The sequence below is a fragment of the Erpetoichthys calabaricus genome, chromosome 4, assembly GCF_900747795.2.
Source record: "Erpetoichthys calabaricus chromosome 4, fErpCal1.3, whole genome shotgun sequence".
Lineage (NCBI taxonomy): Eukaryota > Metazoa > Chordata > Cladistia > Polypteriformes > Polypteridae > Erpetoichthys > Erpetoichthys calabaricus.
This window is the reverse complement of record NC_041397.2, coordinates 281,879,861-282,024,039: the sequence shown is the minus strand read 5'-3', so window position 1 is coordinate 282,024,039 and position 144,179 is coordinate 281,879,861. Positions and strand designations below refer to the sequence as shown.

At 38.5% G+C, this 144,179-nt stretch overlaps 1 protein-coding gene across 1 annotated transcript; it reads right to left on the bottom strand.

Annotated features, from left to right (window-relative positions):
• Positions 1 to 29,466: 29,466 nt before the first annotated feature.
• On the bottom strand, positions 29,467 to 137,186 carry pudp (pseudouridine 5'-phosphatase). Its single transcript, XM_051927281.1, has 4 exons — positions 137,071 to 137,186; positions 91,186 to 91,404; positions 72,437 to 72,664; positions 29,467 to 29,782 (listed from the first exon to the last, which is right to left on the bottom strand). Exons 1-4 carry the CDS (start codon positions 137,138 to 137,140, stop codon positions 29,604 to 29,606), a joined length of 696 nt encoding a protein of 231 aa, XP_051783241.1. The 5' UTR covers positions 137,141 to 137,186; the 3' UTR covers positions 29,467 to 29,603.
• Between the last annotated feature and the right edge of the window lie 6,993 nt (positions 137,187 to 144,179).

The following is a 144,179-nucleotide window of genomic DNA, read 5'->3' as shown; positions in this document are numbered from 1 at the left end:
TACAGAAAAAAAATGGAGTCATATAATATAAGTAATGGGATATGGTTTTCTCTTAGAACAATATTTCCTTACATTGGCAGAGCATAAATCTTGGTAGAAAAAAGCCCATCTCACAGTGTCAGTCATTTTAGATTGGCTTATTAAACAAAGGCAGAAGATAAAGTTTGTAAGTTCCTCATATAATACAATACAACCGTCCAACTGTTCTCAGACTTTAAAGTACATGTACACTAGTTCTAATTAGCTAACTTACCCTGAAAAAAAAATATATATATATATATATATATATACTGTATATGGAGATATTTTTGTTCGATGTTTCAGAGTGTCTTTATAACATAAATTTCTTAGCTTGGCAGAACTGCTACCTGGCTTTCAAACATCATGTAACATTGTAAAATAATAGTAATCTCATATATTATTTAAGCCAATACACTGTAGTTGTATCACAAATGTTGCTGGATAACTTGCTGTGGAAGTTTAGCCTGTGTTGATTCAAGAAGTCTGTGCTCTTTTTACGATTCTCTTCTTCCTCCAACCAACACACAATAATCTAGAAGAGAGAAAAACTTAATACAAAAACAAATGTCTTTCCTTTGCCTCCATTGAACAATCAGGAAAAATAAATCATAAACTATTTATATTAAAGAAAAAAAAGCACTTAAAGACCCCCTATCTGTATGCACAGTCATGCTCACCACTCCACCTTCACTCTATCAGAAACACAACCCGGCCAAAATACAACCTCTAGTGTCCATTCTCCAGATTTATAGGTCGAAGGGGGAATGTGGCACCCAATCCCCACTAACGTCCTGTCATAGCTCAACATAATGATTGATCTCTTGTCATCTACTATATAATTAACACACTAAGGTATGTGTGTCCAGTCCCTCAGAGCAATTTGCTTGGACACTTTGGCTTTGGTGACATGATGGAATAGGATGTGCAAGTGTGAGACGCACCAGGTGCAGAAAAGGCACATGTCTTGAAAGGCGGACAGTATTAAACTGGACAGTAGGCAAGAAATGTGAATCAAAAATAAGGATAGTGTCTGAAACTGCATCCTCCACTGCGATCTTTGTTTGCTAGGCAAACTAAAGTTGGTTCCAGTGGTCTACCACAAAAAGACTCATATAGTCCAAGACCAGCTTCTTGAAGGTCTTCATGATGTGAGACATAAGAGCCTGCCGGCCTTCTTTTGAAGAGGAATCTTGCAGGATGTTTTCCAAACCAGAGGCACTTTCTGGAGCCTGAGCTCCTCAGATTACTCCTATCGGAGATGGCCTGCTCAGTCTGACCATACTCCATCTTCTGTTTGAGTTGGGCATACCACCACATCAATTCCTTAGATGACTGTGTTGTGAAGCAATTTTTCTGACCTACATTTTTAAGCCTGCAGTCAGAGCATGCATAAATAAACTGGTCAATGCACTACTACTGGCAGTATTGTGCATGAACCAGTTCAAAAGAGCGCGTTCATTGAACAAGTTTATTTTTCTAAGAACGGTGAACTTAATGTAACGCATTTGCAAGCGAAGAACTTGAACAAAACCTAGTTCAGTTTTATGTGACATTCTGGATCTGGTTTAGGTCCAGATTAAACGTTTTGTCTTACCCTGTAATGTAGGGGTGGAGCCGAATATGGATACAGTATTCAGGTTAAGCACAGATAGTGGATTTTTACGAATTTTTATTTCATACAAATTTTTTGCCATTTATTTGTATTCTGAAAAAATAACGTAAAATAAAATAGGCACTGTCTGTGTCTCCCTGCTTGTGCTTAAGCTGCACCACCGCTGACATGAGCACGTGCTGTAGCTCTGCTTTTGCTTTTAGGAAAACGTTGTTCTTCGTGAAGCCACTTTGTATTTTTCCCCGTTGGACATGCAATATGTGACGCAAATTTTGACCGTCAGTGCAAGTTCACCTACATGCTGGTTCCACAGTCACCATTTGTGTCACACGTTGGAAATATAGCAGTAATTTATATGTATACTTGCATCTATTTAATTTCTTTTTTGACCGGAAGGATATTAGCATATATGGTTATACTATATAAAGTGTATTTAAATAAAAAAGTCTTCATAATTATTGTATTTTATTCAAGAACACTATAATAGCCTAATATAAGGCATGCAAAATTGAAAAAAGTAAACACATGGGTCATTTATTCTCACTCCTTAAATAATACAAAATGAACTGAAAATGAACTAGTTGAAAATTGAAATGGTGAACTACGAACATGAATTTATTCATTTAATCTGTGTGAACTGAACTTTGAGCTAGTTCTTGTGAGGTGTGAATTTGCACAACACTGACTACTGGTGGCTAATCTCAGCACCTTCAGGAACTCTCAGCTGGGGCACTTGCTACAAGAACTGTGTCTTTGCAAAATTGTATCGCTGTGTAGATGTTCTTGACAGCCATCTGCACGGTGAGTGGACAGAAATTTTGCTCCTACATTCCAGTTTCTTCTCTTAATATATCTGACCAGGCTGATAAAATTCCCCATGCAGCTAATTCAGTTTTTGCTCCCAATTGGACATCAGGACTGAATACTTATTGGTTTACTGATTTTCTTTCTTTTTGCCTTGGTTGGCTCAGAGCAATATTTGTTGCCTTCATAACTATTGTTATCGCCATTATATTATGCTACTGGATTTTTAAATGTACTGTGTGAGCCTTTATGTTACTTGTCACCAACGTCACTATAAACACTTTTGCTCCCGACTCTTGGTTATCTTGTCTTATCACAAGGCAGACTTACACAAATCAATTTTTAAGGTAAATGTGTATTGATGACTAATGTTCTATAGAACAAAAATGGGGGATTGTGGAATGCCATTTCTACAATTTGATTATTATATTAATTATTGTAGCCATTTTACTATTAACTTTTATTCTTGGCACTCTTAGGTAGCATTTTAATGAAAGCCTTGTGATCTGTGACCCAGTCTCTTATCTGTGGTGGTATGTACCAGGTTAAACATTGATAAGCACTGGAACAAGCAGGAATAGGAGAGGAGACGTTCTGACTTCAAGGGTCCATTTATCAGTAACTTGGAAGGACACGAGAACTGCTCACTAATCATGGACTCCTGTAATTAACTGTGTATTTAAAAGTATAATCGACAGCTGTAGTTCTGTCACAGCCTCCATGTACTGCGGCTGACTCCATTCGCATGATAATAAAGGCTTCTCCCTATCCTGGAATTGGCTTTGTGATTTATCTTTGACACTGGCCATACCAGTTGAAGTGATAGGAGTTGTTGGAGCAGTAAAGATGCTATTGGGGCACTTGTCATTGGAAGGAGGTGGTGGGGCTGGAATTTAAATATACAGAAAGCATATGATATGCAGTGGTTAATAACCAACCCCTCTATGGCATAATGCTCTATTGAAAGAAATATCCCAAAATAAAAACTAAATACCTTCCTACCATATAAAAACTGTAATCCTCTTATTCAATAAATGTTTCCTGACATTATCTGTCATCAAATAATCTATTTAATTTTAAAATTACATTTAAAATGGGTATATGATCTTGTACATTATTGATTGCAGGCCATTCTTACTTTAAACATTGTACCATAGTGTGCTTCCATACTCTTGACTTAAGTGCAGCAAAGAATTGTGGCCACAATCCTTTAAGATGCAAAGCTTTGTTATTTTGTTGCTAAAGGTTATGAAAACACCCCTCCAAAAATGGTTGATTTCTTTCTTAAGTCGAGTAAATGATCAGGCCATCCTGCCCGACAGACTGAGCACAACCCTCGCAGATTAGTCTGACTCATGTTGTTTTATTATTGTGTACTCCCTTGCATTTCACTTTCCTTCTTGTAGGCTGGCTACTCCTTCCTTTCTGCTTTGATGTGTGAAAAAAGAAAAGAAAAGAATTTGTTTTTTTAACACAGTATCTAATCTGAACTGCTGAGAGGTGTCATCCAGTAAGTAGCAGGATTTCCATATTTTAATCTATTTTGTTTTTGGCACTCTTCACACCTTTCTCTTTCCACATTTTTTTCTTTTGTATATGAGGGTTAAAATATAGAATATTTTCACAAAAGAAATCTTGTCGTCAATGCATATTGCTAAAAATGATTATCAGTGTAAGTATTAAACTTTAATGTGACACACCCTTAGGGCCAGATTTAAAATATCTGAAAGGTAACTCATGAGAGAACCTGGAGGTTAATGCAGATCCGTGAAGAATGACAGCAGTGATCTCAAAAGACTTGTTATTCGGTGAAAATCTTATTGTGTTAGCCTAGCATTAAGCTCCTGTTCAGCCTCTCCTAATCCATTCTTGTAATCTTACAGTTACTTCTTGCAGGTTTCACATTTTTCTAAATTTTTTTTCATTTTCTTGAACATGTATGAATAATTTTGATCAGATGCAAAAAAATGTAACATCGAAAATGCAATTTACATAAAGTAAAACTGTTTCAATATGGATGTGCTAACCATTAAAACTGTAAGATAATAGTTTCCATTTCAGTATATTAATTAAAGCAATATCTTCAAATACAAAAAACATCTGTTTTTTTCCTTTATTTTGCAATGAAATAAATATTTTACATTAAGCTGGAATGGCACTGCAGTGGGCAGTCCTGACAAAGGCATACTGTCTGAGCAAATTATTATGAACACACCTACTTATCCATGCAATTATCTAATCAGCCAATCATGTGGCAGTAGTGCAATGCATAAAATCGTGCAGATACATGTCAGGAGCTTCAATTAATGTTCATGTTAAACACCAGAATGGGGAAACAATGTGATCTCAGTGATGTTGACTGCAGCATGATTCTTGGTGCCAGACGGGCAGTTGTGAGCATTTCTCTAACTGTAGATCTTCTGGAATTTCCATACACCCAGTCTCTAGAGTTCTCAGAACAGTGCACAAAAAAAAATCAAATCATCTAACACCTTGTTGAGAGAGGTCAGAGGAGAATGGCCAGACTGGTTTGACCTGACACTGACTACCGTTGTGGAGGACACTGGCTGGTATCTCTGAGTTCAGTATCCTCCATTGAAATCTGCGCTTTGGGCATTTGACAGATCCAGATTTGCCTAGCTTGAATGAATGTGGATGTGTTCATAAGTACAATATACAGTGAGTGGCATCCCATATTCTATACAGGTTTGTTTTCTACTTTGTGCATACTTCTACCATTATAGCAGTATAAGGTCTATCTCAAATCCCAGTAACAGAGTAAGTGATCCTGGAAAAATGAAAGGTTAAATTTAATGATCAATATTATATTTATAAAGCCCTTTAGATATGATTTAAAGCTAGAATCCCTGAAGCCTATGAAAAAAGTCATAATGCTGGGCCAACTTAAATTCCCTCGCACCTCCTCATCAATGTCTTTGTTTTATAAATGTGTCGCTCAGCACTGGCAGCAGGCAGCCTGCTCACTCATCCCCCACCGACGCAGCTGAAGTCTCTTTATCTGGCAGTGAGGTGTCTGGTATAGGGTAAATAATCATTATTTGGAATACATACATTTCATTTGTGTTCCGTGTTTACAACGATCTGTGTAAATGTAGGATGATAGGAAATGTGAGGCAAGAAATGTTGAACACATAACTAAAGCAGAAACTTTCTTCATGTTTTTGAAATAATATCAAAATGCTAACATAAAAGTGTATAATGTGTGAAGACTGAAGTTCAAATATCAAATAAACACTTTCATAAAAGGTATAACACAATTGAGCTTTTATTCAAGAATATAACCAAAGAAAAAGAAATCATTCAATTTACATGTTGCAGTCAATGAATAAAAACCCAAGCCCAAATATCAATTGACAGAAAGCCATCATGTCTGCTTGGCTGGTGTGGAGGTAAGAATTGCTGCTTTGTAATTAAGCGGTTGTGGATTTGAACCCAGGCTCTCCCAGTTTTGAGTAGTGAGCTGCTATTATTATTACTATTATATGATAAAAACATACATTTGATTTGAGTCTATAACACCCGGTGTAAATTTTTGCTACTTGTAAAAGATGTCACTGAAGGGATATATGCAGACACACAAACATTGGTGAATCATGTCTTCTTGGTATCTTGTTGTCACTTGAATTTTTTGTTATTCAGTTTTATTCTTGAATAAAAGCACATTTGTTTTGTTATACCTTTGCAAAAGTGTTTATTTTATATTCCAGCAACCACTTGAATGACATCAAATCTGTCTCTGTCTCTCTCGCGCATGCACACACACATATCCATGCATGAAAACATCACTATTTGAAAATGCTTTGTCATTTGAGCATGTTTTTTTTCCAATCTTGCCTAATCTCCACATTATGGTGCATGATACTGTGGATGCAGTAAGACTTCTTTTTTTTTTGGGCACATACACCGTCAGCATGGCACTGCCAGATCTAAACACTACTGTCAGTGCAGGCTTTACATAAGCTTTGAATAATATGGACGTTACATTGGATTTACATATTTCCTTTGCTGATCTTTTGATGAACTATCATCATGTCCAGAGTTGGTACCTGCCTTGTGAGTGATGCTGGTAGACCCCAGATTCCCAAAATCATATGTCCATAATTAAACCCACTTAATCCAGTTTAGGGTTATAGACGCAATGCATGAGGAAAGCAACCTCTTGATGGGATCCCTTTTGCACATAATTCCATCTGTCCCTCATTTTTCAAGCATAGCAGCTTCATCACAAAGCATATCTGCTGGAAATGTTGACACCCCATCAGAAGTTAGGGTTTACTACATAGAGACCTTTGAAAATGCTCCCCAGAATCATATATTTATGAAAATGTTGGCTCAGCATATAAGTTTGGAGAGGTGAAATTGGCGAGTTTTGAATACACAGACTCTAATCATGCGGTGATTGGTTCATGCTTATTATATGGCTCTCCTATGATTGGTTCCTGCTCATTCCCTGATTGGTCCCCCTTCACTGAAGAAAATTATATTCCAACATGTTGGACATAGAGGAGTTGATTTCCGTGGCACTTCTTTTGTTTCTTACCAGTATGCAACTAAATTGCATTTTGTACAGTTTGAATGCTGCATATACTGTATGTGTAAAAGACAAGTGATTTACTGGTCACCAGAGTATTGTTCTGTACTGCTGTCGACTGCGTGACCACCCCTTCAAGGGTTTTTCTGCCAATGCATGCATGCTTAGTGTAGACAAACGTCTATGTCATACGCATCTTTGATCATTTTAGTGTGGACAGAGATACTTTTGTGAACAATTTGAAAATGCTAGAGGGATGTGTATGCAACCTTAGTGTCCATGTTGGGATATGGGAGAAAAAAATGAATAACAAAAGAAAATCAGACACTGGGAGCATGTGTAAACTCCATGGGCTAAAAATAAAATAAAGGATACTGGAGATTTAATACACCAGATGTAACTAATACACTGCCATGCTACTCTTCCAAAAGCCATAATTGAAAATGGCAGCCCCTGACAAACAGTGATAGATGGATCATTCCTAATTTTAAAGCCATAACGAAAAAGAATTGCCCATGCCATAACGTTCAAAAGAAAAGCAAATTCATGATTAATGGTCCTATTATTCATTGGATGAAATTTTAGCTTTTGTGGAGGAAAAGCCTGAAATTAAGACAAATTTGACTGGACGCTGTAAATTGTTTCTATGCACCCGAGTGTGGGAGCATTCATGATGGACTGTTGCCCTGTCTAGTGCTCATGTCCACAGAATCCTATATTAGTATAAGCATAATCAAAAAATGAGTGGATCCATGGATATAAATCTTTAGAATATTAGAACATTGAGGCAATGATGGCAACAATGGGTCATTCAGTGCAACATAGCTCTACAATCTCCATTCAACCTAATGCTTGCAAGAACATTGAGTTTTGAAGGTTTCCAAAATACTACCTTCTACCAAAGTGCTGGGTAAGTTATTTCATGAATGGATGATTCCATGTTTGTGTGAATTGTTCCTGTGAGAAGTTTTCATGTTCATGTGTTCTTCTAGAAGTCATGCTCATTTTAAAGTATTAGCCTGGATCTCCTTTACTAATTCCTTTTATCATTTTAAAATGCTTACCATGCCACCCCCTAATGATACCTTAAGCTAGAAATGCTCATTTCTTTGTATTTTTATTTCTTTCTATTTATCCTGGAAGCATCCCAGCTGTTCATCTATGCACTTCTAACATTGTTATGTCTTTTTAGCAGTTCAGATTCCAAATGTGCACCCAGTACTCCAGGCGAGGCCTCAGCAGTATGTTATAAAGCTTAAGATTAACATTCTATTAGCCTTCTTAATTGCTTGTGTACACTTACTGCATGTATAAGAGTGACATGCTCACTACAACTGCTAGTTCCTTCTCATACCTTCAGGTTTTTAAACTTACCATTGAGTATTCAAAACTAATGTTGTTACTTTCTTTGTTTAACACCTCACATTTATTCGCATTAAATTTCACCCGCCATGAGTCTGCTCTAATCTGACTTCTGTCCAAGTTACTCTTTAATAATTCATCTCGTTCTACACGGTCTGCTCTTCTACTCGGTTCTGTATCATTTGTACCAACTTAACCAGCTTGTTATTTACATTCTAACCAAGGAACATTTACATGTATTGGAAACAGCAACATGCTCAGCACTGAAGGGGTGCCATCTTTAAGATCACTTAAATCAGAAAAAGTTCCTTACGCCATAACCATCTGCTTCTGGTAACAAGGTCAACCTGAAACATTTAACCTTCATTAAAAGAAAACAAGATATGCTAAGATAGGTGCTGTAGAAATAAAATGTATTATTTTATTATTAGAAAAGGTAATGATGCTTGAAAAAGGCAAAAGACAAAAATAGAGACAGAAAACAACTGATGCCATTGTAAAAAATGCTGAAATTCTGCTCTTATGTTCTACTGGTGTACTGTCTGGATTAAAACCCATTTATGCTGAAGGTTGAAATTTTTTAGTTTGTGCATGAAATTCACATATGCTGCGTAGAAAAATATAAGGAACAATAATTTGAAGAGAAAATTTTTTTATACATTCCATTGTTGAGTTATGTGGCGTTCCAAAATTGGAACACTAGGCAAATCCACTTCTTAGATTATACATAACATACAGTGCATTCGGAAAGTATTCACAGCGCATCACTTTTTCCACATTTTGTTATGTTACAGCCTTATTACAAAATGGATTAAATTCATTTTTTTCCTCAGAATTCTACACACAACACCCCATAATGACAATGTGAAAAAAGTTTACTTGAGGTTTTTGCAAATTTATTAAAAATAAAAAAAACTGAGAAAGCACATGTACATAAGTATTCACAGCCTTTGCCATGAAGCTCCAAATTGAGCTCAGGTGCATCCTGGTTCCCCTCATCATCCTTGAGATGTTTCTGCAGTTTAATTGGAGTCCACCTGTGGTAAATTCAGTTGATTGGACATGATTTGGAAAGGCACACACCTGTCTATATAAGGTCCCACAGTTGACAGTTCATGTCAGAGCACAAACCAAGCATGAAGTCAAAGGAATTGTCTGTAGACCTCCGAGACAGGATTGTCTCGAGGCACAAATCTGAGGAAGGTTACAGAAATATTTCTGCTGCTTTGAAGGTCCCAATGAGCACAGTGGCCTCCATCATCTGTAAGTGGAAGAAGTTCAAAACCACCAGGACTCTTCCTAGAGCTGGCCGGCCATCTAAACTGAGCGATCAGGGGAGGAGGGCCTTAGTCAGGAAGGTGACCAAGAACCCGATGGTCACTCTGTCAGAGCTCCAGAGGTCCTCTGTGGAGAGAGGAGAACCTTCCAGAAGGACAACCATCTCTGCAGCAATCCACCAATCAGGCCTGTATGGTAGAGTGGCTAGACGGAAGCCACTCCTTAGTAAAAGGCACATGGCAGCCCGCCTGGAGTTTGCCAAAAGGCACCTGAAGGACTCTCAGACCATGAGAAAGAAAATTCTCTGGTCTGATGAGACAAAGATTGAGCTCTTTGGTGTGAATGCCAGGCGTCACATTGGAGGAAACCTGGCACCATCCCTACAGTGAAGAATGGTGGTGGGCATCATGCTGTGGGGATGTTTTTCAGCGGCAGGAACTGGGAGACTAGTCAGGATAAAGGGAAAGATGACTGCAGCAATGTACAGAGACATCCTGGATGAAAACCTGCTCCAGAGCACTCTTGACCTCAGACTGGGGTGTCGGTTCATCTTTCAGCAGGACAACGACCCTAAGCACACAGCCAAGATATCAAAGGAGTGGCTTCAGGACAACTCTGTGAATGTCGTTGAGTGGCCCAGCCAGAGCCCAGACTTGAATCTGATTGAACATCTCTGGAGAGATCGTAAAATGGCTGTGCACCGACGCTTCCCATCCAACCTGATGGAGCTTGTGAGGTGCTGCAAAGAGGAATGGGCGAAACTGGCCAAGGATAGGTGTGCCAAGCTTGTGGCATCATATTCAAAAAGACTTGAGGCTGAAATTGCTGCCAAAGGTGCATCGACAAAGTATTGAGCAAAGGCTGTGAATACTTATGTACATGGGATTTCTCAGTTTTTTTTTAGTTTTAATAAATTTGCAAAAACCTCAAGTAAACTTTTTCACGTTGTCATTATGGGGTGTTGTGTGTAGAATTCTGAGGAAAAAATTAATTTAATCCATTTTGGAATAAGGCTGTAACATAACAAAATGTGGAAAAAGTGACGCGCTGTGTATACTTTCCAGATGCACTGTATGTTACTCCAACGTGACTGTCGTTCCAATAATGGAACACGAGGCATAAATGGGTTATTAAGTAGAGGTGGAAACACTGAATTGAGTTAATACAATAAAAAGACATCCAGAAGTTATTCAAGATCATTCTTAGCTTACTAGAAAAATAAACATTCTGCCATGAGTGGAAGACTTGACATTTTATATTACATGATTGTTATCATCTTCACAGCAATAGCTTATGCCTCGGATATAACAGATCTCTGGGAAATTAGAAGATGAAGGAATGTATGGAGATGGCATTCCGAAAGACAAAGCAATTAACAGAGTAATGCTGAAGCAAAATGTTCGAATTTATAGTATTATTAGGATTCACTAAATTGTACTTAAAGATAACACTGCAGAATGAATACAGCCGAAAAGGGATCAAATTTTTTTTATTAATTGTATAATGAAACTGAAGGTTTCAAAGATTTAGTGATATTTGCACAGTTATTATTAAGACAGGAATCAAGATTTTAAAAGCCTAATGGGGATGTCTGCAAAAAATTAGTGAACTTACTATTATTAAAAAAGGCTTTAACTGTGGCTAATTAAGGACAGGCAATCTCATCAGACTTTGCTTGAAAGGCCAGTAATTTAACTTTGGGAAATTTTCCCTGAAAGGCATAGAGTTACACTGCGATAACTAGAATGGGAAAGCACATGGCCATGTATATAAATGTTTTGGGTTTTGTGTCTGCTTTGGTCGTCATCATCACCAAACACTCCACAAATCCTGAGATGGAATGACGACTGATAACACACATAATTTAATGGGATGAATGCGAGTGAAACATTCATCTTTGTGAGAGTGGATGGTCCTATTGTGCAGTCTGCTCTGGACTAATTACAAAGATCTGCAAATTAAACTGATAAAAAAAAAAAAGTTTTAATTGGGTGTCAGTATTTTTATTTGCATTCACAACCACAATAAAATATAATTAGAGTGCTTCCATCACATCACAAAAAAAAAAGAAATTGAATTAAAATTTAACAAATTACACAATTTAATTCATGTATACAATACAGTATTGTTAAAAATCAATATAACATAATAATATTTAGTCAAATTAATATTTTGAAACATATTGTAAAGAAAACAGCAGTACATATTCATTGACTTACTGTACATATGACTTCTCCAGTTTTTTCTTTTAGTGGCCCGTTGTTTGTACCCTTTTATGTAGCACGTCTCTATGAATCATACAACAGCTGCCTGCCTGCCATCATACTGACATCCTAAAGTTCCTGGTACCTTCTTTACATGTCCTTGATATCCTAATGGGGTCTTTGACTCTGATCTTCACTCACTGCTCCAAGAATTTCAGGGAAAAATTCCAAGTACAAATTCAAAAAGTGACCTTTGAGCCTCTTGTTGCAAACTAATTCCTTAAACTTAACTAATACATTTTTCATAATTTCTTTACAATTTGGATCTTTATTGTTACCTAAAAGCTTCAGATACCCAAGCTTCTTGTTCAAGGTTGTGTCATTGCACCATCAAATTCTACATCAGAAATTGTTTTTCTAATTTCAGGTCCAGCAAAAATGCCCCCATTTAATTTAGTCTCAGTCAAACCTGGGAACTTCTGGCGTAAAAACATAAATCAGGCTCCATTGTCTGAGGGCTTTGACAAACATATTCATTGAGTCAAGCTTTATATGAAGTGGTGGTACCAGGGGCCTCATGTATAATGCTGTGTGTAGAACTCACACCTATGCATGTCTGGTGCACCCTTTCCCACTCTCCTCACCAGGACACACTGTAGGATCTGCCAGGGATGCAGGACTCAGACCATCTGACAGCAGTCACAATGATGCCAAGGTCAGAGAGGGTGGCAAGAAGGATGTCATGGTTGACCGTGTAGAAGGCAGAGGAGAGATCTAGCAGGATCTGGACAGATGACATGTTAGTTGCTCTAGTAAGTCGTAGTTGGTTGACCACCGTTAGTAGAGCCATCTCAGTCGAGTGCTTCCTCTTGAACCCGGACTTGTTGGTATCAAGCAAACCTGGCTAGATAAAGCACATTCAATTGTTTTGGAAAGAAAGGAAAGGAGAGACACAGGTTTGTAATTGTTAACTTGGGATGGATTGAATATTGTATTTTTTAGAAGTAGGGTTATCACAGCGTGTTAGAGGAGGTCAGAAACGTCAGTGGCAGAGAGTGGAGAGAATGTGGAGAATGTTGGATTATGTTTAGAAGAAGGCATAATGTGTGGCGCCCAGGGTCAGTACTCACTGCTGACAGCAGCCACCCTATCCTGAAAAAAGATGGCAAAGTTATCAGCAGACAAGCAGTTTAGAGGAGAAGGTGGAGAAGCATTAAGAAGGGAAGTGAAAGCAGAGAACAGAGAGTGTTTGTAGGTGGTGCTGTTAATTCTAGTCTAAAAGAATGTTACCTTAGCTTCAATGGTGGCAGAAGAAAAGGATACAAGAAGGCATTAATACTTAGCCAGGTCTGCCTGAGACTTTGACTTTCTCTATTTCTTTATGGCTGTTCTGAGCTTTGTCCATTGACTACGGAGTGCTTCTGAAAGCCAGGGACAGGAGGGTCTTTCGCATGCAGGCCTGGAAGAAAGAGGACAAAAATTGTCAAAACAGGAGGACAGAGTCGAGGATAAGGTGTCTGAAGCAGTGTTGGTATTGAGGGAGAAGTGGTCAGGAGGAGGGAGAACAGAGGAGGCCATGGAAGTGAAATGGGTGGGAAAGGGAGAGAGGGAGAGGAGGTGACAGCGGAAGGATAGAGTTGGGAGAAGAGAAGAGTGAGGAGAGGGAAGCAGTAGAGAGAACTGAATGAAAAGTGGTTAGACGTGTGTAGTTGCATTTGCGGGAGTAGAGTTACATGAGAGAATGAGATCAAGCAGATTGCCAGCTTTGTGAGTGGGTGCAGTATGGAGCTGTGTATGATATTGAAGGAGGAAAGAAAAGTGAGGAAGTCAGCAGCCATCATCTGGAAAGGAAGAGGGCAGTCCATCCAGCTCATCAAGGAAGATCCTGAGCAAGACTGGAGGGCGATAAACAACAACAATGGTCCTGTTAATTGGAAAGGAGACAGTAATAGCATGATATTCAAAAGAAGTGAAGTTGCATACACTGAAGTAGTGAAGTAGAGCGGCAGGAGTGGAGAAGTTGAAGAGAGAGGGAAGTACTGTCGGTGTTACCGTGTTTTCTGGTCAAATCCGTGTCTCTGTCAGAGCCACCATTTGGGAACCCATATTGGTGATGAAATCTGGAATAAAGTCTGCTTTGTTAACCACAGACTAGCAGTTCCACAAGCCAAAGGAGAAGAGAGTACCTGAAGTGGTGGCTTGATGCAGCAGACAAAGGTTGTCTGGGTTTCTTTCTCTCCTGCTAAAGGGGCGAGAGAAACGTCTTATGTTAACAACAGGAATTTATTGTTGACACATGCTGAAGACAACATTGAATTTAAAGCAGAACACAGTATCTTGGTCAAATAGAAGTGTCTGATTTAAATCCAATTGAGCATGCCTTCCATATGCTGAAGAGCAAATTTTATGGGAGAAGCCCCCAAAACAAGCAACAGCTGAAGATGGCTGCATTAGAAGCTTGGCAGAGCATCACCAAAGAAAACACTCAGCACTTGGTGATGTCTATGAATCACAGACTTCAGGCAGTCATTGCATGCAAAGGATATGCAGCAAAGTACTAAATATGACTGCTTTAATAGACCCGCCATTGCTAAATCTCAAACATTATGGTACCCTGAAATAGGGGGACCATGTAGTAAAAGTGTTGTCATTCCTACATGGTGGGACCAAAATGTATGTAAATACCATTAAATGAAAGTCTGCAATGAGCACTTCTGAATTGTTTGATTTGTAATTTTAAACTGTGGAGCAGAGTGGTAAATCAAGTTAAAAATGTGTCTTTGTCCCAAACATTAAGGAGGGCACTGTTTTTACACGGGAAATATAAGTATGTACGTGTGTTGTGTGTGTGTTTATACACTGTGTACAGGTGACTAGACTTTTAACTGCGACGACTGACTTTTATACTATGTATTCAAAAAATTCCAATAGCAGTTTAATTTAGCCACAATGAAAAAACTCCAAATTGTGGAAAAGAAACGGAAAGAAACATAAGAAAGAGTAAAGACTGCTTCTTAAATGGAGAATGTAAATAGGCAGATTCCTAATTAAGTTTTTCAGCCGATACAAAGTCACCATGTCCAAAAATATCAAACCTGACTTTGATCAGAGAACACAGTATGTAAAGGATGCTTGCAGTGCACAGCGGGGAGCCATATGTGGTTGTTCAGACATGAATATGTGGCTTGCATCTCCATTCTGCAAAAACTTATTTATGCAGTCTGAAACCTTCCTAAACATAAGAGACATGTAATAAATTGCCTTGAAAAACTACCAAAGACCTTATCAAAGCACGTCAAAGGACTGCAGCACCCTAATGAGAGCGAGCATAACATCTGCCAGCCTGAAGTGGATATACACTGGCAGAATTGGCAAATTAATCCATCAGTTCTAAGTACGGCTGGGAGATTGCACTCGTTGGGCACAGCCGGTTAGGACACATCTTTCAGAAGTGTATACCAACAGGTGCAGACAAAATGAGAAAAAGAAAACAAATCCTGAAAGTGCTGTTAAATCTAAGTGTCAAAGAGGAAGCTATTTACAACAAGGTGCTAAACTGTGAATAAATGCATTGCTTTGAAATAAAGGAAAATTATTGTGTTGTATATAACATCTGGAGCAAAGGAGATGACCTAGAGTGTGTGCAATGACAATATGCTCATGGTCAGATTTACCCAAATGGCAAATGAAGCTGCACTTTTATTCAAAGTATTAAATCAATCTTTATTTTATATAGCATCTCAAGATGCATTACATCAAAAATGAAAGTACAAGTCAAAGAATAAACATGCAACAACAGTCAATACCTGAAACAAACGCACACAAAACAAACCTTAAGAAATCTGCATGGGCGTAAAGCATAACACAATAGTTTGTGCTACTGTCTAATGCCTGGATATCTCACCCTAGACTCCGCATGTGTGTGTTTTATCCCAAATGCTCCAGTTTTCTTTCAGAAAGAAACACACGTTGGATTAATTAGCAAATCTAAATTGGCTTTCTGTGACTCAGTATGCAGTGTGTATGAATGCGCCCTAAGTGTCAGGAACTGTCACAAGTTCAGTTTCTATCTTGTGCCCAGTTTTGCCACAATAGACTCAGACCAAAATCCTGAATTAAATTAAGCAGGATCAAAAATAGATGGATAAATAAATATGGGAGTAACTGACAGGGGTGCCCACTTGTCATAAACATTGGGGGCAAAAAGGTACAGCATACAACATAATCTTAAAATAATAATAATAATAATAATAATAATAATAATAAGAAGAAGAAGAAGAAGAAGAAGAAGAAGAAGAAGAAGAAGAATCTATAAAGTAGCAGAGCAAAGCAATCACAAATACAGCAAAATAAAATAAAATGAACAACACAGCATCAGGACTGCAACTCTAGATTTTGAATGCATTGCTAAAGGCTGACTTAATTCAAAAGCATTAGCATCTCTCAAACGGACCTACATTAAAACTTGCATTAAAACTGCAAATTTCCTCCTCCACTGCTCATTTCAACCTGTGACTGGACTGATTACACTCCTCACATTCACTTCTGGCATGCTATGAAAGGTCTAACACTAGAAAAACTCTGATGTCATTTTATGGTGTTATTGCGTTTGTTGCATACATCAAATAACCAAAGGTTTTTGAAGACACCTGACCATTATGAACTTACTGGACATCCCATTCCAAAACCATGGACACTAACACAGAGCTGCCCCCCCCCGTGGACTTTCCACAACATTCTGGAGAGTGTCTGTGGGAATTTGTGCCCATTCAGCCAAAAGAGCATTGGTGAGGTCAGGTACCTGATGTTCTAATTCATGCCAAAAATGCTCAGTAGGGTTGAGGTAAGGGCTCTCTGCAGGTCACTTGGGTTCTTTCATATCTCTAAGGACCTGGCTTTGTACAGAGGGGCTCAGTTATGCTGTATCAGAAACGGGCCTTCCACAAACTGTTGTTGCAAAGCTGGATGTGCACCATTATCTAAAATGTCTTTGTATGCTGTAGCATTAGCAGGACCCTTCACTGGAACAAAAGGGGCTAGTCCAAATCTGAGAAACAGCCCAGAGCAATATCCCCCTCTGCTAAACTTTACAGTAGGTACTATGTAGTCCAAAGGTAACGTTCTCCTGGCATTTGATTTTATGCACTGTTAACAATGTGTGCAGCTGAAACAGCTGAACTGGATCATTTGGAGGGGTGTCCACATTTATTTGTACATATAGGATTGTCACACAAGTGCAATTGGGAGACAACTTGAGGTTTTTTCTAGTTGTAATTCCACCCCAAGCCTGGGGTTCTTGCTGTTGCCTAATGCCTCTCCTCATATTTCACCTACAGACTGAACGGCCGCCAGTCCCAGTGACATCACGTCCAGATCAATGTCTCCTGACCCCGCCCCTTCCTATCTGACTTCCTTTTAAGGGACAGCACTGCCGCGTTTGCCTCAGTCATTAATTTGACTGCTGTCTGAAAAGACCTGTAAATCTTTTTTTGCCTTTTTCTTTATTTTTTCACCAGTTATACGGGGTCTGCCTTCAAGGTGCCTTGTGTTTTCTTACAAGGGTATGTAGACTAAGATAAAGTAAAAGGTACATGCTTAAAAAGTAATCATTTTACTTCAGTTTCATTGAATCATGTGATGATATTAGGCTAGACAATTTATTTCAGGAATCTAAGTTTTTCATTTTTAAGAGTAATGGAAAATGGAAAAATGGAAGAAGGTTGGCCAGTACAGCCCAAGTGCTACCTATTGACTGAAATACACATATTTTTCCAAGACAATGGCTTCTCTCTTGTCTTTATGACTTCTATATGCAGATCTGGCAGTGATGATTCCAGTAAATGAATCTTTAAAGCACTGGCTATCATGAATAACAAATTCACAGACGTCTTAGACTAAAAATAATTTTCAGTCTGTATGAATTTGGTATTCATGGTTGTCTATTAGGTTGCATCTAATAATTTTTAATAATTTTGCCAATTCAGGACGGTGTTGTATTTCAGCCAGAGTTCCTCCCTAGGCTGGGGTTCAAATCCTTGTTTCATTTCCTTTTTGTTCATTTTTGAGTTATCTATTTATGTTAATGTTTCTTTTGTTAATTATTTGCACTATTCCTTGGTTTTGTTTCAAAACCTTTGTTATTAGCCTTGTGTTTTCTGGGTGGTTCCCCAAGAGGCGAGGTCACCTGCCCATCACGACTAGAGACCACCCTTAGACCTATAAAGATGAAGGCTTCCCACAGTTCCTGGCAGATCATTTGAATGCGCTAGGGAGTTGGTAAGTTTACTTGAGTGTTTTTTGTGTTTTCTCCTGTGCTTATGATTTTGTGATTTACTAGTTTTTTTTGATGTTCTGCTCTCAATTATTATATTGGGACTTTGCATTGGTTTGCCTTATTGTTTTGGGAACTCCTATTGCCTTTTGTGCTTCACAGAGCTTCACTGTTGTTGAAGAGCATTTTTGAAGAATAAATCTTTTTATTTTATATAAATCCTGTGTTTATCCTTATATCTAGTTTGGTTTTTGATGGTATATCCCCCTCTAGAGAGCATTTTTGGGACTCTCTAGAGTTCCTGGACTGTCAGTTCATAACAGATGGATAAGGGTACACAGACATATCTGATTTCAATTTCCTCCAAAATTAATTTTAACAGCCAAACAAAAAATATGATATGAAACAAAAGTTGGAATTGAATCACTTTTACCTGCAGTGTGAATGTAGCTTTAGTAGCCTGTAGCAACATATGGACTCAAATACACCAGGTATGAACTTCACAATTCATTTTTACCACCACAACATTTCTCTAGCATTACTCAGAGATTGGGGTAGCATTTTGTACCCAACTTTATGATTGGGGTACAGCTGCCCTTATCCCCCCAGTTTATGGTGCCTATGGTAACTGATGGTGTAAGCAGTTGATATGATAGAATAAGGAGGAGTATAATTGGAAGAGAAGACCAAAATGAGAACATACAATAGCACAACATGCTGTATTCTCCTTAATCTATTTTAGGGTAAATGGGTGCAAGGCAGGAGCCAAACACCTGGAGCAGGAGTATTGCCATGCCCATTCCCATACCTATTGCCTGTCCAATGCAACCAGAATGATCTATTTCCTTTGGGAAGCGGGGAGAAAACCAGTGCATGCACAGAACAGCCCATTCTTGCACAAGAAGAAAATGTGCAAACTACACAGACATAGACTGGGTGCATAATTTGAATGTAAAATGGTGAATTGGTGCAGCAGCTAGGATAACTAATGAATCACTGTGCCATCCCAATACAAATACAGATACATATGGCAAGCCAAATTAACATTTAGAGATATCTCAAAATGAATTTCGGATATCTTAAAATGTAATTTACTTTTTAAGATATCTGAAACTCACTTTGAGATATCTTAAAATAATTTCCTTTACATTTTAGATATCTGCAATACATTTCGGGATATCAGTTAGGGCTTTGTGTTTAACTATATTAATAAGGCTGAAGCATTAATGGATTCCAGGTACACAATAACTGTTATCAGTTCTATATTGGTCGATAAATCTAACATTTAATTACTGCCAATAAGTGATGAGCTAACACCTCTATAAGCATAAGTTTAATATGTCACTATCTTATAAAAACCTGATTTTGTTACTCATATGTGGTACACCAGGCACATAGGCAGATTAAGCACACTAGAGTTGCCATGATTAGAACAAATGGAAACTGTGTGCAGTCAGACTGCAGAAAGCAGTAAGCATGTGCTATTTCTATCTGTTAAGTCAGCATGGAATTGTATATTCATTTAAGCATCGTTGCCTTGTTTGGTATTGCATGTTCACCTAAGGGGGCCCTGCACGTGAAGAAAACAGTATAAAGCCTTGGCACATTGCCCAGCACACCTTTGAAGCCAACGAATTAATGGGAGATACCGCCACCTGTTCCTGAAAATGTCTTCCACTGCATCGACGACACTCAGAGACTCTATGCCTTGGGCCCCCACTCCTAGACTGGGTTTTGTCACTGGCTTCATTTGTCTGATATGCAGTGTAAGACATTAAACAAAGCTAACTTATTTCTCTGACATGATTCCTTAACGGCGTATCACTAGGGAGGGGTATGGCCTTTTCTGTTATATCTATAGATTCGGGTTAAGTAACACACCTCAGTTACGAAAGAACTCATTCCCAGGTAGCTAGCAGCCCCTGCTGGACACTCCCTCTAGTTCAGCAAAAATGTGGAAATGTTTGGGAAGTCAACGAACTCAATGAAAAGCATTGAAGTGGAGAGGAAGTATAAACTGAACTAGTTTTGAGTGGATTATAACAGTGCAATGGTCTTTTGATTGTCTCAGCATGCTAGGGAAGCATCTGCCAACTATGCTTGATTGATTATGTACAAAAATTGGATCTGAGCTGTGAGGCAGCACTGCTAACCACCACACTACCATTTTTTGAAGTTTGGCTCCACACAGATGTCACCTATTTGGTTTAGACTCTTTTCTTTCATCAAAAATATAAAATGCCTTTTAAATAGCAATAAATCTTTCATATTATTATTATTTTACAGGGTCTCGTGTTTTTTGACTTTAAGAGGGGAGGGCACTTTTAAGATTTCTTTTGAATCGCCGCTGCGCCACATGGCTAATTGCACATGCATTTGGCCCATGTCTCCATCCCTTGAAGATTAATTTGTGCTACTCTGTCACAGGCACTTTCCTCTGTCACTACCTGATCTGTGCTACATAGTAAGGAGGATAACATGCTTAAACCAGCAGTGAAGACACAGCGTACAACAAATCGAAACAGAAAACAAAGTATTTTAATGATATTCTCATTATACTCGGCTATTGTACCCAACAAATAAAAAGAATGGCATGTTTTTTTTAATGCATGCAGGGTGCATATCCAGCTGTAGTACCAATCAGGTAGTGACATCACACATGTACAAAGAAGATTGGGAACAGGTGTACAGTGTAAGCCAGAGCACACTTGCATGACAGTTCTGCACATTTGGGTAGTGACATCCCCATCCAACATTAGCTGCTACAGCTCTGTGATGTCATGCTAGCCTGATAAAGTATTAGATAGATAGATAGATAGATAGATAGATAGATAGATAGATAGATAGATAGATAGATAGATAGATAGATAGATAGATACTTTATTAATCCCAAGGGGAAATTCACATACTCCAACAGCAGCATACTGATACAAAAAACAATATTAAATTAAAGAGTGATAACAATGCAGGTAAAAACAGACAATAACTTTGTATAATGTTAAAGTTTACCCCCACGGGGTGGAATTGAAGAGTCGCATGGTTTGGGGGAGGAACGATCTTCTCAGTCTGTCAGTGGAGCAGGACAGTGACAGCAGTCTGTCGCTGAAGCTGCTCTTCTGTCTGGAGATGACACTGTTTAGTGGATGCAGTGGATTCTCCATAATTGATAGGAGCCTGCTGAGCACCCGTCGCTCCGCAACAGATGTCAAACTGTCCAGCTCCATGCCAACAATAGAGCCTGCCTTCCTCACCAGTTTGTCCAGGCGTGAGGCGTCCTTCTTCTTAATGCTGCCTCCCCAGCACACCACCACGTAAAAGAGGGCGCTCGCCACAACCGTCTGATAGAACATTTGCATGATCTTATTGCAGATGTTGAAGGACGCCAACCTTCTAAGGAAGTATAACCAGCTCTGTCCTTTCTTACACAGAGCATCAGTATTGGCAGTCCAGTCTAATTTATCATCCAGCTGCACTCCCAGGTATTTATAGGTCTGCACCATCTGCACACAGTCACCTCTGATGATCATGGGGTCCATGAGGGGTCTGGGCCTCCTAAAATCCACCACCAGCTCCTTGGTTTTGCTGGTGTTCAGGTGTAGGTGGTTTGAGTCGCACCATTTAACAAAGTCCTTGATTAGGTCCCTATACTCCTCCTCCTGCCCACTCCTGATGCAGCCCACAATAGCAGTGTCGTCAGCGAACTTTTGCACGTGGCAGGACTCCGAGTTGCATTGGAAGTCCGATGTATATAGGCTGAACAGGACCTGAGAAAGTACAGTCCCCTGTGGCACTCCTGTGTTGCTGACCACAATGTCAGACGTGCAGTTCCCGAGACACACATACTGAGGTCTGTCTTTAAGATAGTCCACGATCCATGCCACTAGGTATGAATCTACTCCCATCTCTGTCAGCTTGTCCCTAAGGAGCAGAGGTTGGATTGTGTTGAAGGCGCTAGAGAAGTCTAGAAACATAATTCTTACAGCACCGCTGCCTCTGTCCAAGTGGGAGAGGGATCGGTGAAGCATATAGATGATGGCATCCTCCGCTCCCACATTCTCCTGATATGCAAACTGCAGAGGGTCGAGGGCGTGTTGAACCTGTGGCCTCAGGTGGTGAAGCAGCAGCCTCTCCATGGTCTTCATCACATGTGACATCAGAGCAACAGGCCGAAAGTCATTCAGCTCACTAGGACGTGATACCTTTGGGACTGGGGTGATGCAAGATGTTTTCCAAAGCTTCGGGACTCTCCCCTGTTCCAGGCTCAGTTTGAAGATGCGCTGTAGAGGACTCCTCAGCTCCGATGCACAGACCTTCAGCAGTTGTGGCGATACTCCATCAGGACCCGCTGCTTTGCTGGCACGAAGTCTCCTCAGCTCTCTGCTCACCTGCGCTGTTGTAATTGTGGGTGGGGATGTCTCTCCTATGCTGGTATCAGTAGAAGGATGTGTGGAGGGTGCAGTACTCCAAGGTGAGAGTGAGGGTGGGTTAGGGTGGTCAAACCTGTTAAAGAAGTTGTTCATTTGGTTTGCTCTCTTCACGTCTCTCACGTGGCACCCCGCTTCGTTCTGCAGCCAGTGATGATCTTCATCCCATCCCACACTTCCTTCATGCTGTTATTCTGCAACTTCTGCTCCAGCTTTCTCCTGCACTGCTCCTTCGCCGCCCTGAGCTGGACTCTGAGTTCCTTCTGCACACGCTTGAGCTCATGCTGATCACCGCCTTTAAAAGCCCTTTTCTTCTGGTTCAAAAGGCCCTTGATGTCACTTGTAATCCATGGCTTGTTGTTAGCATAGCAGTGTACTGTTCTTACTGGAACTACAATGTCCATACAGACGTTGATGTAGTCAGTAGTGCAGTCAACAACCTCCTCAATGTTCTCGCTATATGATCCCTGCAGGATATCCCAGTCTGTAGTTCCAAAGCATTCTCTCAGAGCCTTCTCTGCCTCAGGGGACCACTTCCTGAATGAGTGTGTGGTTGTAGGTAGGACCCTAACTCTTGGTTTGTAGTGAGGCTGAAGCAGAACCAGGTTATGATCTGCTTTCCCAAGTGCAGGCAGCGGGGTGGCGCTGTATGCGTCTTTAACGTTTGCATACAGTAGGTCAATAGTCTTATTTCCCCGGGTATTACAATCCACATACTGGGAGAAGGCAGGTAATGTTTTGTCCAGCGTCACATGGTTAAAGTCTCCAGTGATTAGCACAAGCGCCTCAGGGTGCTGCGTTTGTAACTTAGCAACAGCAGAATGGATGATGTCACTCGCTGTCTCCACGTCTGCTCGAGGAGGGATGTAAACAATAACAACGACGTGTCCAAACTCTCTGGGCAAGTAATAGGGACACAAACTTACGGCCAACAGTTTGATGTCCCTGCAGCAAGTGGAGATTTTGATGTTAACATGTCCAGAGTTACACCACCGTGTATTAACATAGAGAGCAAGTCCTCCTCCTTTGTGCTTCCCGCAGGTACTTACATCTCTGTCTGCTCTAACTGTGCTAAACCCGGGTAGCTCCACGTTAGCATCTGGGATGGTGTTAGTTAGCCACGTTTCGCAAAAACACAACAAACTGCATTCTCTGTAGGTTCTGACATTTTTCACCAGCGCAGCCAGTTCATCGATCTTATTTGAGATTGAGTTCACATTCCCCAGAATCACAGAAGGCACTGAAGGCTTAAAACGCCACTTTCTCGCAAGCGACTTCATTTTTAGCTTAGTGCCGGCTCTGCTGCCACGATACCGCCTTCTTACCTCGTCGGGTAAATAGGGAACCACACCGGCACTGGCATTTGTTCTCAGCGCTCAAAGTTGAGTACTTGAATAGGCGAGTCTCGGCGTGTAAAAATCCATGCCCACGTTGTAAAAGTAAGTGTGTCCTGGGAACGAATCCACATAAAATAAAGTGATAGGGGTGATCAATAAAAAAGAGAAAAAATAAAAGTAGAACAATAAAGTCGTACATTGACTGCTGAAAAGGCTGCCACTCTCAGCGGCGCCTGAGTCACACAAACGACACAGGGAAAATTGTGCTGGCTGCATGAAGAATTTTCAGGGAAATATTTGTCAAACAAGGTCACCAGCAAACCCAGAAAACACTGTGAAAAGTGTGTTGCCGAATTTTGACGATGAGCACACTAATTCTGACCTTTGTTTTTGAAGTTTGCTTGTTCTAATTTGCTCTGTACACCCCTTGTTCATTACTCTCCTTCACATTCCCACTGGGCACTTTACTTTTGCAAAGTGACCATATCAACAAACCTGTAGAGGGCACTAACCCATTAAAGGGCACACCCATGCACATTCACATATAAAGGATCGACTTGAATATACTCCAACAAGGACTGTAAATCTTTCAAATTAGGGAGAAAAAACTGTACAACCCTTTGAAAACCAAACCCAGACACGGACAGAATGTGCAGACCCTAAACTGTGACGAAGCTGACAGTCAAATGCAGAAACTAAAGCCATGCATACTTCCCAAGTCTGTAAAACAGGGCAGTACGGTCACTACTGTCATAAACACATCATTTCCTACGTTAGAGGTTATTGGATTGTCATTGATAACACACATAAACTTGGTTTCTGTGTATACAATTTAAGGTCAAATTCAGTTTAATTGCTGAAGGGCAGGGATGCCAAACTACAGTCGCTGCAGGTTTTCGTTTCAGCCACTTTGGTAATTAGTAACTAATTATTGCTACTAATGGTGCAGGGTCCTTTTAAGTTACTTGCCTTTTAAGATTAAGAAACCTTAATTGCTTCTTTTCCTCTTAACTAAATCAAAAAACCTCAGCTCCTGAAGGGCCATCATTTTTGTTCCAACAAATTTCTTTGTTAGAAGCTAATTATCACAGCTAATGATGCACATTTAATTCTTTCGCTTGTTAGTGCCCTCATTATACCACACCTTACATTTCCAAACTGTTAACTTTTCCATTTTTGTGAACTAAAGACACAGTTAAGGAATTAAACAAAGGTCAAAACCTGGAAATCAATACCAACATGCATCTAAGCCAAATCGATAAACCAGGGTCAAAATTAGAAAACAGGGTGTGATTTTGTTAAGCTGAGATCCTATAGAAAGCACAAAGACAGGGAAAGGTTTGAAATGTATCTGCAGACATGGACAAGGAGACTAGTTAAATGCCAGCTTAAATAACATCACAGTACTCAACTTCTGGGGACATGGCCTAACAACCTGGGACCAGTATCGTAGCAACTGCTACTCAAAATAATGGCACCCATCCAAAAAACAAAATGGTGTTGTGGGAACTCAAAAATATGACTCTAAAATAAAACAATAACTAAACATACTGTACATTATTAATAAAAAAATGAAATAACCAATACATTGCCCATATTTCAAGATCAAAATTGGAAATAACATGTTGAGGACATCTGACACTGCTAACAGTTACATATAATATTTTCATTAGAGTTACACATTTTGAAATTGTGTTTACCAGGTAGTGTGTTACTGCATTATTATCAGAGATAAAACAGTAAAATAGTCTTCAGCTTTAATAACAGAAGACATTAAGATTAAGGTATAACAAGAAAAAAAAACAAATTAAAGTTTTATTTTTATCCATTAGTCAGAAACATGTTGTTCACCTCAAAAAATAAATGTAAACCTAACAAAAGCACCAAGTACCCAGCACCTACGGTATATGACCCCCTAAGAGAACATTGATCAGCTCAATGGTGTCTGACAGGTCGTATTGGGCCAGTCATTCATCTTATGACAGTCTTGGTTTTATTTTCTGTCGACTCAGGGAGTGCCCTTATTTTCAATGCAAATTGAAGAACAAAGTTCACTGTTTCATGGTAATTCACAGTGTCTTTGTACACTCATAATTGTTTAGTTTTTCTAATGTAGCGAACTCTGGTTTATTATTGGTGAATTAAAATTGTAACCCTAAGGTGTTATTTGTTTTTCTGATAATGAGAAAAGTTATAATTAGGTTGGGGAAGAAGTCAGTTTTGCCTTCAGTTTGTTTCTTTTACTATGAGAGCAGTCACAAAGAGAACAGGCAATGCAGTTTCAGTTTTGAATTATATAGCATATACAGTAGTAAGTGTTACTAAAATTACAAAATGTGATCTGATCTTTGGTTACTAAAAGTGAGAAAGGTGAAATGCCATTTAATTTAGGAAACATTTCAAACACTGAAAAATATTTCATAGCTAGGTGACTTAATTGTTAATTTCAAATTACTAACTGGACAACTTTGATTCCTACATTTATCATACTGTATTTAAATTCAAATACTATTTTTTCTGCATAATCAGTTAAAATGTGTCATTTTATATATACAGGTTTGAATTCACAAATTTGTCGTTTTTCCTTTGATTGTTAAGGAGTGTTAGCAGGTACACTATATTGCCAAAAGTATTGGGACGCCTGCCTTTACACACACATGAACTTTAATGACATCCCATTCTTAATACGTAGGTGTTAATATGGAGCTGGCCCACCTTTTGCAGCTATAACAGCTTCAACTCTTCTGGGAATGCTTTCCACAAGGTTTAGGAGTGTGTTTATGGGTATTCTGGACCATTCTTCCAGGAGAGCGTTTGTGAGGTCAGGCACTGATGTTGGACGAGAAGGCCTGTCTCACGGTCTCCGCTCTAATTCATCCCAAAGGTGTTCTGTCGGGTTGAGGTCAGGGCTCTGTGCAGGTCAGTCAAGTTCCTCCACACCAAATGCGCTCATCCATTTCTTTATAGACCTTGCTTTGTGCACTGGTGTGCAGTCATGTTGGAACAGGAAGGGGCCATCCCCAAAGTGTTCCCACAAAGTTGAGAGCATGAAATTGTCCAAAATGGCTTTGTATGTTGATGCATTAAGAGTTCCTTTCATTGACACTAAGGGTCCCAGCCCAAACCCTGAAAAACAACCCCACACCATAAACCCGCCTAAACCAAACTTTACACTTGGCACAATGCAGTCATGCAAGTACTATTTTCCTGACAACCACCAGACCCAGACTTGTCCATCGGATTGCCAAACAGAGAAGCGTGATTCGTCACTCCAGAGGACACGTTTCCACTGTTCTAGAGTGAAAGGCTTGGATGCAGCTGCTCGGCCATGGAAACCCATTCCATGTAGCTCTCTGCGCACTCTTCTTCAGCTAATCTGGAGGCCACACAAAGTTTGGAGGTCTGTAGCTTACTGACTCTGCAGAAAGTTGGCGAATTCTGCACACTGTGCGCCTAAGCATGTTCTGTCCCCGCTTTGTGATTTTACATGGCCTACCACTTTGTGGCCGAGTTGCTGTTGTTCCCAATTACTTCCACTTTGTTATAATACCACTAACAGTTGACCGTGGAATATTTAGTAGTGAGGAAACTTCACAAATGGACTTACTGCACAGGTGGCATTCTATCACAGTACCACGCTTGCATTCCTTGAGCGCCTGACAGCGACCCCTTCTTTCACAAATGGTTGGAGAAGCAGTCTGCATGCTGAGGTGCTTGAGTTTATACACCTGTGGCCATGGAAGTGATTGGAACATGTGAATTCAATGATTTGGGGGGGATGTCCCAGTACTTTTGGCAATATAGTGGTAGCATTTGTGTCACACAGAATCTGGTAAAATTCTCAGATGACAGGAATTCTTTGTGGAGTTTAAATGTTTTTTTAGTGTTCACCTGAGATGAACACAGATTTAGTGCTAACACTAATTTAGAATTAAGATAAGTTTGGTTTTTTCAAGTCACAGGTATTTCTTTACAATCATCATATATATTAATTTGCCACATAAAATTTTGCTCTAAAGCTAAACTTTCTCCAAAAATAAATAAAAAAATACCCAGCAAGATCTTGTATTTTAAAATAGAGATAAGTGGGGCCAGTGTCCAAACATGAAAACCAAAAGCCTTAAAAGGTAGCGAACACATCCAATATGTTTTAATTTAAAGAAATGTGCCTTATGCATTTCTGAGACACGCCTGTAAACTGGAAATTATACAGTTCATGTCAGACTCTTAGTACTATTTTCTTGAGATAAGAATAAGTTTCTTGTTTGTTTGTCTGCTCACAGCAGGTGTAGAGGGTAGAATTTTGACATTTACCTGGAGTTACCTGTAATTCTCCTAATTTCCACTGCTGCCAGTTATCCAGATTTTACCACTGCAGTTATGTTTCTTCAGTGGTTAAGTTCTTCCATGGCTTGTAATAAATGATGCTCTGCACACAATTGTGCTGAGTGTCTGATACAGTGGCAAAGCTGTCACTATGCCATGAATTAATCTGATTTCAATACAAATCTGCCATGATTCCCAATGTCCACAAGTATGCATATGCTTACTCAAGTCATGTTATTTTCTTAAGCCAGACCTTTTTTTATTATAGGCAATACTGGCAAACATGCTGAATTACATATGGGCACAGTGGATTAATAACAGATACACACTCAAATTGTGTGATTATTTTTTTCTAAGCGGCACTTGTTTTTTGTCTATTACATTCTGTATTGTTATTTTACATGGCCTATGGAGCATGACTCACGATGAGTGAAAGCACGGTGGTGCACATTGGTGAAGGGTGCACATAACAGTTTCATTGTACTCTATATACAAGACATTTCTCAATTACTGAGGTCACTGTTTTATCCCATTGGCCTGGCCTATGTCTCAGCACAATTTGATCACTGAGGTCTACAGAGAGTTCCGTGGACATCATGTCTTCGTTTTTGTCCCAACATGCAGTGTGAATTGTGGGACCTCATATACACAATTGATGTAATTGATGTACCTTCTAAATGATGTCCAATCAATTCAATTTGCCACAAGTGGACTCCAATCAAGTTTATAGCTTAAGGATAACTAAAGCAAACAGGATGAACCTGAGCACAACTTGGACTTCCACAGCAATGGTCCTGAATACTTATAAAAATGGGAGATTTCAGTCTTTAATTTTTAACATATCTGCAAGCCTAACTGAAGATATTTTCACTTTGTCAATATGGGTTTTCGAGTATAGATTTATGGGCTAAAATATCAATTTAAAATGAAATCTTCAACACAATAAAGTGTGGAGAAAGTGCAGGGGTCTGAATAATTTCTAAATCCATTATATCTGAGGGAATTACAATTGTTCAACTCAGGTCACTGGTCCCATGGCAGATCTGTTCAGTCTCAGCCTGTTTTTAACGGGCGACTGAAATTCTAAAGAAAATCACATTTCCCTGATGATAATAACAGCTATTCACTAACTACATTTAATATATTCTTGAAAACATTTTCAAGCACCCTGTTTACCACTTCAGATAGTTTACAGTGTATTTCTAATGATTTTTTTATTTTGTTTCTGAAATGCATTAAATTAGTTGACTACAAAAATAGACTAAAACGAGAAGGTTAATGTTTGGAAATAATTTATTCAGATTAATTTACTATGTGTTAATCTTACCATGTACATGAACAAAGCAAAAAAAAACATACTCTTGGTGGTGTGGACAGTTATCTAAATTCTTATTTGATAAATAGATCAAGATTCAGTCAAATGGAGGAAGCCCAAAAAGTTCTGGTTTGAAATCTTCCATGGACTTGAGCACCAAAGTGGCATCTTTCGTTAAATCTGGATTGAGGTTTTCATCTGGTATCATAACAAGTTGCATTCCTGCTGCGATTCCTGCAAGAACACCATTGGGAGCATCCTCAAATACAAGACACTACATATATGGGAAGAGACAAGCACAAACAGTGATGCCTTAAATAAATGTGTTAACAATAAATGATAAAATCAATCTGTCTTTATACTATTAATACACCTTTAGTAAATTACTGTCAATGGTATCATATTTCTGTTAAAATAGAATGAGAAATCAATACATTACATGTAATATACAAAAAAAGAATAAAATGTACCTAAAATGATAGAAATCAGAAAAAAAAACCAGTAACCTTAAAGTTAAAACCTCCGGTAATGAAGTGGGGAGATACAGGACTCCTTGAGGATCATTAAGAATGCAAAATCACAGTAGAATCCAAACCAACCAAAATAGGACTTAAAAATGTATGGGGGTTTGGGTAGGTGGTCCTTCAGAAGGCCAGACTATGAAAACCTTATTATGATTTCATTTTTTTGTTATTCTTCAAGCTTGATAGCCCAGCAGTCATGCAATGGACATACAGTACTGGATACCATCAATGGTAACAACAGATGGTGGGTACGAAGTGTCAAAACATATGATGAGGATATTTTGTCAATATAAATTAGATTTAAACTAAGAAAAGTAAAAGCAATGAGAGCCCTAATGTGATTGTAGCATGCACATCAAGGAAGAGATTTGGCTGCTTGACACAGACAGCATGAAGAGGAAAAGTGATAGAAAGAAAAAGAAAAAGAGAGTGAACATAAATAACTGAACATTGAAAACATGAAGTGTAAAAAGTTTTTTTTTTAACAGGTGAACAATAACTTCAGACTGTTGACAAGTTGCATAGTTTCAGTTTCCTTGTTCAAGAAGGTTTGACTAACTGAAACTGCCTAGGTGCCCTGTTCAAATTAAACAAATGGAATCTTGATAGATAGATAGATAGATAGATAGATAGATAGATAGATAGATAGATAGATAGATAGATAGATAGATAGATAGATAGATAGATAGATAGATAGATAGATAGAACAATGTGGTACATTGTGACAAAGAGGTGAGAAGGATGTAAGGATTAAAAAAGAGTTGCTCACTGGTTAGAGGAAGAATGCTGAACCAGAACAACTACAGGTTGAGAGAGTCAGTACCAGGGAACACATTAGATAATGGCTTAAACTTAAATGAAAACACACAATATATCTTCAAAAAAGTCAACAGTGCAGCTATCTATTAAGGAGGATGAAAAAAATTAATATTTCAACTACCATCCTATGGAACTACTATACATGTTATATTAAGAAAAAACCTCAATTAGTGTTTGCTCTCTGTGGAAAATCACAATAATTGTATAACAAAAGAGCAGAAAGAAAACCTTCTGGTACACGATACTTGCGGCCAAAATTTAAAATGCATAGAAGAAGAAAAAGTTTTATACTGAGAGTAATAAAACTTGTAAGTAACTAAATTCAATTTTGTTGAAATAAGCAACCTTTCTAGAATTTTTTAATACATACTGTATGTAATATGTCATTAACTTGAATTTCATTGCATGCCTTGTCTGTAGCAAGGTGCTATTGTACATTGCCATGAGTGTCAAAGGAAGTTTCCACTTATGGACAATAAAGGTAAACTAAACTTAGCCATTGGTTTGTAGGAATACATCCAAGTATTTTTGAACCCACAATCTCCATGTCACACTTGAACTCAAAACATGGGAGGCAGCAGTGGGAAAACTAAAAACAAAAGGTTTTTTCTTTGCAAAAGAAAAAATAATAGAAAACCATGTATAAACACTATTGTAGTTTTTATTAATAAAATATCCTTAATGTTTAATATTTCAGAAAAATATATCAATACACTATTATGTAAAACCTTTTAGTAGATTTTCTCTTAATTTGTGCATTTTTCTATATTGCTCTGCATCAGTATGACACATACTGAATAAGCAATGTCAAAAATGATTTCAATTAAGAAAACAAATAACCTTGTGTCTTTATAGCATAAAATATGAACTTCATAATATCTTAATCAAAGCTTTGATAACTGTTTTTACCTAGAATAAAAATGTAAAGGAAATTCAACTTCATTATCCTTGTGCTTCCGAAAAATTTGATTATAGGCCTTCTTTTTAAATAAATTGTATACTTAACATCCTGTCAATATGTGTGGACAGTGAACTACTTCTAACACTATGTTGTTTGGACCAATTGATTCCAGATAACAAGAAACACTCTTTCTTTGTGATTTGCTGTTGACTCTTTGTTTGTGCTGTTGTACAATTTTCTGTAGCATAAAACTTAGGTTTGTAAAGTCTTCAGCGAAGTCTAGAAGTAGTAAAAGCATACTTCAAATAAGCCAGTCTTTAAAAATTCTTTATAAAACTAGATCAAATTGGCATTCCTGTTGCACTTATAAACCTTTTTTTTATTTTATTTTAAAGTACTTAACTTTTTGACCATGAAAGGCCTAAATGACTTCTGTGATGTCACTAAGCTTGTTGAATAACACCAAATAATGATTATAGAAGGTAATATGCATAATGAAAAAGCATAACTAATTCCCTTGAACTAGAAGCAATTAAAAGTCTTAATTACCAAAGAAGTCAGGCAAATGACCCATAATTATTACAGTTTTATTGTAACAGAAAAGCAATTCATCAGACATGCAGTCAATGTTTCCCTATTAACACATACTCTGAAGGAAGGCAGAACTGTCAAAAGATAAGAAAATACAGTTAAGAAGTAATAATCCAGACACTACTAATGATCAGTTGGCTAAAGACAGAACAAAAAGATGGCGACTTTAGTAACATTACACATATTTCTTTTTATAGGAGAAAATAATGTAAAACATTTTGATACTCAGTTAAATAATACACATAAATACAGTGGTGTGAAAAACTATTTGCCCCCTTCCTGATTTCTTATTCTTTTGCATGTTTGTCACACAAAATGTTTCTGATCATCAAACACATTTAACCATTAGTCAAATATAACACAAGTAAACACAAAATGCAGTTTTTAAATGATGGTTTTTATTATTTAGGGAGAAAAAAAATCCAAACCTGTGTGAAAAAGTAATTGCCCCCTTGTTAAAAAATAACCTAACTGTGGTGTATCACACCTGAGTTCGATTTCCGTAGCCACCCCCAGGCCTGATTACTGCCACACCTGTTTCAATCAAGAAATCACTTAAATAGGAGCTGCCTGACACAGAGAAGTAGACCAAAAGCACCTCAAAAGCTAGACATCATGCCAAGATCCAAAGAAATTCAGGAACAAATGAGAACAGAAGTAATTGAGATCTATCAGTCTGGTAAAGGTTATAAAGCCATTTCTAAAGCTTTGGAACTCCAGCGAACCACAGTGAGAGCCATTATCCACAAATGGCAAAAACATGGAACAGTGGTGAACCTTCCCAGGAGTGGCCGGCCGACCAAAATTACCCCAAGAGTGCAGAGACGACTCATCCGAGAGGTCACAAAAGACCCCAGGACAACGTCTAAAGAACTGCAGGCCTCACTTGCCTCAATTAAGGTCAGTGTTCACGACTCCACCATAAGAAAGAGACTGGGCAAAAACGGCCTGCATGGCAGATTTCCAAGATGCAAACCACTGTTAAGCAAAAAGAACATTAGGGCTCGTCTCAATTTTGCTAAGAAACATCTCAATGATTGCCAAGACTTTTGGGAAAATACCTTGTGGACTGATGAGTCAAAAGTTGAACTTTTTGGAAGGCAAATGTCCCGTTACATCTGGCGTAAAAGGAACACAGCATTTCAGAAAAAGAACATCATACCAACAGTAAAATATGGTGGTGGTAGTGTGATGGTCTGGGGTTGTTTTGCTGCTTCAGGACCTGGAAGGCTTGCTATGATAGATGGAACCATGAATTCTACTGTCTACCAAAAAATCCTGAAGGAGAATGTCCGGCCATCTGTTCGTCAACTCAAGCTGAAGCGATCTTGGGTGCTGCAACAGGACAATGACCCAAAACACACCAGCAAATCCACCTCTGAATGGCTGAAGAAAAACAAAATGAAGACTTTGGAGTGGCCTAGTCAAAGTCCTGACCTGAATCCAATTGAGATGCTATGGCATGACCTTAAAAAGGCGGTTCATGCTAGAAAACCCTCAAATAAAGCTGAATTACAACAATTTTGCAAAGATGAGTGGGCCAAAATTCCTCCAGAGCGCTGTAAAAGACTCATTGCAAGTTATCGCAAACGCTTGATTGCAGTTATTGCTGCTAAGGGTGGCCCAACCAGTTATTAGGTTCAGGGGCAATTACTTTTTCACACAGGACCATGTAGGTTTGGATTTTTTTTTCTCCCTAAATAATAAAAACCACCATTTAAAAACTGCATTTTGTGTTTACTTGTGTTATATTTGACTAATGGTTAAATGTGTTTGATGATCAGAAACATTTTGTGTGACAAACATGCAAAAGAATAAGAAATCAGGAAGGGGGCAAATAGTTTTTCACACCACTGTATGTAAACACAAAGTCCTAAGCAACTCTGAACAGGTGGCATTCAGCATAATATTAAAACATATCAATAATTTATTACAAATACAACATAACTCCAAATAAACAAAACTGTAAATAGGATTACACAGACATAGACATAATGTATTCTATTCCAGATTTTCACTCAAATAATATATAGTAATAACTGTTGCTTTGTCATTGGCACTCTGATATGGCTTGCTGTTAGTGATGAAATGAAAGATACATAGATATTGTCGAAGAAATTTACGGGCACTCCCCCACACCACCCCCCCCCGCCACCATTGAGTATCCCATATACTGTAGGCAATAAACAGAGGTAGGAGAAAGCATCAATCAGTCTTCTTTATATACACACACACATATATTTATTTACCTAAGTCTTGCAAGAACTAACCCTTACAGTGCAAGCATCTTATTACAAAGAAGGTTTGATAAGTTACAAAGGAGGGTCACTTGTCAGGCTCTATTTATACATTTCACTGATAATCAGAAAACTTTTAACATGATTGGTTATGCCCAGTTGTTAACGGGATATGACAAACATTAATACCTTAAGTAACCACAATTAACCCGGTCCAATAAGCTGATTGATAGTCTTGTCAACTTAGGAGTATGTGACTTTTAAATGTTTTTAACAGGTGCACTTACGAGCATACGATTTTGCACAATGGGTTTTCCTTCTTTAATCCAACTGGGTACATCAACAGGCAACTTAGCCTAAGCGTTACAATAGAACAGTGATCTTGCCTTAAAATCTGACCTTTTCTCTTAAGCTTTATATATTTTTGCTGTAGTGAAAAGTGAAGCAAAAAGACACCTTTTATTGGCTAACTAAAAAGATTACAATATACAAACTTTCGAGGCAACTCAGGCCCCAAACTCACTAAAATGCCTTCTCTTAATAACTCAAATCATATTGCAACTCAGGCCCCAAACTCACTAAAATGCCTTAATAGCTCAAATCATATTGAATAATAAAATAACAGCTTCAACCTTTAAGCATAAGCTCAGAAGAGAAATATAAAATTCAAGCACATACCCTGCAGATAATAAAGCACATCAATCCAGGATTCAAATTTAACTTCTACAATATCAACTGATTAAATTTTAATTAATCACTAAAAGAAGAACAGTAAATAATACACTGCTCTTAAATACAAACATATATAAAATGTATGTGTTAACTTTTGAACTGAAAGTCTTTATTTTTTGCATAACGCTTTATGATTTGTAACAGAAAGCTATGATGATTCCATCAGTAGGCACTGATGATGTGCATGTCTGATATTACTACTAATATGAATACAAGACATTCTGCCTGAAGTTTGTTTTATACCACCATTTTATAAATGTTCTCATTGTGTGTGTGTAACCAACACTAAAAAGTTAATGTTAAATTCACACAAGTGTTTGCTTAGCTAGAATAAAACTCTAGCTACTTAGATAATACACGGTTCTGTTTTATCTTCTATAACCTAGCATTTTAAAGGAAAAGTCTTAAACACAGCTATACTTATAATGCAACAAAAGAATAATCATATATTTGCAAATAGAAAGCTACATAAGTATATAGTTTTCTGACCGTATGCCATGAATATACAGAAACCTATATTGCAACTTAAAGAAACTTAACTAATATATTAGCTTAAAACTATAAAATCATAAGCAAAAAGGTGTTTTGTGTGTATTGTCAATTTTCCTTTTCAGTTTTGTGTGAACTGCTTTTGTTTTGAATTTCACAAAAACCTTCAAAAAGAAGGCACATAGGACTTTTGCTTGCCCATTATACTCAATGCTCAAACCTTTCCAATAGCTGCAGAATTTCGTAAACCTTGAAGAAAAGGCAGCTATAGTGTGAATCACAGAAGGCCATAGCAACAGGGAAATAAAGTTCAATGATGAGTGAGATAAGGACTCACAGAACAGACACCTCACATCAGAAAAGTGTTAACTGCTATAAACTAAAATACAATTTTTAGTGGGAGGCATGTATGCCAGACTCCAGAATGGAAATCAGAAAAATGCATACAACAATGTAATGGAACGTGGAGCAGGAGTGTTATCCAAAACATTACAATTAATCATTTTGTAAGGCACTTAAGAAATATGTTAAAAATGGGTTATTTTTACATACTACAACAACAGGGGCAGTAATTATCTTGTCTAATTTTCTGATCTTCTCTCAAAACGTTCCTTTCTATTATTATTGTGGTATACTGTATTTTTCATCCAAGATGACTATTCACATACATTGTTACACATGTAGCACAGGCAGGTGAAGTGACTAGCTCAGGGTCACACAGTGAGTCAATATCCAAATAAATTAATAGTGAGTTAAAATCCAAAGTGGTTTGAGATTAACATTAGCTAATTTGTACTCATTTTTAATCATTGTTTTGAAATAAATAAACACCATAAACAGGTCTGAGGCTGAAAGTTTATGTATTGTGCAGCAATCTTTATGTAGGGAATAAATGTATTGTGACAGGCTAACAAACATATCATGAAACTGCAAAGTATTTTTGAACTGTGCTTGTTTTGGCTTGTACAGTAATGTGTTAAATGTTTTTAAAAGTTTAATATAATTATAAGGGAAATGTGTATATCTATATTCTGTAGACTTTTTACTTATTAGATAAGCACCAAATATTTGATGTTCAAATGTTTAGTCTTACTCTCCATGGACATGCTGTCAAGAAGATAGTAATTACGAGTTGCAAATTACATGTGAATGCCCTACAAAGTTGGACAATTTTGAAAAAAAAAATAGCTGTCTGCGAAGTGACAGGGTAAACTACTTGGAACCCCAAATATTCAGATTTTTTAAAAATATTATTCTGTTTTTTTGTTTAATATTACGGTTTCATATGTTATCTTATATTGCTGTTTAACACTAGAATTATCAAAGCTTACAAAAAAACTTGTAATCCCGGCCCACCTTAAATCCCTTTGCACCTCTCCGTCAGCATGTTTTGTGTTGTAAATGTGTTGATCAGCGAAAGCAGCAAGCAGCCTGCTATACCATCTACTCACCAACGCAGAAAGGGCAAAAAGTTCTCTCATATCAAGTCTGTTTACCTGCATGTGAGTTGCCTGGAGTTGTATAGGGTAAATAATATGTCGTTATTTGGAAAACATGCATTTTATGTGTGTTCCGTGTCTACAAAAATATATGTAAACACATTGTTAAAACAGAAACGTTTTTCATGTTTTAGCAATAACTGACAAAATGTAGACATAAAGTGTATAAAATGTGAAGCCTAAAGTCCAAATATGAAATAAACACTTTCACAAAAGGTACAAGTATAACAAAACAAGTGTGCTTTTATTCAAGAATATAACTGCAGAAAAAGAACTCGCGTTAGGGTTTAGACATTGACATGCCTTTAATACGACCGCATTGGTGGCGCAGCGGTAAGAACTGCTGACTCGTAATCAAGATGTTCATGGTTCAATCCCAGATGAATCTGTTTTGAGTATTGAGCTGCTCTTATTCTTACTATTACAGAATAAAAACATACATTTGATTTGAGTCTGTAACAGCCGGTGTAAATTTATGGTACTTGTAAAGGTTAGCATTTTTTTTTTATTCAGTTTTATTCTCTCAGTCACGTTCATGCTCGCCCCGATCTGACACTGCTGTTTTCAAATAATGACGTGCTATAGAAGAGGTGACCTCAGATGAGGATGAGGCTTCTACATTGGAAAAAGAGAACAGAAGCCCTCCCCGCAAGAAACATCTACTCACATATAAGAACAACGCAGCTGCACCAGGCGTAAAGGCGAAAGATGGCATGGTTTGGATGCAGAAACAGGGCCGGGATTACAAGTTTTTTCATAGGCTTTGGTAATTCTAATGTTAATTACAGTAACTATAGCAGTTGTTTTGCTGTTCTCTGTAATGGTAAATGATTTGTCTTTGAGTGGATGCATCTTCCAATGTGATGTACCTATTTCCTTGCTTAGTCCTAAAACAATTGGTGTCAGTTATAGTGCTGTTGGTTAATCGGGTGTATCAGAGGTTCTATGTAACCAACTAAGTGCTCTTCTGTATATAATTTTTATGTATTTTTTTTTATCAAGGGTAATATTATTAGCAAGCAGTGTGGTGTAGTAGTTAAGGCTTTGGATGTACGATTTCAAATCCTGAGGCTTGGGTTCAAATCCTGCTACTGATGCGGTGTGACCATAAACAAGACATTTCATTTATCTGTGCTCTAAATGAATCTATACTAATAAAAGGCAAAGCCCTCACTGACTGACTCACTCGCTCACTCACTCACTCACTCACTCACTCACTCACTCACTCACTCACTCACTCACTCATCACTAATTCTCCAACTTCCCGTGTAGGTAGAAGGCTGAAATTTGGCAGGCTCATTCCTTACAGCTTACTTACAAAAGTTAGGCAGGTTTCATTTCGAAATTCTATGCATAATGGTTATAACTGGAACCTCTTTTTTGTCCATATACTGTAATGGAAGGCAGCAAGATGGCCGTAGGAGACGGAGTTGCGTGTCGCGTCGTCATGCCTCCCATGTAATCACGTGAACTGACTGTGAACTCAGTACGTAGAAAAGAAGGAGGAGCCCCAAAGAGCGCTGAAGAAAACATTCATTACACAATTGACAAGGCAGCGAAACAATAAGAAGCGAGTGAGTGACGCATACAAGCATCTTCATAAGACACGAGGTATAAAAAAGCACGGTGTAAACCGTAAGTTTAAATTAAGTTTATAGAAATGCTCCCGCTGCCGTTTGCAATACCATATTCGCGAGATACAAGTTTAATGAGAAGACACGAGGTATAGAAAAGCACGGTGTAAACCGTAACCTTATATTAACTTTATAGAAATGCTCCCGATGCCGTTTGCAAGGCCATATTCGCGAGATACAAGTTTAACGAGAAGACACGAGGTATAAACGAGAGTTTGGATCACTTTGTAACAGAGTTAAAATTGCTGTAGCGAGAAACTTTTAACTGCCAGGCACGGTGCAAACCGTAAGTTTAAATTACCTTTATACAAATGCTCCCGCTGCCGTTTGCAATTCCATATTCGCGAGATACAAGTTTAATGAGAAGACACGAGGTATAAACGAGAGTTTGGATCACTTTGTAACAGAGTTAAAATTGCTGTAGCGAGAAACTTTTAACTGCCGGGTCTTAGCTAACATTAAATAAACCCGTGGACATCACAACATCACACAAGAGAGTGGCTCACGTGAAGTGACTAAACGCAGCAGGAGTGATCACTTCGATGAATCAAACCTGTTCAAAAAACACATTACACAATTGATAAGGTAGGAAAAGAATATGAAACAAAGCACGGTATAAACCGTAACTTTAAATTAAGTTTATAGAAATGCTCCCGCTGCCATTTGCAATACCATATTCGCCCCTGCGAAGCGTGGGGATTTTGCTATATATATTAAACTATTTCAACCATTGTATGATCTGCTTCTTGCAACTGAAAGAGGGCACCGTGGCAGAAGTTAGCTGACTTGCTGACCAACCACAAGCGTTACCTGGTAGGTAACCACCCATACAATCAGATTGTGAATCAGACTACGAATGCCTGCAATGTAATTACCCTGATCTACATGCTGTCAAATGAACGAACCACACGCCGTGGCACAATGTTAGGGGCTTCGCCTCTAGCGCTGACGTCCGAGGTTCGATTCCCGTAAGGGAGTGCAGTGAGTGTGTACGCCTGATGAGCCCACAATTACGACGAAACACGTGTCGCGTACTATGCATCTTCAAAGCACAGTGTAAACCATAAGTTTAAATTGAGTTTATAGAAACGCTCCCGCTGCCGTTTGCAATACCATATTCGTGAGATACAAGTTTAATGAGAAGACACGAGGTATAAACGAGACTTTGGATGACTTTGTAACAGAGTTAAAATTGCTGGAGCGAGAAACTTTTAACTGCCGGGTCATGTCGCGTGTTCTCGGGTAGGTACACCAAAAAATGTATACATTTATGCATGTAATGGGCAAACAAAAAATGTACTATACCCGAAAGCACTGCAGTAATACTCAATGTATCTTTACTTCTTAAATGTTAATGTTTTACTGTTTAATAATTTATACTCTTCTTATATGTTGTTCAAATTCTTTTATCAAAATACCAGTAACAGCGCACTGCACGATAACGTGGAGTGAATACACTTGACATGAGCATTCATGTTATTTATCCTCTTTCTCTGTACGTTTACCATTCGTTTGCTCAGAGGTTGATGCGCTTGCTGCTTAATGAGCAGCTCTTCACCCTAGCGTCCCGCTGCTTCTCTTCTTTCGTCTGCATCTTTTCCCGTTAAAACTGATTAAGTTAGTTTTTGTGTTGCGATAACTTAGTATGTTTTCTTTAATTTTTCAGTTAAGCTGGCACTTAAGTCTTCAATCTGCCTCAAGAATGATTAGTGAAGGTGGTAGGGAATGAAAACGGCACCCGTACGCATCCGCCACAGCCGCACTGGTGCGCGCAGCTGTGAGTTGATTCTACAATAAAATAAAATAAAGATAAAAAGAGTAATAAAATCATCACCCCGAAAGCGAATAGTAGACGTGACGTCTATGTGTACCAAATTTCAAGTCAATAGGTGAAACGGTTTGCGAGCTACAGGTGATTTAAAATCCTGGACAGACAAACGAATAGCCACGGTAGCGTACTATAGAAGAAGATTTTACTGTGTAATAATTTATATTTATATGTAATGTGCTTCTTATATATTACTTCATATTCTTATATGATAATGATGTTAATGTTGTTTATATTGATTTCTATGTTATTGTAAGTGCTCTTTATTTGTGGAAAAATAAATTTGGCAATTAACAAACTTATTTTATACATACTACATTTTATTTTTTTCTCTTGCACTCAGTGAGCGAATCCACTGGGTAATCAGCTATTTATATATATATATATATATATATATATATATATGTGTATATATATGTAGATATGTACATATATATATGTAGATATGTAACTATACTGTATATCTATATATATGTGTCTGTGTATATATGTGTGTATATATATATGTATGTTTATGTATGTATGTGTATATGTATATATGTATATGTGTGTGTGTATATGTATGTGTATATATATATATGTATATATATGTGGATGTGTATATGTATATATATATATGTATATATGTAGATATGTGCATATGTAGATATGTATACATATGTATATGTATATATATGTTTATGTGTGTGTGTGTATATATATATATATATATATATATATGACAGCAACACTCATAACAATGACAACACAATTACACTGACAATCATGTTACGTTATTTTTAAAGTGTTTCCTTTTCTTTTTCATAACCTCTTTAACACACTACTTCTCCGCTGCAAAGCGCGGGTATTTTGCTATATATATATCTATATATATAGATAGATATAGATAGATAGATATATAGATAGATATATGTGTATGTATGTAGATATGTATATATATGTGTATATATATATATGTAAATATGTATATGTATATATATGTGTCTGTATGTGTGTATATATATATATATATATATATATATATATATATATATATATATATATATGTGTATGTATGTATGTATGTATGTATGTGTGCATATATATATGTATGTATGTGTGTATATATATATATATGTATGTATGTATGTATGTATGTGTATATATATATATATATATGTATGTGTGTATATATATATATGTTGATATGTGTATATATATATGTATATATGTATATATATATGTATATGTAGATATGTGTATATGTAGATATGTATATATATGTTTATGTATATATATGTTTACATAACCTCTATAACACACTACTTCTCCGCTGCGAAGCGCGGGTATTTTGCTAGTTAACAAAATAAATATAACCAATCGAATCCCAAATGCCGCCTTGAAAAAAGGCATTAGTCAAATAATAACAATATTATTAGGTCACTGGAGCTGTTTAGTCTTGAAGATGCTATACTAAATCTTTATAATGACTTGACTTTTGCTGATGGTCGATGCATAACACAATTTTAAAGGAAAGTATATACTTGTGAATTGAAATAGGTAATTGTCAGGAATAATGTAAAATGTGAGTATATACTATTATCATTATTAGATGGTTATGGTTTTTATTTTGTTTATGCTACTCACTTAAATACAGTATTTCTTTTCATGTTTTTTGTCATTTGTATGCAGTTCCCCTTTAAAGTCTGCAAATGTGAATGCATATGCAAAGCAGTGCTTAAAGCTACATTGTTTGAATGAAAATGTGCTATATAAATACAATATTGTCATTGTTGTTGTTACCTACTGTATGTGTTACACTGATGTATTAAAGTGAAAACCGAGGAGTGCGGAGCAGTAGCTTTGAGCATTGTGACACATTTCGTATGGATTCCCCTTTAGAAATGCCACAATCTAAGACCAGAGCTAGTGTACTGCATGATTTAAGAACTATGATTGAAGAGAGTGAGAGGATTGTCAGTCCCATATGTAGTATTCAGCAATGCATTCATGGACTGGAGGCTCACAGAGTGCAACCCTGTATAACCAAGATGAGAGCCAGTAAGCACCTGGTAGTCAACAGCGAAAAACAGCACTTGCTAATCACTGAGCTTTGCACCTTTTTTGAGCTTCCATTTCACACCAACATATCTTTTTTCTGTCCAGGACACCACCTCATTTTCAGTCATCCATCTACCCCGATGGTTAGTGATTCTATTCACACGGCCCATCAATTGCTTCTGCAATTGCAATTGTGTCTAGAACTTCACTAAAGTCCACCTGTGGCAAACTTAATTGACTTGACATTTTTTAGAAAGGAACACAGCTGTGGATATAAGGTCCCACATAAACACACAGTATATGCACTATATATTACTGTATATGTGTGTTTGTATATTTGTGTATGTATTACATGCATGATGCATTTATGTTTGACTTGCAAAATTATGTTTTGTTTTTGCATTATATTTCATTTAGTAAATTATATTTACAACTGCACAATGAACTACCATAACAATAAGTGGAATGGCATTTAATAAAAATAAATTGATATCAGTTGAAAATGTTTTAAGTTTAGCATTTGTGAAATGCTATTGGTAAATATTATGCTTACAATTTTAAAGTAGAATTCCAACTTATAGCCAATCAATGCTCAATACATGCTATGTTTCCAGCTTCTATCATGACTTTCAAAATAATGCAAATCACTTTTGTTTGATTTTAAGTTGACCTGACAAAAGAAAGCTATGCTGAAAACTGGTCCACCATAGGCAAAACTTGATTGAAAATGTCAAATGGCAGACTATTATTTTATACCCCGAAAGTATGTGACTAATGCTTAAAACACTGCATTATACACACACACATACACGCTTGCATATACACAAACACAACATAGCTGAAAATCTCTTTTTATGAAGGAAAAGAGAGTGAAACTAAAATGCACATGTATAAACTTTGTATTTAAAATTTCTTTATTTAAAAACAAAAAGGCTGAATAATGAAACTAATAATAAAAATTAACATTGAAAGTATAAATTGGGTCCTAATAAAAAGTGATTAAGGAAAGCACTTTTAACAAAAGTATTACATATGCAACACAAAAGTCTGAAGGAAAATGTTGCAAAGGGGCTGAGGATGGAAGCTAAAAATGTGTAGTGTTAGCAAAATAACCCTAAATTCCACTTATCCATCCAACCCACTCATCCAGAGCAGGGTTGCAGGGCAGGCAGAAGGCAGGAATAATGCTTAGATTATACAGTATGTTAATTCAAGTCCTCTATCTTCTTTTATACACAAATACATACATAAATCTTTTTACTGAATGTCAAAGTGCCAGAAAGATGCTACATGAAAACAAAAGATCAGCTCATTGTCCCCATATTTTAAGGGGTATGCTATTTCTTTTAATTAATTAATCGCAATGTAAGAACTAATTATTTCATGCAGTGCGGTAAAACCTTCAATTTAATGAACTGTCATTTACTAGTCATTAACAACTTAATATCTTTTTACCTGCCTTTCAAATCTCCTATTGAGTATTTATGCCTTTGTTTTCAGTTCAATTCTGCTACCCACATTCATTGTAAATATTTCCATTGCCTGAGATCAACATCTAACCTAACCATTAGCACCTCGAAAAATGTATTAACGAGCATAAAAACTTCAGCATTTCTATTCCCATCACAAATATGACTGTTTTCTTTAGTTAGTGTTTAAGAAAGAAGGCATGTTCACAATGTTTCTGTGGCTTTAATTATAAACAAAATTAAAACATTTCCATCTCAAATTGTTTCAATTAAGAGATATCTCGAAGTATATCTCTCTATTATATAAAAAAATGCTGGGATAAGATGAGACTTTTTAGCCTGGGACGAGGTGTGAGTTTTTCAGAGAAATAATTTCAAGTCCCGCGAGATGAGACTTTGTGCCAAGAGAATTAACAATACCTGGGACCAGAAATAAAAGACAAAGAGTAGATGACAAAGGAGACTTTGTGCCAAGAGATTTAACCACGCCCGGGGCCGGAAATAAAAGACAAAGAGAAGATGACAAAGCAAAACGTCATGAAGAGGTTCAAAAACATTGGTGCAAACAAACAGAAATTATTACTCGGTGAAATAACGTAACAGCGAAAAGATATCGAATATATGGACATAGGTGATATGACACATTGTTCGGCTTTAAAGTTTAAGTTGGAGACTTGTAGATCATCTAATTCGTGTTGCCATAAGGGAAAAGTAGTGTTTCTTCCCACTGAAGAAGCGTATCTGCGAGAAATAAAAGATTTGTTATTTGGTGAAACTGAAACCCACAAACACTACAGGCAAAATCTCCGAATCTATAATAATCCGTTCGCGTTCGCATCAATCAATGTTCAAAACTTAAGATTTACTCGATTCAGGACAATATGCTATGAGAATCTGTGGTCCTGCAACCATTAAAGCTACTACAAGTTTAATTTCAAAGAAAACACGATTCGGTCAGGTTTATAATTACGATCACGGAAAGAATCAAAAGAGTTAAATGATCGGACGTATTAGAAATTCTACAGCCAATAATGGATACAAATCCATACATCCAAAAGTATCGCACTTTACACTAAATTAATCTGAAAAACATGGACAAAAAAGTTTTCTTGGATTTTTATATGAGATCATTTCAAGTCACTCGAGAAGATACTTTGTGCCAAGAGATTTGAAGAGGCGTATCTGCGAGAATTAAATCATTTGTTGTTTGGTGAAAGTGCAATCCACATACACCAGCCGCAGAGACGCGAAGTAACTGGCGCGTAGCGCAGGCCGGGGGATTGGCGAGCAAAGCGAGCAGGGGGCAAAGCCCCCTAGTTTAAAGATAAAAATGAAATTTTTTATAACAGAGATAACAACTAAAAAAAATGATTATAGCTATATTAGTTTTGTTTGCTTAAAAATCAGTCATGCCAAATGCATGTTTACAGTGCTTAGATGTAACATTGACTTTTCTCCTCATACCTCAATGGTGGGTCTCACTATGGTGATGTATTTTGCAATCACCAGTCATGTTCTTCAGTTAGCTAAGGAAGATGATAACGTACACAAGTAAGTAAAACGTGACTCTTTTACTCAGACTTGAATGACTTTCTACATGCATGTACATTTAAGAAATATTCTATTGGGATTATAGTTTGAATGTAACCCCTACACTGTTGCCCCTTTGTCACGTTTTCTTATTCTTTTATATTTCTGTCAACTATATTAATAAAAAAACAGAATAGCCAATTTCTAAACTACTACAGTATCAGTTACCTTTTATTATAAAATAATGATTTTCACTTTTATTTATATACACTATATTTTTAAATATTAGGATTTCAAGTATAGGAATTGGATTCAAATTAATGTGTAGATTGTGGTTAGGAATAACATATTTTTATATTTGATTACTGCACGGGCGGAATGGTGGTGCAGTGGTAGTTCTGCTGCCTCGCAGTAAGGAAACCTGGGTTTGCTTCCCAGGTCCTCCCTGCGTGGATTTCCTCCGGGTACTCCAGTTTCCTCCCACAGACCAAAGACTAGGGCTGCAATGATTAGTCGACGTAATCAACGACGTACACTACAAAAAATCGTTGACGCAGATTTTTTATCGTCGACGCGTCATAAACAGAACTTTCAATAGAGGCTCCAGTCACAAAGAACCACATTGTTTTTTGTAACTGCAATGCACTACATGAATGTCTGGGGGCAGTATTGTTTGTTATTGTTTGTCAAGACTGCACACAGTCCTACCAATAAAGAAGAACGTCTGAGGAGAACAAGAATGTAGAGGAAAATAAACGTGGTTGCAATGGCGAGTCGCATAGAGGAGGGGGAAGGAGATGGAAAAAAATTGAGACAGAAACTTTCTAAAGTGTGGGAGCACTTTACTGAAAAAGAAAAAAAAGTTGAATGCAGATTATGCAAAGCGGAGCTTTCTTTTCACGGCAGCACCATCACGATGCATGAGCATCTGAAACGTAAGCATCCTGGAGCTGTGATGCTGCCGTTTCTTGAGAGGTAAGTTTTAGCGAGTAGACTTAGTGTCACGTGTTAACGTTGATGTTTGTACTATAATGTGCATATCAAGGTTTCGACAATAATAGTTAACCCTTAAACCGACACATACTTGGGGGTTAATGTACCCCTGGACGCCAAATACTTTTTAGCTGCACTTTTTAAGTAAACGTCACAATTCACAAAGAAAATGTGAAATTTTAATGGAACACATATTTTTTTTCATGCAAAGAGCATCACAATTACTGCAACGCTGATCGTTTTATTTTTTCTTTAAATAATAATTTAAATTATTAAAATTTTATCACATAATAGATATTATAATACAGTAATCCCTCGCTATATCGCGCTTCAACTTTTGCAGCTTCACTCTATCGCGGATTTTATATGTAAGCATATTTAAGTATATATCGCACATTTTTTGCTGGTTCACATATTTCTGCGGACAATGGGTCTTTTAATTTCTGGTACATGCTTCCTCAGTTGGTTTGCCCAGTTGATTTCATACAAGGGATGCTATTGGCAGATGGCTGAGAAGCTACCCAACCAGAGCGCGTATTACCTATTAAATAAAACTCCTCAAATATATTGTGAGCACGGGGGCTATTCACACCCCTAGAAGATACGGCCGCTCCTCAAAAAACACTGAAAGATGACCTTCACATTGCTCTCTTCCTTGCTGGGCTTAAATGTGGCTGCTTTGTCAAGCAATATGCTTCCCGCATGGTGCTTCGCATACTTAAAAGATCAAACAGCATGTATTTATTTTTGATTGTTTTCCTTTCTCTCTCTCTTGCTCTGACATTCTCTGCTCCTGACGGAGGGGGTGTGAGCAGGGGGGCTGTTCGCACCCCTAGACGATACGGACGCTCATCTAAAAATGCTGAAAGATTATCTTCACGTTGCTCCCTTTCTTGCAGCTGGTTTGTCAAGCGACATGCTTCCCGCACGGTGCTTCACATACTTAAAAGCTTGAATGGCACGTATTGATTTTTAATTGTTTGTTTTTCTCTGTCTCTCTCACTCTCTCTGACATTCTCTGCTCCTGTCGGAGGGGGTGTGAGCAGGGGGGCTGTTCGCACCACTAGACGATATGGACGCTCCTCTAAAAAATGCTGAAAGACTACCTTTATATTGCTCCCTTCATAGCAGCTGCTTTGTCTGGCGGTGCTTCGCATACTTAAAAGTCCAAAAAGCACCTATTGATTTCTGATTGTTTGCTTTTCTCTCTCTCTCTCTCTCTGACATTCTCTGCTCCTGACGCGCACTCCTTTGAACAGGAAGATATGTTTGCATTCTTTTAATTGTGAGACAGAACTGTCATCTCTGTCTTGTCATGGAGCACAGTTTAAACTTTTGAAAAAGAGACAAATGTTTGTTTGCAGTGTTTGAATAAAGTTCCTGTCTCTCTACAACCTCCTGTGTTTCTGTGCAAATCTGTGACCCAAGCATGACAATATAAAAATAACCATATAAACATATGGTTTCTACTTTGCCGATTTTCACCTTTCGCGGGGGGTTCTGGAACGCAACCCCCGCGATCGAGGAGGGATTACTGTAATCATAATGTTTATAATTCATTTGTGAATTTCCCCTTGGGATTAATAAAGTATCTATCTATCTATCTATCTATCTATCTATCTATCTATCTATCTATCTATCTATCTATCTATCTATCTATCTATCTATCTATCTATCTATCTATACACACTGCAAATGAACTGTAAAAACTATAAAAAAAAAAAATACTGCAACAATCTATTATTATATGTTCAAGGTGCAACTGAAGTCATTGGTGAAATTCAGTAAATCACCGGGCCAACTGCGCTTGAACTGGCTGCACGCAAACACACAGAGGTAAGCGCTGATGCTTGCAGGCTCATCTAGTGCAGCGGCTGAATCCCAGAGACAGTGGGGCTGCAGTTCTGCTGGGGCCAGCAGTGGTTGTGAACTGGCTGCTCAACGAATATACGGCTTTGACTAACCACCTCCGGCATGCTGGCAAATTGGTCTGTGAAGCAAATATAGCCGGTTGTGGGGTTCAATGAATATACATCGCTGAATATACTCGGCTCCGGCATGCTGCCAAATTGCACTGAGAAACAACTTTAGCCGGTTCCGGCGGTTTAAGGGTTAAGTGAATATAATTTCAGTTATGTTTGCTAATGTATTTGGAGCTATAGTAAACGAGTGAATACGAGTAGCTGAGCCATCCAAGTTTTTTTTTCTTCTTTTTTCATATAAAATTTGAGTTCATATGAATAGTAAACCATCTCTAACTAACGTTAGGTAACTTGTGTTTTGGAGTATATCAGTAATTAGCTTGTTGCATATTTTAGTCCATTATTTTTTTATTTTGGCATAATTTAGTACATGATGTGATAAACTGCAACACTTTTCCTTCAGAGTGTGATGATTAAAACATCTTTCTCTGACTGCAAAATCATTCTTGTGTATTACTGCTACCTCTACTTCCTCTGAGCGTCTCTTCTCAGCAGCTGGGAACATTGTCTCAAAGAAGAGAGCCAGCCTCACACCAGAGCATGTCGAAATGTTCACGTTCCTGCACTGCAATCAGGAATATATGAACTGAATCTTTTATAAAACTGTACATTATTGTTTTATTTTATTTGAATTGAAGCTTTATTTAAACTTTTGGACTTTAAGACACACCAGTGGCCATTTTTGGTTAAGTTAAATGCACTTTTTTTATTTAAAGACTATGTGCACTTTAATTTGTATTGTTTAATGTATTTCTTTTTTATTGTGATGGTCACCATCCATCCATCCATCCATCCTCTTCCGCTTATCCGAGGTCAGGTTGTGGGGGTTGCAGCTTGAGCAGAGATGCCCAGACTTCCCTCTCCCCGGCCACTTCTTCTAGCTCTTCCGGGAGAATCCCAAGGCGTTCCCAGGCCAGCCGAGAGACATAGTCCCTCCAGCGTGTCCTGGGTCTTCCCCGGGGCCTCCTCCCGGTTAGACGTGCCCGGAACACCTCACGAGGGAGGCGTCCAGGAGGCATCCTGATCAGATGCCCAAGCCACCTCATCTGACTCCTCTCGATGCGGAGGAGCAGCGGCTCTACTCTGAGCCCCTCCCGGATGACTGAGCTTCTCACCCTATCTTTAAGGGAAAGCCCAGACACCCTGCGGAGGAAACTCATTTTAGCCGCTTGTATTTGCGATCTCGTTCTTTCGGTCACTACCCATAGCTCATGACCATAGGTGAGGGTAGGAACATAGATCGACTGGTAAATTGAGTGTGATGGTCACACTACTATAAAACATCTGATTATTTTCAAATTCATATGTTTCACTGGTTGTTATTTTAATTTATTATTAACTTTAATCGTGTTAATGCAGAGACATCAGGGTGACATTCACAGGTGAACAGACGTGAGCAGATGAGATAAGACATGCACTGGAGCCCAGAACAGGATGTGCAATCACAGGTCGCAGGCATCAAAATACTCAGGCATGAAATAATCGTGACTAATCGGAAAAAAAAAACTGATTAGTCGACTACCAAAATAATCATTAGCTGCAGCCCTACCAAAGACATGCAAGTTAGGTGCATTGGTGATCCTAAATTGTCCCTAGTGTGTGCTTGGTGTTGGATGTGTGTGTGTGTGTGTGCCTGTGGTGGGCTGGCGCCCTGCCTGGGACTTGTTCCTGCCTTGCGCCCTGTGTTGGCTGGGATTGGCTCCAGCAGACCCCCTTGACCCTGTGTTAGGATATAGCGGGTTGGATAATGACTGACTGATTACTGCAAATCTTTCATGGAAATTACAGAAAGCCAGGGTTGGAGGAAATTATGGAATATTCATTAAATAATAAGCCTTCCCAGCTCAGGGTGGGATGCAGCCTATTCAAACCACTGGGTACAAAGCAGAAACCAAACCACTACAGGGCCCACTCAATCACACACCAACATTCAGAACTGGCCAGTTTAGAATCACCAATTAACTTAATGTGCTTGGGGTGAGGGAGGGAAACTGAAGCACCAAGTAGGAAACCCACTCAAACAAAGAAAGAAAAGCTAAACTCCACAATGAGAATTGCCAGGTGCCAAATTCAAAACAGTGATGCTACACTATTACTTTTAATTCATATTTCAAGAATAACCTGTAAAAAATGAATCCTGGTGACTTGGCCAAATCCAACACTTAACAGCAATACTCAGATTTGTAGATAAGGGGGATCCACTGGGTTGACCATCCTGCAAGAGACAGGTTAGGAAACACCACCACGTTGGCAGTGTAATAACACACTGGCTATAAGAAAACAACTTTGTATACCAGGGCAGGAGGAAAGGAGCCATTACAGGGTAAGAGAACTTGTCATGCAGGGCATCCTGAAAGATAAACATCTAGAGGCAACAGAGCAGGACATTGGGAGGGCTAATGCAGAATTTTATCTTGAGAGCTGGGACACTGGAAACAACTAAAGTCACCTCTAGAATGGCATCCCTGTCTTCAAGGAAGGGATGCCAACATCTAAGAAAGTCATAACAGATCTTGGCTGGGATGTGAAGCTCAAAATGGAGTTTAAAATAGCAAGAGGTAAGTGTCAAGAGAATTTCTGGAGTGAAGACTCAATCATGGGAAGAAGAGTCCATACTTTGAGAAGGCGTGTCCAGAGGCCGGGGAAGAAGAGAAAGGTAAAGAGAGTGGAAGTGAGGATAGGAACTTTGTATGTTGGCAGTATGACTGGTAAAGCGAGAGAGTTAGCTGATATGATGGGGAGAAGGAAGGCTGATATATTGTGTGAGACCAGATGGAAGTGGAGTAAGGCCAGGTGTATTGGAGGCGGGTTCATATTGTTCTGCCATGGTGTGGATGGGAGAAGACATGGGTTAGGGGTTACCCTGAAGGAACAGTATGTCAAGAGTGTTTTGGAAGTGAAAAGAGTGTCGGACAGAGTGAAGCTGGAAACTGAAGGTGTGATGATGAATGCAGTTAGTGCATATGCCCTGCAAATTAGGTGTACAATAGATGAGAAAAAGATTTCTGGATTAAATGGTAGAGAGTGGACCCAAGGGAGAGAGAGAGTGGTCATTGGACTGGATTTCAATGACACGGAGGTGATGAGTAGGTATGGTGTCAAGGAGAGGAATGTAGAAGGGCAGATGGTACTGGATTTTATGAAAAGGATGGACATGGCTGTGATGAATACATATTTTAAGAAAAGGGAGGAACACAAGATGACATTCAAGAGTGGAGGAAGATGCACACAGGTAGATGATATCCTAAGCAGGATGGGTCAGTCTGAACGAGACTAGAGACTATAAAGTGGTGGCAGGGGAAAACATAATTAAGCAACATAGGATGGTGGTCTGTAGGATGATGTTGGATATCAAGAAGAAGAGTAGAGTGAAGGTAGAGCCAAGGATCAAATGGTGGAAGTTGAAAAAGGAAAACTGTAAGGTTCAGTTCAGAGAGGAGGTAAGACATGCACTGGGTGGTAGTGAAGAGTTACCAGATAGCTGGGCAACTACACAGAAGTGGTAAGGGAGACAACTAGAAGGGTGCTTGGTGTGACATCTGGACAGAAGGAGGAGGACAAAGAAACCTGGTGATGGAATGGGGAAATACAGCAGAGTATACAGAGGAAGAGGATGGCAAAGAAGGAGTGGGACAATCAGAGAGATGCAGAAAGTAGACAAGAGTACAAGGAGATAAAGTGTAAGGTGAAGAAAGAGGTGGCGAAGGCTGAACAAAATGTGTATGATGAGTTGTGTGAGAGGTTGGACCCTAAGGAGGGAGAAAAGGACCTGTACCGATTGGCTAGACAAAGGGACCAAACTGGGAAAGCTGTACAAGTTAGGGTGATAAAAGATGGAAATGTACTCTCAAGTGAGGAAGAGTGTGTTGAGCAGATGGAAAGAGTACTTTGAGAGGCTGATGAATGAAGACAATGAGAGAGAGAAAGAGGGTTGGATAATGTGGAGATAGTGAATCAGTAGTGAAACAGATTAGCAAGGAGGAAGTAATGACAGCTATGAAGAGGATGAAGAATGTAAAGGCTGTTGGTCCAGAAGAGACACCTGTGGAAGCATGGAGGTGTTTAGGAGAGATGGCAGTGGAGTTTTTAACCAGATTGTTTAGTGTAATCTTGGAAAGTGAGAGGATACCTAAGGAGTGGAGAAGAAGTGTACTGGTACAGATTTTTCATAATAATAATAATAATAAATTTTATTTATATTAACAATATATAAACATTATATATACTGTATATCTAGATAGATAGATAGGGGAAATTCACATACTCCAGCAGCACCTTACTGATACAAAAAACAATATTAAATTAAAGAATGATAATAATGCAGGTAAAAACAGACAATAACTTATATAATGTTAACATTTACCTCCCCGGGTGGAATTGAAAAGTCGCATAGTTTGGGGGAGGAACCATCTCCTCAGTCTGTCAGTGGAGCAGGACAGTGACAGCAGTCTGTCGCTGAAGCTGCACCTCTGTCTAGAGATGACACTGTTTAGTGGATGCATTTACATAGAATAAGGAGGGTGTGCAGAGCTGTAGTAACTACAGAGTGATAAAATAGATGTGCCACAGCATGAAGTTATGGGAAAGACTAGTAGAAGCTAGGTGAAGTAGGGATGTGATGATTAGTTAGCAGCAACATAGTTTCATGCTGGGAAAGAACGCTACAGATTCAATCTTTGCTCTGAGGGTATTGTTGGAGAAGTAGAGAGAAGGACAGAAGGAATTGCACTGTGTCTTTGTAAACTTAGAGAAAGCATACAACAGAGTGCCTAGAGAGGAGTTGTGGTATATTATGAGGAAGTCGAGAGTAGCAGAGAAGAATGTAATGGTGGTACAGGATAAATACAAGGGAAGTGTAACAGTGGTGAGGTCTGAGGTAGGAGTGATGGATGCATTCAAGGTAGAAGTGGGATTACATCATAATAATAAAATAATAAAACATTTTATTTATATAGCGCCTTTCCTATGCTCAAGGCACTTACAGAACATAAGAAAGAATGGCAGGGTATACAGTATATAACATTTTACAAACCAGATAAATAAGTAAAGAAGATTACGACAGTGAATCAGGGATCATCAGGGATAAGCTCTGAGCCCTTTCTTATTTGCAATAGCGATGGACAGATTGATAGATGAGATTAGACTGGAGTTCCCATGGACTATGATGTTTGCGGATGACATTGTGATCTGTAGCGAGAGTAGTGAGCAGGTCGAGGAATCCATGGAGAGGTGGAGAAATGCTCTAGAGAGGAGAAGAACGAAGGTCAGTAGGAACCAGACAAATTACATGTGTGTGAATGAGAGGGAGGTCAGAGGAATGTTAAGGATGCAGGGAGTAGAGTTGGTGAAGGTGGATGAGTTTAAATCAACAGCACAGAGTAACGGGGAGTGTGGAAGAGAGGTGAAGAACACAGTGCAGGCAGGGTGGAATGGGTGAAGAAGAGTATCAAGAGTGATTTGTGACAGACAGGTTCCAGCAAGTGTCAAAGGGAAGGTCTACAAGACAGTAGTGGGATCAGCTACAGTATGTTATATGGGTTAGAGACGATAGCCCTCACCAAAAAACAGGAGACAGAGCTGGAGGTGGCAGAGTTAAAGATGTTAAGGTTTGGATTGGGTGTGACAAAGATGGACAGGATTAGAAATGAGTACATTAGAGGGTCAGCTCAGGTTGGACGGTTGAGAGACAAAGTTAGAGAGGCGAGATTGCATTGGTTTAGACATGTGCAGAGATGAGATGCTGGGTATATTGGGAGAAGGGTGTTAAGGATGGAGCTGCCAGGTAAGAGGAAAAGAGGAAGGCCTAAGAGGAGGTTTATGGATGTGGTGAGAGAGGACATGAAAGTGGTGGGTGTAACACTGCAAGATACAGAGGACAAGAGGACAGGAAGACATGGAAAAAGATGACACATTGTGGCGACCCCTAATGGAAGCAGCACAAAGAAGAAGAGGACAGATATATAAAGCTGACAAGTAAGTGAGCCATCCCACAATGCTGAAGGGATGTACATTTTGACTTAATTCTTTATAAAGCTTTCTCTTTTAAGTTTTTGACGTGGGGGTGGGGAGAAAGGGTTTGTTCTGAGTTATTTGGGGTGTGAAGAGATCTCAAGAGAAGTCTGAATTTGAAAGATTTTCACACCTGAAACTTTACATGAAGATTTGGAAGACACAATAATGTATTTTTACATAAAATGCCCAGGTATGGACTGGGGTGAAAGAAACCACACTTTTTAACCCAAATAACACACTAATAAAGTGGGAAGTAGATGTATATTTATAAAGTCTGTGTGGTTAATTAAACATAAAAAGGGTTCAAGAATCTAATAGCAGATGTTAGCATGTATTTATTCATTTAGTTCTTTCAGCTATGTTGTCATATTCAGTTGTACAAACTGGGAATGAACAATGCTGAAGAAAATAAAACTTTAAAGTAGTCAAAAAATATGTACACTAAAGCAGTTACATATAGTATGCAACAGCACGTGGATTGCTTTTGGTTTATTTTACTACAGGGTTCAATTAGTGAACTCTAGTAGACAGAACATTTAGAAATGAATTACATATGACAGTGTACTGTCTTAGGGTGAGCCTAAGGGTGATTGCTAGTCCTGTTAAATGGCATGACTGATGGATGGCTGAGAATTCTTGCCTCATTTAGAATGACTAAAATGGTGAATGGCAAAGTGAAGTATTTTCCTTTTTATGATACATAACTATAATGAGGTTTTCCTTGAATGCTATAAATATAGAAATTATACTCTATATTTCATACCGACCCTCCTGAAACTGACCTTTTGCAGTTCTTAGTTATAAGAATCTATTCTGAATGGTAATGGTCTTTGACATTTTATTCATGACTCATTTTAAAATGTGGTAATTGGGTACACAATTACCAGTAAGGCTAATAACTGGGAGTATGTTATGCTTTTACTTTAAGAAAAAATAAACAGCGAGAAATAAACAGCAACTCTCTGCCAGGGTATTTATTTTTTCCTACATCTGCAAACTGTTATAGATATACCTTGAGGAATGCACACAAAAGTAATCTTTTTTTCTGTCAGTTATTTGCAAAAATATACTAAGGAAGCTAGGCTAATGACAGACAAAAGAAATTAGCAGACAAAATCAATTAGCAAAACAATTAAGCTAAATAAAATTTAAAATGCACATATCCTGAGTTACTTCTATCTTTGTATTAACTGAGTATAAAGAGAACAAGGTAATGCACCTTTTGAAATTTGCTTGTGCGAATCAACAATGAACTGGACCTAAAAGTTGCAAACAGAAACAAAAAATACAGATATGTATTGTATTAGATTGCCGTTGATCATATTCTGTGTTTTTGATCATTTCATCAACTAGTATAAAAGCAAGCAGTCACCTGAATAAAACGCTGCCATGATTTTAAGATGTGCGACCAAAAAAAAAAAAGAAATGAAAACTCCTTCCAGATAAAGATAAAACAATGATATATATAAAAGCAGCATGTATAAAATATTTAATTAAATATTTAAACTATGTACATAGGATTTTACCAAAATGAGGTGGACTTTTATCTAATTCATCTAAACCACACTTTTATCACAATTCATTTGTAGTGCAACCAAACTAATATTGCAAAATAACATACAGTGATCCCTCCGCCTAACGCGGAAGTTACGTTCCAGACCGATCAGCGATAGATGAAAATCCGCGATATAGAAAGACCATATAAATAAACATTTTTTTTTATAGTTTAAGCCTTAAAATACCCCTCACACATGCTTTAAACACATGTAAACTTATTAAAACACACTTTGTAAGCATATATGATATGTGGATGTCGGGCTAAGGATATGAGTAACATCTCTCTATTATAAAAAAAAAATCTTGGCAGGAAGACCAGGGAGACGAGGCGTGATCTTCTCAGAAGACAATTTGATGTCTCGCGAGAGACATTTTAATGTCACGCAAGACAAGGCAGTGAGACAAAAGGACAGCTGCTGTACAGGCTTTTAAATGATAGATGTGCAGAGCGACAAGCAGAACACGTACCTTGGCAGAAGCAGCACAAAGCCAGCAGCTGATCTGTCCACTTCTCCTTAGCATGCGTTCAGCCCTCACCCTGGCCCCCTTCACAACGCTAGTGGCAGAGACACGAAGTGGCAAAAGGACAGCTGCTGTACAGGCTTTTAAATGATCGATGTGCAGCAGCAGCAAGACAGCAGCTGAACTGATTGCATCTCTTCAGCGTGCGTTCATACACCCCCTTCACAATGTGAGCAGCGTTATAAGTCCCGCGAGAAAGAGATTTACCCACACCCAGGGCAGGAAATAATGGACAAATATTGTTTTTACAAAAGTTTAAAGTAAAGATGAAAATAATGCATATGTAACAATTCCCATGAAAATAACAATCTATTTAAATTGTTTATTCGGTAAACCAAACACGGGGATGGGCGAGAGAAATGAGTAGGGGGTGGCCCCTAGTAATAATAATAATAATAATTAATCCACGATGTAGTGGGGGCGCGATAGCTGAACCGCAATATAGCGGGGGACCACTGTATTTGAAACTTTGCAATTGTTCCTAGCAACAAATATGACTCTTTTCATAGAATACAGCAATTAGAAAAATCTATATATCTATCTACATTTTTTTCTTTTCTCTTTCTGCTATCCTCTGCCAGCACTTTCCACTACTACCATTTCACCAAAGTACGTTTTTGTTGCTGGAAGGGATGAATGATACTGCAATTATGATGATATTTACAGCATCAACATATTCTAAGAGGTTTTGTTTTTTTAAGTAATGTTGAATTACTTTATCTCATATAAGTACCGCAGAATGTCCAGATGAGGCTTGTAAGTCTTTTGAACTTTGAATGCCCTAGAGATTTATTTTATCCAGTATTCTTGGTAGCTGAAGTTTTTGTTTTACTTGGTTTACTCTTTCTGGCTGTCAGACCACAGCATATATTAATAGATCAGACATCGATTTTCCCCATTTTATCTATTACAGACTAGGGATCTTAATGCTTTTATAACTTTATTTTTTACTATTTGTAAAGCAATTAGAACTACATATACTGTATGTATAAAAAAGAGCTATATAAATAAATGCTGTTTCTGGTTGCCTATGATCACACAGTCAGTGGCCATGTTACTAGGCAGACCTGGATACTGTTGTAAATAGTTTTCTCCACCTAGTAATCGATAATGTAGCTGCATCTCAATATACATAGCAGACAGACATGGAAATGAGGTTTAGGTGGTGAGAGATGCAGTGGTGACAGTGTCACAAGAGTGGCTGACTTTTTGGGATTTCCAGGCACTGCTAGGAATGTTATAATAAACAATACTTCAGTACCTTTTTCACAAATACATGGTACAAAGTGAAAGTCGATGCAAAACTTAACAAAACAGTGATGCCCATAAGAAAAATAAACAACAAGTTAGCGCCATAGAGACATGAACATTAAAACAATATAAAACAGTACATTGTAGGGTGCACAAACATTTAATAAATCTACAAACAGTGCAAAAAAAAAAAAAAACAGGGATCCCAAAACTCAGTTTAAAACAATATAGTTTAGCAGGGAGGCTAAATGTATGTCTTTATAATTATACATATCCTAAGACAGCTCAACATATTTTGGATAGTTTTAAGGTGGCTCAAAAATGGATGTATTTCCTCAGACATCAGATAAGCTCATATTTTTCAGCCTGTTCTCACTAACTTTACAAATGTGCAATGGACTCCATCCTGACTGTCTACATAGCATTTTGGTATATGGAACCGGGGTCTATTACAAAAATGAGAATTACTATGAAATCCATTGAAACTGGGCTCAGTTCATTCCACAAAAAAAAAAAAAAAACAGTACTTCGCCAACTACTTATTTCTGGAGCAAATAAAAGTAGAATTACATCATGTGAGAGACCAGTTATGTATAAAACTCACTAATCCTCCTTTCTGGATTGGTCTCAGTCATGGGCTGTTCCAGAAAGAAAGATCTGATGAAATCCAGCAGTTCCTGGGGCATGCAGTGCCCTGAAACTTACCTGCAAAAACAGCAGTTTTAATAGGAAGGATTAATGTTTGTTGGGGTAATAATCAAGATCATAGAATTTAAAAATAGAACAAAATGTCCTGACGTAACTGCTGAACCTGGGTGGACCACTAAAGCCGACAAAATGATGAAAATGTTATGCCCCATTTTCAGGCGCCGCCGAGAGTGGCTGCTTTTTCAGCAGCTCCGTGTATGACTTTATTTTTCTACTTTTCTTTTTCTTTTTTTTATTGATCACACCTATCACTTTATTTTATGTGGATTCGTTCCCTGGACACACTTACTTTTACAACATGGGCATGGATTTTTACACGCCGAGACTCGTCTAATCAAGTATTCAACTTCGAGCGCTGAGAACAAATGCCAGTGCCGGTGTGGTTCCCTATTTACCAGACGAGGTAAGAAGGCGGTATCGTGGCAGCAGAGCCGGCACTAAGCTAAAAATGAAGCGGCTTGCGAGAAAGTGGCATTTTAAGCCTTCGGTGCCTTCTGTGATTCTGGGAAATGTGAACTCAATCTCAAATAAGATCGACGAACTGGCTGCGCTGGTGAAAAATGTCAGAACCTACAGAGAATGCAGTTTGTTGTGCTTTTGCGAAACGTGGCTAACTACCACCATACTATATGCTAATGTGCAGCTCTAACTATGCTAACGGGTTTAGCACAGTTAGAGCGGACAGAGATGCAAGTACCTGCAGGAAGCACAAAGGAGGAGGTCTAGCTCTCTATGTTAATACACGGTGGTGTAACTCTGGACATGTTAACGTCAAAGTCTCCACTTGCTGCAGGGACATCGAACTATTGGCCGTAAGTTTGCGTCCCTATTACTTGCCCAGAGAGTTTGGACACATCGTTGTTATTGTTTACATCCATCCTCAGGCAGACATAGAGACAGCGAGTGATATCATCCATTCTGCTGTTGCTAAGTTACAAACGCAGCACCATGAGGCACTTGTGCTAATCACTGGAGACTTTAACCATGTGACACTGGACAAAACATTACCTGCCTACTCCCAGTATGTGGATTGTAGCACCCGGGGAAATAAGACTATTGACTTACTGTATGCAAACGTTAAAGACGCATACAGCGCCACCCTGCTGCCTGCACTTGGGAAAGCAGATCATAACCTGGTTCTGCTTCAGCCTCACTACAAACCAAGAGTGAGGGTCCTACCTACAACCACACACTCATTCAGGAAGTGGCCCCTGAGGCAGAGAAGGCTCTTAGAGAATGCTTTGGAACTACAGACTGGGATATCCTGCAGGGATCACATAGTGAGAACATTGAGGAGGCTGTTGACTGCACTACTGACTACATCAACTTCTGTATGGACATTGTAGTTCCAGTAAGAACAGTACGCTGCTATGCTAACAACAAGCCACAGATTACAAGTGACATCAAGGGCCTTTTGAACCAGAAGAAAAGGGCTTTTAAAGGCAGTGATCAGCATGAGCTCAAGCGCGTGCAGAAGGAACTCAGAGTCCAGCTCAGGGCGGCGAAGGAACAGTACAGGAGAAAGCTGGAGCAGAAGTTGCAGAATAACAGCATGAAGGAAGTGTGGGATGGGATGAAGATCATCACTGGCTGCAGATCGAAGTGGGGTGCCACCATCGAGAGAGACGTGAAGAGAGCAAACCAAATGAACAACTTCTTTAACAGGTTTGACCACCCTAACCCACTCTCACTCTCACCTTGGAGTACTGCAACCTCCACACATCCTTCTGCTGATACCAGCATAGGAGGGACATCCCCACCCACAATTACAACAGCGCAGGTGAGCAGAGAGCTGAGGAGACTTCGTACCAGCAAAGCAGCGGGTCCAGATGGAGTATCGCCACGACTGCTGAAGGTCTGTGCATTGGAGCTGGGGGGTCCTCTACAGCGCATCTTCGACCTGAGCCTGGAACAGGGGAGAGTCCTGAGGCTTTGGAAAACATCTTGCATCATCCCAGTCCCAAAGGTATCACGTCCTAGTGAGCTGAATGACTTCCGGCCTGTTTCTATGACATCACATGTGATGAAGACCATGGAGAGGCTGCTGCTTCACCACCTGAGGCCACAGGTTCAACACGCCCTTGACCCTCTGGAGTTTGCATATCAGGAGAAGGTGGGAGCGGAGGATGCCATCATCTCTATGCTTCACAGATCCCTCTTCCACTTAGACAGAGGCAGTGGTGCTGTAAGAATTATGTTTCTGGACTTCTCTAGCGCCTTCAACACAATCCAACCTCTGCTCCTTAGGGACAAGATGACAGAGATGGGAGTAGATTCATACCTGGTGGCATGGATCGTGGGCTATCTTAAAGACAGACCTCAGTATGTGCGTCTCGGGAACTGCATGTCTGACATTGTGGTCAGCAATACTGGAGCGCCACAGGGGACTGTACTTTCTCCGGTCCTGTTCAGCCTATATACATCGGACTTTCAATACAACTCGGAGTCCTGCCACGTGCAAAACTTCACTGACGACACTGCTATCGTGGGCTGCATCAGGAGTGGGCAGGAGGAGGAGTATAGGGACCTAATCAAGGACTTTGTTAAATGGTGCGACTCAAACCACCTACACCTGAACACCAGCAAAACCAAGGAGCTGGTGGTGGATTTTAGGAGGCCCAGACCCCTCATGGAACCCGTGATCATCAGAGGTGACTGTGTGCAGATGGTGCAGACCTATAAATATCTGGGAGTGCAGCTGGATGATAAATTAGACTGGACTGCCAATACTGATGCTCTGTGTAAGAAAGGATAGAGCCGGTTATACTTCCTTAGAAGTCTGGTGTCCTTCAACATCTGCAATAAGATGCTGCAGATGTTCTATCAGACGGTTGTGGCGAGCACCCTCTTCTACGCGGTGGTGTGCTGGGGAGGCAGCATTAAGAAGAAGGACGCCTCACGCCTGGACAAACTGGTGAGGAAGGCAGGCTCTATTGTTGGCATGGAGCTGGACAGCTTGTCATCTGTGGCAGAGCGACAGGCGCTCAGCAGGCTCCTATCAATTATGGAGAATCCACTGCATCCACTAAACGGTGTCATCTCCAGACAGAAGAGCAGCTTCAGCGACAGACTGCTGTCACTGTCCTGCTCCACTGACAGACTGAGAAGATCGTTCCTCCCCCAAACTATGCAACTCTTCAATTCCACCCGGGGAGGTAAACGTTCACATTATACAAAGTTATTGTCTGTTTTTTACCTGCATTGTTATCAATCTTTAATTTAATATTGTTTTTTGTATCAGTATGCTGCTGCTCTGCGGTGGGTTGGCACCCTGCCCGGGATTGGTTCCTGCCTTGTGCCCTGTGTTGGCTGGGATTGGCTCCAGCAGACCCCCGTGACCCTGTAGTTAGGAATATAGCGGGTTGGAAAATGGATGGATGGATATGCTGCTGCTGGAGTATGTGAATTTCCCCTTGGGATTAATAAAGTATCTATCTATCTATCTATCTATCTATCTATCTATCTATCTATCTATCTATCTATCTATCTATCTATCTATCTATCTATCTATCTATCTATCTATCTATCTATCTATCTATCTATCTATCTATCTATCTATCTATCTATCTATCTATCTATCTATCTATCTATCTATCTATCTATCTATCTATCTATCTATCTATCTATCTATCTATCTATCTGGGTTGGCTAACGTGTGTAGCTGGAGTTAGCATGGTGTTGTGTGGCATTCTGTTTGCTCTTGGCGGTGTCCACCGGTGTCTGGATATTCTTAGCCTGTTCTGTCTCTGGTTTGGAGTTGTGCTGTGTGTTGTCATTTCTACTTTTTTTTTGGCAATGCAGCTTATATATTCTCCATATGAACTTAAAAATCTTGAATGTCATCCATGATTGGTCTCCTTGACTTATAGCTTTTGCCAGTCGCTTGGAATTACTTGGAGTCCTCGCTATATTCACCGGTCTAAAAGAGGCCATCGACGCGTCGATTCCAAGTATATTGACATCTCACCATGTTCACTGGCTAGGGCTGTCCGAGGAATGAACATACTACTGCACCCCCCACGAAGATACGATACGAAGAAGGCAGCTTCGCCAGCGTTTGTGTGTCAGAACCCTTTTGGGGGGGCAGTAGTATGCATCGTGGTACACTGCAGACCTATAGCGTGTCTTTATGTCAGATGGGGTTGTATGGATTGATTCTGAATGCGACTGCGAGAATGAAAAGTGAATTTAAAAAAAAAAAAAAAAAGCTAATCTTTACCAGTATCATAAGTTACACCGGCTGTTACAGACTGAAATCAAATTTATGTTGTTATTCTAAAATTGTAAGAATAAGAGCAGTTCATTTCTCGAAGTGGAGCCATGCGGGATCGAACTCGCCACCCTCTGATCCCCAGTCAGGAGCTGATACCATTACGCCACCGCGGTGGTTGTAGTAAGAATGTCAATGTGGCATGCTAACGCGGCTTTTTTTTTTGTGCAGTTATATTTTCGAATAAAAGCGCACGTGTTCTCTTATTTGTACCTTTTGTGAAAGTGTTTCTTTGATATATGGACTTCAGGCTTCATACGTTATATAGTTTATGCCTACATTTTGTCATTTACTATTAGAATATGAAAAAACGTTTCTGTTTTTAAAAATGTGCTTGCACAGACTACTATAGAAACAGAACACACATGAAATGCGTGTATTCCAAATAACACTATATTATTTCCACTCTAAAACTCCACTTCAATCCCAGAAAATCAAATCAAGGCAAGCCATGAGCTAGGAGAAATTCGTTCTAAGTCGGTGGGGGGATGGAATAGCTGGCTGCTAGTAGCTTTTGTTTATCAGCACATTTAGATGACAAAGGACTCTGGCGGAGAGGTGCAAACGGATCTAAGACGCGATTTAAGGTGGGACGGATTTACGAGTTTTTTCGTAGGCTCTGGTAATTCTAGTGTTAATGACCTCATCTCCCAGAAGAAAGTGGACATGTTTCTTCTTACAGAAACTTGGCAACAACCTGGTGACTATTTACATTTAAACTTGCTGTCTCCCCCAGGCTATAGCCACATATCTAAACCCAGGTTAACAGGAAAAAGGGGGTGGCCTGGCTGTGGTTTATAGATCTACCTTGACAATGAAGGAATTCTCCTTTTTTGAAGTCACATCTTTTGAATATATTGCTGTTAAAATAGTTTCCTCCTCTCCTGTACTGCTGTTGTTAGTTTATCGCCCTCCCAAATCCGTGGTGAACTTTCCGTCTGAATTTAATGAACTTCTCACTGTAATCTCATCTCTTTGCCCTGCTGTAATTTTACTTGGTGATTTTAATATCAACTGCTCTCTTACAGCTGAATATATCTCAACTTTGGATTGTTTTGACTTGACACAGCATTTGAATTTCCCCACTAATACTCAGGGTCATATCCTTGATTTGCTTTGTTCAAATGGCTTGAATAATGTCTCTGTCTCAGGTTCACTCTCTGGTATTTCTGATCATAAGATTATTGAATGTAACTTTAGCATTATTACCACTACATCTGTCAAGAAAAAGTCTGTCTCCTATTGCAACATTAGGTCTGTTAATTCTGATTTGTTTGCTGCTTCCCTTCTGTCTTCGTCTCTTTCTGAATTGCATAGTCTTTCCTCTCCTGAAAACATGGTTTCCGTTTATAACAGCTGTGTTTCCCAACTGTTAGATGACTTTGCTCCCTTAAGGACTAGGCATGTTCCAGCCTCCCGTTCCTGTCCCTGGTACACCGATGAGCTCAGAGCTATGAAAACCACTAGCCGGAGTGTTGAACGGCTTTATAAGAAAACGTTCCTCATAATTCATTCACAGCTTTACACTGAGCACATACTTAAATATAGGGATGCCCTTAACACTGCTTGCTCCAACTATTATTCCTCTCTCATAAATGGTGCTAAGACTAGGCCTAGAACTCTTTTTAGAACTGTTAATAAACTCCTCCAACCCCCTCCTCTAGCATGCCCCAATACAGCTGAACAGTGTCAGGCTTTCTTACATTTCTTTAATACCAAAATTGATCAAATCTATCACAGTTTCCCCCCCACAATCACTCACTTATTCTGATCTGCCATCTCCATCATCAAGACTTGCTTGTTTCTCGCCTGTTGACTCTCTTGCCATCTCTGAACTTATTAAAAAGTCTAATGCCTCCTCCTGTCTGCTTGATCCTGACACCACTTCTCTGCTTAAGACATGCTCATCCATAATTATAATTCCTATTGCCTCATTGGTAAATGCATGTTTCAGTTCAGGTTCTGTCCCTACTGCCCTCCAAACTGCTACAGTTACCCCAATCCTTAAAAAACCTGACCTGGATCCTTCTTCTCTGTCTCCAGTTACAGGCCTATCTCTAATCTCCATTTTTTGGCTAAGGTGATGGAACGCATGGTTGCTACACAACTCCATGCTTTTCTTCTAGATAATACACTCTATGAGCCTTTTCAGTCTGGCTTTAGTATACAGCACAGCACTGAGACTCCGTGCAGTCAATGATCTTCTCCGGTCTGCAGATTACGGTTCCCTTAATATTCTCCTCCTTCTTGACTTAAGTTCAGCATTTGGTACTGTTAACCATGAAATCCTCCTGTCACGTTTCTCTGCTGTAGGCATCTCTGGCTTAGACCTTCAATGGCTCACATCATATCTTTCTAATAGGCAACAGTTTGTCACACTCAGCCTATATAAATCCTCCACCTCACTTGTGTCGCATGGTGTCCCTCAGGGTTCAGTCCTTGGGCCATTATTTTTTTTACTTTATATCCTTCCTTTGGGTCAGATTATTCGCAGACATGGCCTTAACTTCCACTGTTATGCAGACGATATACAGTTTTATCTTAGTACAGACTCCCCTACAGATTCACTTCCCTGCACACTCACTGAATGCATCACTGATCTTGGATGGAAAATAACTTTCTCAAACTTAATGCCAATAAAATTGAAGTGTTACTGGTAGGTCCAAAATCCCAACTTTGTAAGGCATCCAGTTTCTCTATTTCTGTTGATGGTACACTTGTCAAACCTGCTCCTGTTGTCAGAAATCTTGGTGTTTTGTTTGATTTGTCACTTAACTTTGAGCTACACATTAGGTCTCTTTCCAAAATTTCATTCTATCATCTCCGTAACATTGCCTACCTCCATCCATTTCTGTCCTTTAATGATGCTCAAACTCTGGTTCATTGTTTCATAATGTCTCGTATTGATTACTGTAATTCCCTCTTCATTGGCCTCCCTGCAAAATCTATACAGAAGCTACAGTATATTCAGAACTCCGCAGCTAGAGTCCTCACCCACACAAAGTGTTTTGCTCACATCTCCCCTGTTCTCTTCCAGCTTCACTGGTTACCAGTTCCATCAAGGATTAAATTCAAGATTCTGCTTCTCACCTTCAAAGCCCTACATAACCTTGTCCCCCTCTACCTCACTCAGCTACTAGCTTCTTACATTCCTTGTCGCTCTCTCAGGTCCTCAAGCAGTAATCTCCCTACTGTCCCACTCACCAGACTCTCCACCTTGGGAGGCAGGTCCTTCAGTGCTATGGCCCCTCAACTCTGGAACTCTCTTCCTCAGTCTCTTCGAGATTGCTCTTGTTTCTGCACTATTAAATCTCAACTGAAAACTTTCCTCTTCTATGAACTTTTGCCATCTGTGTAATTTTTTTTTTTTTTTTACTCTGTATGTAAAGCGGCCTTGGGTTTGTGAAAGGCACTCAATAAATGTAACTTACTATTATTATTATTATATCCACATTAACTAACTAACCTGGTTAATGACGTGGTAAGGATAAAAGTATTCTCTTCTTCCCTACTGTACTTTTATCCTTGATAGAAAATTAAAGCAAAGTACATTTTGACCAGAGTTAAGAATTGCTATCACTATTCTGAGAAGATCTCAAGTGAAAAATTTACTGTACAAGACTTGACTATAAATTTGAAATTGCAAAAAATCTTGCACTCATCACTGAAAACATTCAAAAAACAACTGCAGTATTCTCAAGCTGCAATAAACCATATCTCTAGGTACCAAAGGTTACTGTGGAAAGAGAACAAAATTTCTCATGATACATTGATATACACCATAATTGTAAAAAATGACTTAAATACCTAACTTACCCTATAAGAATTGGTTAAATCACCACATACAATCAGGCTTGTCAAGAAGCCACTTAAAGGTTCTGCCATTTGAGTAATTATACCCGCCCTGGACTTACTGATTTTTGCAGCCGGTGAGAAAAATGATCATCTCTATTTAAAGACAGTTTTGCTCTGAACAGATCTGCTATGATGGTTGTTAGAAGATCTATAATATTGATGTTTGATTTTGGCAATAAATTTCATAAACTTGACAAAGCTTTATTATCTATCTTTATATGTAAAAGAATACTGATTTATTAGTTTCTTAATGAGAATCTTTACACAGCATATTATTGTAACTGGCTTATGATGTGACATGAAAAGTATAAGTATTACAATTTTCAAGTCCTGAATTATCCTAGCACATTATTTGATTATTTATAAGCGTATAGTGGACCATACCTTGCAATCTCTGGATTTTTCCTTTCACAAATAAAAATGAAAGTCAAAAGTTAACACAGTTCAGCTAGAAAGTTAAATTACAAATAGTGCTATGGATTAAGGTAACAACCTGTTATAGGTGGATTGATAACACCAACATCACACTTAGAAAAAGAAATAACCGCCTGCCAGGCTAACAACACTGTTTCAAGACAGAAGGCTACATTCTTTATCCTATTTTGTGCTATTCTACTAGAATGAGTTTTGTTTTCAATGTATATGAAAAAATACAGTAAATATAAACTAATGTACCCAGACTGGGATGAAGTGTGCAAGCCCTCTTTTTTACAATTATTAAGTTTTCTATAAATTATGCTGAAAAGCAATATAGGATGTATTTTTGTTTTCATCACCACCGAAATAAAAATAGAACATGTCTGCTAATATTTTTTTAGACTAACAATACTATTAAACACAGTGTGCTACAGGGCATACAAGTATTTCTTTCTATATACTATATAATGGTTCAGCATTATGTTTTGTGTTTACCTTGTACATCTGTTAGCCATATTAAATGTTTAATTATTATATAATACACTAGACTCTTAGTGGAGCTTAATAAGAATAAACTGAACTGAATACATGACAATCAAAAATGCCATGAGCTCATTGCTGCTGAGATGAGTACTAATTATATAATTTTTTTGCAGTTAAATACAGTTCCCATATTCTAAGGTGTCAAATATACTAAAAGTTGGATTAAGAAAAACAGCATACAAAATAACTTCTGATAAGAGCACCATATTACATGAAGAGCAACTGATTGTCATTTTTTTGCTAAAAGAAACTTGATGCAGATAGAGATGTACATGCTGAATTTTTATCCCAGCTGAATTTTAAATATCAACCTGAAGTAATGAGATAATTTTGTAATAGTTTGGAAGAGCTGTAACACACAAGACTGAATATTATTATTGTAACTAGCAGAGATTGTTAGGAACAAATTAAGATATAGATTTGATGTAATATACCAAAGGTTGCTCTGATAACCCAAACAATGGAATTCAAGAAATAAAATACTCAGAATAAGTACAAATTACACTTGTATTTGTAGGTGTTTCAGTAAAACAAGAATAAATAGGCTAAAACCTCCTTTAACAAACAGGCTAAAAGTCCTAATGTTCTTCTTAATAAAAATTTTAAAAATAAAAATCACTTATTTACATGGAATATTTTACACATTAGACATGGCCCAAAATGCTTAATATATTATAAGGACTGAAAAAATACAGATAAACAATCATATATACTGTATATATATATATATATATATATATATATATATAATGATAAAAGTGGGGCACCAACGAGCCCTAAACCCCAAAACAAACACAAAGAATAAAGGTATTTTTATTATATAATACCTCCAAAAAGTAACAAAGCACAAGCACAAATTATCTCTCCACAATTCACTTCTCCTCTCTTCACCGCACTGCCCTCCTCCAGTGAAGTGTTGCCTTCCTTCCTCGCAGCTCCGGCTTGCTTGGGCAAGGGAGTGCGGTCCCTTTTCTTTCGGACCCAAGAGTACTTCGGGTGCCAGGGCTGCTGCCCGCAGGGAGCACAATTCCAGGGCTGCTGTGCTAGACTACATTTCCAAGCATGTTCTACTGGTTTCTGACTGGGTACCAAAATCCAGGGTTGCTGCCATCTACTGTCCTGGGGAAATAAAGAGTCCCCAGCAACATCTACTTCTGATGGGCTATCCATCCATCCACTCTGCCATCTCTTCTGGGTTTGGCACATTTCTCTCCCCTGGCAGGGATGCTTGTCTACCTGCTCAGAACCTCCCATCTGGGTAAGGAACCATTTCCTCTCCTGGTTGGGATGCCCGTCCAACACATGTGGTAGTTACAGCATATATACCAGTGAAAGTTTTCAATACTCAATACTTTTCAATGGCATTTGATTAAAGTACCTCCATTATTGAAGTGAACACTATTGTGCCTTTTTCCGTAATACAATATAAAATTACTAATAGTAACAACAGCTTTAAATTACTGGTGTATATGCATGAAGTAGTTACCCAACTATAATTTAAGTGACTAAGTATTGGCATTCATAAATATCAAAACACAATGCAGGGCTTGAACTTTAACAAGTGGCAAAAGCGGGGATTGCCCCAGTGTAACAACAACTGGAGGGTTTATAATCTTGCTGGGATTTCAGCATAGGGGTTTATAAAAATGCTATCATCATAAACTACCTGATTATTCCTAGCATGTGCACATTCTAAATTTACTCTGACATCTTCTGTCCAGTAAATGAAAAATACTGCTTAAAATACATATTAAAAATAAAAATTCAAACATTATATATGTACTATTGAATTAGTGAATTCCAAGATAATTTAAGATATTTCCATTTAAACAAACTCTTTAAAGCTATTTTTGTAACAGCATGCTTTGAAAACCTGGCTTGTCAGTGAACCACTCTGTCAAGTCTGTAACATTTGCTTTTGCAAGATTTTATATTTGCCTCATTAGCGGTTAAAAAATATAACTAAAAGTAACATTTAACAGATGAGTCAAGTTAATTCAAATTTCATATGTCAGAAATTCACAGTACTTTAATTTTCTAAATCTGTCCCTCCTTTTCTTTTTTAAACATTCGGACCAACTTTAAAGCTTCCTGTCAGTTTTTCATGAATCCTTTATTCCAGAACTCCTGTTAAACTGCCTTTGTATCAATGTTTTCATGGTTTCTTGGGTGAGTGATAAATTTTACTTATGGGTAATACTAATGAATGGTAGTTTTCTTTCAAAAGCCAAGAGAATGACACAAATTCAGTGTTTGCAGATTCAAATTTAATAAATAGTAATAATAATAATAATACTACATTTTATTTAAATGGCACCTTTCCCATATTTCAGAAATTATGCGTCTCATTTAAAATGTTACATGTCAAATTTAAAAGGGAGATGTCTCTTGCCCTTCAGAGCATTGAAAAACTAAATTTATTTTATTTTGGCATTAACAAATGGAGCAACTCGTGCCATTGCTGGCGTAGACAAGCCAAATGAGCATTTTGTTTGAGTCTTGCATTGATTTTCACTTGTTGTTTGTGCTGATAGTCCTCTCACATCTCACAGTTGTATATGTGTAACTGTAAACTTTCTTGAGGAAAATATAAAACATTTGTGACTCTGAGATGAACTCTTCATATTTTTGCTTATGACTTAAAAGACAGCTGAATTTCAAATTAGGCTATTTTTCATAAGATGACTGATGTTAATACTAAGTGCAGAATTTTACAAATATTCTTTTCATCTATTTGGAGTAGAGTGCTAAGTTTTAGTTTGATTTATGAAACTACAAACCCTAGTTAAAGAAATGAGCAGACTCTGAGGATCAGCTACAGTATATTTTAACCTTGCCCTTAAAAAGGACTTGGTCAGATCCTGAATTAAACTTCTCATTTACTCTGGTTTCAAAAGTGATAGAATTCTGAAATGCAAAATAAACTGAAGGCATTGCAAGCGAGCATTTATAGTTTTAGCAGTTTTATTATTTAATCATATAAAAGTCTTAATCTGCTTTTCTTTTTTATTGTCTGGTACTATTGACATTTATTTGAAAATCTTCTATTCAAAAATACTGACGACTTTGCAAAATAATCTATTTCGAAATAGAGAACCATTCCTTGTGACTTCAATTATGGATTTACTTAACCGTTTGAAATTTACTATGAGAGAGTTTACTCCAACTTGTATATTTTGTATATTTTCCTCTTTTACTCATCTGAGAGCTGTTCCAAACAGCAAAATAGATTCCCAGTACCTGTCAAATACCGGGAGAGATGCGTACAAGCCACTAGTACACCAGCTCACTTGTCCTGCTACTAGAGATAAGCTAACTGGAAATGTGAACAAAAAAAAGTCTTATCAAAAATTAATATAAGAGAAAAGTAATTACGTAAGTGTTGCTTTGCATGCATAGAGTGAAGAAATATGTACTCAATATTAGGTTACATTAAAAACAGCCTCACTGCTGCATTATCTGTACTTTATAATGATTCAGTATTTCTTTGACTATATTGTATCTGCAATGTTCCACACCCACTCTCCACCATGGTCTGAAGCAGTCAACAAATATTGTACCTGGATACTCAACAGAAATGTTAACTCTCCACTGAGTATCTCTTTCAAAAATGTTGTTTAATAAATTTGACCTACAATTAGTCACAGACCCAACACAACCAACGGCTAACAATTTCACATCAATCAATGTAATTTTTACATCACTTGCATTATTTTCATCAGTGGTCTATGAAAGCTAAAGAGCCAGAAAAGTCTATTTAGGCTATGTTTTTAGGTACATGATATTGCAAAAATCATGTATTTAATGTAGTCTGCTGACACATATAATTGCATTCTGTTATCATTATTTTTGAATGCCACTCAGAGCTGCACAAATATATGTAATAAATAAAAATGTTATGTTACTTCGTGATGATGTAACTAAAAAATGTAAACTGCTCCACCCTTCACACAAGTCAACTAAGTCATCAAACGTTCCTGAATGTGGTGCCATGCATACATTTTCTAACTTGTATTTTAGTCTATAACTTCCAAGTTTTGGACAGTGTGCTTTAATGATGTTTTTCGTATTAGTATCTTTATTTGAAGTACTAGGGTGTTGTACTGTGTTAGCCATTATGAATGTAGAGAAAAGTCAAGCAAAATGACACCTTTCATTGGCTAACTAAAAAGATTACAATATGCAAGCTTTCGAGGCCTCGAAAGGTGTCATTTTGCTTGACTTTTCTCTATCTTTATTTGAAAAATTCATGTGATTTTTAAATAATTAGCATTGTTTGAGAAAGAATTATCTTTCATGTAATACTCATCTTAAGATACATAAATACTTTACTTACCTTTTTATCATAAACAGAATTAATGAATACTCAAAAAGTTTTTTACCTGTTTATTTTCATGTGCTTCAAATAAAAACAACAACCATATTGATAAACAGTAATAAAGCCTTAATATATAGGTAGTATAATGCTTCGGATGGGTGGGACGAAATAGCACAAAATAATTTTTTCTGCTGAAAATATCCTACCCTCATTTGGAGAAGGAGAAGGGTTAAACCTTTGGGCACAAATAATAAAGGCATCAGGTTGAGGCTTGCCGTTTTTCACATCTGGGTCATCTCCCAGCACAATATGATGAAACAATTGGAAGAACTCTTTGTGTCTGCTTGTTTTCATTTCAAATGTCACTCTTGCTGAGCTGGTAGCAACTGCCATGGGGATGTTGTTTTTTTGCAGATGGAGGATCAGCTTTTCAACTCCTGCACATAAAGATAAAGATCAATGATAAAAATTTGTAAGAGCAATACTCCTGATAGTATAATTTAAATCTTCTGGCAACTGACAGCTGAATATAGGCAGGGTAGGCACATTAGATTAGAATGAAAACAAACAAAAAAACACATATTACTCCCTAGGATAGAAGATAGAAATTTGTAACAGATGATGCTCAATTGCAGATTCAAAAGGCAAACGTCGCTGAATTCTTTTGAAAGATTTTGTTGGGATAGGTATCTAAACTTTTAATCCCTTTGGATTATTTTTTCAAAATACATGTTTTCAATAGTTATATACCTTTTGCATTCTACCTTATCCAATATAAAACACTTGAGACTCTGAAATGGGAACATCATAAAAGTGTTAGTTAACTGTGGCAAACAAAGTTTCAACTTGAATGCTTTTTCCTACATCTTCTTCTTCTTCTTTCGGCTACTCCCCGTTAGGGGTCGCCACAGCAGATCATCTTCTTCCATATCTTTCTGTCCTCTAAATCTTGCTCTGTCACACCCACCACCTGTATGTCCTCTCTCACCACATCCATAAACCTTCTCTTAGGCCTTCCTCTTTTTCTCTTGCCTGGCAGCTCTATTCTTAGCATCCTTCTCCCAATAAACTCAGCATCTCTCCTCTGCACATGCAATCTCACCTCTCTGACTTTGTCTCCCAACCGTCCCAACTTGAGTTGACTCTCTAATGTACTCATTTCTAATCCTATCCATCCTTGTCACACCCCAATGCAAATCTTAGCATCTTTTACCTCCAGCTCTGTCTCCTGCTTTCTGTTTTTTCCTACATGATTGGCATTTTTTTCTGAAACAGAATAAACTATAGGTGGACACATTTTAAATTATTCAGTGGAAGAAGTCTACATATTCAAATTAGATGTATGGAAACACAGGACTGTATTTAATAAAAAAAATAGCTGTACAAATAATGCAGAAATATTGAATTATATATCTAAAAATATTTAATGACTGAATGGTGGCTAAAAATCAAGGGGACTGTGTATTGTAAGTTGAGAGAAGTACCTGTGACAATAATGTAATATAGATTAGTTTGTGTTTACTATTACCATTTTTTGTAAAATGAAAGTAAAGATATGGAGTAGCTCTCATCCAAATGTCAGGCACGGACGCCTGAGGCAACATCACCCTCAACATAAGTACTTAACTTTTACTGTTGTCGGATTTAATAATAACACCCAGTCTGTTCCTTTGTTCTAAAAATTAATATATTAAAAAATATTTTATTGCATAAACTAAGGATTCAGGCTGGAGTACACAGTAGCAGCAGAATCCATGTAGTCATATATTGTGGTTTTTAACTATATTTTAATACATTTTAAATCTTATATTTTCTTCCTAAATAAATGCAAAAGCCACAAACAGTAGTTACTCAGAACAGCCAATCACAATTGTAGGTAGACCCTGGCAAAGTATATTGTATATAAAAGTCAGACCGAGCGTAAAGTCACAAATAAGCTGCAGAGCTTCCTGTGTTTGATCGACACTGACACAGTACATGTGTACTGAAGTGACTTTAGCTGAAATTTTGTTGTTAGTACTAAAACATGGAAAAAGTTTGTCTTTTAGGTATGTGTCCAACATATCTTGCATTTCCTGTCATCCTACACTTACATAAATCTTTGTAGACATGGAACACACGTGAAATGCATGTGTTCCAAATATCAATATATTTTATTAGCCTATACAGCTCTAGGTACTTGACTCCCTGATAAACTTTGAGCTGGGAGAGGTTTTTGCACTTTCTGCGGCGGTGGGAGGATGGGATAGCAGTCTGCTTGCTGCTTGGGCTTATCGATACATTTACAAGACAAAAGATGCTAACGGAGAGGTGCGAGAGGATTTAAGGTGGACTGGATTTACGAGTTTTTTCATAAGCTTTGGTAATTCTAGTGTTAAACAAGTGTTCCTTAACAGCTTAATAAGTCAATTTTTTCATTTTTCATCTTGAAATATAAAAGAAATTAAACAAGTTTTAAATTTGTTTGGTTATTACTAATTTAAGTGTCCTCATTGCCTCCTTTTCATCTTGGACCTCACCTCCCTGTCCCTGGTTCTCGATGTCTATGTTTTTCTCTTTAACAGTAGTTTTGAATCAATAGGTCAGCATAGTCATGGTGGATAATATGTGTTATGGTGTATAAAATCTGTATATTTTGGTTTAATTTTCCATTATATTTTGGTCAAGATAAAACAACAGATGAACTACAATTAAGACAAATCAAAGCAGGTTTTCTTACACCTCACTTTCAAACAGTTGTTTCCAACATTGAAAGGAAGACATTCTGGTGGCTCACATACTTTATTACCTGGGAAAGGATGTTGTGCTGACACCCCAGGCTATTGATTACTTTATGGATGACATTTGGGATAAGAATGTGGTTTACAGCCTTGGAAAAGGGAAACTGAGGCAATATCAAAGAACTTTATTATCTGGGAAAGAGTTTGAGCAAAATTCATCAATCACATTGACAGCCAGCCAATCAGGTGCATGTGTTGTGAAACCAAGGCATGACATTTCATAATAAATATGCCTTGGTTTGGAGAAGAGGAGAAGGAGGAAAAAAGAAGAGGAGAAGAAGGAGAAGAAGCAAAGAGAAGGAGGAGAAGAAGAGGAACAGACGAAGACGGCATTGGTCGTCAGAAAGGCATCACAAACATCGATTGCTAAATCAAACGCCTCCCTGGGACATTCATCCTTGTCATCTATAACTTTTCGTAAGCTTTTCCTAAAGACTATATATATTCAGACTTTCCTATCAGTACCTATTTTCTATTATTCTTTGTTCCAGTGGTATTATTATTATTCTTGTAATAAATACCATGCTGATTTTAACTTTCTATGTTTTTGTCTTAATGTCTACAGTGATTGAATTAATAAGTTAGATTTCTTTGAGCACCTGGTGACAGCCAGATTTTTTGCCATTATTTCTGTGCTGCGAGGTTTATAAGGCTGAGAGTGAGGGCGCCACTCAAAAAAAGGGACAGTACGATAAGAGAAGATATTGTTGGTTGATAAATGGCCTATAGTCAAGAGTGCTGAGTCTTTGTATGTTTAAATGTATTCTTGTAGACCAAAAGTAATATTTAGGTCTGAGATATCACTAAAACATCGTATGTTGTTTGTGCCGATAATAAGTAAGTCTCTTGAAGTGCTGAGTGAGAGGCTGATGTGTGGTTTAAAGTGCTAAGGGTTAATCAGCGTGTGTGTGTCATTCATGGGGCACTGTTGTGGTTAGGGTCTGTGTGTGTGTATTTATCTATGTGTGTGTGTGTTCATTTTAAAGTGCAACAGTAGACCAACCCGATAACAAACCTGACGAGAACTTTTACCCTTGAGAAAACAGGTAAAGGGTACAGGGAAATACTACGATAATACAATATGATAGGACCCAGCTATGTCCACATCTTAATTGACAGGGAGGAAGACATTTTTCTCTCTTTCTAAGCTTAATACCTCATCTGTTAACTAACTGACCACTGCACCAGAAAGTTTGAAGTGTTGCATGTTGATTAGCACACGGAAGTTATAATTTCACTATACTCTGTACATGTGAAAATACTGAACCTATGAAACCTATCTATATAAGAAATGCATTGATTATGTTTTACAATCTTCTGTTTTTTCAGTTTAACAGTTATCTTTTTACCAAAACATTAACCTTTTTGACAATAGCTTTTCCATTGAATCTACAGGACTAAAAAATTATCTTTATTATAAACAATAGCTCATTAGACTCCACAGAGAACACATTGTACTCTGTACATGTTACAGTAACTTAGAATTTCATCTTGAAATGATTAAACAGACTTTCCTAAATGAAGCACTGAGACATTGAAGTGTTTGTATGGACAAAATTACATTTAAGGGTTACTTCCTCATTCTGCAAATGTAGGCCTCAGTTAAACAAGAGCAATACGGTGATTTGTAGGTAAATATAACTTTATAGAACTTTAGTTCATTCAAAAACCTGTCTTGAAACAGATAAAAGTAGAATAATGTGCCAATTTTATTCTCCTTAAGTAAATTTAAATTGGGAGCTTATTATGTGTCATTTGTTTTTCTTTTAGTATAGTTATCAGTTGTATAGAAAAGGAACACATAATACAATACTCTGACATGTATATGTAAAACATGCTATTAGAAGGACTCAGTACCCAGTCATTAGCTTCAGTCTGGGCATACATTCTTAATTACCTGCCTGCCAGCCACGTATAGAATAAATGACTAGTCTGATATCATTATTTACTTTATAATATGATTTATAAGGAACTTATTTTGGAAGAAACTATTATTTCTAAGTGTAATGATCAAACAAATTTGACTATTAAAAATCCCAAGGGTCATTTTGTAGAGTCCACTGAATTCATTTAATTGGATAATAGGATTTCATAAAGCAGATGTTTATCCGAAAGACTGCTAGAGATAGAAAGATAAATCAGCACTGGACAAAACACTCTCTCACATCAACTCCAAGGTAAAGATGCTGATCAATGTACCTTGTATGTCTTTGAAATGTGTACAGTAACCTCAGTACCTGGAGAAGATCCACAAAGACAGTGATCAGGATGGAATTAGAGCCAGAGACTGCACCACCATGATACCACATAATAATATCTATGCATTAAAAAAAATGTCAGGCATAGTTTCTTAAATTTATAGCTGTGGAAAAATACTGGACAAAACTGTGCGTTTCTGCATACTAAACAATCTACATCAAACTATAAATGACTTCTTATCTTAAATTAAAATTTTAACTCTTTTTTAACATGACAAAGCTTTAATGATGATCAAATAACACTAAAAATTACAATTACAGCATTTTGCCATTTAACAGCTTGTCAGCTTGTAAACATTACAGGTGAAGTAAGACTAACAGCATTCTAAATATTTCAAAATAACGTCTGCCGTAATTAAAATCTCTGTAACTGACTTTTACAACAGGTGGATGGATAAATGGAAAGAAAGAAAGAAAGAAAGAAAGAAAGAAAGAAAGAAAGAAAGAAAGAAAGAAAGAAAGAAAGAAAGAAAGAAAGAAAGAACATGACACATAGAAATACACTGCAAGCTAGGCGTTACACTGCAGAGATCATCATTTAACAAGCAATATTCTCAGTGAACTATAATTATAATAATAATAATTCATTACATTTATATAGTGCTTTTCTCAGTACTTATCTTTCCAATGGTGCTGTTTAATGCTATTTAAATTCTACACAACAGATTATGGCATTCCCAGTTTCTAGTGAATTATAATCCACAGCTGTTTATGCCAAGAAAATAGTATTTAATAAAGGAGCATCGATTCTTTTCATTTTTTACTAAAACTACCATAATATCAGATACATAATACTTCATCTGCCAAGTTTGCGTGTATGTCTACAAATTAAAAAAATTAATTTGGGAGCATTAGCACGTATCTGTAAAAATGATAGTGAAACTGTAACAAGAGTAAAATTTGGAAATTATATGGTAAATCTAATCTAAAGAGTAGCTATCTTACTGCAAACAGGCTCATAATGATACTGTAGTAAAGATTCAGTTTCAGCTGTATTAAATGTTTCTGAACAGGACAGAGGACAGTATAATACCAGTGGTTAACTCACAGTCACAGGAAACTGGGTTAAAATCTTTAGGGATGTGGGAGGAAAACTGAAGTACCTGGGGGAAAGACAACACTAACACAGAGATAAAGTACAAACTCCTCACAAACAATGATCAGATACAATATTCAAACACCAGATGCTGAATCCATGAAGTAGCTACTAACTCTTGAAACAAAAATTCACCTAACGATACCACAGTGTTTGTGGAAATGCTTTTGAAAGGAAAAGTAATTAATGTTTCGCCTACCCAGATTCAGAACAGGGGTTAAAAGTTTAATTAAACAAGTTGTGGAATCAGAAAAGAAAAATAGCGAATGATTGGCAGGATGTTTTGCAAACACTACTCAATATACTCAACATACTTCTGAAACCTTCCCAAATTTGTTATTTAATAAATAAGTGTAAGAGACAGATGTTTAATTTTTACATTTCTGTAACATTCAAAAGAGTACAACAGTAAACACTTAGCAAGCAGTATCTTAGTGAATCCTCATTTTTTACTCCTTAGTAAGACTGTATAATGGTTTATGTTGCATTTAAATACAAAATTTGGATTGTTTTGTTATCTAACAGATCACTCATAATTTAAAAAAAATATTGTCATGATTTGGTATTTAAAACTAATGCAGGATTAAAGAAGAAGATACCTAAGAATAAAAGAAAAAGTTTGAGGAAAACTGTCTATTTAGCCAAACATACTGTAGTTCATTATCACCTAGTCTTGTGGGGCCAGATGTGATTCTCAAACAAGAAAATGCGTTTGGGGATAAGTCGCTAAGAAGTCTGTAGTAAACAGCAGGGAAATCCGCCGCTGAAAAGTGTCACACTTCTATTTGTGTATTCAAGAAATACATAAACAGCTACGGGAAAGACAGGAAGTGAGCAAAAGAAATTAAGTAAAAGACTTGACACTAAGAGCAAATATGAAGGTAAAATTGTTGTTGTCATTTTTATTTTGTGCTTCCTCATAAAGATACTAGCATACTGATGAAATACAATTTACTCTGTCTAAAACCATGGTGATTGTTCACAAAGTCACAGTATGATATGTGCTGTTCACTCCTGACTATAGTAATTTCTTCCACTATTTTTTCTGTAATACACAATAAGCTTATTGCCCTATAGTTACATAGGTCGAGCCAGGCATTTTTTAATTTAATAGGAAAATTTGCCAGTTTCCAGTCTTTGGGAATCCCTCAAAATGCAATGATTTCCAAAAAATATGCACAACAATTTACTGAACATATATACTGTATGCAATATAAGTTCCCTTGATCACTTTATGTAAAGTCCAACAGACGTATTTGATTTTTGTTTGTTTGTGCTTTTTAGCACCCCTCTATCCATAATGTCAAACTCATTTGGTATTTTATGAATACTCTCTGTAATATTTTTACACTTACACAGGAATGAAAGCTTCAGAAAAATAGCCACTGAAAGCATTTACTATTTTCAGTTTTACCTTATTTTTCCCTGTGGTGGGCTGGCGCCCTGCCCGGGGTTTGTTTCCTGCCTTGCGCCCTGTTTTGGCTGGGATTGGCTCCAGTAGACCCTCGTGACCCTGTAGTTAGGATATAGCGGGATGGATAATGGATGGATGGACCTTATTTTTCCATTATATTACATTATACATTTCACCTCTCCCCTGGCCTGTTCTCTTACTACTAATATACTAAAAAAAAGAACATTTTAGGGGTGGGTTTTTGCAGTCTTAGTTATATTTTGCTATAACTGACTTAGAGCATTTCTGAATTGCTTTTTAACTTTTGGTGTTGTATGCTCTTAAGCCCTATAAAAATGCAGTTATTTGTCTTATACGTATTATTCATTGGTTCTAGAATTTCTTTATAAATTCTTTGCTAATCTACCATTTACTGTTTCACTGTCATTCAGAGTTGCCTCACAAAATTGGGGCTCAGTCACACTCACTCACATGTTTAATGTTGCTTCTGTACATAAAAAATCTAAAAAAATCTCTTGTAATGGGAAATTGCTATATACTTGCTGCACTGATTCTTAGTATAAGCCAAAGGAACAAACACTGTAGGTAAAATTAAACTTGCACGCCAATGTAGCAAACAGCTTTTTCAATTTAAAAAGGCTGAAGTCAGTTGGCAGTTCATGCATTATATGTAAGTCCATTAGCAAAGTTTGTAACTACACTAATCTTTCATTTATTCTGATAATATTCTATCAAAAAAAAATCAATACTTAAAAAAGATAAAGGAAGCAAGATAACCTTAGAAGATCATCATGTAGTAGTTGTGAATATAAATAATTGAAACATGAGAATGCAGATTGAAATAAATTATCATATTGTCAGTTATGATTACATCTGATGAGTGTGCTTTGAAATTTAACCACTGGTGATCAATACACCAAGTCATCACCCTCAAGGTCCTCACAGGTGACCTTTCGATAACTGTCTTAGGCTTTACAAAGTTTTTAATGTGCTTCTGTGACAATAACAATGACCACAGATTTCTATTCACTTTTGAAAATCTATACCATACATAATAAAAAATCAAGAGCCCCATAAGAGATCATTTTAAAAATCACAGGTATCATCAGTTTGTTAGGAAACATTACCATTTAAGCAAACAGAGTAAAGCACTTTTCAGAACTTTGCACTAGTATTTCAGGACCTACAATGGCAATAACCAGCATCTAAAAGGAACACAACAGATATGTCAGAACCATTACTGGGATGAGTGACTGTAGAGTACTTTGAACAGTCTCTGTACTACTGCTGGTCCTAAAACCAACGAAGTAGCCTTTAAGCATATTATAGCATAACAGATTACGTACCAATCACTTTACCATGTGTAATTAACTAGTTGTGAGTTGTTCTTCCATTTGCATCACTTGAATCCATTGCAGTATGGACTCTACAAGGTGTCCAATGTATGGTACAATGATGCTGGACCATGCTGACTCCAACACATCCAACTGATGTAAATTTGCTGAATCTTTAATCAAAATACACTGTTTTTTCTAAACTTCAGATATAGGATTGGATTAAGATCTGGTGAAAGGGGAATCTACTTGACTTAACAAACTGCAAACTTCCTTTCCTTATAGTACAGAGCATGGCCTTCTTTGTAAAACAAATTTGCTGTCATGATGGGATGCATCCAACCTGTAACAATGTTAAGTTATACCACAATGTTTAAACTTTGTCCTCTTAAGAGTACCGGAGTGTACCAACAAAACCACTACCAGGCTGCATTTTTAACACCCAGTAGGATGGTTTCATAGATTTGGGACATTTGTGCCATTTCTTACCTCTCACTGTTCTTTCTTTCTTTTTTCTGCAAACAGTGCATCTAAAAGTATTGGCTGATACAGTATACTTTTGACAAGGTATGACAAGTGCATACCTTCTGATAATGCTTTTTTCGACAGCACCATTGTACTCATGGTAGATCTTTTGTTCTTGCTCAAGTTGTCTCCATGGGCTCTTTCATCAACAGTCTGTGTCTGAATAGAGGGCTACAGTTAGCTGAATGTTTTTGGCCAGTGGCCTGTTCCTATAAGTGAGTTGACACAGTTATAAATGAAAAATCCCAGCAATGTTGACCTTCTGATGCATTCATGCTGGCACATTTGACAGTAACATTTTGTCTTTAAAAGAATTATTTAGTGTTACTCATTGTCCCTCTGAATTACTCAAAATCACACAAAATCTGTTGTAAATCATGGATTAAATACTCATGTCTTATATGATGCTCTAAGTGAATGGGCAGTCATTTGCAAGAGAAAGGCAGATATAATTTCACCACACAAGACTAAATACAGTTGGGTAAATTAATTCACATATTAGGTTTTAGTGTAATCTAACATCCTATTCACTGTAAATGTATAAAGAGACCATACAGTATCTAATATAGTGTTGAACAAGTCTAGTCCTATATGGATATTTGCTGGCACAATTAAGGCAAAATCAAGTTGGCTCCCCTTCCTAATTCTTAGTTATTAAACAATATGCTGTGATACATTTTCATGGTCACTAAATATAGAGAATAATGTGAAGTCAAACAAACATTTATACAAATTAGAGAAAAAGTTTAGAAGTGGAAGGGCACATTAGTTGATGAGCACAATCCCTGCCATTTAACTATTTTATCAGTAGCAAGAAAAGTTAAAAAAAAAGCAAGTCTTGATCTCTATTTGTTTGACTACATAAAAAAAAAAACTTCAGAGATTTGAAGATCCTTAAAGTACAACTAGGTAATACAGTGCTCTGTATCTTTGTAACATGTCCCAAGTATTTATTTTTCAGTGTTAAACAATAAACAAGTTTTTTCTTAGACAATATTTAGAAGCTTGCTGAATGATACGACAGGTATTTATAGAGGAATGTATGTACCATACTGAAATGTAATCAAAGACAACACAAGTGAGATGATCAAATAAATAAAGTATCAAAACACCAAAAACAACCTCACTCTCTCCTCTGTCTCTAATTCTCCTCACTTCCCATGGCTGCTCAAACTCAGCGTTACATGAGTCTTTACCTTTGCTCATCTCTTGACTTAATCAAGCTGAAATAGAGGACAGTTTTTATAAACCTTACATTCTGATAATTTGGAGAGATTCAGAAGTTAATTCTGGGGTTACTGATGCTACTCTAAACCTCCACCAGTATATTCACTTCATCATGTAGCTAGTAAGTCATGTATGGAGGTAAAAATACATGGTAGCTTACAGATTTCCTCTGCATTCTTCAACTTCAGAAGGACAAAACATGACCACTTAATACACTACAGGGATGTGTTGCCGATGGGTGGGTAATTTCAAAAGTTGTATTTTACAGCATAAGTCAAAGCAATCATTTTAAGTGCTACTTATTACAGACTAAGTTGTCAAAGTTCAGGAAAACCTTCATGGATTCAGCACTCATACTTCAGACCTTCTTAATGTCCAGTTGATAACAAGGGTGAGAAGTAAAGAGCATTGTTGGGTGCCCCAGTGGACTCAAACAGGAAGACGACAACATCACTGGGTGCCCTAGTATAGTATAGCCAGAGAATGATGACTTCCCTGGTTGCACACTCGCCACAGCGCAGATCCAAAGTGGGGGCACATAAACTAATAGTAGGGTTGTTTTTATTGATACTAGTTCTGGCTGAGGATCATAGTTATGACATTTCACATTTTCCAGTAACTATACAGACCCCAGTTAAAGAATTAATACTGCTTACCATTTTCAATATGTGCTATAGTTTCACTAGGCAAGGGCACCTAAATACATGGGGGTATTTTCCGTACATCGCTTAAATCATTCAAGATCAGATGCCTCATCTTGGATGAATTAATGCCGGTGAAACTCATCTGGGATATAGTCGGTTTTCAAACACAGCTGTGTAGTAGATTAGTCTAGCTGATCCAAACATCCAAGATGATTGCGTGCGCCCGCGCTGATTGAAAAGCCCATATATAGTACTATGCAAAAGTTTTAGGCAGGTGTGAAAAAATGCTGTAAACAAAGAATGATTCAGAAATATAATAAAGATTGTTTATTGCTATCAATTTACAAAATGCAAAGTGAGGTGAACAAAAGAAAAATCTAAATCAAATCAATATTTGGTGTTACTACCTTTTGCCTTCAAACCAGCATCAATTCTTATAGGTACACTGCACAAAGTCAGGGATTTTGTAGGATTATAGTCGGGTGTATGATCAACCAATTATACCAAACAGGTGCTAATGATCATCAATGTCACACGTAGGTTGAAACACAGTTATTAACTGAAACAGAAACAGCTGTGTAGGAGGCTTAAAACTGGGTGAGGAACAGCCAAACTCTGCTACCAAGGTGAGGTTGTGGAAGACAGTTTCATGTCATGGCAAGATTGAGCACAGCAACAAGATACAAGGCAGTTATACTGCATCAGCAAGGTCTCTACCCAGACAAAGATTTCAAAGCAGACTGGGGTTTCAAGATGTGCTGTTCAAGCTCTTTTGAAGAAGCACAAAGAAACGGGCAACGTTGAGGATCATAGACGCAGTGGTCGGCCAAGGAAACTTAGTGCAGCAGATGAAAGACACATCAAGTTGCCCTTCAAAATCCAGCAGTGCCATCAGCTCAGAACTGGCAGAAACCAGTGGGACCCAGATACACCCATCTACTGTCCGGAGAAGTCTGGCCAGAAGTGGTCTTCATGGAAGAGTTGTAGCCAAAAAGCCATACCTCCGACGTGGAAACAAGGCCAAGTGACTCAAGTATGCACGAAAACATAGGAATTGGGGTGCAGAAAAATGGCAGCAGGTGCTTTGGACTGATGAGTCAAAATTTGAAATATTTGGCTGTAGCAGAAGGCAGTTTGTTCGTCAAAGGGCTGGAGAGCGGTACAATAATGAGTGTCTACAGGCAACAGTGAAGCATGGTGGAGGTTCCTTGATTGTTTGGGGCTGCATTTCTGCAAATGGAGTTGGAGATTTGGTCAGGATTAATGGTGTTCTCAATGCTGAGAAATAGACAGATACTTATCCATCATGCAATACCATCAGCCAGGGAGGCGTATGATTGGCCCCAAATTTATTCTGCAGCAGGACAACGACCCCAGACATACAGCCAAAATCATTAAGAACTATCTTCAGCGTAAAGAAGAACAAGAAGTCCTGGAACTGATGGTATGGCCTCCACAGAGCCCTGATCTCAACATCATCAAGTGTGTCTGGGATTACATGAAGGGACAGAAGGATGTGAGGAAGCCTACATCCATAGAAGATCTGTGGTTAGTTCTCCAAGATGTTTGGAACAACCTACCAGCCGAGTTCCTTCAAAAACTGTGTGCAAGTGTACCTACGAGAATTGATGCTGTTTTGAAGGCAAAGGGTGGTCACACCAAATATTGTTTTGATTTAGATTTCTCTTTTGTTCATTCAGTGCATTTTGTTGATTGATGAAAATAAATGATTAATACTTCCATTTTTGAAAGCATTCTTTGTTTACAGTATTTTTTCACACCTGCCTAAAACTTTTGCACAGTACTGTATATTGAGTCTAGAAAACACGATCAGCAAGTCTTTGATAGGCTGCAACAAAATGACAAAAGAACAGGCGCATTTTTTCACATAAGCGAAGCAGGACCTTTTACTTGAAGGATATGAAGAATTTCAAGATTTAATATGCACAAGGGGTAACACTGCAAAAGCAGCCCAAACCAGAAAAGACGGCTGGCAAAAAGTGGCCAACAAATTAAACGCGTAATTAGTGTGCATTGTACTTACTAAATGCAGCGTTTTATTTCCTATGTGTCAGATTAGTTATTATTTAATATGTCATAATTCCAGATCAAACGTGAGAACATGGGAACATGTTAAAGTGAAGTACAAGAATATACTTCAAACTGGTAAATATCAGTATATAACTATAGAGAAAAGCCAAGCAAAATGATACCTTTTATTAGCCAATAAAAGGTGTCATTTTGCTTGGCTTTTCTCTACATTCATAATGGCTAACACGGTACAACACCCTAGTACTACAGTATATAACTATTTAAATAATTGTTGACATAAAGAATCATATATAATATAAAAAACATTAAATTTTAAAGCTAATAAGGCAGACAAGCAAAAAACAGGTGGAGGTCCACGTGGTCCAGACCTAACCCCTGCAGAAGAGTTGGCTCTCCAGCAAAATGCCCATCGCCCTGTTTCTGAGGGCATTTCAGGGGGAAGCTCCACCTCAGAACCAGTGGCAGGATGCACTGGTCACTTCATTTCAGGTAAAGGATGGTCAATGCATACATTTGTCCTCAATGTGTGCCATAGGTATGTTCCATATAGCCCTCTTTTTTTGTTGGGTCAGTTGCAGGGAATGTCATATCCCTAGAACCTGTGTCTGACCAACGAGATATTGAAAAAGGTCAAATATTTGATGAAGACACTGTGTCTGATTATTCATATCTGAGTACAATCCAGTGCCCCAATCACATTTGGAAATCCTCTGTAATAAGAATGTTAGGCTGATTGTGAGATTCTTCATGGAACTGTGGGTGTTTTTGCCTGTGTATTACCTACCTGTAATGGCATGAAACGCCTCTTTTATTGTCTGCACACGCAGGTGTCCAGGAAACACTATGAAAACCTGAAGGAAATATTTCAGAGCCAAACAGACTTTACGAATTGCTGGCAAACTGCACTTTTAGATAGATTTTCTACATCGCCTACAGTATATAAAAAAGTGCCGTTTGCAAAAAACCTCAAAGCAATGCCTATTGTCTGTGTGGTTGTGAGAGCCCAACTTCGCCTAGTTTGACTTTGAATATAAGGTGCTAATAAATCTTTGAGGTACAATATTCCCCCTCTGCTAAAGCAGCATCTTTCAAAAAGAATTTCCTCCGGGAGCAATAAAGGATCTTGCCGATCGCGCAAAACCCTCTCTATATGAAATTCTCTTCTTATAATTTGTGCACCAATATCAATTGGTCGCTCCTTCATGAACGGCGAAGCCATGACTGAATGAATTCCATGCACGGACACTGATTAAGTGTGTGAGCTAATCCTTGTTTACATAGAACAAACCTGCTCCAACACATCCAGCAAGAGTTTCAAAAAATCGACAGATCCAGGATCATGCTAAATCGTCAATAATTACATCCAGCTAAACAAGTAATCCACGTATGATCTATTATTGTCAATCTCCCTGTTCAGGATGCTATCCTTCATTATTCATGACATGTTCATGTTGTGAGATATGGCCGGCCATTCATCCCGGCCAATACCCCCCAGGCCGCCAGATGGAGCCCTCCTTGCAGTATGGAGGTGCCCCGAATGCCAGCAGAGAATCATGGACAGTGGAGTTATAATGCACAGCCCTGCTGGATACCATGGGGGCCACCAGGAGCTGCTGCAGGGAGGCCCAGGGATTTATATTTTCCATATAGCCCGGAAGTATCTCCAAGTCACAGGAACGGAAGAAATGATATACTTCCAGGCTCAAGAAAAGAGAAGTTTTTACTTGACTTCCGGGTCAAGGACTATAAAGGACTGTGGGAGATCCCAGACAGACGAGCTGAGTTGGGAGGCAGGGTGGCTAAGCATCTGGGAGAGTGGAGGATTATTTGATTATTGATTATTGGTTATTTGTATAAGTATTGTGGAGAGGAGGGTGCTTTGTGCACTGTATTATTATAATAAACCATTATTTGGACTTTTATCTGGTGTCTGACGGCTGGTCTGAGGGTTCAAGGGGTCGACAGTGCCTCTATTTGTCACAATGTCTAAATTCACAAGCCATAAACATTTGCCATGTTACTGCTCATGATAAGGACATATATCCACTCTGCATAAACAGCAGAATCCTGACTATATGAGGTAATGTGGACTGATGCTACCTCAGCTAGCTGAAAACTCGGATAAAACAGATGAGGGCTAACACAGAGAAAGATTAGCTGACGTCACCAGGGAAGTACACCACCCACAGTGGTCAGAGACAGACTATGTGTGGCTGATGGAGCAGAACTCTCCATTCAGCTCGCACAGCAAAGCAAAGCACTTACGTCTGAGTCAGAGAACATGGGTTATACTTACCTATGGCAGCTCAGCACAGCTTTTTGAAATCCTATATATAAACACAAAAATCCTAGGTGAACAAAACAGTAGAACATGTGCACACAGCCATTGCTAGTGACACAATGACCAGAGCTGAGGAGAGCAGTTTGAGAATGGTGAGTGAGTCACACCCACATTCTCATAGTCACCAGCTACTCAACCACTTGTTCTGAATAGCCAATGTTAAAAGTATAGTATTTACAAGCTTGGTACAGTATTCACAGCAAACGTTTCACGTATTATAAGAAAAGTAGTGGTTACACTTAAAGGTTTTACTCAGATAATGTGGAATGTCAGTAAATTGGGGCAAAGATATTCAGGGTTCTACTGTACTTATATATGACATACTCTGAACATACAAATCTTTGAAATGTTTCATTTACATGCAGTATTTTTTCTAATATACAGTACATGCATGCTACATGCCATATTAATTGAGAGTTATTAAGATAGATTGAGATAGAGAGACTTATAAATAATCAGGGTTCCCACTCTTTTTAAGGAACCATTTTCCAGGACATTTCCAGGACATTTCCAGGAGCTATTTCCGGAAATTCATGACAGGATCTGGTCATACAGTCATACACTTTAGTCGCAGGCTTAACGGCATTTTAATTTCTCTTTGATTATGCAGGGACTTAGTGTCACTGATATGCTAAATTACATAAAGGCAACACCAATTAATGCACTGATGTATAATGGAGTTGTTTGACCTCTTTTTGTTACACACTGTTTTAAACTGCAAAACTCTTTTAAAGAAATAAATGCCTCTTGGATTGTGGAAAACTATCCAAACACTGACATATACTGAGCAATTCCATAATGTTCAGTATAGAGCTGTTGATCACACCATGAAATAGGCTACCATAGTGACCTAATTTCAGTAAAAGTTACTTGCATATTACATATTATGTCATTGTTTGTATCAAATAAATTTATGTACAATGTTTGTATTAAACAAAACTGCATAAAGCCAATTTATTGCCTATATCATGTGTATGATGCCTATAACACTAATACATGCAACAATTGGCACGTGACAAAACAAAGTCAGAGTTAACTTTCAACTGGTAGCTTTACTGGGAATACAGCAGCTGTAGAATTTGCATAAGTCAACGACAAAGATTATAATAAAGAACTTATCTTTGTGGGAAAAGAAGCAAAATACATCCATTTTAAATCATGATAGCCTTGCCATCAATTCCTGAGTTGAAAACTTGGTTACACTAGAAAGAATACTAGGAACAAAGGATAAGAGCCTGAACTCCAGTATATTGGAAATAAAACAATCTATAAGTCACTGTAGTGTAACCTATGAAAAAGGCATCTGGTGTAGGCCTAGGTTTAGAAATAATGCTGGTGTTGCTCCTTGAGGTCTGATAAAACTGCATCCAGACCGATGACCTCTTTCTTTTTTTCAGCAACACTTTTACGATAGGCATTAGATTTTGTGAGCAGTGTAAAGTCCTGTTTTCTCTCAGCCTTCTCTGCCATTGCATCTGCTTCTTCTTGCATTGCCTCAATGCTAGTGATTATTTTCTGTCTCTTTGCTGCCACTTTTGTGATTTCAGAGCGGAGCTCTTCTCTTTGCTTGTCATTTTCAGTTTCCTTTTTCTTCTTTTTTTCATCATCAAGGTATTGGACATATCGCATCCTGGCATTTCTGCAATGCTGCAAGAGGGGCTTTGGCAATACTCCATCAAATGAGCCACCAGTCAAAGAATCTTGGATTAGGCGAAGAGACATCAGAGTCCTCCCTTTCAGTTTTGTAACCAGCATGTCCTTATTCACAGAGTACCCTCTTTCGACCGCTGCTTGCCCATGTGACAATGTGAACAGGTCTTTCATTGATTTCCACAGAATTGCATACTCTGCTTTGTCACCAGCAAATCTTCCCATGAATGTGTCCAGCCGACAGGAGCTACTTCTATACCCTTGAAATTCCTCCTTATGGTGCTGCATCATTTCAGTGAGGAACATCTTGTACTCACTCAGGATTTGGTCACAGTACTCTGCTGTATGCCATTTGGCGTTAAGAAGCAGCTGTAAGAGCTTCTCAAACATGAAGATGGCACGCCTTTCATCGCTGATCATAGTTACTGGATCTAGGCATGCCATGTGCCTTACTGCTGCACAATTCAAAGGGCATTTGTCCAGCAGTTTCTTTGCTGTTGCGGACAGGAAGGCTACACATTCTCTCCGGAATTGTTGACCCGGCAGCGGTTTTTCAAGCAGCTTCTCTGAGGCTTTCTCAAGAGCTTGTTTGGTGGCAAAGCCAAGATCCACCTCTTTCAGTGGCAAATGGAGTGTTTTGTCCAGTACATCAATTTTAAGCATTTGGACAGGTGTTTTGATGTTATCCAGGACCTCCCTCTTCATAAAGCATGAAATCAAACTCTTCAGAAGGGCCTGAAGGTCTTTTGCCAAAAATGGCATCATGGGGGCATCAGTCTGGAAAGTCTCAAGAAAGGGTTTCAGCTGCCTTGCCACATAGGCAAAAAACTGTAATTTTGCCTCAAAAAGGGGGTCATCAACAGCCTCTCTGACCACAGTGTATGATGTTGACGTTGGCATTTTACTCTTTGGCAGTTTCTTGTAATTGTCGACAAATATTTCAACATGTGGCCACATCTTAAGTGCTCTCTCTGCCACTGGCAAGTCCTCCACCCACCTGTGAGCACAGAACTTTAGAGGGAATGTTGATGTTTTGGTAATTTCAATAAAGTCATCCCGTCTGGCTGGTGTGTCATGAAAAAGCTGCCAAAGGGCTCTTAGATTGTCACCTATCTTCCATCCACTTTCCTTCTCGCCTTGTTGTCAGCTATTGACTAGCTAGAGCAACGAGGGTCAAAACTCAAATATAATTGCCTATACATGTCTCAGTAGGTGGAGACATTGCGCAGCAGAGGCCACGACCTAGCTCAGCTGTCATCATATCTAGACTTATGAACAGCAAGCTGTTTCAAACAGAAAAATTAAAAAGCGAAAACAGAAATAAAATTCCAGGACAAGAAAGATTATTTCCAGGACATTTGGCCATTTCGATCAGTTTCCAGGTCATTTCAATGACTGGAAAATAACCCTCAAAATTTTCAGGTTTTCCAGGACGCGTGGGAACCCTGATAATATACTCTGGCCTTAAATATTTATTAAATGTTGCTTTTCTTCCACATTTCAAGCCAACTAAATTAAGTCTACTACATAACTTCTTAGTTTGAATACAAATAATAAATACAACTGGAACCTATAAATTAAATTGAAACTGGTGAATACACAATGCACTGTAAAAAGTAATTTGTTCAAACCAATACCTGGCATTAGTTGAGCTGAAGGAAACAATTTTTCTTGGTTATTTTGACTTTCACTTAAGAGCTCCTCTGGAGTCATTGGAAGCTCCAAAGAGTCTCGGATTATTCTAGCTGCATCCAATGCTTTTTTGCCCATTACTGAAGATTTAACATCCCATGTATACTTCTTTCCAAACCGGTCACATATTTCTTGAAAAGAAACTGTATACAATCTCTCTGTATCTGTAAAAAAAAAAAACAACGAAAAGTGTAAACTACAAATGCATTGCATTAGTTACTTTTCAAACTTAACATTCATTTATTTTAAATGAAGTTATTTCAATAATTTTTTTCTTATAGTTATAGCTATTTTTATTAAGTTGCTCAAAATAATTTATTTTTCATCATTTTATGCATTTATATTTATAAGAAGTCAGATCCATTTATAATATATTTTAACCTATTTCAAACAACTTTCAAAGCGCTAAGCAACAAATCATTTTATTTTTAAAGGCAGCAGTAATATCAAATAAATTAAACAATCTATCAAACCCCATTAAACAAACAAACTTTTAGTGAAACGTGGCTAACAACTAACATCCCAGATACAAACGTGGAGCTACCCGGGTTTAGCACAGTTAGAGCGGACAGAGACGCAAATACCTGCGGAAAGTGGAAAGGAGGTGGACTCGCACTCTTTGTCAATACAAGATGGTGCAACTCTGGACATGTTAACGTTAAAATCTCCACTTGCTGCAGGGACATCGAACTGTTGGCCGTAAGTCTGCGTCCCTATTACTTGCCCAGATAGTTTGGACACGTCATTGTTGTTATTGTATACATCCCTCCTCGGGCGGACGTGGAGATAGCGAGTGACATCATCCATTCCGATGTGGCTAAATTACAAACACAACACCCTGAGGCACTTGTGCTAATCGCTGGAGACTTCAACCATGTAACGATGGACAAAACATTACCTGCCTTCTCCCAGTATGTGGATTGTAACACCTGGGGAAATAGGACTATTGACCTACTGTATGCAAACGTTAAAGACGCATACAGCACCACCCCGCTGCCTGCGCTTGGGAAAGCAGATCATAACCTGGTTCTGCTTCAGCCTCACTACAAACCAAGAGTGAGGGTCCAACCTACAGCCACACGCTCATTCAGGAAGTGGTCCCCTGAGGCAGAGCAGGCTCTGAGAGACTGCTTTGGAACTATGGACTGGGATATCCTGCAGGGGTCACAGAGTGAGAATACTGAGGAGGTTGTTGACTGCACTACTGACTACATCAACTTCTGTATGGACACTAGGGGGCTCCGCCCCCTGCTCGCTTCGCTCGCCAACCCCTGGTGTTGGGAATGACAAAGAGCATGATGTATGAATGAGATATAGAATAGTGTGACGGTGTAGATGATGCAAATAGAAAGCAAACAATAAAGTGTGTGGCACAGTGTAAAGGTTTATTTGAAAATTTCTTTGTACACGCCGTTTAAGTGTAAAAGGTAATTCCAGCTCAGAACTTGTAACGTCATTTAAGATGGTTATTGTTGTGATCAGAGTCAAGTTTGTCAGAGCTTAGAAAGAGTTGTGTCTTTCCAGGAAGTAATGGAATGACTTGGGTATTTGTTTTCCACATTAATATTTTTTGGACATAATATAGTGCGTTGTGTTAAAAGGGGCATTTGGTCTAATGAGATTGCTGTTCCAAATCTCTCTGTAACTAAGTCGTCGCAGATAAAGGCTTGAGGAATTGTAATAATATGTGGCTGAAGTCCATCTGTATTGGTGAGTGTACCATCTCTCAGTTGTAATAAGCAATTGTTATGATCTGATTCTGGACATCGTATCTTTTTTACTAACTGTATCTTTTGAAAGCAATGCCAATTGTCTGCGTATTTTAAGGTGCACTGAACAATAGCTGAGCGCATGGCATGTGTAAGAATAGCTAATCACTGTCTAAAATCTCCTCCTCATAAAAGTACCTTTCCTCCAAATCGAATATTATTATTCATAAACGTTTGTTCATGCCATTGAACATTCATCAATAAACAACATTTTTTCAAGACGAATGTCACGTGCAGTGCCACTGTTAATGTTCATAGTGGATTCCGATTTGTAGGATCTAATGTAGTTGATAAAGATTTCACTTTCAGGTACATCGTCAGTTATAAGCTTCTGTAGATATTCAGTATATGAATGTAAAGAAGGCAGTCTAATTTGACCCTTTTGACAACAACGTGTAAATGTATAACTTGTATTGCCAGTTGTTTCTTGAGGGAAGTGAACTGAATGACAATGATTGCAAATGACATTCATTAATCCGAATGAATTTTCCTGGTGTATGTTTTTGCTTGTGCCGTTTGAGAGGCGCGTTGTTGCATGTGTAGTATTTGGGACGTGTTGTTTTGGAGCTGTAATCGATTTGCCTGTGCTGTGTGAGAAGCCCGTTGTAGCCTTCGCTGCCATTAACGTATGTCTGAGACGGGAGGTGTTTCGTTTTGAATCCGTGCCTGTTGCGATGCAGCACTTTGATTGATAGTTTGCGTCATGTGGATCTAGGATGTAGATTTGTGCATATTGAATGAACTATTGTAGGATCTAATGCAGTTCATAAAGTTTTTACTTTTAGGTACATCGTTAGAAGCTTTAGTTGAGCTTTGCGTTTTTGGAGTCGAGTCATTTTTTCTTTTAGAAATATGGATAAGTAATAAGGAGTATTGCACTCACTGTTAATATGGAGCCTTTCTGCGGTTGAACGGTTAATAGTGCCTTATTGTAATGAGATCTACCTATGCTGCATAGCCGTCTATTTTGTTGTTTCTTTCGTGTTCGTGTGTTTGTTCCTGTTATCCTTTCCTTTTCGTTTTGTACCCGTGACCGTGTATTCATGACTTGTTTCTTTCTCAGCATGCGAAATATGGATAAGTAATAAGGAGGATCGCAGTCACTGTTAATATGTTTCCTTTTCTGCAGTTGAACGGTTAATAGTGCTTTATTGTAAGGAGATACACCTATGCTGTCTAGTGTGAAGGTGTTGATGTTCACTTTAGAATATGTGGCTTTGGGTGTCACTTCTTATGGATGTGTGTGGGGGGGGTGGGTTGAGGATTGTTGTCGCGCGAGCATCTTCTTTCTTTTTCTATTCCTGTGTCTTGTTGAATCCCCCTGTTTGTGTGTGTCCCGTCCCTTGCTTGTAGGGTCTGTGGGGTGGTTTTGTGTTCCATGGGCTTGTTGAATCCCCCTCTTGGTGTGTGTCCCGTCCGGTGCCTGTAGGGGGGGGGGTGCCTTGCTGTTGTGCGCCAGCCTCTTTTTTTTTTTTTTTTTTTTGGGTTTAGTTTCGTGTGCAATGTGTTTCGTGCTTTGCCTGCGTTTCCTCATTTCTCCATTTTTCCTGTGCTCACTCCTTTTTTCTGTGGTCTTGTCCGCCTCTCGCGGCCCCTCATCCGCCTCTCTCGCCCTCTTTTGTCCGCCTTTCTCGGCTCCTCAGCCGACTCTCGCGGACTCTTTTTGCGCCTGCGCAGTACGTCTTTTTGCAGCTACGGCCCATTGCCGGATGTGCCTGCGTCCATCATCCGGTTTAGCATTCTCGGTTAGTAATATGGATTGTAGTTCCAGTAAGAACAGTACGCTGCTATGCTAACAACAAGCCATGGATTACAAGTGACATCAAGGGCCTTTTGAACCAGAAGAAAAGGGCTTTTAAAGGCGGTGATCAGCATGAGCTCAAGCGCGTGCAGAAGGAACTCAGAGTCCAACTCAGGGCGGCGAAGGAGCAGTACAGGAGAAAGCTGGAGCAGAAGTTGCAGAATAACAGCATGAAGGAAGTGTGGGATGGGATGAAGTTCATCACTGGCTACAGCTCGAAGCGGGGTGCCACCATCGAGAGAGATGTGGAGAGACCAAACCAGATGAACAACTTTTTTAACAGGTTTGACCACCCTAACCCACTCTCACCTCGGAGTACTTTACCCTCCACCCATCCTTCTGCTGATACCAGCATAGGAGAGAGTTTACCCCAACCCACAATTACAGCAGCCCAGGTAAGCAGAGAGCTGAGGAGACTTTGTGCCAGCAAAGCAGCGGGTCCAGATGGAGTATCGCCACGACTAATGAAGGCCTGTGCGTTGGAGCTGGGGAGGCCTCTACAGCACATCTTCAACCTGAGCCTGGAACAGGGGAGAGTCCCGAGGATTTGGAAAACATCTTGCATCACCCCAGTCCCAAAGGTATCACATCCTAGTGAGCTGAATGACTTCCGGCCTGTCGCTTTGACGTCGCATGTGATGAAAACCATGGTGCAGCTGCTGCTTCACCACCTGAGGCCACAGGTCCACCACGCCCTTGACCCTCTGCAGTTCGCATACCAGGAGAAGGTGGGAGCAGAGGATGCCATCATCTACATGCTACACCGATCCCTCTTCCACTTGGTCAGAGGTAGTGGTGCTATAAGAATTATGTTTCTGGACTTCTCTAGCACCTTCAACACCATCCAACCTCTGCTCCTCAGGGACAAGCTGGCAGAGATGGGAGTAGATTCATACCTGGTAGCATGGATCGTGGACTATCTTAAAGACAGACCTCAGTATGTGCGTCTCGGGAACTGCAGGTCTGACATTGTGGTCAGCAACACAGGAGCGCCGCTGAGGACTGCACTTTCTCAGGTCCTGTTCAGCCTATATACATCTGTCTTCCAATACAACTCGGAGTCCTACCACGTGCAAAAGTTCGCTCACGACACTGCTTTCGTGGGCTGCATCAGGAGTAGGAAGGAGGAGGAGTATAGGGACCTAAACAAGGACTTTGTTAAATGGTGCAACTCAAACCACCTACACCTGAACACCAGCAAAACCAAGGAGCTGGTGTTGGATTTTAGGAGGCCCAGGCCCCTCATGGACCCCGTGATCAACAGAAGTGACTGTGTGCAGAGGGTGCAGACCTATTAATACCTGGGAGTACAGCTGGATGGTAAATTGGACTGGACAGCCAATACTGATGCTCTGTGTAAAAAAGGACAGAGCTGACTATACTTCCTTAGAAGGCTGGCATTATTCAACATCTGCAATAAGATGCTGCAGATGTTCTATCAAGACGGTTGTGGCGAGTGCCCTCTTCTACGTGGTGGTGTGCTGGGGAGGCAGCATAAAGAAGAAGGACGCCTCACGCCTGAACAAACTGGTGAGGAAGGCAGGCTCTATTGTAGGCATGGAGCTGGACAGTTTCACATCCGTGGCAGAGCGACGGGCGCTGAGCAGGCTCCTATCAATTATGGAAAATCCACTGCATCCACTGAACAGTATCATCTCCAGACAGAGGAGCAGCTTCAGCGACAGACTGCTGTCACTTTCCTGCTTCACTGACAGACTGAGGAGATCGTTCCTCCCCCACACTGTGCGACTCTTCAATTCCAACCGGGGGGTAAACGTTAACATTATTCAAAGTTATTGTCTGTCTGTATACCTGCATTGTTATCACTCTTTAATATTGTTTTTCATTAGTATGCTGCTTCTGGAGTATGTGAATTTCCCCTTGGGATTAATAAAGTATCTATCTATCTATACTTCACATAGCTAAAACATCTTTTAAAATTTTAATTACAAATTTTAAAATTACAAGTCCAATATCCATTGTTATGAATATTATAAATTATCAGAAATTTTAAGAACATTTATAAAGTGCTGGATAGAGTTGGGCTTTACATTGCCCAGATGTCACTGTAAAGGGATCAGTTTTATTAAATGTTTGTCTTATTAGTAAAAATGTTTTTTTTTAAATGCTTCTACTGGGCAATTAAAAATGTCTTATTACAAGCAATGTCCACTGCCTGAAATAAAATGTTACTGCTCATTCTGAGCCGGGAGGGGTAGGTTGTTCTCTGTGATGTGCCACAAAGCTAGGACAGACAATCAACGACCAGGGTTGGGGACCCCGTCAAGCAGTGAGTGCCAATTGATTATCAGAGAGTGAGGAGTCCCTCGTGTAGCACTATGATGCTGGTTAGATGCTGTGTGGGGGTTTTAGGAGCGAAATACTAACACTTGTACTATGCATTAATAGAATGTGACTTCTTACGGTTAACAAAAGCAGCTTAATTTTTGCTAGATGCCCTTAGATGCCGCACCAAAGAGCCTCTATGTCCAGTCACTATTAAAGTAGTGAATGGTGACACGGTCCACTGCTACAAGTACTTAGGGATCCAAATTAATGACATTTTGGACTGGACTTAGAACACAGAGGAACTATATAAGAAAGGGCAGAGCAGGCTCTTCTTCCTCAACAGACTGTTTTCCTTTAATGTGGGAAGTGACATCCTTCACATCATCTATAACTCTTTGATGGCCAGTGTGATTTTCTACACTGTGGTGTGCTGGGCTGGTAACATCACGTCAAGAGAGGCCCACTGAATCAATGAGCTAATTAAAAGGGCATGTTCATTTATAGGACACACTCTGGATGACCTAGAGATTGTAGCAAAGGAGAAAATTAAAATAAAATTGAGTGCCATTATGAACAATGCTGCACATCCTCTCTCTGACACACTAACTCTGAGGACTTTCAACCAACAAATTATTCAGCAAAAGTGCGTCAGGAACTACTACTGTGGCTCCTTTATATCAACAGCAATGTGTCTGTATGATGCCTCACTGCGACTATGACAGCCAAATCAAGACCTTTCTTCCTTTTGAATTTTCTTGCCTTTTAGTCATTCTTGTATGTGTCCAGACCAAAGTGTGTGTGTGTTTATTTATTTATTTATGTACATATTTATGCATTTATTTATTTAAATAGCTTCTGTAAAAAGCCACATTTTTCCCTAGGGACAAATGCAGTTCTATCTATCTATCTATCTATCTATCTATCTATCTATCTATCTATCTATCTATCTATCTATCTATCTATCTATCTATCTATCTATCTATCTATCTATCTATCTATCTGTTGCAATAGGAGTACAGTAAATTGGTCCAGTTTTGTAAGGAAAACCAAACACCACTGCAAATTGACTTTGTATATTAGCAAAACCATGTTATGTGCTATGTACATACACCTACTCCATACAAAAAATGAATGTAGCATCTTATAATGAATGTAGTATTTTGTCGGTTAGTTAATGACTTCCAGAACAGCGGGCAAGATTGACTGAATGTTGACTAAGATATTCCTGACCTACCGGCCAGTTCCCTGAGAAGTGACAACAGGTTGCCTGTATAAACTGATGAATAAACCTCTTTGGTGCAAAGACGAAGCATTGGCCTTCTTAAAAGGGAACTAAAATATAGTCTGTACATCATATCCATCATTTTCGCTGGTTAATATGCTTGTCATATCAGCGCACATTCAAATAATGGCTCAGTGATATGAATTATTATATGCGTGAGTTGTCATTTATCTAGTCTGGCTGTATTTCACTACTTGATCAAGTGTGTGACCAAGATATCTCATTATCTATACGCAAATATTCCAAAGTCTGAAAATATCCGAAATCATGGTGATTTATGTTTTAAAAAAACATTAAGGACATACTAAGCTCACAGACAGAATATACCAGGAGTATCAAGATTGAGGGCAGTATGTAAAACAGAAGTAACAAATAATTTTAGAGCTTTGATCCATTAGCTTAAAATACTATGTGTTGTACAAAATTCACATAATCAATACATCTTATATATTTATTTGCTTTGTTGGATTCTATACTGTATGTCTGAACTTAAGTATCCACTCTTGCTTAGTGAATTTAATTTGCACTGGGCTTTTGTTTTTTTTTTTTTTCTTTCTTTTTGGACCTTAGGGAACATACTCTGTGAAGCATAGGCCAAAATAACAGTGTCTGACATGATACAGCTCTGCAATTGTTGTACCAATTTACATGATTTCTTCAGAAATCCTTGATTTAATGGCAATGATGTAATAAGCCTGCCAAATATCATTGTCCAAGATGCAATATTACTAAAGAAATATGTTTTATGTATAATACCTGTAAAAAACTTTGTAAAAATTGTGTTTATTGATACATACTGTATATAAATGACTGACATTCATTATGGTGAATGGAAATATGGTTCTAAAATCTCACAAATTGTCCAGGCAATGACAATCTACCCATTTCATTGGTAAAAATATTTAAGGAAACAGTGTGAAAGTCATTCACAGAAACAGAACTTTTCAGAATGTGCTTTGTTTTTGGAACATCATAAACTTGACATGGATGAGGAAAAAATATCACAGGCACGCTAAAATTATAACTCAGCATATTGTCACTGTTAATGTTCATGTTTTCCAAAAATAAGACACTTTTAGTACATATAATTGGCTTTCTACAGAAATAACGCAGGCTAAAGTTCTGAAGATGTTGTCAAGGTTAGAAATACTAACAGTTTCAAGAGTTGTTTAGAAGAACTGATGTAGGCAGAAATGCTGTATGAATTTACATGCAAAATGTTTGACATGACAAAGTGTCACCACCATACTAATATCACTATATGCAATTTTCCTCCTATATGATATCAAATAAATATTCTGCCAAGCTCTTTTACAAGTGAAAAAGTACTTTGTGTACCATTTCATAGTGATATGTCAGGATGCCGTGGCGCAACGTAAAGAGGCTTCGCCTCTGATGCTGACGTCCGAGGTTCGATCCTCATGAGGGGTGCAGTGGAGTTTGTACGCCTGATGAGCCCAAACAAGGGTGAAACACGTGTTGCGTACTCTTTGCATTATTTGACAGTAAACTATGTAACATTCTATGATCTGCTTCTCGCAACTGAGAGGGCACTGTGGCGGATGTTTGTCGACTTGCAGACCAACCACATGCGTTACCTGGTAGGTAACCACCCATACAATCACATTATGATTCAGACTACGAATGCTATGAATGTTATTACCCCGATCTCTAGGCTGTCAAATAAACAAACCACACGCTGTGGCGCAGCGAAAAGAGGCTTCGCCGCTGACATCCAAAGTTCGATTCCCGTGAGGGGTGCAGTGGAGTGTGTACGCCTGATGAGCCCAAACAAGGGCGAAACACATGTCGCGTACTCTTTGCATTATTTGACAGTAAACTATGTAACATATATAGTTACACTGTATACATATATACTGTATATATATCCAAGACCTTGAAAACTTATCATGTTAATTTAATAAATTAATGTAGTAACGCTACAGCAATCTTGGTGTAATGCCAGGGAAAAGATGCAAAGGTAAAAATTATGCTCTCTTTCTCTCTTTTTTTTCCCCTTCATGTTTCTGTAAGAAAACTGAATTAATGTCATATCCCATAAGTGATAAATAAGTTATCTTTGAGTGGCACTAAAACCAAAATAAGTGTTAAGTACCTCTACATTTAACTTGCCAGTCTGCCAGCCACCTGACAGTGCTGAGTACCTTAATATAATAGCAAAATTCTACAAAATAGAAGTCTAATGATTATCCCTACTCATTATTCCAGTTTGCAGTATCATCGCTAATTTATGCAAAGAAAGCAAAATAACCATCCAAGTAATGCACAACGTCATTTTGTAAGCAAGGTAGCAGCTACGGAGATCTTTTTTTGTGTGGCAGGAACAAAGGTATATGTACAGCAGTGTTTTCCAATAGTTTTTCTGCGGTGGCACATTTTTGTAACCCAAAAAATCCCAAGATGCACAACAATTCTACCAACCACAAAAGCATTACATCTCTTAGACGTGAAACAAGACGGGGCAACAAAAAAAGCAACTTGCAGGTTGACGTTCGCAGACACAACACTTTTGTACAGTTTAATTTTCAATCATTGATTGTGATGAACAATTGACGATATTATTTGTGGAGTTTTAACACAAGTATTGTTTGCCCATTAACACTAGAATTACCAGAGCCTACGAAAAAACTCGTAAATCCGTCCCACCTTAAATCGCGTCTTAAATCCGTTTGCACCTCTCCGCCAGAATCCTTTGTCATCTAAATGTGCTGATAAAGCTACTAGCAGCCAGCTATTCCATCCCCCCACCGACTTAGAATGAACTTCTCTCCTAGCTCAAGCCTTGCCTTGATTTGATTACCTGGGATTGAAGTGGAGTTTTACAGTGGAAATAATTCTAGCGTTATTTGGAATACACGCATTTCATGTGTGTTCCATTTCTATAGTTGGCTGTGCAAACACATTTTTAAAACAGAAACGTTTTTCATATTCTAATAGTAAATGACAAAATGTAGGCATAAACTATATAACGTATGAAGCCTGAAGTCCATATATCAAAGAAACACTTTCACAAAAGGTACAAATAAGAGAACACGTGCGCCTTCATGCAAAAAAAAAAAAAAAAGCCGCGTTAGCATGCCACATTGACTTTCTTACTACAACCGCCGTGGTGGCGTAATGGTATCAGCCCCTGACTGGGAATCAGAGGGTGGCGAGTTCGATTCCGCACGGCTCCACTTCGAAAAATTAACTGCTCTTATTCTTACAATTTTAGAATAACAATATAAATTTCATTTCAGTCTGTAACAGGCGGTGTAACTTATGATACTGGTAAAGGTTAGCTTTTTTTTTTTTTTTTTAATTCACTTTTCATTCTCGCAGTCACATTCACAATCAATCCATACAACCCCATCTGACACAGCTGGTTTCACATAAATAAAAGTGCACTTTTATTCAAGACTATAACCGAAGAATAAAGAAAGCAAGTTACAGTTGGTGGTTGATACAACAGCTTGCGTGGTGCAATGTTAAGAACTGCTGATTTCCGATCCGTGCTATATAAAATCATCACATTCAAATATTAACAGTTCCCACACACCCAAGGTCCGCCATTCCTACATTTACAACATGTGTACTTGTTGCAGTGTACACACCTCTCTGTGCTATGGTTCCTATTACAGTGAATGAGCACCTGACACTGTACTTTCTTCCCTGGGGGAAGCTGAGGTCTTAGAACGGAAGTTTGTTGACGCTGTATCATCTTTTCTTTTTCCATCGCCTTTTCCTGTAAGAAGCGACGACGAAGTTCCTCTGCAAGGTGAGCCATGAACACTCTTCTTTTCTCAGCGGACCCCGTGCATGCCTTATACAGTACGTGTGCGTTCATCGCTGCTAGGTCAAGGATGTTGTACAACACAGCAACCGGCCACCTGCGTGTTCCTGTGCGCACTGAACAAGCACGCGCCTTCTGGTCCATGATGTCAACGCCACGCTGGGGAAAAAAGAAAGACAAATATATGTGACATTTTGAAGAAATCATTTTATCACCAGAAGAGCACCAGAGTACTTCGTCACACTAATATTTTTTTCATTAGCATACCTTCATGTGGTTGTAGTCTGTGACCGTGTTTGTTTTTTTTTTTTTTATCTTGCCCAATCTCCACATCATGGTGCATTGTGCTGAGAATGCAGACAGACTTCATCTTTTTGGGCACATACACTGTCAGCATGGCACTGGGAGATCTAAACACCAGCGTGGAGAATTGTTCGTGTACGGTTCTGCCTTTGTCCAGAAATGGCTCCATAAGCTTTATGACCACAGACTCGGAAAGTCTTTCTCCCGTGGGACGACTGGGATCTTTTCCTAAATAAGGAGTGGCATTGCACATGTACTTTGTCTCCAAATCTGCCGCAATCCAAAAAGGCAGAACCGTAACAACAGACAACTTCTTCACGTCACTTTCGCTGGCTAATAGACTGCTGCACCGCAATACAGCTCTGCTTGGCACCATGAATAAAGTGCGACGGGAACTTCCACCTGCAGTTAAAGTCAGTTCAGTACACGAACAATTCTCCACGCTGGTGTTTAGATCTCCCAGTGCCATGCTGACAGTGTATGTGCCCAAAAAGATGAAGTCTGTCTGCATTCTCAGCACAATGCACCATGATGTGGAGATTGGGCAAGATAAAAAAAAAAAAAAACAAACACGGTCACAGACTACAACCACATGAAGGTATGCTAATGAAAAAAATATTAGTGTGACGAAGTACTCTGGTGCTCTTCTGGTGATAAAATGATTTCTTCAAAATGTCACATATATTTGTCTTTCTTTTTTCCCCAGCGTGGCGTTGACATCATGGACCAGAAGGCGCGTGCTTGTTCAGTGCGCACAGGAACACGCAGGTGGCCGGTTGCTGTGTTGTACAACATCCTTGACCTAGCAGCGATGAACGCACACGTACTGTATAAGGCATGCACGGGGTCCGCTGAGAAAAGAAGAGTGTTCATGGCTCACCTTGCAGAGGAACTTCGTCGTCGCTTCTTACAGGAAAAGGCGATGGAAAAAGAAAAGATGATACAGCGTCAACAAACTTCCGTTCTAAGACCTCAGCTTCCCCCAGGGAAGAAAGTACAGTGTCAGGTGCTCATTCACTGTAATAGGAACCATAGCACAGAGAGGTGTGTACACTGCAACAAGTACACATGTTGTAAATGTAGGAATGGCGGACCTTGGGTGTGTGGGAACTGTTAATATTTGAATGTGATGATTTTATATAGCACGGATCGGAAATCAGCAGTTCTTAACATTGCACCACGCAAGCTGTTGTATCAACCACCAACTGTAACTTGCTTTCTTTATTCTTCGGTTATAGTCTTGAATAAAAGTGCACTTTTATTTATGTGAAACCAGCTGTGTCAGATGGGGTTGTATGGATTGATTGTGAATGTGACTGCGAGAATGAAAAGTGAATTAAAAAAAAAAAAAAAAAAAGCTAACCTTTACCAGTATCATAAGTTACACCGCCTGTTACAGACTGAAATGAAATTTATATTGTTATTCTAAAATTGTAAGAATAAGAGCAGTTAATTTTTCGAAGTGGAGCCCGTGCGGAATCGAACTCGCCACCCTCTGATTCCCAGTCAGGGGCTGATACCATTACGCCACCACGGCGGTTGTAGTAAGAAAGTCAATGTGGCATGCTAACGCGGCTTTTTTTTTTTTTTTTTTTTTTGCATGAAGGCGCACGTGTTCTTTTATTTGTACCTTTTGTGAAAGTGTTTCTTTGATATATGGACTTCAGGCTTCATACGTTATATAGTTTATGCCTACATTTTGTCATTTACTATTAGAATATGAAAAACGTTTCTGTTTTAAAAATGTGTTTGCACAGCCAACTATAGAAATGGAACACACATGAAATGCGTGTATTCCAAATAACGCTAGAATTATTTCCACTGTAAAACTCCACTTCAATCCCAGGTAATCAAATCAAGGCAAGGCTTGAGCTAGGAGAGAAGTTCATTCTAAGTCGGTGGGGGGATGGAATAGCTGGCTGCTAGTAGCTTTATCAGCACATTTAGATGACAAAGGACTCTGGCGGAGAGGTGCAAACGGATTAAGACGCGATTTAAGGTGGGACGGATTTACGAGTTTTTTCGTAGGCTCTGGTAATTCTAGTGTTAAATAGATGCGTATTTCAATTAAAACTGTCTTCTGCAGTGCGTTAAAAGTCAACAGTTGTTTATATCGTGTTTTACTTTGACATCTCTATGTTTCATATGCTATGCCAATTTGATAATTATTACATTGGCCTTGTTCTCTTATTACCTTCTTTTCAACTTCCTATAAGGAAGGCATTCAAATTCAGGTTGTACTTGCTCAAGTAGTATTTTATTAAAAGTTCAGGATTAAGGTCATTGTTTAAGTTTAAGCTATGCCATTAATTCTTTTGTGATTCAGTGTGTATTTATTTCATGATTTATGTATTTATTTTTTAATTACATGTGTTAATGTAAGATGGGATTAATCATGATTGATTACATTCATTTATGCAATTAATTAGTTAATTTGTTTTAATTGATTCCTAGTCCTAATATAGATAGATAGATAGATGTTAATTTATACTTTGTCAGTAAAAAAAGAGCACTTTTACAAAAGATCACTTTATATTACAACTAATGCATATAAGAAACATAAAACTAGTGAACTGGTAATTTTCTAAAGAGATGTAATTAACTGAGATTTTTGAAGGATATGTCATACTGCTTTGAGACAAAAATATGATTGCATGATAAGTGTGAAGGCATTAGGATAGCTGATCTCTAGAGATGCTAGCAGTAATTATACAAATATCAACTTAGATTAAAATAACTTTTCAGTAGAAAATTAAGCACTTAATGAATGTAAAAGCCTTGATATTTTCTTAAATTACTAGCTTCCTGTTTTAATATGATTAAATGAACAGTACTTTATTAAAATATTGGAAATTATTTCAATTCTTCTGAACATATTAAAACAAAGAATTCTTTGAATGTAAAATACTTGCAAGAAAAGCAAAACATATTAAAAGCTTAACACATAGAATAAAATTCAGAACTGCTAAGCTGGATACCTCTGCTTTGCCTACACAAGCAGAAAAAAAACTGGCAAAAATTCAGTAAACAACAACCAAACTAAGAGCAGGTGGCCTCTTCTGAAGAAAATCAAGAGTCCTAAGGGAAAAACGTTAATCAATATGTCAACTTAATTTAGGTCAGATTTGAATATGAAGGCACACTGACAGCTTACCTAGAAAGATTAACTAGATAACACCAAACAAAACTACATTTTTGACTGGGGCAGGATGGCTAATATAATGCATTAACCTATGCTTAAAACAAGCTGTAAAATACAGTAAATTTTATGTTTATCTGCTGTACTCTTTATTCATCTATAACTGCATAACAAGACCACATTTCTATCAATACATTTTCTAAAGACACAACTACCATCACCACATGCCTGATCACTAACAATAATAACACAGTTTATGGATAAGATAGTTTTCTTGTAGCACAGTCCTTCCAGAATAAGAATCCACCCCTTAAATTCAGCAAAACCAACGAAATTCATGTAGTAAGTTGCCAATTACATTTATGTCAGTGGGGATGTTGCTGAGAGGGTTTCCTGGAGTTATCTCCACTGATTACCTAAAATAGGCACAACACAACTTAGTTATTGTCAAGAAGGCTCACTAACACATTTACATTCTCAGCCACCTGAGAAAAGCCTACACATTTCCATCTGCATTTGAATTAAAGATCCACCTCTCTTACTCATTGATTGGTTAAGAAATTACATCTTTCCTATTGACAATTAATGCAGAGTTTTGGGAAATAACTGTTAATAATATTTTAGCAGAGAAATGTACACATTTTGAACATATGAACAGATACTGGACATGTGGATTATGCCACATGCGCTACATGAGCATTTGTTTTCTTTTTTTCCATGGACGTCATTATTTGCCACTGTTCAGATTTGATAACCATAGGTTTCTATTGAGTTTGAATCTTGTAAGTACTCCACTAAAACACAAGATTGCATTTTTTTGCCAGGCACTACCACAAAGTACATGGGGTAAGTAACTCAAAAAAATAATACTTTTTGGGTGGAGTATTCCTTTAAGGGACTTAAAAAATAAAATGGTGAATGTTAGCATGTGCAAGTTTAGGCATTCTGTCAGTACATACTTAGACCACCACTGCTAGAAATCACCACTTGTACATTTTTCGTGTAGCAAATTACATCTTTCTTTAGGAATTTTTCATTGTAGAACTCTTCTAGCTCAGAAATACTTTTATATCTTCCTGATTGCACTTCTTGTATGAGATTTAAACATACAGTATACAGTATATATTCAATAATATTAAAGGCCAGTTTAAGACCTTAATCATTTGTTACTCTAAACAATCAGTTTTAAGGTGTATTTTAGATTATTATCTTGCTGAAATAACCAACCTATTGTAAATTTCAGTTTAATTTGCTGTTACTACAATAGTAGCCTCTAAAATGTGGTGATACATACTTACCAAAGCACTGTTGGTATATTTTTAACATTATTATTTTTATGCTTCCTTCTCACACATCTTCTTTCCATATTATTTTTGTGTAAGCAACACTCCAATAGACTTGAATACCTCAGCTATGGTGTAAAATAAAACTTTCTGCAGGTTACTTGTTCTTCTGTACATATCTGAACACTGTATGATGTATTTGAAATTGTAAACAAAAAGCTGAAAGTGCTGAATTGTCATGTTTCTGGTAATGCCCTGCTTTTTAAGAGTCAAGTATGCTCAGAAATATCAATGGTAGTTTAGTTTAAGCACAACAATTTGAAAGTAAGAAAGATATGTATTGTGTATGCTTTGGAATTGTATATACTTTGCTTATTTAACACCAAAAAAGCTAATTATGCTTTGAAATATAAAAAGCTATTAATATATCAACTTGTGGTTCCCAACTTTCAACATTCTAATGTGACATGGGCTTTAGGCTTCTTAGGCCAGGTTTATACTTAACACGTTCTGCTTCGCTGTGTTGTGAATTGCCGGAAACACCCATTAAATTCCGAGGAGATCTTGCCACAATATCTCTGAAAAAGATTGATGTTTGATGAGTAAATCCATCAATCCAGGGATGTGCCCATTTGTTATGGTGTATAAAATCTGTACATTTTGGTTTCCATTATATTTTGTTCGAGACAAGACAACAGATGAACGAAGACAGATCAAAGCAGGTTTTGTCACACCTCACTTTCAAACAGCTGTTTCCTACATTGAAAGGAAGACATTCTGGGGCTCAATTATTTTACAACCCGGGAAAGGATGCTCTGCTGACACCCCAGGCTATTGATTACTTTATGGATGGACATCTGGGATTTATGGCCTGGGAAAGGGAAACAGGCAATATCAAAGAACTTTATTATCTGGGAAAGAGTTTGAGCAAAATTCATCAATCACATTGACAGCCAGCCAATCAGGTTCATGTGTTGTGTAACCAAGGCATGATATTTCATAATAAATATGCCTTGGTCTGGAAGAGGAGGAAGAGGGAGAAGAAGGAAGAAGAAGGAGCAAGAGGGAGGAGAAGAAGAAGAGGAACAGACGAAGACGACATTGGTCGTCAGAAAGGCACCATGAACATCCATTGCTAAATCAAACGCCTCCCTGGGACATTCATCCTTGTCATTTCAACTTTTTCGTAAGCTTTTCCTAAAGACTATATATATTCAGACTTTCCTATCAGTACTTATTTTCTATTCTTTGTTCCAGTGGTATTATTATTATTCTCTTATTATTCTTGTAATAAATACCATGCTGCTTTTAACTTTCTATGCTTTGTTTTAATGTCTAGAGTGATTGAAGTAATAAGGTAGATTTCTAAGAGCACCTGGCGTAGCTGGAGATTTTGCCATTAGCTCTGTGCTGCGGGGGTTTTAAGGCTGAGAGTGAGGCGCCACTCAATAGTTAGGGGGGCAGTATGATAAGAAGGTATTCTTGGCTGATAAATGGCCTATAGTCAAGGATACTGAGTCTTTGTATGTTTTAATATTTTCTTGGAGCCCAAAAGTAACATTTAGGTCTGAGGTCTATTTAAAACATCATACGTTGTCCGTGCCGATAAATAAATAAGTCTCTTGATGTGCTGAGAGAGTGACAAGTTGTGTTATACTTAAAGCATTTGTGTGGTTTTTAAGTGCTAAAAGTTAGCCAACTGTGTGTGAGTCATTTGTAGGGCACTGTTGTGGTTAGGGTCTGAGTGTGTGTGAATCTATGTATGTGTGTATTATCATTTTAAAGTGCAACAGTAGACCAACCCGATAACGAACCTGACGAGAACATTTACCCTTGAGAAAACAGGTAAAGGGTAAGTAGAGGGAAATACTACGATAATACACCATTCCAGCTAGTATTGGGCACGAGGCAGAAACAATCCCTGGACGGGGCATCAGCTCATTGCAAGGTAAACATAAGCACTCACATACACTACCATCATTTCAGCATCACCAAATCCCCAAACCTGCATATCTTTGGAAGGAAAACGGAGCACATTGTGGAAGCCAACCAGGAAAACATGTAAACTACAGACAGGGAACACCTGGGACGTGAGTCCCTGTGAGACAGCAGCGCTATCAGTCTGCCACTGTGTTGCCCACACATGTGTAATTATTAACAGTTTAATTATTTAAATGGACGTAACAATTTATCTGTAAAATATACATAGTTTAATGCATTTCATCATGAAAGTGATATCAAATATAAATCTAAGGATTCAAAATGTGCAAAGGATGAAATATCATAAATTTAATGTGTTCTGTGTGTGGATTGCTACTTGCCACTGCTGTCAATGCAGGAGGAAGCCCCAGAAGCACGTAGTGATTAACAACTGGGTTTACAATGGTCTACTTCAATGATAAAATAAATTACGAGATTAAAGTGGACATTTTCAAGATGTAAGCCAAAATTTCCACTTTAATCACAAAATACACCTTTTCATAGTGTCCCTAACTTTTTTTTTCTCCGTGGCTCAAATACGCCGCCGTACATTCCAATGCTGTTGTGAAGGTGCAAAAAAAAAAAAAAGACAGCACAGACGATGGTATGTGAGACCTTTAAAATGTATTTGTACAATTGTACAATTCACAAAGTGGTTTTCTGTCACATGTAGATAGTAAACAGAGACTCTGACGTCATGTTCCCACTTGATCACACTGCGTCGTCTGACTTTTTGCTGATACTGCAACTCGCACACACGTTGCGTTAATTTCTGATGGACGTGCTCACAGGATGTGTCAAATGAAAGCTGGGAACGCATGGCAGCCATGATGCGTGTGCGTAAACGTTCTGAGCATGAAGTATAAACCGGCCCTTAATCTTACCAAGTCTATGACATATCCAGGTCTCCTTCAAGATCTCCAAGGTACTAAAAATTGTCTACCATTTCTTTTACTGGGTCTAAGTACCGTAGAAAATGTGCAACTCTTATTCTGCAGTTACTTTTACCATTAACTCATATGTCAGAAATTAAGCAAAAACTCTCCCTTATTACTTGCATCAACTGGTAATTACCATATGTTTACATGCTTTACAGTTTACCCTGCTGTTAACCAAGATTCATCATGCCATGCTGTAAAACTGCTTAAGTGAAGTAATGTTGAGATGCTTGTTACACTAACCTACATTTTAAGATCACAGTGCATGCTCAGCAGTATATTTTAAGGTAATTGGTGAATACTTCTAAGTTCTAACTGTAATCCTTTTGCTAACATATATTAAAATAACTCTTGAACATAAAGCAAACAACAGGAACAGCATGCTAATAATACATTACAGCAGCTGTGCGCAACCTGCGGCCGTACGGCCGCATGCGGCCGTGGGCAAGGACTTTGGCGGCCGTGGACGTGTATATTAAAGTGTACGTAATGGCGGCCGTGCAGGTGTAGGGTCTCTGGACTCCAGCGAGTAAGGGGTCTCAACGCCGCGGAATCTTTGTCGGCCGGGTCGGTATGGTGACGCCGAAAGCCGATTTGGACTCTGGGGTCTCTAGACTCCTGCAAGTGTAGAATCTCAAACACCGCAAGTACCGAACCCGATTGGTAGACAGCAATCTAGAGTCTGGAATACGGCTAATGGTCTCCAGCGAGTCCCCTGACTTTGCAAGTCTGTCTGCAAACATGCAAGAGCAAGGAAGCCATTAATGGCGATGTTTTCCAAACTTCCTGAAACAATTGCTGTAAAGGTTTTTTGTCCTATATGACGTTTCGTAGACATTTTTTTACATATGTAGACCAGTAAATTGAATATTGTCAGATATATCATACTCTGTTTTAATGTGTAATCTGTAAATTTTTACATAAATCATAAACATTATTAAGTTTACTTGGACTTACTGGCGGCCGTTATTAAAGTAAAAAGTCTGTAGTGCGGCCGTTATTAAAGTAAAAAGTCTGTAGTGCGGCCGTCAATAGCGGAAAGGTTGCGCATGCCTGCATTACAGTAATCAAATTTGCAAGATTCAAATAAAGGCAGCATTTCAAAATGTGTACCAAGTAAGTGACCATCTTAATTTTTCCATATCTCTAAGCTGGAGAAATTGTGGAAATATGACAAATAAAAATTAAATCTGTTTCAAAGACAATTAGTGCTGGGCGGTGTACCGGTTCATACCGAAAACCGTTTTTTATTTTTTATATGATATGGATTTTTCTTATACCACAACACCGGTTTAAATTGCCTAAACGACGTTCGGAACGTGGTGCAGCGGGAAACTGTTCAAGTGGGGACCTTTTTCACTGCTACACCGCTAAACACAGATTTGTTGCACTACGGCTCTTTTTCACTGCTACACCACCAAATAGTGGGCGGCAGCATAGGTATGCCGCGCGGTGAAAATGGACAGAGAGCCGTAAAAAAGGAGTCACGTCTGTCGCCTGGAGATGCTTTAGTTTTAAAAGGTCAGATGTGTAAATACTGTTTCTATACTACTGGATAATACTGCAAGCCAAGTTGTACTTGTTTTATTTGTTTTCAATACAGTGTAATGTACCTAGGTACTGTGTAATATTGTGACGACATGTTGACTTTATTCTCGTACTTTGTCATTAAAGTAGAACATCGTAAACTAAACTTCATCGTAAAATGAATATTTAATTTACTAGATTTTCTCAAACCCCGTCATAAGTTATATAGCACATTAAATGCTTTGTGTTAAGTGTTCCCTGAGCTTCTTAAACTGACTTCCTCTGCACTAAGAGGAGGCACCGGCAGCGATCGCCTCACAGAATCCATTCACATGATATTCATGCTCTCTGAACATTTAGAATGCCAAGATAAATTCTTGATATAATTTTCATGGTGAAATGCATTAAAGCATGTATTAATCATGTGGGGGCACAGCGGCGTGGAGGTTGCACTGCTGCCTCGTAGCAAGGGTGTCCCGTGTGTACCCTGCCTTGCATTTGCATGTTTTTCTGGTGGGTTTACTCGGCGTGCTTCAGTTTCCTTTCAAAGTCATGTAGGATGTGGGGTTTTGTTATGCTATATTGACCCTGCTAGTGTGTGTTTTGCTCGTATTCATCCTGTGATGTACTGGCAACTCAATCAGGGATGGACACAACCCTGAATGGATGGCATAATTAAACATGTATAACGAAGATATTTTTAAAGTTCTGAACACTACGTTGGCTAAGTTTTTAACTAGTTTTAATTTCACAAAGACATTTATCGTGTGGTGATTGGTTATGTGGAGAAAGAAAAATGAAGGATAGAAATTGGGGTTTTGGTACGTCAGATAGAGACAGCAAGCGTACAATAAAGAAAGCCTGCTCAGAATAACATCCACTGAATTCTGTGTTCGTCTCTCCGACCACCAGATCACAAACCCAACATTTAAACAATATTTAAGTTAAACCTGTGCAACACTCATTCATACATCCAGTTTTTCGGAGCCTCCTCACACCTGCCATAAAGTTCTCTACACTGAACGTACACCGGGGACCCCTTACTGCGAGGGAGCAGCACTACCGCCACACTACCGTGCATGTTTAATACCTGCTTTAATGCATTTCATCATGAAAATGATATCTAGTATTTATCTTAGCATTCTAAATTTTCAGAGAGCAGGAATATCATACAGTGAATGGATTCTGTATGATGATCGCTGTCTCCTCTTAATGCGGAGGAAGTCAGTTTAAGAAGCGTAGTGATTAACAACTGGGTCGGGGAACACAACACAAAGCATTTAATGTGCTACATTAACTTATGACGGGGTTTGAGAAAATCTAGTAAATTAAACAATGATTTTAGGATGAAGTTTAGTTTACGACATTCTACTTTAATAATAAAGTAAACTATGAGAATAGAGTGGAAATGTCAACTTTAATCTCGACATAAACAGCGAGAATAAAGTGGAAATGTCAACTTTATTCTCGATGTATAGTTTTTTTTTCTTCCCTGTGTCCGTATTTTTTTTTCTTCACCGTGGCCCTAATACGATTCCGTAGGGCTATACCACAAATACAATTATAAATGCAAGTTGCAGTTGTATTATTTATGTATATAGCTTAGCTTGAAGCAAGGTCCATATTAATGCAGTTTGCCTAAATGATAGTTCAGTTGGTAAAGACGTCATCACCAAGATTGCACTTGTTTAATTTTATTTTAATTTGGTGAATACTGTGTAATGCACCTGGGCTTTTGAAGCCTTGAAGTAATAGTGCAACTATCAGTAATAATACAATTATTTATTTTATTGTTATTATTTATTAGTTTAAATATTATGCAGTTTAATGATGGTAAAGTTGTTTAAAAAGTCACTTTAAACGTGTCAGTGGACAGAGATTGTTAACATTAACAGAAAGTGTAGTTGTTTTACAAAACATATTTATTTATTCCTTTTCTAAGACATGTTCAGTGCAATACAACTTTTGACAAGCACTTCTGGATATTTTCCTAAGTCTAAATACCTCTTTGGATGGTTGAAAATATGTTGTCAAAATTATAATTTAAGTTTTTGTAAAATTTGTTAAATAAAAAGGTTCTATATTTTGACTGCATCTGTCATGCAATGTGATTTCCTTCTCTTCATTAGTGCCACCCCCTTGAAAAGTATCACTTTATGGGGCAATGCAAACCTGTATTAATACTTGTGTGCACATTAAATGTTTTTTTGTACAATGTACAATGCTCTTGACAGTGGAATAGGTTATTCTTAGCCAGTAATTGCAGTGGAAAATGTGTTTAACATCCACTCATGCATGGGAAAAAAATACCGTCAAATACCGTGAAACCGGGATAATTTAGAAAAATACCGTGATATAGAATTTTGGTCATACCGCCCACCCCTAAAGACAATACATATATTTCGGGTAGATTCAGCAAAACTGTAGTTTAAGCTTTTGCAATCAAGACTTTCCAGAATTTCCTTTCTAGCTTCACAACTACTATTAACAATTTTACTGATTTCATCACAATAAAGCAGTTAATTAATAATGTGCCTAGAGAAGTATCATACTGCTTAACTGATAAATAAAATTGAATATTATGAGCATTCTGATGAAAAATAATGCTTTTAAACTACTTCTCCTAATAAGATAAAAAACAAAAAAGAATAGACCCCAGTACTATACCTTGAGGGAAACAATATCTAACCAGGAAAAGAAAGAAGGCTTATTGACATGGAACTTCTGCAAATATTGAAAGCAATTTTAAAAGTTTGAAACGAAACAAGTGCCCATCAATCCAGCTAACTGCTTGGTCTCGTGTAGTAGAACGTTAAGCTTAATGGTATTAAAAGCTGTGTTTAAGTGTAAAAGCATAATGATAGTGGCATTTCTGTATTGAAAGAAATGAGAATATAATTTGCCACACTTTTTAAATTGCATTTAATAGCTGTGATCAGTATATCTTTTATTACATGTTTTATTGTTACATTTTAATGTAAAACTTAAATTTCTTCATAAAGATCTAACAATAGGTATTTTGAATAGAATCCTAATATTGACTGTTAAATTGTGAAAACCAATAAAGTTTATCTTGATCCAACAAACCTATAACATTTAATTTTGGAAAACCAAAAATAAAATTTACACACTAACTTAAACTTAATAAGGCTGGAAATGCACAAGGAGACACACCTATTTCGAAGCTGACTATCCATTCATCCATCAATCTTCCAAACCCACTTATCCAGAGCAGGGTCTCTGGGCAGCTGGAGCCAAGCACCAGGTACAAGGCTGGAGCAATCCCCTGGATGGGACTCCAGCCCAAAGCAGAGTGAACAACATTCATGCACAACATCATGCACATATTAGGGTGAATTTAGCATCCCCAATTCACCTAACATGTTTTTAGACTGTGGGAAGGAACCAAAGCACTCAGAGAAAACCCATGTGAACATAGGGAAAATATGCAAACTCTACACAGGGAGCCCACGGGACATAAACTTGTTTTCCTAACTGCGAGGCACCAACCCTATCATTACGCCACTGTGCCGACCCCAGAAGGTGGTTAGTCCATCTTAAACTTTAACAAAAGTCATTTAGAAATGCATAAAATCAGTGCTAGTAATATGAAATTGTGTAAAACAGTTCACGTTTCTTTCTTGCCTATTAAATACTGCTTGGTGTCACAGTCTGTTTGCTAAACTGGAAGAATCCTAACTCTCCTCTTTTAAGTCGGTGGGTAACCGATGTTTTATACTGTTTGAAATTGGAAAAAATCAAATATTCAGTTAGAGGATCTGTACAGAATTTTTTTAAAACCTGGCAGGATATAATCAATAAAATTTTAGAATAAGCTCTTAAAGCACCGAGGAAGTAATTATTTCCACATTTCTTTTTCCTCTCCATTCATCTCTACTGGCCCAAACTCATCAATTTAGGTATGTTTACATGCCTTAAGTTTTACCCCTTTGGCCATGCTCTCTGTCTCAGGGGTGGGGGTTGACTTGTTTTTCAATCCTATTTTTTGTAAAAATTGATTGATTTGTATGAATGATTACAATGGATCAGAATGGATGAATAGTAACCTTCTCAAATTAAATAAAGAAAAAACCAAAATCTTAGTGATTGGCAATAATGGATACAATGAGGCTATTAGAAATAAACTGGATGCATTAGGATTAAAAGTCAAATCGGAGGTAAAAAGCTTAGGGGTAACCGTTGATTGTAATCTGAATTTTAAATCGCATATTAATCAGATCACTAGGACAGCATTTTTTCACCTAGAAACATAGCAAAAGTTAGACCTCTTATATCATCGAAAGATGCAGAGAAATTAGTTCATGCGTTTGTTTTCAGTCGGCTAGATTACTGTAACGCACTCCTCTCAGGACTACCCAAAAAAGACATCAATCGTTTGCAACTAGTGCAGAATGCAGCTGCTAGAATCCTTACCAGGAAAAGAAAATCCGAACACATTTCTCCAGTTTTGATGTCACTACACTGGTTACCTGTGTCATTCAGAATTGACTTTAAAATTCTGCTTATGGTTTATAAAGCTTTAAATAATCTCGCCCCGGCTTATATATCGGAATATCTGACACCTTATATTCCAAATCGTAACCTCAGATCCTCAACTGAGTGTCTCCTTAAAATTCCAAGAGCAAAACTTAAAAGAAGTGGTGAGGCGGCCTTCTGCTGTTATGCACCTAAAATCTGGAATAGCCTGCCAGTAGGAATTCGCCAGGCTAATACAGTGGAGCACTTTAAAAAACTACTGAAAACACATTATTTTAACATGGCCTTCTCATAACTTCACTGTAATTTAATCCTGATACTCTGTATATCCAATTCATTACAATAACTATTCATTCAAAATCTGTACTAACCCCTACTCTCTCTTCTGTTTCCTTTTTCGGTGTCCTGTTGGTGGTGGCGTGCGCCACCACCATCTACCCAAAGCACCATGATGTTCCAACAATGATGGATGGATTAAAAGCCATAAGTCTGTATGACCATCAGCATCAAGTGACTCCGTGAAAAACCCGAACTACAAAGAGGACTATTTCATTTATGTTAGGTAGAATGCCCAGAGGGGACTGGGCGGTCTCGTGGCCTGGAACCCCTACAGATTTTATTTTTTTCTCCAGCCTTCTGGAGTTTTTTTTTGTTTTTTCTGTCCACCCTGGCCATCGGACCTTACTCATTTCTATGTTAACTAATGTTGTCTTATTTTAATTTCTTATTTTGTCTTTTATTTTTCTTCTCTTCATTATGTAAAGCACTTTGAGCTACTTTTTGTATGAAAATGTGCTATATAAATAAATGTTGTTGTTGTTGTTACAATAAAATTAATAAAAAAATAAATAAACACTGCTTGAAGGAAAACTCAAGGTTCTTACAATTTTTATCCTTTAATTTGAAGTAGTAACTACAAGTAAGCATTACAAAGAGCTTCATGGCAGTTTTTAATACTTTTAGGCCAAGAGAACTGGTATATCAACACAACAGCTTCATAACCAAAAAGTTAATTTCAGTTTGGTATGTTTTGCAAAATGTATACTGCGTAGTATTAAACAACTTTATTGACCTGGATTACAAGATAAAGTATTAATGCAAGTGGAGTAAATGCTACAGTTATACCATCATATTATTATATCATTATGCTGGCTGCTAAATACAATGCTTCAGTACAATTTTATAATCCCTACCAAACATGTATATGTATATATATATACATACGGAAAACCGTTTTTTATTTTTTTTTTATGATATGGATTTTTCTTATACCGCAACACCGGTTTAAATTGCCTAAACGACGTTTGGAACGTGGTGCAGCGGGAAACTGTTCAAGTGGGGACCTTTTTCACTGCTACACCGCTAAACACAGATTTGTTGCACTACGGCTCTTTTTCACTGCTACACCACCAAATAGTGGGCGGTAGCATAGGTATGCCGTGCGGTGAAAATGGACAGAGAGCAGAAAAAAAAGCAGTCACGTCTGTCGCCTGGAGATGCTTTAGTTTTAAAAGGTCAGATGTGTAAATACTGTTTCTATGCTACTGGATAATACTGCAAGCCAAGTTGTACTTGTTTTATTTGTTTTCAATACAGTGTAATGTACCTGGGTACTGTGTAATAGTGTGACGACATTTTGACTTTATTCTCGACATTTCCACTTTAATCTTGACGCTTATGATGAGAATAAATTCGACATGTTGACTTTATTCTCGTAATTTGTCATTAAAGTAGAACACCGTAAACTAAACTTCATCATAAAATGAATATTTAATTTACTAGATTTTCTCAAACCCCGTCATAAGTTATATAGCACATTAAATGCTTTGTGTTAAGTGATTCGTTCAGAGATGGGCGCAACTCTGAATGGATGGCATAATTAAACATATATAATGAAGATATTTTTAAAGTTCTGAACACTCCGTGGGCTAAGTTTATAACTAGTTTTAATTTCACAAAGATGTTTATCGTGTGGTGATTGGTTATGTGGTGAAAGAAAAAGGAAGGATAGGAACTGGGGTTTTGGTAGCCTACGTCAGATAGAGACAGTTCGTGTCTCCGACCAGCAGATCACAAACCCAACATTTACACAATATTTAAGTTAAACCTGTGCGATAGCTATTCATATATCCAGTTTTTTGGAGCCTCGTCACACCTGCCATAAAGATCTCTACACTGAACATACACCTGGGGACCCCTTACTGCGAGGGAGCAGCACTACCGCCTCACTACCGTGCATGTGTAATACCTGCTTTAATGCATTTCATCATGAAAATGATATCAAGTATTTATCTTAGCATTCTAAATTTTCAGAAAGCAGGAATATCATGAAGCGAATGGATTCTGTATGGTGATCGCTGTCTTCTCTTAGTGCGGAGGAAGTCAGTTTAAGAAGCGTAGTGATTAACCACTGGGTCGGGGAACGTAACACAAAGCATTTAATGTGCTGCATTAATTTATGACAGGGTAAATTAAGTAATTGATTAAACATTGATTTTAGGAAGAAGTTTAGTTTACGACATTCTACTTTAATTATGAAGTAAACTATGAGAATAAAGTGGAAATGTCGACTTTAATCTCAACATAAACGGCGAGAATAAAGTGGAAATGTCGACTTTAATCTCAACATAAACGGCGAGAATAAAGTGGAAATGTTGACTTTGTTCTCGACATATAGTTTGTTTTTTTCTTCCCAGTATAGCTTAGCTTGAAGCAAGGTCCATATTAATGCAGTTTGCCTAAATGATGGTTCAGTTGGTAAAGATGTCATCATCAAGTTGCACTTGTTGTATTTTATTTTAATTTGGTGAATACTGTGTAATGCACCTGGGCTTGAAGTCTTGAAGTAATAGTGCAACTATCAGTAATAATACTATTATTTATTTTATTGTTATTATTTATTAGTTTAAATATTATGCAGTTTAATGATGATAAAGTTGTTTAAAAAGTCACTTTAACGTGTCAGTGGACAGAGATTGTTAACAATAACAGAAAGTGTAGTTGGTTTACAAAAAATATTTACTATTTATTCCTTTCCTAAGACATATTCGGTGCAATACAATTTTTGACAAACACTTCTGGATATTTTACTAAGTCTAAATGCCTCTTTGTATGGTTGAAAATATATTGTCAAAATTATAGTTTGTTTTTGCAAAATTTGTTCAATAAAAAGGTTCTATATTTTGACTGCATCTGTCATGCAATGTGATACCTTCTCCATTAGTGCCACCCCCTTGAAAACTATCACTTTATGGGGCAATGCAAAACTGAATTAATACTTGTGTGCACATTAAAATGGGTTTTTTTTGTACAATGTACAATACTCTTGACAGTGGAATAGGTTATTCTTAGCCAGTAATTGCAGTGGAAAATGTGGTTAACATCCACTCATGCATGGGGAAAAAAATACCGTCGAATACTGTGAAACCGGGATAATTTAGAAGAATACCGTGATATAGAATTTTGGTCATACCGCCCACCCCTAATATATATATATATATATATATATATATATATATATATATATATATATATATATATATTAGTACTGGGCAGTATGACCAAAATTCCATATCACGGTATTTTTCAAAATTGTACCGGTTTCACAGTATTTTTTTCCCATTCATGAGTTAACCACATTTTCCACTGCAATTACTGCTAAGTAATAACTAAGAATAACCTATTCCACTGTCATGAGAATTGTACATTGTACAAAAAAAACATTTTGTCAACCATCCAAAGAGGCATTTAGACTTTTACAGTAAAATATCCAGAGGTGCTTGTCAAAAGTTGCATTGCACTGAACATGTCTTATAAAAGGAATAAATAGTAAATATTTTTTGAAAACCAACTAGACTTTCTGTTAATGTTAACAATCTCTGTCCACTGACACGTTAAAGTGACTTTTTAGACAACTTTACCATCATTAAACTGCATAATATTTAAACTAATAAATAATAACAATAAAATAAATAATAGTGCAACTTCCAGTACTAATACTATTACTTCAAAACTTCAAGCCTAGGTACATTACACAGTATTCACCAAAATAAAATAAAATAAGTGCAACTTGGTGATGACATCTTTACCAACTGAACCGTCATTAAGGCAAATTGCATTAATATGGACCTTGCTTCAAACTAAGCCATATACATAAATAATAAAACTGCAACTTGCATTTATAATACTATTTGTGGTATAGTGGGTCTGCGGCTTCAAAAAAAAAAAAAGCTCAGTTTATAAATCTAGTTCGCTGTGTCTGTCTCCGTGGGCGCGATTGCACGACCGCGGGGAGTTGATGAGGTGATTGGGGCAAGTCGCACCCGATCGTTCTCAGTTGCTTGATCGGCTTACTGCGGCATGTGAATAAGGCGCTGCGCCCACAGAGACGTATATTTATGGGCCAGCAGGATAGGGGGAAGGAAAAAAGAAAAGATAGAACACAAGGAGGTTAAAGAAGGGAAAAGGCAGTCATGGGAGACGATTCAGACACCAGGAAGGTGAAGGCAGCACGAGGTGGGGCTCCATGAGGGAGCGCAGGCTGAGGCGATCTAGGGGCTGGTTCACCCCACTGACTAAGCGTGTAGAGTGGGGCTAGCAAAATGTAAAACCTCCCAATGGATCTGAGGAGCAACTGAGTGAGAGCGAAGGAAGACAGGAGGTGTGCCGACCTTGGACGGTCTGGCTGCGCAGTGTGGCGGCAACCAAGACAGGGGTTGACAGAAAGCAGTTTGTGCTGCAAAGGCTCCGCCAGCAACGCCAGTGAAGGGTGAGCCATAGAGACAGAAGGTGGTGTGCTGCGATCGGGCGAGGAGAGAATGCATTTTAACGGATTTATTTATTATGGGTTTTATCTCCACGTTTCACTGGTTTTATGGATTTGCTATTTATTTGGGTACTGTATTTTTCTGAACACTACACAATGGACACTTTTGGTTTTAGTTTTGACTGTTTTTAACAAAAGCACTTGAGCTCTTTCCACCAACCCCTGGCTTCAATGAGATTTCTCAGCTCATCTTAGTCATAACTATCGACGGTGTTGGTTCAACAGACTCCCATGTGGGAATAGGGAGTCTGTAGGAGACTGGCATCGTCACACAATTACACAGTAACCAGATACATTACACAGTATTGAAAAAAAAATAAAACAAGTAAAACTTGGCTTGCAGTATTATCCAGTAGTAAAGACACAGTATTTACACATTTGAACATAATGGTCCACATCAGAACTTTTAAAACCAAAGTATCTTCAGACAAAAGACACGGCTCCTTTTATCGTCAAAAGGTCTTCTGTGTCATCATGCTCAACTTTATCATCTGCTACAGCTTCCGTTTAGGAATGTTCTCTGTCCATTTTCACCGCTCAATACCTCTACTAACTAATGTACTCCGTTGCATGCCTGTTTAGCGGTGCAGCAGTGAAAAAGGTCCCCCCCTTAAACAGTTTCCCGCTGCGCCATGTTCCGAACGTTGTTTAAGCTATTTAAACCAGTGTTCCGGTATAAGAAAAATCCATATCATAACAAAAATAAAAAACAAACGGCACTAATATATGTATATATATATATACACATATATATAAACAGGTCAAATCCCATTATAGCGAATACCAAAGTTACAAAATTTTCAGAATAATGAACACTTTTTATTGGCACATACAAATGCTCATGCAACATCATGTTTAACGATTTTGTTTTCAGTACAACCATTGAAGATAAAAATGATAAGCAAAAAATACTTATTGACATGCCTATACTTTCACAGGTCTCAGGCAGTCTCGGCGAGAGTGTAGGCGCGACATCACACATATAGTTAATTTCTTAGTCAGTGCTACACCAAGCATCCATGTGGATACTTGTGTCATGTGCAGATACTGTTTAGTTTGAGTTTCACAGCACTACTAAAAGGTTTCTTTGCGATGAACAAAACAAGTAAGAAAGGGCATCAGTTTACGGTGAAAAAAAAAGTTACATCTAATGTCTCATTTTCAAATAAAATATTGTTTGCAGTTTAAAGAAGCACTGTTTTTTTATGCAGGTATTGTCAAGCTTGGATCACAGAGTTGCACAGAGAGACAGGAAGGTGAGTCCCGGTTTCCAAGGAAAATACAGGTACTTTATTACTGTATAAAGAGGGCAGGTACAGTCTCAAGACTTCATTCAAAATAGGAGCTGTTAACTTCAGTAATCAAGCACATGAGACAGGAGCTGTGACATTTTCAGATTAGAAGAACACCAGTGGCTGATAAATACCACTGTAGCAGACCAGAATAGCGCAAGGAAGAGCAGGTCAAAGCCCAGTGTTAAATGTTTTAAACATTGTGTGTTTACGTGGTAAGCCTGATCCTAGAGAGGACAACCAATTGCTTTGCCCTTGGTTTACTGTTTACCAGACGCAGCAGAGCAGCTACAGAACTGTCCTTGCACCGCTGTCATTAGAGATCATGAATCACCAGAGACCCTCGTCACAATAGCACCTGTATATGTATTTTCCCCCATATTTGTTATATGAAATTTCCATTATCATTAAATATTTTTATGGCCCCATGCATTTTGTTACAACAGAATTCTGTCTATATTACCAACTTCATGTCTATCTGTAAACATTCTGAAAGAGTACAACAACACCCTTATTATATGGTGCACTTCATATTATTATACATTTTCTGCACTTAACAGAGCACTAAAAGCAGCAACAACCAAACAGTATAAATAGTAAAAACAGTATAAATCGAAGTTATAATTATACAGCACATTAAACATTGGAAAATTAGAAGCTCTCTGTGCAAATAATCTCTTCTACAGAAGGACAGATTAAGGCCAAATACTTTCTTAATCTGTGGTGCATTTCACATTCTATCTCTCTCTCTCTCTCTCTCTCTCTCTCTCTCTCTCTCTCTCTCTCTCTCTCTCTCTCTCTCTCTCTCTCTCTCTCTCTCTCTCTCTCTCTCTCTCTCTCTCTCTCTCTCTCTCTCTCTCTCTCTCTCTCTCTCTCTCTCTCTCTCTCTCTCTCTCTCTCTCTCTCTCTCTCTCTCTCTCTCTCTCTCTCTCTCTCTCTCTCTCTCTCTCTCTCTCTCTCTCTCTCTCTCTGGCAATTCCATACAGTAGCTGGCTAGATACTACAACATACTATCTGAGGTACAATGTAGTGCAGAGAGTTAAAAAAAAAAACTTTAAAATGTAAACCAGACTGTAAACTGTATCATATGAATATATTCCGAACTGTACTACATCAACCGTGCTCAGGTGGCACTCATGCAAGTTGAGCATTATGCTTAGAGTGCTTCTAAATGCTCCACACGTCTTTTGAACAATAACTATTTCAGATGACTGCCAGTATAATTAATTACGCAGTTAGTTTTTTTTAAAAGCATCACACAATATCTGAATTCAAATTATCTCAAAGGCCAATTTATAAAACATAAGCAAAGGAGACAAAAATGCACAAACAAGTTTTTTGGGTGACATGAATTACCTAAGGTGGCTCTATGTAGAAATTCCAGTTATAAGCTGTAATAATAACACTGACATTTTTGCTATTAATATTAGATTACCAACAAGTACAAAATGCATTAGATTGCAATTTTTAATTTTGTACGCTAGAGTACTCAAGTTTAATTTGAAAATGGGATTTAATGTCTTAAATCTATATTGTGGCTGATAATTACCTAGGTTCTAATGTAATATGGTTTGTTATCATGATATATTTACAGATATAGATATTTTTGTTACAATGATTTGGATATTGGTTAGTAATCAAAGCATGCATAAATAAACAAAAATTTATTTGACATTTATTTGACTTGTTGCTTTTTATTACTTTAGCAAGGCTGGACAGTGCTTTAGTGGCTAGTGCTGCAAGTTCACAGCTCTGGAGCAAAGTTCAGTTCCCATTTCAAGTACCATTTGTAGAGATTCCCATGTATAAGTGGATTTTCTCCATGGACTTCTTTTTTTTTTCTCACAAAGTGCATGTTTATTTGTTTCTTTAAACTGCCCTGATTTGTAAATGAACGTGTCACAGCCAGTGCTTCCTTACACTTTTTTATTATATATTAGACCACTGTGTGTGAGTATGGATATATGTGTGTATGCACCCCATATATTGTTTCCTATTTTTTACCTAATGTTATCAAGATAGCCTTTGTCTCTGTAATACCCTCTATTGGAATAACCAGGTTAGAATAATGTTTAAATGGATGACATTGTCATAAAAAGTTTACCAGTAAGCTTTGAATTTAATAAAACTTTGAATTATTAGCAGGCATATCCGCTGCTAAATGATGTTTTCAAAATGTCATCTATAAATTCGTATTTCCTGTGGAAAATGTTTCATTAAATTTTTATGTTTTTAATATTTTTTAAGTTGCAAACAATATCTCAAGTATCATTTGTTAAAAACTACTTTCATTATTTCATTGCCAATTGTTCCAAAAACCACTGTTCGACTAAGCCTCTCCAATAAAGACTATAATGCAATAAAACAAACCCTCTTAATCCAGTTCAAAATCATGTGGGGCCTATTCCAGCAGCATCAGGCACAATACAAGAAACAAACCTGAAAGCAGTTCATCACAGGATACATGCCTTCTTGAACACAGGACCAACGCAGAATCACTATTTAACTTAACATTACTATATTTGGCACATAGAACAAATCTGGAGTATGTGGAGAAAAAAAAATACAGACACAAACATTGTAAAGAGATATGACACAAGAATGTTGAACCAGCAGAGACACCCATGATGCCACTCAGGTATTCATAAAAATTTATATTGTAAATACTGCAGTAATAATATACATTAAGAATATGCATGCTACCTCGGCAATTCAAAATGGAATTTGAAATGTAACACTTTTTTCATAAAAATTGTTAATTTTAAAGTTAGATGTCTTACAGTATGACCTCTGCTACAAAGGATAGGCTCAGCACTACTTCCAAGCTTGAATTAGTTCTGTACAAGGAAATGATGGATGGTTTTGGTTTTATACAAAAAAAAAAATACACATTTATTTAAATTGGTCAGAATATAATTTTGTTCTTTTTCAATGAGGTAAAACAAATCTTTGAAAGCTAGAAGCATGAAATTAAAAAGGTAATAAAGATTCCATTTGGACAGGAAAATGCTACTTAAAGACACATGTAATTAAACATGTATTACATCTTGTAGTGCTGAATAACATTCTTTACTCAAATTATTAATACTGCATTTTTTTTCATTTTTTTTAAAGAATGACTAAAATAAAATATATTGGCATATGGAGGATTTGCTATCATAACTTTAACAAGCACAAGTTATGTGACACAAGCTTCAATGCTGCACGGGAGGTGAGTAGAAAGACTTATTTTATAGTAATGCATGTATCACAAGAGATAACATGGACAAACATATTTCCTTTTGAAACACATATCTTAAACACCAGCTGGCACTTTAATTAAAAAAGAGCTTATGTGATATTGTAAACAGGTGCCTTTGCTTCTGTTGCCTCTTCTATCATGCCTTCTCCTCAACTATTTATATTACTAAACCACAGTTTAATTTATGCACGGACAGCGGACGCACCAAAGCGCATGCGCACTGCACCGCAGCGCCCCAGACTCAAACCCAGCGGCTTCCCAGAGTCAGTAGGTGGCGCACAAAGAACACAACCTGTAAACTAAACTTGCTCTAATCCACTGTGCCAGCAGTCGGTGTCAGCAGAGGCAAAGGAGTCACGGCTCCAAATGGAAAGAGCTCAACGATTTGTAATACAAAACCGAGCCCGTAGTTCCCAGAGTCAGTGTGTGGCGCCCAAACACCACGACCTGTAAACTACACCTGCTCTAATCCACTGTGCCAGCAGTCAGTGTGTGTAAGTTGGAGTATGCTTCCTAACAGTAAACGACTTCTACCTACTGACACAGCCACAGAACAACAAAGACGAGACCGCATGGATAAAAACAATACACGGAAGCTCCTACGACGCACTTCAGACACACCAGAAGCAAAGACGTCACGGCTCCACAATGAAAGAGCTCAACTAACGGAAATACAAAATGAGCCCGTATGGATAAACACAATGAACGAACGCGCCCACAACGCGCTTCTGACACAGCAGAGGCAAAGGAGTCACGGCTCCAAATGGAACGAGCTCAACGATTAGTAATACAAACACGAGCCCGTATGGCTACGACCTGTAAACGAGCCCGTATGGATAAAAACAATGAACGAAGGCACCCACACAAAGAAACCGCTTTAGTACAAATATGTTTATTTAATTAAATGAAAACTTTACCATGGCTATAACCTGTGAACTAAACCTGAGGTAAAGCGTGCACGCCAGGTTGTACAGCCGCTCGAACGCGACCGCCCACACCACCGCACCGGATCTGCCGCCATGGTCACAGCACACGAATCCTCCCGCGTCATCAAACGACTTCTCGCTGACGACACAGCCATAGAATAACAAAAAAGAGACTGCATGGATAAAAACAGTAAACGAAGGCACAGATGAGTCACAGCTCCAAAAAGAAACCGCTTTAGTACAAATATGTTTATTTAATTAAATGAACTTTCCCAGGACGCACCCACCCTCCATGATATTTCATCCCTTGAGGTATCGGAGGGAACAGAAAGTGATTGCCATTCTTGGATCTGCAATTCTTTCGAGAATCGTGGGCTTGCTAGTTCAGTGATAAAACACACTAAGCAGAAATATGTGAAAAGCATCTTTGTCAGAAAAAGTAAGAACTGTTGGACATAAATGCACTATTTATTATGCTAAATACAAATTTATAGATGCTAATTATTATCATTTTTACTGATAATCACAAAATAACAACAATCACACAAAATATTCTGTATTGTCTTAGTGCTTCTCAAACTCTGTGTTGTTGGCTCACTGTGGCTGCAGGTTTTTGTTCCAACCAGATTCATAATCATTGACAATACCTGATAACACTGATCTCATTTAATTAGCTGGTGTTTTTTTTCTCTTATTCTACATTCAGAAAAGCGAAGCAGCAAGCTTTTTACATTTATAAGACATTTAGAAATATTTCTGCTTTTTCCTATAGATTTAAATGCTTAACTCTTTTTTGTTTATTTCATTATACAGTATTTTGCCCTTTCTCTGTGCAGTTTTCCCCCCTTCTTTGTATCTTATTAATGACAATTAAAAACGGGCAGAGCAGACACGCAGGCAAACAACACTGAATAATCAAAGGCTGCAACTACTTTAGCATCAGACCCACTAATTAATAAATAATGGATTAATTAAACAATTAGAACACCAGGAAAAGTAGAATGAAAATCAAGATGAAAGTATTGTTAAAAAGAAAAAAAATACATTACATTATTTCCATATAACTACTTGGTTTATTTATTTATTTATTTATTTATTTATTTATTTACCAAACTTAGTTATCTAATTTCTATATTGTTCCCAAAACACAGAACCTGGGACATAACAGTTCACTTAATTACCCAGGAGTTTAATTAAAAACAGAAGCTGGTTGGAACAAAAACCTGCAGCCACAGGGGGTCCCCAGAACCGAGTTTGAGAAGCACTGGTCTATAGCACTTATTTCTGACAGTTTCACATTCACTAAGTGAGTAAAAGCAGGGAAACCAACGTGAATACATAGTGAAAAGTTTCAATCTGAATATATCTGGAAAAGGATAATGAAAAGAGATCTACATTGATAGTTGTGTTATAAGAAGAGACAAAAATCTATTTATACTCTCAGTTTTCAAAATAATGTCACCACATTAGTACAATCAAATACATCACAGTTAAAAAGAAACTGAACAGTTTATCAGCTCAAAAAATACTCATTGGGCAGTAGGCCAAACAATGATTTTACATAAAAAGAACAACTGATGACATTAAACATGTTTTCAAAAGAAGAGACATATATTTGGAAAGAGACAGGAAGGACATAAAAGCTTGGTCATAAATAAAATGTATTATTATTATTATTATTATTTTGGTTTTACAAAATACAGAAATAATGTTTACAAAAGATTCTGACTAAAGCTGAAGAAAACTAGTTCAGGCAAACACTTCACTGTCAAAGTGAGCTTGATTTGGTGGATATTTCTTCACTTGGATGCTATTTTTGAAAGGGAATAGGGGCTATTACGATATCACTGAGATAGCCATTGCCACTAGAATGTTATAGATCCATGTGCCTCCAGCATGATGACACATACAATGCAACTGCGTACTAGTAAGAGTTGTATTATAAAGACAGTATAAACACAAGGTTTCAAGTAATTACCTGCAGGGCCATAAAGTACAAAAACAGGATAATTGTAAAGAAAATTAGGGCAAGCTGTAAAGAAATAGATTTTAAGAAATATGCAGGTAACTTTGAACCACCCAAGTAAGAGAGAGGAAAAACAGAGCAGTTAATTAAAGCTGTACTGGCATGCAGTACTTGCATGAGAAATGATTAATAAACTACGCTAAAGTCAAAGATATTAGAGAACCATTGAGTTAAAATGGATGACGTTTTTGGCTAGTAAGATAAATACTTACAAGTCAATATTCTGTTACTTTGTAACTCAGTAGGTTTAAACATTAGTTTTACTAAATTGGCATGCAACTTAAGGCATTGTCTTTGATATTAGTATGTCTTTTAAAACACACATTAAAACATTATCTATAAACTGACTTTTCCAACTTAAAGATACTGGAAAATTAAGATGGTTTCTAAATGTTGTGGATACTGAGAAATCAATTCATGCATTTCCAGCAGAATTGACTGCTACAATGTGTTAGTCACCGGCTATTCAAATCACTTTATAAACATCTTTCAATTAATTCAAAACACTGCTGTAAGAATCATTACTATAACTAAAAAGTACCACCACATAACTCCAAATCTTACACTAGGTTCCAGTTGAGCTTAGAGGCCAATTTAAAAAAATTCTTTCTTACATATAAAGCTTTAAATAGCCAACGCCCTACTTACATCTCTTATTTTTCATTATACAAAACAGAGCATGCATTAATATCTCAAGATACCGGCCTGCTGAAGGATTAACAAAAAATACACAAGGGTGAGCTTTTAGATACAGTGTCACAAAGCTGTTGAACTATCTGCCTGATTGTTTCAGAGATGGCCCTTTGGTCTCCACTTTTAGATCCAAGCTGAAGACTCACTGATTTAGTCTAGCATGCCCTAATTAAAGCTGCTGATTATCTGTACGTAGTACATATCTGTTTGATAATCATTTGCATAAAAACACAAAATGCAAGAGGTGTTAATAATCCTCCTCTATTCTGTCTCTCTTCATGGTATCCTACTGTGAAACTTGGTACCACTGCTTTACGTCCAAGCTATTTTTTCAGCCCATGGTATATCAGCAATACTGGGAGCTTTGAATTCAAAGAATAAAAAGATTCTGCCATTAAATTACACTGCACTGCACAAACTTATATTGTAGAATTCCCAAGAGACAGTGGCTGTGCAGCTGGCCAAAGTCTCCTGAACTGTGACTTTGTCTTTTGCCTCTGGGGTTATAACTGACTGTGGACCACCCCAGAGGTTTATTTTCCCAAAATGTTGCTGCTCATAGGAGGTTTTGTTTTCTACTCCTCCACTGTCAAGTGGCAATAACTAAATGATAATATTAATGAATACATATTATTATTGGAATATTATTATTAGTATGATGCATTTATACAAGGTGACTTACAACATTTAAGAAAATATTGGTAACGTTTATTTTTGGTTTTCCAATTGGAGCACAAGCAGGTAAAGTGACTTGCTCATGGTCACTAGCTGGATTTAAACCCTCAACCTCAAGGTTTGAAGTCCACAGCCTTAACCAATATGGTACACTACGTTAAAAAATTATCAGCTTTGTATTGCTTTATGTTACGTTTTAAATAAATTTGTACATTTATTGTATGTCTATGCAGTACATAATTGCCAATTTGTAAAGTTTTACCTTTGAAATTGTTACTGTGCTATATGAAAATAAACCTAACTGAAAACTAAACTGATCTTAAAAATGTACTGAAAGTAGAAAATTGATTAATAAAAAATTAATAATAATATTAATAATAATAAGTTAAATTTATTGAGCACCTTTCACAAACCCAAGGTCGCTTTACATTCAGAATAAAAAAAAATTACACAGATGACAAAAGTTCATAGAAGAGGAAAGTTTTCAGTTGAGATTTAAAAGTGCAGAAAGAGGTGCAATCTTGGAGAGACTGAGGAAGAGAGTTTCAGAGTTGAGGGGCTATAGCACTGAAGAACCTGCCTCCTAGGGTGGAGAGTCTGGTGCGTGGGACAGTAAGGAGATTACTGCTCGAGGACCTGAGAGAGCGACAAAGAGTGTAAGGAGCTAGTAGCTGAGTGAGGTAGAGGCGGGGCAAGGTTATGTAGCTGAGCATTCACCTCTGGGTTCTTCCATGACAAATCAACCAATAGCTCATGCACTTCAAACTCAAAACATTCTGGAAAAATTACCAGGTGTACACACCCTGTAATTTTTTTTTGATGTAAGATCAGTACTTTCCAAGATACCGCCAGTTTACCAAGAGGGGGGGGGGGGGAAGTGTCGATTTTGTCCAGCTTAATTTTTTCATCAAATTTCAAAAGCCCATAACTCAAGAACTAAACCACCGAGCAGGCTTAGTCTTTCCACACTGCTACATTAATTGGTGTAGTATGTGATAAAATTAAAACATTGGGTCCCGATAGACCCTGCATGGTCAAAGCAGACCCTTGAAATTGACCAAAATTTAATTTGAGTTTTTGGCTTATCTATGTTTAGGCCTCCGAAGTACGTATTTGTAACCAACACGGACTTTTGATTTTTTTTTCTCTGTATTCAGATAACTATATAGGCTTTCTGAAAAAGCAATAACAGAAAAGTAACTGTATCAGGGTTTGAATAGCAGACCTCTCAAATCCAAACAATCATTTTGGATTTAATTTTCAGAGAACCCTAATGGCATATGGGAATGTGCCGATAATTTTAAAAATATTTTTAATTTATTCTGCATTGTCTCTTCTTTCATAAAACACAAACCTTACTTTTCTTATACAAATATTTCTGCTTAGTTTCAATCCTAAACATAGGCTGAATGTGTCATGTGTTCAATGATAGTAATCATTGAGTTTTCAAACAGTAAGTTATCAAAAATGTCAAACTTTTTTCATATCAAATGACAAAGCACTATCTCATGTTGATGAACAGAGAATGCATTTCTCTATGGCCAAAACAGTACCTGGCACTCGAGAATACCACTGTTACATCCCGAAGAAGACAGCAAAATCAAAGTCAGCTGGGTGTCTGGTGAATGCAGTCAATTGACTGTCTGAATATTCATCACTGAAGCAGCAGCTAAGTTTTCACAATCACACTCCTGATGGATCAGATGCGTCCCTCACATTAGACCAGTGTACTATTGAAGGCTAAGGTGGGTGCATGTATGATAAAAATTGTTGGATTGGTGTGATTCGTGACAAAAGTGAAACAGAATCAGACATCCTGATATGTTTCATGCATCAAAACTTTTCCTGCACAGTCTTTCCACTGGCCACCTAGAGACGATATTTGCTGGGAGGCCATTACAGTGTGTCATTGCACTGCTTAGGGCACCCTCAACAGTCAGTGGGAGGCAGTACCATCTTGATCTCAAAGACAAAGATGCCCTACACTCTGCACTTTGATTGAAACAGAAATGAAATGGGTCATGTTCCTGCTGCTGCAATACTAAGATGTTAACGTTTCATTATAACTAGTGTTGTATGTAATGATAAGCAGCTGTTGTTCATGTGTTGTGCTTAATGTGCCTTTGGTGATTTATTTTTTCCCATTAATCTTATATCTAAGTTAGTAATGAAGAACTTGATGATTGTCATTACTGACAAATTGTGAATTTAATCCATGTTTAGAATGGAAAATAAAAAAAGATTCACATAAGAAAAGTAAGACTTGTTTTTTTGAGAAAGAAGAGACCATGTAGGATACAGGAAACATAATTTTTAAAATGTCTGAACATTCCCACAGTGTATTAAGCTGGTCTGAAAATTAGACCCAAAATGATTTTTTCACAATTGAAAGGTCTGCCAGTCAAACCCTGATGCAGTTTCTTGTTTGTTTATAACCTTTGGAAAAGCCCTGTGTAGGTATCTAAACATGAACATGTTTTTAGCAGGCTGTATCATTTAGAAGTATGCTTTCTGAAAGCCTAAACATGGCAAAGCCAAAAACACAAAATATTTTTTTTTTTTCAATTTTGAAGATGTGGTCATACCAAGTGGTCGTCTGGACCAAACATTTTAATTTTATTAGTAGTATACCTATAAAGGTACCAGTATGCAAAATTTGAGCCTGCTAGGTGGTTTAGTTCTTGAAATATGGTCTTATGAATTTGATGAAAAAATAAACCCCCTCTACCCTCACAAAACTGCATATATCTTGGAAAGTATTTTTTTATTCTTTTTTTAATTTTTTGAGACAGAAGTACGTGGATTTCTGGAATATCAGTTGATTTGACGTGGAATGACCTTTATGTAAAAATTAGTTTTGCCAAACTGTCCTTAAGCAGCATTTTCATTTCATTACAGGAAAAACTATTCAATCAGCCCAGCAAAATAATACCCTGTACATTCAATCAATATTGTATCAATATACATCAGTCAAGACTAAGATGGCACAATTAATATAACAGATAGTACCTTAAGCTGATAGGGAAGTATTATTCATTCAAATGTCAGCAGTCCATTTACATTTATATATAATTATTTGGCTGACGTCTTTACCCAAAGTGACACTTACATCTTTCTGGTATACAACTGGTTCTTTTGTTTTTCCAATTGTGGCACAGGCAAGTGAAATGACTTGCTCATAGTCACAAAGCGTCAGTAGCAGTAACTCATCTCATGTCATTTTCTAACTTGCATAATCCAGATCAGGATAGCAGGGGGTGTTGAACTGAAGTCTGTCTCAGCCAGCACAGGGTGCAAGGCAGGAACAAATCCTGGACAGGGCGCCAGTCCATCCCAGGGCAAACACACACACACACAACCACAAACACCTAAAGTAATTACTAAGCCCAATTTGGAGTTGCCAGTTCACTTAACCTGCATGTCTCTGGACAGTGGGAAGAATCTGTAGCATTGGAAGGAAACCCACGCAGATATTGGGAGAGCATGCAAACACCATGCAGGGAGGGCCTGGGACACAAACCTTGATAGTAATTCATCTATATAACATATTTTTGGAGTGCGTACATTCTGTTGTCTCATAACACTTGAGATACTATTCAACTGTTAGTTAGGGTGCTTTTCAAATGGAATTTGCAAGCTTTTTCTGCAAACACCTGAGTTTCCTCTAACAATTCATACACATACTCTTAGTGCTGGCTGGAAATTGAAATTTGAGTCCCTATGAGTCTGCTAGTAGAGACTGGCATCCACTCAGCAGCTGCAAAGGAAAGGCTCTGGTATTTTGTAATCTTGTACTGGAAAAAGTGGTATTAGAAAAGACATGAATTATTTGAACAAAAATGTACAGTAAATTCTAATTATTTTATTATCCTAAATGTTTCATTGTATTTTTACTACCTACATTCAAAACTTGACACAGGTTTTCTGTGTGTAGGTTTTCCTCACATATCTCAAAATGGTGTAGGTTAATTAAATGATATATAGGTGCTGGTCATAAAATTAGAATATCATGACAAAGTTGATTTATTTCAGTAATTCCATTCAAAAAGTGAAACTTGTATATTAGATTCATTCATTACACACAGACTGATGTATTTCAAATGTTTATTTCTTTTAATGTTGATGATTATAACTGACAACTAATGAAAGTCCCAATTCAGTATCTCGGAAAATTAGAATATCAATTAAGACCAATGCAAAAAAAAGGATTTTTAGAAATGTTGGCCAACTGAAAGGTATGAACATGAAATGTATGAGCATGTACAGCACTCAATATTTAGTTGGGGCTCTTTTGGCCTGGATTACTGCAGCAATGCGGCATGGCATGGAGTCGATCAATCTGTGGCACTGCTCAGGTGTTATGAGAGCCCATGTTGCTCTGATTGTGGCCTTCAGCTCTTCTGAATTGTTGGGTCTGACGTATTGCATCTTCCTCTTCACAATACCCCATAGATTTTCTATGGGGTTAAGGTCAGGCGAGTTTGCCTGCCAATCAAGAACAGGAATACCATAGTCCTTAAACCAGGTACTGGTAGCTTTGGCACTGTGTGCAGGAGCCAGGTCCTGTTGGAAAATGAAATCTGCATCTCCATAAAGTTCGTCAGCAGCAGGAAGCATGAAGTGCTCTAAAACTTCTTGGTAGATGGCTGCGTTGACCTTGGACGTCAGAAAACACAATGGACCAACACCAGCAGATGACATGGCACCCCAAACCATCACTGACTGTGGAAATTTTATACTGGACCTCACACAACGTGGATTCTGTGCCTCTCCTCTCTTCCTCCAGACTCTGGGACCTTGATTTCCAAAGGAAATGCAAAATTTACTTTCATCAGAAAGCAGCAGTCCAGTCCTTTTTGTCTTTAGCCCAGGCGAGATGCTTCTGACGCTGTCTCTTGTTCAAGAGTGGCTTGACACAAGAAATGCGACAGCTGAAACCCATGTCTTGCATACGTCTGTGTGTGGTGGTTCTTGAAGCACTGACTCCAGCTGCAGTCCACTCTTTGTGAATCTCCCCCACATTTTTGAATGGGTTTTGTTTCACAATCCTCTCCAGGGTGCGGTTATCCCTATTGCTTATACACTTTTTTCTACCACATCTTGTCCTTCCCTTTGCCTCTCTATTAATGTGCTTGGACACAGAGCTCTGTGAACAGCCAGCCTCTTTAGCAATGACCTTTTGTGTCTTGCCCTCCTTGTGCAAGGTGTCAATGGTCGTCTTTTGGACAACTGTCAAGTCAACAGTCTTCCCCATGATTGTGTAGCCTACAGAACTAGACTGAGAGACCATTTAAAGGCTTCTGCAGGTGTTTTGAGTTAATTAGCTGATTAGAGTGTGGCACCAGGTGTCTTCAATATTGAACCTTTTCACAATATTCTAATTTTCCGAGATACTGAATTTGGGACTTTCATTAGTTGTCAGTTATAATCATCAACATTAAAAGAAATAAACATCTGAAATACATCAGTCTGTGTGTAATGAATGAATCTAATATACAAGTTTCACTTTTTGAATGGAATTACTGAAATAAATCAACTTTGTCATGACATTCTAATTTTATGACCAGCACCTGTAGATACACACTGGCCCCAAGTGTATGGCTGATGTTGGTTGTTCCCTTAAGACAGAAATATAGTAAATTGGCTTGATAATGTGTGGATGAATAATTCCTGTAGATATCTGCTGTCTTCATATGGGCTGAGTGAATACAATGCCATTGTGATTTAGTTTGCCGTAAACAATTTTTCAAAAATCATTCATTTATTTAATTGGCAGCAATATTTGTGAGTATATAACTTTCATCCTGTAATGTGTTGCATGATAGTACTTTTAACCTGAAGATATCCATGTGTGTATGCATAACATTAAAATTCCACACATTAACAGTTTGACTCAGATTTATATCTCCGCTTTCTCATTAAGGTGATAATTCATAAAACAAAAAGACACACAATGCAGTGAACATAAAGAATCGGAAAGCTTTCACAAAATGATTATGATAGGATACTTAGGACGTGTCTGATCTAAAATCAAAGTAAAACTGAGTGATGCCGTAAATGCCTCACCTAAATTCAACTCTGATCATCACTGGTGATTACAACAGGGTTTTTTATTGTCCTGAAAAACAAGTCCTAATTCAAATTTAAAAATAAACCTACATAGAGTATTCTCAAGAAAGATGGTTTCTTTCATAGTACAAAGACATGCCTATAATATGAAGCACCTGCAGTTCAATGCCAGTAACACAAAGGAGATAATCACAGACTTCAAGAGGGTCAAACCCACTCTGCCCTCAGTTCACATTGATGGTAAACATGTGGAGGTGGTGTGGACATATATGTACCTAAATGACAGGCTTGAGTGAAACACCATCACAGAAGCTGCACACAAGAATGGTCAGAGTATTGCCCAAATAGGTTGAGGTTGTTTGGTGTATACAGGCCATTCTTACATGTTTTCTATCAGTCTGTCTGCAATTGAATTTCTCCATGGGTTTAATAAAGTTTAGCTAACCTAATATTTCTGTGTAGAAGTGTGCTAGGAAAATAGCATTAGATTAGGTTATGCTGGGAGATTCGGTCAGATCAGGCTGGCATCACTGGATAGACTTGAGTCAACTGTGATGTTCAAAGGAATGCTATGTGAGGAAAGGCTGTTTATATCCTAGGCCATCAGGCTCTAAAATGAGTCACCCCTTAGCTGAGGTGGTCTTGTTTTCTGTGTACTGATCTAGCAGATACCATGACAGACCATGACACCATGTGCAATAATATACTATGGCAATGAGAGGCACTATGTACTGTGAAACTGTAACTGATAAGTACGTGCAATTCTAATCACTTTACACTTAGTAAATACCGGCACTATGTTCATATATGAGATCGTTCCTCCCCCACACTATGCCACTCTTCAATTCGGGGGTATACGTTAATATTATGCGAAGTTATTGTCTGTCTGTATACCTGCATTGTTATCACTCTTTAATTTAATATTTTCTTTATCAGTATGCTGCTGCTGGTGTGTGTGAATTTCCCCTTGGGATTAATAAAGTATCTATCTATCTATCTATCTATCTATCTATCTATTTATTTAATGATAATTGTTGTTATATGTGCATTTATACTTTATTAGCACACTTAAGATTATTGCAGTTCTTGTTATATGTGCTGCATATTTCTGCCTTTTGTGTCTGCTGCTGTAACTTTGCAATTTCCATCTGGATTAATAAAGTTTCTATCTATCTCTCAGGTTGACTAGCATCTTAAACTTGCCAGGTGTGCCGGTTGTATGCAGCGCTATGTTATGAATTGGTTTCCCATTTCCGATTGGTCACAGCCCTGTAACCGATGCAAACTGGAAGTCAACCATTCCTCTCTGGAGAGGGACTGCCTTGTTTATATTCATATGATGTCTACACGTGGAATAAGAAGCATGTTACAGCTGCTATATGAAGGAAACATTACGCAATGACACAACTGCATCCGCAACCTATTAGAACAAAAGTCTGCCGTGGACGTATTATAATTTATTTATATTTAAAGTATACACACCTAACAAAAGTCCATCCATATCAAAGATGACGTGAGTTACTGGTTTAAAACGTGCTACCTCCTTAGACATTTTCGAAACAGCAGCGACAACACCATAAGACAAATTGTGGGACAGTTAAAATGTAGCCCCGAGTTGATGAAGCGTTAACGTAAACATTTGTTGCGATTTTAATATAACGTATTTAAATCACCTGGATTATAAATATAGTATTTGTAATAACCGACAACTGAAACTGATTTCATTTATTTAAAAAGTGGCTTAAAATACATTACTTTTACTTTATTCCGAAAATCGTTATAGTAGGCCTGCACGTCAGGCCTTTACACCAAGCGGTTATGGGAAATGAAGTGTTTTCGACAACCTTCGTAAACGGAAGAAAGGTTATATGCGTTGCATGTACTGAATTGTATAGGTATACTTTTTAAGATATATTGCATTCTTTTTCATTATTTAACTTTTAAATTAAATGTTGAATTAATCTAAAATTTTAATATTACCACAATTTGAGTGCAGATAATATTGGATTAAATAAAACAATATTTTGTTTACTCGTTTGACTGGGGGGTGGGGGTGTTAGGGGAATTGGGGGATCGTGTAGTTTTAAATAATGTGACTTAACTCCATTAAATATATTCAATTAAATATAAGCATTTCGTAATACTTACTAATTACAGAAATCACCAACTGCTCATGAAATTCTTAATTATCCATCCATCCATCCATTTTCCAACCCGCTGAATCCGAACACAGGGTCACGGGGGTCTGCTGGAGCCAATCCCAGCCAACACAGGGCAGGAAATAATCCTGGGCAGGGTGCCAACCCACCGCAGGACACACACAAACACACCAACCACACACTAGGGCCAATTTAGAATCATCAATCCACCTAACCTGCATGTCTTTGGAATGTGGGAGGACACCGGAGCGCCCGGAGGAAACCCACGCAGACACGGGGAGAACATGCAAACTCCACGCAGGGAGGACCCGGGAATCGAACCCAGGTCCCCAGATCTCCCAACTGCGAGGCAGCAGCGCTACCCACTGCGCCACTGTGCCGCCCAATTCTTAATTATGACAGCAATTTTCTAAATAAAGGCATCTGAATAGGAATGCAAAGATAAATATATAGATGGCATAAATGCCGGTATTTACTGTAAGTTACCAGGTACCCTTAGAGGTCTGCGATGGATGGGCATTCCATCCAGGGTTTGCTCCTGCCTCGCGCCAGATGCTGCCATGATAGATTCCATCTCCTGCGACTCTGAATTGGATTAAACAGTGAATACCTTCTTCTTGTTGTTCATTCATATAAACACAAAGGCCTCCTGGATAAATGTTGCTTTTATATTGTAGGTCATCCAGACTGCTATACAGCATCCATTTCACTGGTGTCATCTCTATCCGGATGTGCTGTCTTACAGCCTTGTGCAGCAGGCAGTCTTGTCAGGTTGCCCATTAAGCATTGTTAATGGTCTAACTGACCAATCCAGAACTTAATGTAGAGATGGTAGTTTAGGCAGTCTTAAGATAGCTGTCTGCTCAGATCTTGTAAGTATACGTTATGGGTTGTTTCCATTATAGTGTGCTAATGCAACTCTTGGTGTGTTGATTAGCCTTGATGGCAGTCCATGCTTTGTTGTAAATGGTAGACCTGTCTTCGTCTTCTTTTATAGCTCCTTCATTTCCTTCAGTATTTCAGAAACCTCATTGCCTAGTACGCTGCAGTGGGAACCAATTCATAGCAGAATGACTGTGTGGACTCTGCATAGGGAAATAAGAGTGGTAGACAGGGCATTCAGCTGTTTGCCCCTAACCCACCAAGGAACCTTCAGGAAAGACAGGGTGTCTGTAAAAAATACTTTGGTACTTTTGTTCATCTCTTCCTTATCAACTGAGCCATTGGTATAGACATGAGTCAATTTCTCTAGAGGGTAGTTTTTCTGGATGTATATGAAATGTTTCATCTCTCCTTTTTGAAATTATTGAATCAGCCACATCACTACATACTTGAGAGTGAAAACAAGCATTGCAGGATTTCATTTATTGATGTGGTGTTTTTTCTATTAACCTTTTATTGTTATTGTTTGGCTAGTGATCTCCAATTCCTGTGTGCTGTTCAATGTACTAAAACACTGTGGTTCTGATTCTTCAGCCCTATGTAGAAAGCTGAAAGTTAGTATTAATGCTTTAGACTTCAGTTTTTACTACAGCTTACAGTTACACATTTAAGATGCAATATTGTGCATGCATATTGCTTATTTTCATTGTCATCCTGTCCCCCTTCCCATGGGCTCACCACCTATGGGAGGGGCCAAGAAGGTCGGGTGCAGTGTGAGTTGGGTGGTGGCCGAAGGCGGGGACCTTGGCGGTCCGATCCTCGGCTACAGAAACTGGCTCTTGGGACGTGGAATGTCACCTCTCTGAAGGGGAAGGAGCCTGAGCTAGTGCGCGAAGTTGAGAGGTTCCGGCTAGATATAGTCGGACTCACCTCGACGCACAGCTTGGACTCTGGAACCAATCTCCTTGAGAGGGGCTGGACTCTCTACCACTCTGGAGTTGCCCCCGGTGAGAGGCGCCGAGCAGGTGTGGGTATACTTATTGCCCCCCAACTTGGAGCCTGTACATTGGGGTTTACCCCGGTGGACGAGAGGGTAGCCTCCCTTCGCCTTCGGGTGGGGGGACGGGTCCTAACTGTTGTTTGTGCGTATGCACCGAACAGCAGTTCGGAGTACCCACCCTTTTTGGAGTCCCTGGAGGGGGTGCTAGAGGGCATACCTTCTGGGGACTCCCTCGTTCTGCTGGGAGACTTCAATGCTCACGTGGGCAATGACAGTGAGACCTGGAAGGGCGTGATTGGGAGGAATGGCCCCCCTGATCTGAACCCGAGCGGTGTTTTGTTATTGGACTTCTGTGCTCGTCACGGATTGTCCATAACGAACACCATGTTCAAGCATAGGGGTGTTCATATGTGCACTTGGCACCAGGACACCCTAGGCCTCAGTTCGATGATCGACTTTGTGGTCGTGTCGTCGGACTTGCGGCCACATGTCTTGGACACTCGGGTGAAGAGAGGGGTGGAGCTGTCAACTGATCACCACCTGGTGGTGAGTTGGCTTCGATGGTGGGGGAGGATGCCGGTCAGGCGTGGTAGGCCCAAACGTGTTGTGAGGGTCTGCTGGGAACGTCTGGCAGAGCCCCCTGTCAGAAGTAGCTTCAACTCCCACCTCCGGCAGAACTTCGACCACGTCCCGAGGGAGGTGGGGGACATTGAGTCCGAATGGGCCATGTTCCGTGCCTCTATTGTTGAGGCAGCTGACCGGAGCTGTGGCCGTAAGGTGGTCGGTGCCTGTCGTGGCGGCAATCCCCGAACCCGCTGGTGGACACCGGCGGTGAAGGATGCCGTCAAGCTGAAGAAGGAGTCCTACAGGACCCTTTTGTCCTGTGGGACCCCGGAGGCAGCTGATAGGTACCGGCAGGCCAAGCGGAATGCGGCTTTGGTGGTTGCTGAGGCAAAAACTCGGGCGTGGGAGGAGTTTGGGGAGGCCATGGAGAATGACTTTCGGACGGCTTCGAGGAGATTCTGGTCCACCATCCGGCGTCTCAGGAAGGGGAAGCAGTGCAGTGTCAACACTGTATATGGTGGGGATGGTGCGGTGCTGACCTCGACTCGGGATGTTGTGGGTCGGTGGGGGGAATACTTCGAAGACCTCCTCAATCCCATTAACATGCCTTCCAATGAGGAAGCAGAGCCTGGGGACTCAGAGGTGGGCTCCCCCATCTCTGGGACTGAGGTCACCGAGGTGGTCAAAAAACTCCTTGGTGGTAGGGCCCCGGGGGTGGATGAGATACGCCCGGAGTTCCTCAAGGCTCTGGATGTTGTAGGACTGTCTTGGCTGACACGCCTCTGCAACATCGCATGGACATCAGGGACAGTGCCTCTGGATTGGCAGACCGGGGTGGTGGTCCCCCTCTTTAAGAAGGGGGATCGGAGGGTGTGTTCCAACTACAGAGGGATCACACTCCTCAGCCTCCCTGGAAAAGTCTATTCAGGGGTCCTGGAGAGGAGGGTCCGTCGGATAGTCGAGCCTCGGATTCAGGAGGAACAGTGTGGTTTTCGTCCTGGTCGCGGAACAGTGGACCAGCTCTATACTCTTAGCAGGGTCCTGGAGGGTGCATGGGAGTTTGCCCAACCAGTCTACATGTGCTTTGTGGACTTAGAAAAGGCATTCGACCGTGTCCCTCGGGGAATCCTGTGGGGGGTACTCCGAGAGTATGGGGTACCGGCCCCCCTGATAAGGGCTGTTCAGTCCCTGTACGATCAGTGCCAGAGCTTGGTCCGCATTGCCGGCAGTAAGTCGAACCCGTTTCCAGTGAGAGTTGGACTCCGCCAGGGCTGCCCTTTGTCACCGATTCTGTTCATATCTTTTATGGACAGAATTTCTAGGCGCAGCCAGGGTGTTGAGGGGGTCCAGTTTGGTGGGCTCAGGATTGGGTCACTGCTTTTTGCAGATGATGTTGTCCTGTTTGCTTCATCAGGCCGTGATCTTCAGCTCTCTCTGGATCGGTTCGCAGCCGAGTGTGAAGCGGCTGGGATGAGAATCAGCACCTCCAAATCCGAGACCATGGTCCTCAGCCGGAAAAGGGTGGAGTGCCCTTTCAGGGTTGGTAGCGAGATCCTGCCCCAAGTGGAGGAGTTCAAGTATCTCGGGGTCTTGTTCACGAGTGAGGGAAGAATGGAGCGTGAGATCGACAGGCGGATCGGTGCGGCATCCGCAGTAATGCGGGCATTGCATCGGTCTGTCGTGGTGAAAAAGGAGCTGAGCCGCAAGGCGAAGCTCTCAATTTACCAGTCGATCTATGTTCCTACCCTCACCTATGGTCATGAGCTATGGGTAGTGACCGAAAGAACGAGATCGCGAATACAAGCGGCTGAAATGAGTTTCCTCCGCAGGGTGTCTGGGCTTTCCCTTAAAGATAGGGTGAGAAGCTCAGTCATCCGGGAGGGGCTCAGAGTAGAGCCGCTGCTCCTCCGCATCGAGAGGAGTCAGATGAGGTGGCTCGGGCATCTGATCAGGATGCCTCCTGGACGCCTCCCTGGTGAGGTGTTCCGGGCACGTCCAACCGGGAGGAGGCCCCGGGGAAGACCCAGGACACGCTGGAGGGACTATGTCTCTCGACTGGCCTGGGAACGCCTTGGGATTCTCCCGGAAGAGCTAGAAGAAGTGGCCGGGGAGAGGAAAGTCTGGGCATCTCTGCTCAAGCTGCTGCCCCCGCGACCCGACCTCGGATAAGCGGGAGACAATGGATGGATGGATGGATGGATGGATGTTATATGTTTTTTGTAACATTTCCACCGTGTGATTTGCTGCATCCTAGTGTTTGATCAATTAAAAAAAATTCAAATTTAATGTTAGTGATTCCTAGTTTATGTTTTTGTCTAATTCCTGTTTAATTTTCTCTCCTTGATTAAAAGTAATGTAATGTCTCAGGCGCCGCCAAGAGTGGCAGCCTTTTCAGCAGCTCCGTGTATGACTTTATTTTTCTACCTTTTATTATTCTCTTTTTTTTATTATTTTTTATTGATCACTCCTATCACTTTCTTTTATGTGGATTCGTTCTCTGGACACTTTTACAACGTGAACATGTATTTTTAAACGCCAAGACTCGTCTATTCAAGTAGTCAACTTCAAGAGCTGAGAACAAATGCCAGTGTCGGTGTGGTTCCCTATTTACCTGACGAGGTAAGAAGGTCATATCGTGGCAGCAGAGCCGGCAGTAAGCTAAAATGAAGCGGCTTGCGAGAAAGTGGCGTTTTAAGCCTTCGGTGCCTTCTGTGATCCTGGGAAATGTGAACTCAATATCAAATAAGATCAACGAACTGGCTGCGCTGGTGAAAAATGTCAGAACCTACAGAGAATGCAGTTTGTTTTGCTTTTGTGAAACGTGGCTAACTACCACCATCCCAGATGCTAACGTGGAGCTACCCGGGTTTAGTACAGTTAGAGCGGACAGAGATGCAAATACCTGCGGGAAGCACAAAGGAGGTGGACTCGCTCTCTATGTCAATACAAGGTGGTGCAACTCTGGACATGTTAACGTCAAAATCTCCACTTGCTGCAGGGACATCGAACTGTTGGCCATAAGTTTGCGTCCCTATTACTTGCCCAGAGAGTTTGGACACGTCATTGTTGTTATTGTTTTCATCCCTCCTCGGGCGGACATGGAGATAGCGAGTGACATCATCCATTCTGCTGTTGCTAAGTTACAAACGCAGCACCCTGCGGCACTTGTGCTAATCGCTGGAGATTTTAACCATGTGACGCTGGACAAAACATTACCTGCCTTCTCACAGTATGTGGACTGTAACACCCGGGGAAATAAGACTATTGACTTACTGTATGCAAATGTTAAAGAAGCATACAGCGCCACCCCGCTGCCTGCGCTTGGGAAAGCAGATCATAACCTGGTTCTGCTTCAGAGGCAGCTACCTACAACCACACGCTCATTCAGGAAGTGGTCCCCTGAGGCAGAACAGGCTCTGAGAGACTGCTTTGGAACTACGGACTGGGATATCCTGCAGGGGTCACAGAGTGAGAACATTGAGGAGGTTGTTGACTGCACTACTGACTACATCAACTTCTGTATTGACATTGTAGTTCCAGTAAGAATAGTACGCTGCTATGCTAACAACAAGCCATGGATTACAAGTGACATCAAGGGCCTTTTGAACCAGAAGAAAAGGGCTTTTAAAGGCGGTGATCAGCATGAGCTCAAGCGCGTGCAGAAGGAACTCAGAGTCCAGCTCAGGGCAGCGAAGCAGCAGTACAGCATGAAGGAAGTGTGGGATGGAATGAAGATCATCACTGGTTGCAGCTCGAAGCAGGGTGCCACAATCGAGAGAGACGTGAAGAGAGCAAACCAAATGAACAACTTCTTTAACAGGTTTGACCACCCTAACCCACTCTCACCTCAGAGTACTGCACCCTCCACCCATCCTTCTGCTGATACCAGCATAGGAGTGACATCCCCACCCACAATTACAGCAGCGCAGGTGAGCAGAGAGCTGAGGAGACTTCGTGCCAGCAAAGCAGTGGGTCCAGATGAAGTA

Excerpts from the sequence above, each read along its gene's own strand:
- pudp (XM_051927281.1), bottom strand. The coding sequence starts at position 137,140 with ATGTCTAAGGAGGTAGCACGTTTTAAACCAGTAACTCACGTCATCTTT. Across the intron at positions 91,405-137,070 it reads TATGGATGGACTTTTGTTAG|ATACAGAGAGATTGTATACA; the intron begins GTGTGTATACTT and ends TTTTTTTTACAG. Across the intron at positions 72,665-91,185 it reads TTCAGCTCAACTAATGCCAG|GAGTTGAAAAGCTGATCCTC; the intron begins GTATTGGTTTGA and ends CTTTATGTGCAG.